Source organism: Neomonachus schauinslandi, chromosome 16, assembly GCF_002201575.2.
Source record: "Neomonachus schauinslandi chromosome 16, ASM220157v2, whole genome shotgun sequence".
NCBI lineage: Eukaryota > Metazoa > Chordata > Mammalia > Carnivora > Phocidae > Neomonachus > Neomonachus schauinslandi.
The window spans coordinates 12847365-12990816 of record NC_058418.1 but is presented as its reverse complement, the minus strand read 5'-3'; the positions used below and the strand labels follow the sequence as shown (position 1 = coordinate 12990816).

The following is a 143452-nucleotide window of genomic DNA, read 5'->3' as shown; positions in this document are numbered from 1 at the left end:
GGGGAGGGGAGGGTGGATCCCTGAGCCTGTGATCTACCCTTTGTAATAATAATAATGATAGCGGGGACGCCTGGGTGGCTCAGTCGGTTAAGCGTCTGCCTTCAGCTCAGGTCATGATCCCAGGGTCCTGGGATCGAGTCCCGCATCGGGCTCCCTGCTCCGCGGGGAGCCTGCTTCTCCCTCTGCCTCTGCCTCTCTCTCTATCTCTCATGAATAAATAAATAAAATCTTTAAAAACAAAAAAACAACAAAAAAATAATAATGATAGCGGTAGTAGTAGTAATAATGAGCATCTATAGACACGATGCCGCTGCTTCCTCACACTATCCTCTGAAGCAGGTACTTTCCTTAGACCCATTTTATAGTGGAATAAACTAAGGCCAAACTAAAGGAATTATCTAAGAAACGGGGAAGCCACTGCTCCCAGCCCTCCTGCTCCAAGGCCTATACTCCGAACCCCTGCATCATGCCCCGCTAACCTGTGAAAAGTAATCAGGGGACTGGCAAACTCCTAACTGTCCCAGACAACCCCAGGGCTGGCATGTGCTCCCGTCTGGCTCCAGGCCCCTCACCTGCAGCTGCCGGGGCCATTGGGCACTGAGGGTCAGGCTGTGTTTATAGATGTGCAGGGTGACACTGCGAGTGTAGCTGACCGCCTGGCTGCCCCGGTGCTCGTTGACTACAGTGACGGTGAAGTTCTCAGCCCCCGTGGGCAGCGCATTGCAGGGCGTGCTCAGAAGGTACTCGCAGTTGCCTTGGAAGTCGAATTGGTGCCCATCCAGGGTGATGTAATGGGGGTCACTCCAGGCCTGACACTCCGCTGTGCTGACAGGCTCGCAGCCATGCTGGCCCGAGGGCAGCAGGGCACATTGTTCACCTAGCCCGCACTTGGCAGGCTTGCAGACCAGCGAGCCACCCCCAGGCCCGCAGCGGCACCTCTGGGAGCAGGTGGCGTCAGCCCAGAACTCGCTGCCAGCTTCGTGGTATGTGCCGTTGGCCCAGCAGCCACAGCCACCATCCAGGGGAACGCAGCGGTCAGCGCTCCACACGAAGCCCGAGTCACACTGGCAGCCCTCGGCACAGGGGCCGTCACATGGCTTTGGGGTCGTGGGGGGTGCAGGGGACGGGCAGCTGTCCGGGCAGGCTGGGCCACAGAGCTCGTAGTGGCTGTTCTTGGGGCAGGAGATCTCTGTGGGTGGACCGAGGAGTGGGAGGGAGACAAAGAGAGGGAATGATGTCGGGGGGTGGGGTCAGAGGATTGGGAGGAGACAGAGACAGATGGACAGACAAAGGGACTGAGGGAAACAGCAAGAGACACTGATAGACAGCGAGGGAGACATAGAGGAAGACCCAAACAGAGACAAGCAGAGAGAGAATGAGAAATGGAGAGGCAGAGAGACAAAGGGAGACACAGAGATAAGCGCCAAGAGACCGAGAGACAAAAACAGAGACCGAGAGAGCAAGAAAAAACAGAATGACCCAGAAAGACCCAAGTAAGACCCATCCAATCTGGCAGAGACAGGACCCCTCCCCTTACCCCGAGCTCCTGCTCTGCTCCCCAACACTCACCACAACCAGCCTGCTCCCTCCAGTCCTTAATGGCAATCCCTGCGGCCTGGCAGGCAGCAGCATAGGCGGCCAGAGCCTGGCAAAGGATGTCGTGGGCCCCGCCGCCTAGGCAGACATCCAGAACACAGCCCTTGAAGAAGCTGTCGGGGGCCACGTGGGCATGGCAGGCAGCAAAGGGGCCTCCCGCGCCAGGGGCCAGGGGTCCACAGAAGCCAGGGCCCTTGTACTCCTCCACCTGGTCCTCAGGGCATGTTGGACAGTTCCCCTGACATTCATCCCAACACAGCAGGTCCCAGCCCGGAGCACGCCAGCTGCCGCCCCAGACGGGTATCGAGGGAGCCAGTGTGCCGTTGGGGAAGGCTCGGTCATTGCTGCTGTCACGGTCCATGTTCCCGCAGAGCCCAAACACTTCGCCATGATAGCTACTAGGCAGCGTCACCTCCACTCGCCAATCCCAGTCATAGCTGACCTGAAGCCCAAAGTCTGTTACCAGCAGCGCTTTTGATGCACCCTGGGTCACCGAAATCCGGCCCCCGGCCACAGAGACAGGCAGCGCTGTCAGCACACCGTTCACCTGGCGGGGGGAGAGGAAGGAGGCAAAGAGAGCTCACTCGAGGTGTGGAGGCTCCAGCTCTGGCCCCCTGCCTCCCTCCCTCATCCTGCCATGGCTGGCAGCTGCCAAGGCTTCCCTTACGACTGACTGATGGTTGTAGGTCACTTGACAAGCATTGCAGACATTGCTGAAGTCCAGGCCCTGGAGAATGAAGCCTCACTCTACTGCTTTTTCTGGGTCTCTTGCACTCCATCTCCCTCCCTTCCTCTACTCTCTCTGTCTCTCTGTTATCTCTCCCTCTGTCTACATCTAGACTTATTTCTCTATATCTAGACTTATCTCTCTCTCTCTGGGTCTTTCTCTGTGTCTCTCTCACTCGGTGATTCCCTCCCTCCTCCTCTCCTGTGCATCTCTGTGTGTCTGGACATCTCTTCAAGTCACTCAACATTTATCTAGTACCTACCCTGTTCCATACTTCTCTCTCCCACTGTGGACTACCATTCATCTGCAACCATGGGCAGGAAGGGTGGCCCATCTCCCCCCAGCCCTCACCCCTCTCCCCATCTCCCTGAATTTCACTCCAGTTGGAGGCTTTGGGCCTCTAATTTATTCCCTCACAAACATTCATGGGCTCTCAGCCGGATCCCCGTTTCACAGATAAGGAAATCGAGGCCCACCAGAAAAGTCACTCGCCCAACATCACGCAGCTCACAAGGAGTCTGGATTCAAACCCAGGTCTCTAAAAAGGCAAGTGCTGAAGTCCTACATCAAGCCCTTAGCAAAGGGCCAGGCTCGCTTAATTCCCAACAGAGAGGTGACGATTGCTGTAACTATTGTTGTTTTGCTGTCGTCTTGTTTCAGGCCTGGGCCAAGAAAGAGCCTTCAGCTCCTAACCGAGGCTGGCAGGACCCCTTGCCCCCACCAGGGCGCTCCAGGGGTCATGCTGCCCGACTTACCCGGACTTTGCCGATCTCGCCTTTGTGGATGGAGATATTGAAGCCGAGGGCAGACACGGTGACGAGCCTCACATATGACACAGCAGGGTTGCCCCGGTTCTCATTCTTGGTGGTGACGGTGAAGGGGGTCAGGCCCTGGGAGCTGCCCCCCTGGGAGCCAGCTGCTGCCAGCACATAGTTGCACGTGCCTTGGAAGTCGAAGTCCCAGCCATCAAAGGAGTGGTAGTGTGGGTCGCCCCATAGCCAGCATGTGGCCTCATAGTTGGGCACGCACACAGCCTGGCCAGCTTTCTCCTGGCAGGTCTCCTGTGGCCGACACGTCACACCGTGACATGGGTCTGGAGACAGGGAGAGAGGACATTCTAGGGCTGCCCGGCCAAAGGACGGCTGCTCCCCAACATCTGCCCCAGTCTCTGCCCCAGGCTACTGTACTGGTGGCTGAGGATGGATATCACGGGCCTCCCAACTGAGACCCACGCCGGCAGTTTGCTGCCTGAGACCTTGCAGCCAAAACCCAGACTGTAGGGTCCTTACATTGGAACCCAGCCCCAAGGGGTCCCGTTATCTGCGATGCCAGCCCTGAGGGCATCCATGAGAGGGCATCCACAGCCCCAGGGTTTTCTGTGTTCCAGAGCTGGGCCCTTATTTCCCCATGCGCCTAAGCTGCCAGCCTTCTGGGGGCCACCCCCTCTGAGACTCCGTCCTAGAGGTTTCTGTGCTAAACCAAGGTACTAGAGGAACTTTCTGGTGAGAACTTAACCCCAGAGGCCCCAACATTTGAGATCCTGACCTGGGGGGTCCCTCTGTGAAAGACTCTGCCTCCCTTGGGTGGCTGCCTCTGAGACCCTGGCCTTGGGGAATCTCATTTCTAAAGCCCCATCTCTGAGGGTCTCTTTGTCTAAAACTCTGTCCCTAGGGCCACTTTTCTGTGACCTATTTTTGAGCCCCTGTGCCTAAGACTCCAGCCTTAAAACTTCCTCCGCACCGCCCCCCCACCACCACCTCCCCGTGCCCATTTTCAGTGTATTGCCTCTCAGCTCCAGATCCACCAATAGAGGGCTTTGTCAGGAGATAGCGCTGGAGGGTCGAGGCAGGGGGAGCAGCTTCCCGCTGTGATTCACGGTGCTCTGCTCTCCTTGCCTGCAGGGGACGCACTCAGCCAGTCCATGGTCCCAGCTGGCCTCCTGGAGAGTCACTTAGGCTCTGGCCCACAGCTTCCCACTGAGTTTTGGGAGTTTTGTGAGCACCCCACCAGGATCTTCCTGCCTGCTCGCTCCAGCCTGCACAACCTCTAAGCCAGTAGGCTCCGGCTGCATCTTCCAATGACATCTGCCTCTCGGCCTCCCTCCCTTCCCTGGGTGCCCTGCTTTAGCTTTAGGGGTGGGGGCTGCTCCTGACATCTGCTTTTCTTTTGTTCATTCATGTTCTTCTTACCCCCCTAGTACTTGATTACAAGTAAATTCTGTAGATTAAACTCCGCATTGAAGCTACTCTGTGGTTTTTGTCTCCTGATCCAACTCTGACCGCTACGCCCCCCACCCCTGGGAGTCCCTGTGAGCCTGCCCAGCAGCACTGAGGGCCTCAGTCAGTTCTGGAGGTCCCATTCCCTTGTCTTTGGGAATAAGGAATTATGCTCTGCCCTTCACCTTAAGAAACCAGTCCTGGGGGGCGGCTCTGTCACTTAGACTTAATCAGGGAGGGTGGGTCCCATGTCTGAGACTGTTACCCTATAAATCCTGATCCTCCTCTTGAGGAGGGCCCTGTATTGAAGACCCCAGCCTTGGTGGGATCTCTGCCCAAGACGCCTACCTTGAAGGGGTGTTTAGAAGCCCTGAGCCTAATCCTGCATACCGGTGGTCCGCGAACACTGGCACAGCCAGCTGCCTGTTTTTTACAAATACGAGTTTCGTTGGAGCCTCAGCTCTTCACTTACATAGCCTACGGCTGATTTCATGCCACGATGGCAGAGTTGGGTAGTTATGACTGAGACTCTAAGGCCTTGCAAGTTTAAGTATTTACCATCTGGCCCAGTAGGAGAAAAGTTTGCCTGTCCTTACTTTATGCTGAGGGTCTCTGACACTTGCCCCAGGAAACCTAGCCCTGGGGGTCCCCACAGCCTGGATGCTACCATAAGAGTCCCTGCCTCCCAGCCTGGAGGCCCTCTGCCCCTGGCCCTGGAAATCCCAGCCCAGGGGGCCCCAGGTGGAGACCTCAATCCTTCGTCCTCTGTGCCTCCCACTGTGAAAATCAGGGTTTCCACCACCCTCTGCTCCGGAGTCCTCATCCTCTGTTCCCAGGGCCCTGTGCCTGGCCCCAGCCCAGCACCTTTGGTGATGCAGCTCAGGACGCCTCCCGAGGGCTTGCACACCTGTCCTGGCTTGCAGCTGTGGGCCTGGCACACCACACCTTGCCCGGCGTGGCACACACACTGCTGCTGGCAGTTGTCGACGAGCATCGTCTGGTTCAGCTGTGGGGACAGAGGGCGACGGCCATCAGGGCAGGAGTTGACACCAGCATCTCAGGTGTTCCAGGGCCAGAGGGTCCAGAGAACACGAAAAGGGCATCTTTCAGCAAGGCGGCCCCTTGTCTGTGAACCTAAGGCACCACATGGCCTTGGGATCCAATTCATTCATTCATTCATTCATTCATTCATTCATTCATTTTTCCAAAATGCCCACTCAATGTCCGCTCTATATGAGAAGCGTTGTGACATACCAATTAAGAGCAAAAGCTCTGTAATGAGCACTGGGTATTATATAAGACTGATGAATCCCTGACCTCTACCTCTGAAACCAATAATACATTATGTGTTAATTAATTAAATTTAAATTTAAAAAAAAGAGCAAAGGCTCTGGAGCAAACTGCCTGGGTCTGAAGCCTGTTTCTGCTATTTCCAAACTGTATCACTCTGTGCAAATTACTTAACCTCAGGGCGCCTGGGTGGCTCAGTTGGTTAAGCGTCTGCCTTTGGCTCGTGTCATGATTCCAGGGTCCTGGGATTGAGTCCTTCCTCGAGCTCCCTGCTCAGCAGGGAGTCTGCTTCTCCCTCTCCTGCTCTCCTTGCTTGTGCGCTCGGGCTCTCTCTCTCTCTCTCAAATAAATAAAATCTTTAAAAAAATTACTTAACCTCTTGATGACTCAATTTCCTCATCTATAAGCTGCTGATAATAATAGCACCTACCTATGGTAGTATAACTTACTTAGTAATACATATGAAGTATAGGGGAAAGGAAAAGGGAGTTTTTAAAAAAATAATCCAGGGGCGCCTGGGTGGCTCAGTTGGTTAAGCGACTGCCTTCGGCTCAGGTCATGATCCTGGAGTCCCGGAATCGAGTCCCGCATCAGGCTCCCTGCTCAGCAGGGAGTCTGCTTCTCCCTCTGACCCTCCTCCCTCTCCTGCTCTCTGTCTCTCATTCTCTCTCTCTCAAATTAAAAAAAAAAAAATTAAAAAAAAATAATAATCCAGGTTGGAGAGGAAACAAGAAGGGAGAAAATGTGGTTATCACCAAGGATGCGTGATGGGTCCATGGAGATTTATTACACTGTTCTCTTGACTTTTGCATATTTGAAAATTGTCATAATAAAAAGTTTGTCTCTATGTGTAACGCACCTAAACTGTGCCTGGGGCATTGAAAGCTGTAACTGGTATGAGGTAAGCACCATCTACCTATTTGCTTTTGTTATCGCTTTTGTTTTTTTTAAAGATTTTATTTATTTGACACAGAGACAGAGATAGTGAGAGAGAGAGCATGAGCAGGGGGAGTGGCAGGCAGAGGGAGAGGGAGAAGCAGACTGCCCGCTGTGCAAGGAGCCTGATGCGGGGCTCAATCCCAGGGCCCTGAGACCATGACCTGAGCTGAAGGCAGACGCCTAACCAACTGAGCCACCCAGGCGCCCCTTGTTACCACTTTCATTTGTATGAGGAGAAGAGTAGAGAGGGCGCCTGCCTTCACAGAGCTCCTGGTCCTTTGAGGGAGATAGGCATTAGACAAACACACAGGCAAATCGAAGAAAGAGGAGTAAGTGGGTGAGGGTGGGAGAGGCAAGCAGAGGGAGTTACCTGCTGTGTCAGAGAGACAGTCTAGACTCGGGGAGCCAGGGGAAGGTTTATAGTTGCAGGGCCCACGGCCATATGGAGAAGGGTCTTCCCGCTGCCATGGGGGAAGGTGGCTCAAGGGAGCAAGAGTGAGGGCAGGGAGGCAGCAGGTGGGAGATGACAAACGGGACCACAGTGGGGCCATGGGGAGGGGAAGGGCTGGGTGGGAGAGATGTTCAGGAGGCCAAGGAGCCGGCTGTGGGGAGATGGGCAGGCCCTGGTCTCTGCCTGCCGTGACCGGGTTCCTACCTCATAGTAGACACCGTTATGGTAGCAGCCACATTGCTGGATGGGCACGCAGGCCTGGCCGTCACTGAGGAAGCCGGGATCACACTGGCAGCCCTCGGCGCAGCTCTCCGGGCAGTGAGGGGGGGCGCTGAGTGCCGAGCAGCCCAGGGAGCAGGTGTCTGCGCAGAGCTCATAGTGGCTGTTGGGGGGGCATGCCATCGCTGCAAAGAGGGAGTGTTGGTCAGAGCCCCCTCCCAGGGGCTCTGCGGAAGGGGCTGCAGTGTCTGCCCCTTCTGAGCCTCAGTCTCCCCTCCCTCTTCCCCTCAGTACCCCCGCCCTTCTCTACCCCTTACTCACGACAGAATGACTCAGTCCTCCAGGGACCAATGTTGCCTCCGGCCGCCTGGCAAGCACTCACATAGGCTTGGATGCTGCTGCAGAGGATGCTCTCGTTCCCGCCACCCAGGCAAAGATCAAAGACACAATTTTCTAAGGGACCCTGGGACTCAACCAGCTTGTGGCAGGCGGCCAGAGGCCCAGTGGGGCTGGTGAGGAGCCCACAGAACTTCTCCTGCTTGTACTTCTCCTCCAGCTCAGGGGGGCACTCGAGGTCCGGGCTGCAATCCTCCCCAGGCTTGCAGGTGGGCGGTGGCAGGCATGGGGAGCCAGGCACCGCCTCCTCCCAGGAGTTACCGAACTCATTTGAGCTGCCTGCCTGTGAGCCGTTCGGCTTCTGGAAGTCATCCTTGGCGTCGCCGTTGTAGTTCCCACAAAGGCCACGCAGCTGCTGGTAGTAGTTGCCTGGGACGGTGACCTGCACGTTGTACGTGAGGTCATAGGCCACACGCAGGCCGAAGTCAGTGTCGATCACAACGTTCGAGCCGTGCTGGGAGGCGCGGACCTGGCCCTGGGCCAGCACCACGGGCAGCTTCATGTCCACACCATTCACCTGGGAGGTAGGAGATGCCACGCATCAGACGGCGCACTTTGGGAGGGCAGACCCTCGTTCGAGCCCTTGCCTGACGTTGGAGATCCATGTGACCTCCCAGTCTCTGGGCCTTAGTTCCCGTATTTGTAAAATGGGCATAATCGTCGGGTCTTGCAAGTGGGTCGAATGGTGGTCCCCAAAGGATATGTCTGCCCCAAACCCCTGAATGTGACCTTATTTGGAATAAGAGTCTTTGCAGGCCTACTTAGGGTCATGATCTCAAGATCATCCTGGATCCGGGTGGGCCCTATGCCCAGTGATGAGTTTCCTCGTATAATGACGAGAGCCAGAAAAGGAGACAGAGAGAAGAAAAGAGGCCATGTGAAGACAAAGACAGGGGGGACGCCTGGGTGGCACAGTCGGTTGAGCAACTGACTCTTGTTTCAGCTCTGGTCGTGAGATTGAGCCCTGCGTCAGGCTCTGCGCTCAGCATGGAGTCTGCTTGAGATTCTCTCTCCCTCTTCCTCTGTCCCTCCTGCTCGTGCACTCTCTCTCTCTCTCTAAAATAAATAAAATCTTAAAAAAAAAAAAAGACAAAGACAGTGATGGGAGTGTCGTGGCCGTGAGCCAAGGAACACCTGGAAAACATGAGAATTCTCTGGAAGAGGTGAGGAAGGAGCCTCCCCTGGAGCCTTCGGAAGGAGGGTGGCTCTTGCCAACACCTTGAGTTTGGACTTCTGGCCTCCACAACGGTGAGAAAACAAATTTCTGTTGTTTTAAGCCACCATGCGTGTGGTAACTTGTGCCGGCAGCCACAGAAAGCTGATACAGGCCTCGATGGAGTAACAAGCTTCCCAGCTACCCTTCCTTCACCCCTTACAGATTGATAATGCAGGGATGGACTCCGGAGCCACCTGCCTGGGTTCCAACACAGCTCTGCCCCTTCCCCTTCCTGCAACTCTGCCCGTGAGGCGCCTCTCTGTGTCTGTTTCCTCACCTACCGAGTGGGGTCCACACGGTTACTGTCAGGATTATTTACATTGACATCTGGGAAGCGCTGAGAAATGTGTCTGGCATGGAATGGGTGTTCTGGGAGCATTTGCTAGCATTCTGAGCTCTGATTGGGAGTTTTTCTTTTGACAAGTAAGTGGGTGCTAAGGTTTTTCACTTTAAGCGTCAGTGGGTGGAGCGTTAGGCTAATGGGAAATGAACTTCAAACCCCTGAGCCAAGAACCAGTGGTTTCAAGTAGAAGGCTGCTGGGCATCCAATGAAGCCTTAGAAGTCCACCCCTGATTAACACGCTCGCTCATCCTTCCTGAATGCAGACACGCTGAGCGTCAGAGGAGGAGGCAGGAGGAATACACGCTCCTTAAAACATAGTCACCTGCCATACTTCCCAAGCAGGGACCTCGGTGCCTCAGTTTCCTCATCTGTAAAGTGCAGGATATAATAGTTTCCACCTCATGGAGAAGCTAGTGGCTTCAGTGAGATGCAAATGACAAGAACACCAACCACACCTGTATTCAGAGCCAACTATACGTGAGGTGCTCTCCTAGGAGTGTAAGCAAGCATCTAACGCATGGCCGGTGCATAGCGGATCCCTGAAGAAGTCAGCTCTTTATCAGCAACCTCATCATCAATCCTGCCTGAGTGCAATGGTCATGTGCCTGCATTTTAGTGGGATCCCTGGGGAGAGCCTTCCACTTTCCATAGGAGACCAAATCCTTCTCAGAAAAGCACCATGGTGCATCCAGGGTCCAGTGCGCTGTCTCCTGGCATGTCGTCCTGGGTTCAAGTCGTGCCTTTGCTGGGGCACTTTGGGCCGGTGATGGGACCTCCCCCTCTAAAGAATAAAGCAAATAATGGTACTTCCAGCTGCAAGGATGAAATGATACTGTGAATGTGAAATGTTTCGCGGCCAACAAAATCAGAGGTCAGCCGTGTAAAAACCGGAGCTGCTGTTACTGTTGTTGTTATGGTTGGTAAGGGGTGATGGGGTCACCCCCAGATTGTCCTCTGTCCTTGAACCTTTCCCAACCCCCATCCCCGAACTTGCCCAGCCTCTGACTGCTTCATGTTGCTGGCCAGGAGACCACGGAGGTGGCTGGGGCAGGGACCAGGTGCAGGGAAGGTGCAGGGAAAGGGAGGTGGCGGTGAGCAGAGATGTTCAGAGGGGATAGGCAGGAGCAGGGAGAGGAGAGCCTGAGGAGCAGACAGAGGGGGAAACTGAGTCACGTGGGAGCAGGTCCAGGTCCCCAAGGCCTCCTGACTCCTTGGCTCCCCACTCGGGGCTCTGACCGGCACCTACCACCCCCCCCCTTGGGGACCCTGTGCTTCCCACATCCACTCAGAGCTCTGAGCCCCCTGCCTCTGGGCTGAGTGCTTTGCATGTCCCACCCACAGAGCACCCTCTATCCCAGGCCCCCTCCCCTTCGTGTTCCGCTGCTCTTCTCACCGTGACCTTCCACTGATTCTGCTCCAGCTGCAGGGTGAAGTTAGCCACCTGGACGGTGATCACCCTGGTCACACTGACTTTCCCATTGCCCCAGGCCACGTTCTCCTGCAGGACGGTAAACTGCTGCAGCCCAGGCCGGGTCTTGTAGGTCCGAGACAGCACGTACACACAGGTACCCATGAAGTCGAAGCGGCGGCCGTCGAAGGTGGTGTAATGGGGGTCTCCTGAGGCTTGGCAGGTGGCAGAGCCCATGACCACGCAGCCCAGGAGGCCACCGGACGGCTGGCAGGCCTCCTGCGGGCCACAGGCGGAGGGCTCGCAGGACACCAGGCCACCCTCCTGGCATTGGCAAAGGGAATCACACCCAGGTCCGGGGTAGAAGGTCTGGCCTGGCGGGTGGTAGACGCCCTGGTATGCGCAGCCGCAGGAGGGCAGGGGCACGCAGGACTCACCACTGAGCGCGAAGCCCTCGTCACACACACAGCCCTCGTAGCAGTTGGAGCCACAGCCCCCGGGCACTGGGAGGTCCCCACAGGACAGCGGGCAGCCATGGGAACATGCCTCGTAGTGGCTGTGGGGCGGGCAGCTCAGAGCTGTAGGGAAAGCAGCAGTGAGCTGCTGAAAGAATCTCCGCTCCCAGGTGACACACACGCAGGCACACCCTCACTCACACACTCACACATAAGCCATCCGGCAGCAAGGAGCCCCTCTGTTCAGTGGGGCCTGGGGCACAGATTACATCACAATTAATCTGGGCCTAATTAAGATTCTATTCCAACTTAACTATAGTTTGTGGTTATCCATAATGTCTTTAATGACATGTCTTTTTTTTTTTTTAAGATTTTATTTATTTATTTGACAGAGAGAGAGACAGCAAGAGAGGGAACACAAGAGGGGGAGTGGGAGAGGAAGAAGCAGGCTTCCCGCTGAGCAGGGAGCCCGATGCGGGGCTCGATCCCAGGACCCTGGGATCATGACCTGAGCCGAAGGCAGACGCTTAACAACTGAGCCACCCAGGCGCCCCTTTAATGACATGTCTTAAACATATAAGTGCATACACAGTGTGTGTGTGATCTATGCAATGCATTTGTGAACACAGTAGTTTTAGCTTCTTCATTCTATAGTGATATAGTAGTAGGAGGAGTAATTCTGTAGTAAATTGAAATCTTTGGCCCATGTTGTGAAGAAGAGGAAAAAAATAATTCCTGTTCCTCTCTCCGAACTCCAGTCACTCCAGATTATGAGACAGGCGGTTTCCTCGAAACAAAACGAAACAAAAAACCTAAGACTGAGCCCAGTAAAGCCTCTGTCTGTGCCGAGATAATAACCACGTGCGGCCATTTAAATCTAAGTTAATTGAAGTTCAATAAAATAGAAGATTTACTTCCTTGGTCACACTAGCCCCATTTCAAGTGCTCAGTATGTGACTGGTGGTGACCACACAGGAGAGCTCAGGGACAGAACATTGCCAACATCACCAAGGTTCCATTGGATGGCGCTGTTCTAGATCTTATAGCCAGCTTACAAGAGAATCCAGGGACAGAGGAACAAGTTAAATAACACTGTGCAGAAGCAACTAGCCAAATCCAGAAAGTAGGAAATTCTGCAGGACAAATGACTTGATTTTTTTCCCCAATAAGCAATGGCCCAAACAAAATGGATAGAGGGGCAGAAATGAGATAAAATAAGTACAGCCAAATGTAGACTGTAGAATATAGATGGTAAGTGTATGGGTATTCACTGTAAAATTCTTTCAATTTTTCTATACATTTGGAAAATTTCATAATAATGTGTAGGGCAAAAAGGAAAGGGGCAGAATGAAAATGATTGAAGTAAAATCAACCCAGTGCTGTGTGTGGATCTGGTCTGGATTCAGATTCAAACAAACTGAAAAAAAAAAACAAAACCACTTTTTTTTAGACAGTTGGGGAAATTTGAACCTAGGTTGAGTTTAGATGATGTCAGTGTTATTTTTGTTCCCAGTAACAACAGCATTGTGGTCATGTTTATTAAAAGTTCTATCTGCTGGGGATGTTTACTGAAGTATTTATGGGAAAATTCATAGTTCTAGAATTTGCTTTAAAATATTTCAGCAAAATTGGGGCACCTAGGTGGCTCAGTCAGTTAAGCATCTGCTTTTGGCTCAGGTCATGATCCCAGAGTCCTGGGATCAAGCCCCGTGTCTAGCTCCCTGCTCACTGGGGAGTCTGCTTCTCCCTCTACCCCTCCCCCCCAACTCATGTGCTCTCTCTCTCTCAAATAAATAAAATCTTCAAAAAATAAAATAAAATATTTCAGCAAAATTAAAAAAAAAAACAATAAAACCAAAGGGGTGGTGGAGGAACCAAGAATGGCACAATACCCACAGTCATCAAAGCTGGGGCTGGGGTAAGGCCCCACCCTAGGCCCCCCTCTGCCTGATGTCTGCATCCTCACAACCCAATCTTCTAGAACTGCCCCAAGGGGTACAAAGGCAAGAGTAGTCTTAAGGAAATAAGAGATTCTCAGTTTCCACAAAGGCCACAGAATGAAGCAATTAATGGTACAAGTTCAGGAGCCAACCTGCCTGGATGCAGGTCATGGTGCCTTGCTATGTGACCTCAGGCAGATGATTTGATATCTCTGTGGTTCCTACCACTCACTTTGTAAACTAGGAATAGGAACGATCCCACCTCACAGGGTGGTGGTGAGAAGGAAATGAGAAGAACCCTTAGAAACCCTCAGAATGGGAACTGCGCCATGGGAAGTGTGCCTCATGAGCACCGCCCGTAGTGATAGGAACCCTTCCTAAGATGACCAGCCTGAGAACATCTACTTTCCCACCGTCCCTTCGGTGAGCGTGCTTCTCCCACTTTACAGAAGACAACTGTGCACTCCTCACCCATCCCAAATCAACATGGTGTGCTGCCCGGGGGTGTGGAAACCTCTGGGGACACAAAGGGACACTTCCAAATACTGCTGTGAAGTGTGGGGACATTGCATGATGAAACCTCCCTGGGTAAGGAATCAGGACCAATGTAGCTCCCAACAAGATGGAAGGAGGGTCTGATAGAGCCGGCTGCTCGGAGGACAGGAATAGTTAAGTTTTACTGTGTCTCTCTGTGTGCCTGACTTCCCTACAACTCAAAAGGATTTCAGAGTGGAGTGACATTGCTGGGCCAGAAGCCCTTCCACCCACTTATTAGTATCCTATATATAAAAATCAAAAGCAGAATTGATGTTGAACCTGGTCTCGCTCAACAGCAGACATGAACTTTTGGGGGAAAGCTGCATCCATCTCACTAAGAGATGCATTTCCAGTACATTCTACTCTTTATGTTGAATATTTTTATCAGTTGTGTACTAATGATACTTGCAATAATAACTCCCTCCATTCTTTTTTTTTTTTTTTAACATTTAGAGTCTGATGGTCTCAGGAATTTCTGATGATAATGAAATGTTCTTCACAGGTGTCTATATTTGTGGCGAAGTATGATGGGGATTGGGACAGACTGATGATGGCCACGCCTTCTTCTGGGCTTGGCCGTGGTCCTGGCTTTGGCTCATGGGATGACAGCAAATGGGACACTAAGCAGAGGCCTGAAGTGTGCTTGCCTACTGGGGCTCGTCCACGCTTGCCGCTCTTTGGAACCTCGAGACCACTGTGTGAGGCAGCCTGCACCAGCCAGCTAGAAGATGAGACCGAGTCAGCAGGGACAAGCAGTCCCGGCTAAGGTCCCCCCAAACCAACCAGCCTGACAACCACCAGATGTGTAAAGTCAGGCCATTGTAGACCATCCGGCCCCCGCAGAACCGCCAGCAAGACTGCAGAGATAAACCACGCTGGCCCAAACTAGGAGATCAGCCCAGCAGCCTGTAGAATCATGAGAAATAATACTTGTTGTTTTAATCCACTTTTCACTTTGGGAATGTTTGTTACACAGCAAGAACTAACTGATGCAGTGATCTAAAAAGAGACTTTCATGTATTTCAGTATATTATGCTAGGTTAAATTCTGCTGGAACTAAAAATCTCTAGAAGGTCAGTTCAGGAGAGTGAGAATTTTTTTTTCCTGTTTTCTCCCCCATTATATCCTCAGTGTTGGGAACACCAGTAGGTGTTCAATAAATAGTTGTCGAATGAATGAATGAATAGAAGTTGAAGGAGAAAAAGAAATGATGTGACATGCATGTATTTATCATGTGAATTTCAATGGACAGTGATGTGCACCATCCAGGCAGATGCTGTAAATGAGTGAAGTGGGTCAGATGGTGACCAAAAACACTGGAGAGAGACCAGCCTTCTTCTAAAGGCAGCCCTGCTACTCATCTCTGAATGACAGCTGCCATATAGGAATTAGACCCGGGGCCACCAGATATTTTTGGTCATCTTACAAATATTTCCTGCATCTGTGACTTCCCAGGCATGTAACTGAATCCTCCTAAGCCTCTGTTTCCTCACCTGTTAAATGGGTGCAGCCATGGTCCCTACCTCAGAATACCCCTCTGAGAGTTACATGAGTTAATACTATGTATACGTTAATGAATATTCATAAGGCCGAGCCCCCCAGCGGTCACTCCCGGTACTCACGGCAAAGCTTCTCACTCCTCCAGGGGTGCACAGTGGCTCCGATGGCCTGGCACGCAGCGGCGTAGGTGGCCAATGCCTCACATAGCAGCCCAGACTGGCCTGGCAGCAGGCAGCGGTCATAGACACAGTCACGCAGGGCACCCTGTGGGTCCAGCTTGCTGTGGCACTTGCGGAAGGGCCCTGCGGGGTCCGCAAGGATCCCACACTCCTTCTTGCTTTGCAGCTGCTGGGCCACCAGGGAATCCAGGTTGGGACACTCCCCTGGCTCAGTTGCCCCACAGCCTGGCCTTGTCTCCTCCTGCCAGCTGTTCCCAAAGGCCAGGGCATTGGCAGCTTGGCCTCCACCCCGTAGAGCCAGGTCATCATCGGGCTTCCCATTGAAGTTCCCGCAGAGCCCACATAGGGCCCCGGCATAGCTGCTGGGCACCTTGACAATCACACGATTGTTCCAGTTGTAAGTGACAGTCAGGCCAAAGTCTGTGCGCACAACTGCATCTTGGCCCTGGCGGAAGACCTGCACCTGCCCATCTGCTGCCTGGAGGGGCAGGTGATGAAGGATGCCGTCCACCTGGACAGAGATGAAGGAGGTCCAAGGGGTCAGGGTATTCATGGCTGGGTGTCTCGCCCTTCACTCACTTGGCTCCAACTATTCTGAACTCCTTGCTGTTCTCTTCAGCATATGATGCTTGCTTCCACCTCAGGACCTTTGCCCTTGCTCTTCCCTCTGTCTGGCACACCATCTACCTGTCTTCAACCTGCAGCTATCAGCTTAAATCCAAATCCCTAACCCATGGCCTTCAGAGCCTACAGGATCTGTCTTCCCATTACCTCCCCGACCTTACCACCTCCCACTCCCCCTGCCTCACTCAGTCTGCTCCAGCCACACTGGCTTTCTTGTTATTCCTCTACTTCTCTCAGTTTAGTCCAACTCTAGGGACTTTTCACTTGGCCAAGAATATTACCCAACACTTGCCTCCTGGCTGCTTCATCCTTCAGGACTTGGCGCATAGCCAAGCCCCTTCCCTACAAGGTCTCGTTTCACTGTGGCTCTGTATATACCTCTGTGCCTGCATCACCTGCCACATCGCTCACTCAGCCTCCTTGCTGTCTCCCTGAACACACCAAGCATGCTCCCACCTCATGGCCTTTGCACTTGCCGTGCCCTGTTAGCTTTGATCCAAATCCCTTACAATGGCCTAAAAGGCCCTAGATGATCTGAGTCTCACTGCTCTCCAATTTCGTTCTCCGGTACTGCCCATCCCACCCCTGCAACTCCAGCCGGGCATTCTCATCTTCTCCTGGACTCCGTGAGCTCAGTCCAGCCTCAGGGCCTTCGCTGTGCCTTCTGCTTGTGACATTCCTACCCTCTTCCACGTCCCTATTCTTTGCCTGGTTGCCTCCCCATCATCCTTTATGTCTCAGTTTAAAATAGAACCCCTCTCCCCACCAGGCCCTGCTTGTCCCCACTTTTCTGACCTCGTCTCCTACCAATCTCTCTATCCCATCCCCCCATCCTCACTCTCAAGTACAGCCGCACTGGCTCTGTGCTGTTCTCCTGTACTCTTCAAGCTTGGTTCAGCCCAGCCTTTGCACCTGCTGTTCCCTGCACCTAGGAGCCACCGCTCTTCACCTGGTGGTCTCTTCCTTGTCCTTCAGGTTTTGGTTGAAATCAAGACCTCCATCATAGCCATCCCCTCCATCATCCCCTCCCTCCATTCCAGCCCCATGGGCCTCCAGACTGTTCCTCTGCCCTCTTGTGTGTTCCTGCCTCAGGGCCTTTGCACTTGCTGTTCCTTCTGCCCAGAATACTCTTCCATCCACTTCTGTCCCTGCCTGTTCCATCTCTCTTCTCAAGAGTGGCAATAGGATGTAGTGGTTAAGAAAGTATAGGCTCTCGGGCGCCTGGGTGGCTCAGATGGTTAAGTGTCTGCCTTCAGCTCAGGTCATGATCTCAGGGTCCTGGGATCGAGTCCCGCATCGGGGTCCCTGCTCAGTGCAGAGCCTGCTTCTCCCTCTCCCTCTGCCACTCCCTCTGCTTGTGCTCTTCTGTCTATCTCTCTGTCAAATAAATAAATAAAATCTTTAAAAAAAAAAAAAAAGAAAGAAAGTATAGGCTCTGAAGCCTAACAGCCTGGCTTCAAATCGTGGCTCTGTCACTCATTAGCTGTGTGACCATGAACAGATAACTTAGCCTTTCTGTGCCTCAGTTTCTCATCTAACAAGATTAGCTATTTCACAGAGTGTTCTAGAAATTGAGTTACTATGTGTCAAGCATTTAACATGTAGAAGTAACTTAATATGTATGGGCCCCACCCGGGGTTCAGAGCCCCTTCTCCTTAAGGGGGATTTCCTGCCTCTCTGCCCCCTCGCCCCTCCCCCGGCCCGGAGTCACTCACCAGCACCTGCCCGGGGGAGTCCCGGCGCACGGTCACTTTCACGCCACGGGCCTCCACGCGCACAGCGCGCGTGTAGCTCACGGTCTGGCTGCCCCGGTGCTCGTTTTCCACCAGCACCCGGAAGGCGGGCAGCGCCGCCGCCTGGGCGCACGAGCCGACCAGCAGGTACGTGCAGGTGCCCATGAAGTCGAAGTGCCGGCCGTCGAAGCTCACGTAGTGCGGATCCCCGGACGCCTGGCAGCTCCCGAAGCGGTCGGGGTAGCAACCCAGGAGGCCGTTCTGGACGCGGCAGCGCTCGCCGGTTGGGCAGCCCTGCGTGTCCTTGCAGCTCACCTGCTGGGTGGCGCCGTTGCAAGTGCAGAGCCGCCGGCACTGCTCGTCCGCCCACACCTGCTGGCCGGGCGCCAGCGGGCGGCCCTCGAAGATGCAGCCGCACGACGAGGCCTCCACGCAGGCGCCGCCGCTGGCCACGAAGCCCGGGAGGCACACGCAGCCCTCCACGCACTGGCGCCCGGAGCAGTTGGCCGGCACCGCCTGGGAGTTGCAGGTGGCGGGGCAGGCGGGGCCGCACTGCTCGTAGCGGCTGTTGGCGGGGCAGTTCAGGGCTGTGGGGGAGGGGGCGGGGGACGGAGAGAGAGAGACGGGGAGGGGGGTCAGGCCAGCGCGACGGGCCTGGTGGGGTGTCTGTCCGGAGGGCTCAACAAGACTTCCCTCCCCACACCCTGCTCCTGCCCCCGGAGCTGCCCGCGGCGCTTCCATCCCTCCCGGTGCTGGGGCCCCAAACCTCAGAGACACAGTTGACTCTTTTCTTCCTTCATTTTCACGGACAACCAATCTGTCAGTAAATCCTGTGAGCTCCATAGTCAAAATCTATCCAGAATCTGCCCCCTTCTCTCGCCATCGTCCCCACCCTGGTCCGGTCCCCTCTCCCCCAAGCAGCCTTCTGCCTGGTCTCCCCCCATAACCCCCACTCAGCCCTCACAGGCTGTTCCTCACAAGCAGCCAGAGGGGCCCTGTGAACACCAGTGACGTCCCTCTCCTGCTTAGAGCGCTCTTGTGGTGCCATCTCAGGGAAAAGCGGGGGTCCTCCTGGTGGTCCACGAAGCTCCCCATTATCTGAGCCCATCGCCTCTCTCCTCATCTCCTCTCATTCTCCCTTTGGTTCACTCTGTCCCAGCCACAGAGGCTTCCTCCTATGTCCTCACACTCCCACCTCAGGGCCTTTGCTGTTCCCAGGGTCTGTACTGGCCATTCCTCAGAAGGCAGGGCAGCATGTGGTTAAGAGAAAGCTACTGGAGCCCAGATAGCCTGGGTTCAAACCCCAGCCTCCCCTTTTAAGCTGTGTGATTGTGAGCAAGTGACTCCAATCGCCCCGTGCCTCAGTTTCCTCATCAGGAACATGAGATAATAATAGTACTAACCTCACAGGGTTCTGGGGAGTCAATGAGTTCATCTATGCAGAGACAGCCCATAGTGTCTTTACTACTTAGCTGACTCCAGTGTCTTATCCTGCTCTCAGTTCCGCTGTCACCTCCCCAGAAAGGCTGTCCCTGACCACCCTCTTCATCAGCCTCCCATTTGCTCTCATCACATGAACTTCGTTTCTTTTGCTCTTTAAAGATATTCCATGGTTTGCTGCTTACTGTCTGTCTCCCCCGCTAGAATATAAATTCTGTGAGGGTGGGGGTCCGATCGGCCTCAATCCCCCACTGAATCGCCAGCACCAAGGACAGGGTCTGGCCCACAGGAGATGCTCATTCATTCAGAAATGAATGAGTGGATGGATTCACCAATTCCTCCTTTGCACCAGGCATTGGGGGAACTTGGGAGGGTGGGTGTTTACTGGGCGGTGAGGACAGAAGAGTGACCAAGACAAGCCCCACGTGGCCTCAGTGTCTCCCCCAGACTTACTCCCCCTCTGGAGTCCCCGTCTCAAGCCCGAGGCCTGGGCCTGGACACCTCCTCTTCCCTGGGCACTCGACTTTCTGTCTCCTGAAAATTTCTTTGGGAGCCTCTCCAGGGCAGGGGCAGGTGTGTGCCGGCCCCCACGGCGCCCATCACCAGCAGAGGGATGGGGCCATATAGGGGCTCAGGGAATGCTTGTGGATTGAATGAATAAATGGGCGAATGAATGATTAAGTGGACGGACACCTGACTGAGGAGCTTGGACTTTATCCAGAGGGCATCAGGGAGTCACGGAAGGGCTGTGAACGAAGGGACATTTACATTTCTGCTTTGGGACTCGGAGGACTACCTGTCACGCCAGCTCCTCTCTCAGCCTGGCACCCGCGTCCTGCTCCCCCTTTTTCTGTCTCGTTCCAGTTTCTCCTACAGGTTTCAGATTGGGCATCCCTTTCTCTAGGAAATCCTCCTTGATCCCTCCCCACCAGGCTGAGTCGAGACGCTTTCCTGGTCGCCCATAGCCCCCTGGACGTCCCCCCTCCTGGCCCTGTCCACTCTGCCCGTGCCTGGCAGAGCCCAGCAGGGACCACCCTCGTGGTCACTGCCTAGGGATGTGTCTGCCCCAGCCTTAGGCTCACTGTGGGCACGGTGTGGCCATCTCGGCCATCCCTGCGTCCCTGGCATGGTCCAGCTTCAGGCTGCACCACAAGGAGTGCTCAGATATGGAGCAGGTGCAAGGAGTCCCCTGCCTCCCACCACACTTGCCCCCAGCCCCGCACCAAGGGCATCACTCACGACAGTGGGCCAGCGACCTCCAGTTCCCGACAGAGATGCCAAGCTCCAGGCAGGCCTGGGCATAGGCGCTGAGGCTGCGGCACAGGCTGGACCGGTCCCCGTTGAGCACGCACAGGTCGTACACGCACTCCTCCAGGAAGGGCCGGGGGGGCAGCGCGCTGTGGCAGACGGCGAACGGGCCGTCGGCCTGGGTCAGCATGCCGCAGAGGCGGTTGCCCTCGTAGTGCTGGGCCTGGCCCGGGGTGCAGGAGGGACAATTGTTCTGGCAACCGTCCTCACACAGGTAGTCCTCGTCGTCCAGCCTCCAGCTGTTGGCAAACTCCACGGGGTCAGCCACCAGCTCCGAGTCGTAGGTGAGGAAGTCGTCGTCGGGGTTGTGGTTGTAGTTGCCACACAGTCCACACACCTGGCTCTGGAAGTGCTCGGGCAGGCTCAGGGCCAGCTGGCAGTCCCAGTCGTAGGTGACCACCAGCCCGAAGTCCAGCTCCACTACGGCCCGGGTCCCGCTCTGGTACATGCGCAGGCGGCCCTCGGCCAGGGAGACGGGCAGGCGCGAGCGCTGGTTGTCAATCTGCGGGGGGTGCGGGTGGGGGGGCAGCGGGCGGTCAGATCCTGCGTGGTCTGGCCCTCACCCCTTGAACCCTCCCCACTCGCCGCCCCCTGCCCCAGCTGCCCTGGGATTCCTTCTTCCTGTTGCTGCCACCGACCAAGCCTTGGGGTCTTTGCCCTCGCCTCCCTGTGGCCTGAAATGTTCTTCCCCTAGACGCACCCGTGGCTCACTCCCTGACCTCTGACCTCTTACAAAAGCTTTGCGCCACTGTCACCATGGCAGTGACACTCTATTTTATGTGGCAACCCCTCCCTACTCCCTATGCCCTTTCTTTGCTCTATTTTTTTCCCCTATAGCTTCTAACATATCATTTGCAAATTTCTCATGTTTATCATCTGCCTAACTCCGCAGACCGTCAGCCCCACAAAGACAGGGATTTGTGTCTGCTCTGCTCGCGGCTTCCTCTCCTGCACCTAGAACGGTGCCTGGTAGAATTGCAAGTGCTCAATGAGTGAATGAAGGCGATGCTGTGTTAGAGAAACATTCACCGGGCACTCCCTCTGGGCCTGGCCCTGGCTGGGCGATCCTGGGAGTGATGACTGAAGACAACCCAGACCCCACTCTCCTGGGGCTCCCAGTCCAGTGAGAGAGACAGACTGGTCACTAGATCAGAGTGACAGATCAGAGGGATGGTGGGAGCTCTAAACCTCTGTCAAGTCACTGACCTCTGTAAGGATCTGACAAAAGTAACAGGGCTCTCTCTCTGAAAAACTGCACAGCAGATGCAAAATTCCACACATAATTTTGGGAATTTGAAGTCCCTCTGAGCTTGTGCTCAGTCCCTCCAGATTTCTAGAACACCTACTTTAATCCACTTGCTTATTAATCTCACAGATCCACCTGCACACCCGCACAGAGAGGTGGGTACAAGAATGCTCAGTGCTGCGCTATTTGCCATCGTGAACAAAGCATCCATCGGTGGGAGACTGAGTTACCCAAATGACGGGGCATCCATCCAATGCAGAACAGTGCAGGTGTAAAGAACAACAACAACAAAAGAAAGCCGAGGCTCCCTTGATGTTGATATGGAAACAGCTCCAGAAGCTACTGTACAGTGTAAAAAGCAAAGTGCAGAGCAGAGCAGACAGTACAGTACTCTTCGCTAAGAAAGGGGAGAGGGAAGAATGTAGGTTTGTTTGCTTGTATTGGCATAAAGAAACCCTAGGTGAAACCTCAAGAAATCAGTAAAACTGGGGAGTGGGGGAGGGAAGAGAGAGAAAGCAGATGAAGACAGGAGTGACAGCCAGACCTTCCACAACATGCCCTGTTTGTTTTGAGCTATGCTGATGCTTTACCTCTTAAAAAAAAAAAAGAATCGCAGCAACATGGAAGAAATTCACAAGCACTGTGCTGAGCAAAAGAATCTTCCCGCAAATGGCTTCTTCCACTGTGTGATTCCATTAATATGAAGTTCTTGAACAGGCGAAACTAATCATTGGTGGGAAAAAAAATCAGAACTATGGTTGCCTCTAGGAGCGGGTTGGGACTGTCTGGGAAGGGGCATGAGAGAATGTTCCGGAATGATGAATAGATTCTATATCTTAATGGAGGTTGGGGTTGCACATTTGTCAAAACTCCATGAACTTAAGATCTATGGATTTTTATTATGTGTACATTTGATATCCAACGTAAACAAAACTGGGACTGCCAGCTGGCCCTGAGCCTGCCCGAGCGCTTCCAGAGCCAGGTGTGCGGACAGTGTGGCAACCACAACCACAACCCCGACCCACAACCCATACCATAAAAATATGGTATGAGGCAGAATGGCAAAGAGGTTAAGAATGGACTCAGGAGCCAGCCTGCCTGTGTTCCCAGCTCCATCTCTTACTGGCTTGGAGCCCTTGGGAAGTCGCTCATCTCTCTGGACCTCAGTCTCCTCACCTAAAAGTGTTAATAATAATGCTTCCCCCCACAGATTGCTGTGAGCATTCCATGCATTAATACACGGAAAGCACTAAGAAACAAATCCAGCACATAGCAGGTGCTCCCTAAATTTAGTGTTTGGTCACTGAAGACATTCCCCATTGTTGGACAGTTTGTTTCTTTTCTTTTCTTTTTTTTTCTTTTGCTACCCCAAACCAGGTTGGCATAAACTTTTCTTCCCCCAACCATATCTCTGAGTATCCTTAAAATTTCTAGAAGTGGAATTGCTGGACGAAAGGTATTTCAGGCTCTGATTTTCAAATTCCCCCTCCCCAGCCCCCACTGATTTTCAAATTCCCCCTCCCCAGCCCCCACTGCCCCCTCCTCCGTACCCCCCACCCCACAGCCGAGGGCTTGGGTTTGGGGCCCAACACCCAGGCTTTGCCTCCTCCTTCTGATTGGAGGCTCATAGGTATTTGGACACTTACCCGAGCAAAGCCAACTTCCCCTCGGACCAGAGTTACTGTGTGGCTGTAGGCGCGCACGTTGACCAAGCCCACGTAGGAGACCCGGCGGCTGCCCCGGTGCTCATTCTTGGCCTCCACGCTGAAAGCCGGCAAGGTCTGGTCGTTGCTGCACAGCTCCGCCATCAAGTAAAGGCACGTGCCCATCATGTCATAGCGCCGGCCGTCGAAGGTGGTGTAATGGGGGTCACCTTGGGCGCGGCAGGTGGCCACGGGGACCGCCACGCACTTGGCCTGCTGATCCACCACCTGGCATTTCTGCTGGGGACTGCACTGCAGGTCTTCGCAGGAGGGTTTCTGGGACAGCACGGCTGGGGAGGGGAGGAAGGGGGTGGCAACGAAGAAAGAGTCAGGGGTATCCTCACAGGTGGGAATCCTGGAGCTCTCCTGCTGTGCAGAGTTGGGGCAGTGGGCTCACAACTACCCGTTGGGGAAGTGGGGAAACTGAGGTCTGGAGGCCCCCCCGGGGAGATGGCTGCCCAGGCATGACCCAACAACCCCAGGTATTCTAATTCCCTAGTTTTACAAGGCTCAGCCCAGAAGAACTGAAAGGTAGTGAAGAAGGATGGGCAGGGATCATCATGGAAATGTTGATTTGTGGTTTTTCTCTCCCCGTGTCCCCCTTCCTGTGCATTCCCACTCGGGTCAGAAGGCTAAGGAATCTTTTTTAAGGACAGAAAATGGAAGTCTCTGCCTTCCTGGATCAGGCTGCCTAGGTTAGAATCCTGGCTCTGCTGGTCAGGTGGCACTGGAGAAGTAATTTTAAACTCTCTATGCCTCAGTTTCCCCATTTGCAACAAGGGGGTGAAAACAGTACATTCTTCACAGGGATATTTGGGGAGGAGGGCATTGCCAGGCTTAAAGAAGCTAAAATATAAGTAGGGTTTGGCCCAGGTGGTGAGTGTTACCTGTTATAATGAATCACCTACCCCTCTCCTATTTGACTGTTCAAGCCCAAAGTGGCTCTTTGAAAGTGGGTAGCTTGCATGCCTGTGGTTGGAGGGGGCATTTTTTGCCAGTGCTGGGAACTCTAATGTCTAGGGTCCTAGCTTGAAGCAGGAGGTCCACATAGGAAGAAATAGCCCTTCCTCCCCTGCCTCCCAGTGTTCAGAAGTTCTTGCTTTCTGTCTGCTCATAATAACTTGCCAGATACCCCCCGAGAGCTTTACAAATGTTAACTCATTACTCCCTCACTCCAATCCTGTGAAGGGGTACAGCTATTAACCCTATTTTACAGATGGGGAAACTGAGGCCCACAGGCGAGGTCACATGCCCAAGGTCACACAAGCAGAGATGGGATTTGAACCTGGGAAGTCTGGCTTTAGCATCTGTGTCCTCAGACACCACACTGCACTGCCTGGGGACAGTTCCTCAAATGCTCTGAGCCTAAGGTTACACGTAGGGCCAGGTCCTAGGGATTAACTATGTTAACACACACAGGACATCCAGAATGGTCTCTGGTATATTGAGAGAGAACTCCCCCTGCCCCACAGTAGCCATTATTATTTATCATACTTTTAGACCTCCTGCGTTGGGGTGTAAACATTCCTATAGGAGGTGGTGGAGTGGTAGTTAACCACTGGTATAGTTGCTAAAATAGCAACTATATTAAAATAGCAACATATTAAAAATAAATAAATAAAAGATCAAAATACTTCCAGACTGTTTGATAAGAAGCTGCTGACCTGAGCCCACTCCTCCCCACAAAGATCCCTCCCTCTAGGCACCTTGGCTCTTTCCTAGGACTCTATCCCTAACCCCCGTCCCCCTGCAAAAAGCAACTGACAAAGGGCTGAGGCCAGACACCTGTCAGACACCGTGGGGGCTTATATATAGGACCCTGCTGCCGTGCTCTGGGGGGTACCACTTCTGACTGGTGGGGACCTTGGATCACACTGGTGGCTAAATATTTAGTGGTTCCTTGAGGGGCTTGGGTAGGGAGGAGCTGGGAAGCCTTAGGGAAGGGGAGGATGGCAGAGAGGATGGAGGTGAGGTGGGGACAGCCCCAGGGGAGCAGGTGGGTGGGGAAAAAGGAGAGGGTGAGAGAGCCAGCCAAGGGGTCACGGGTTGGACAGGGTCGGGGGGTCATTTTCCATCACTCACTTCGGCCGCAGGCACCTGCTGTCCCATAGCTTATGGCCTCGAGCAGCCCGAAGGTGAGCAGCCCGAAGTTAGTAGTGGCCTCAATCATGTGGATCTTGTCACTGGGGCCAAGGTCCACCTCGGCATAGGAGAACTCACTGCCGGGCACAGCTGTCCAGGAGAGCTTGGCCCCCATTCTCTGCCCTTCCATGGTCAGCTCGTTAACCGCCTTTGTCTGTGTTATTACGAGAGCCACACCCTCAGTGCCTGGCATGCTCTTCACCACATAGGCCGGGCAGTAGGCTGCCACATCTGGGACCAAGGCCAGGTGGGGGTCATAGGTTATTTGGTCCCTTGTGGCACCTGTGCCAAACTGCAGGACCTGGATGCCCACGTCTGCAGACAGGTAGAGCGGCCGGGACGGCCGGATCTCAAACTCTACCACATCGCCCGCCTGGAGTCCTCGGGAGCCAGTGGTGCCCCCCTGATTGTAGCTCAGCTTCGTGGTCTGGCTGGCCACGACATAGACCAGGTCGTAGCGGGCCTGGGAGGACAGAGAGGGCACCACGTAGCGGGTGCCCCAGGCGGATGTGGGGAGCAGCTGCTCCATCACGTGGTTGCAGTTTGTGTGTTTCTGGGCACAGCTGTGGCCGGAGAACACAGCCACCGGGCCATTGGCTGTGATCCTCGACCCCGAGAGCTCAGCTGTGCTCTGTACTTGGGCCACCTGGTAGGGCTGCAGAGTCAAGGTCACGACACTGCCCGCTGGGTAGAACTTGCCCTGGAATGTCGCAGACCCCTTCAGCTGCATAGTGACCGAGGCCCCCGCCGCCCCCGCCACCACGGCGAACTCCTTGACATTCTTGGACGAGACGCCGGGAGGTGTGAGCGCAAAGTACTCAGAGCCCAGAACCTGGATAGGCCACAGCCGCGTCAGCTCTGCTGTGTCGGGCTTGGTGTTTACGGCCTGCGCAGAGATCTCGCGGTCAGAGTGGACCGTCACTGCGTGCTGGAAGACCTTACTGCCGACCATCTCAGCCTTGGAACTAATGTTGACCATGACTGACTGCCCCGGGTTCACTGTGACATTCTGCCTGGTGCCATCTGCGTGGCAGTGAATGGAGACCGAGGCAGGGCGGTCCGACAGACTGGAGAGAAGGAGTTGGAGAGAGGCCCGGTGGTAGCTAGGCAGGTAGTTCTGCAGGAAGGCCGCAAGGAAGTCCACGGAGGTCCCCTGGGTCAACCCTGGGGGTTGGGGAGAGAGAACGCAGTTGCGGGTCTGCTCACCCAGTCCTCTCTAGCTGAGAAGGAAGGCTTTGCATTGCGCCTAGATACCACATTGAAATATCAACTCAAGCTTTTTCTCCCCTCGCTTTCCCTTCTTATTCGCCTACCAGCCTTTCTGGCTTTTGTTTTCTAAAAACCTGAACAGGGGGCGCCTGGGAGGCTCAGTCTGTTAAGCGTCTGCTCTCAGCACGGGTCACGATCTCAGGGTCGTGGGATCAAGCCCCACATCAGGCTCCCTGCTCAGTGGGGAGTCTGCTTCTCCCTCTCCCTCTCCTCTGTGCACTCCGTCTCTCTAAATTAATTAATTAATTAATTAATTAATTAATTAATTAATTAATTAAAATAAAAGCCTGAACACTTTGGACCTGATGGGCCAGGCAAGTAATGCAAATGTGGGAAACCACCTGGGTGGCCAGTGTGCAAACCAGAGATTCATACGCCAAGGAAAGCGGGTAGGGTTAGCCTATTATTATGATGATTTATGGGCTCTTCCCCCGCCCTTTTTTTATGCCAGATCTTACCATTTTTCAGGAGAAACTGGCTATTTGAATTTCCATGTGAAATCTCCAACCCCAAATTGTTTTAAGTGCTGTGGGCCTCAAACTGGCTGGATTTAGGTGCCGGTTTATGACTTCTGTCTTAATAAAACATGGGGGGTGTAAAGGGGGTTAAGGGAAGAAGGAGATTATGGCAATGTAGACAATATGTCTCCTAGAAAGAGGGAGGAGTGGGTGCTTTTCAACACCCCCAACTAGGAATAGATTCTCCAGGGCTGGGAAGAGAGGGAGGGAGAAGGGAAGGGGGAACGGGAAGAGGGAGGGAGAGGGAGGGGGAGGAGGGAGAGAGAGGGAGTTGGAGAAAGAGAGAGGGCAGGGGAGGACATCTACAAGGTCTTGGAGAGAGTATGTGGTTATAGAAGAACTTTCTGCTGAATTAGGGGAGTCTTGAAAGATGTCCCAGTGTCCCATGGGGCCAGGGGATCAGGGACAATGAAGGCTTCAAAAGTGACCTAAGCAGATGCTGACTGATGACTAGACGGCTCTGAGGTCCCATCCTTACCTAGTACTCTGACTTCACCTGAGACTCCAGTCCTGGGCATAACCCTGGGGAATCAGGCACCAAGCCCTCCAAGAATGACTTGAGTGAAATTTTCCATCACCTCAGCAGCAGGAGGCTCAGAGTCAGAACTTTAGTTGAGTTACAGAAAATTGAGAAAGTGGTACTTCTTGAAGACTTAAATTGGGGGACTGCGGATTTTATCTGCTTCTTTCTAGGAGAGAGAATGGGAGGATCCCACCACAGCTCTCTGCAGAACTTAAGGGGCCTCGCTCCCACCTCAGCTAGGCTGGCGTGGCACTGGGAGATGGGGTTGTGGAGGGCATACAGATGGAGGGTGCTGACCGCGGCAGGCAGAGTCCCCCAGACGAGAACAAGGACACGGATGGGATCTCAGTCCGACTTACCACACAGGAGGGTTGCTCCTGTCCAGAGTGTCCACCAGCTCCACAGGGAACCCATGTCTGCAGAGGGGAAAGAGAGGGGGTCATGGAAGGTTAGTCTGCCCCTCTGGCTGGGCACTATTCCAGGGAGGACGAGGGCCACCTGGGCACCAGGGAGGTGGGCTGGATCCAAGGGCCAGTGTGTGTGTGTATAAGGGGAGTTACATGTCCAGTGGGTCTTGTGGGGGGCAGGGAGGGCAGGACAGGGCAAGGATGGGGAGTTAGGTGTCCAGTGGGTCCAGTGGGGCTGGAGTGGGGAAGCCTGGAGCCAGGGGCTAGAGTAGGGGACCAGATGTCCCACTTCTATAGGGGACCCCAGCCTCTCTCACCTGCAGGTCCCTGGAGCTGCAGGGCTAGCCCCTGGGCCGGGCTATATAGTGGAGTTTCGTGGCTCCTCAGACCACACCCTGGGTCACCTGCCAAGAAGATGGAGCCAACTTCCTGGAGGAGGCTGGTGATCCCAGGGCCAGGTGGAATGGGGACCCTGAAAGCCTGCGAAGGGTGGAGGGCAAGCCTGGACACCTGGGTCCTTAGAGGGGTGTGAGAACAGCTGGTGGCTGTGGCCTGGAAGCCTGCTGGACACTTCAGAACTGAAAGGGTGATGTCCCTGAGGGAAACAGCTGGGAAGCAGGGTGCTGGGAGCCTGGGTCCCCAGGGGGTGGGGGAGTAGGGGCGGAACGTGGTGTTCAGTCTTGTTTGCTGGTTTGATGGTTGGATCTCTCCCTTTGCCTCCTGCCAGGAACAATAGCAAAGGACCCATATCCGGGTTCTGGCTGCTCCCTAGTCCCCACAAGTTGATTCCTCCTGGTCCCCAGCCATCCACATCCTGTATGCAGGCAGCACTGTGGTGTCTGGGGTGGGCAGGAATCCGAGCACCTGAACCTAGGTCAGTGGGACACAATACCTCCAGGACAGCAGGACCTCCTGAGAACCTTGTCTGCAAAACGTGAACATCAAAATTAGCCTCACTGGGGACTGCAGGTGGGAGGCAGGCTCTTCTGGTGGGGACCCCCGTGGAGAGCAGGGCGGGAATGGGGGGGCTGGAGCTATGTGTGAAGAAGGATGGAGGCCCCTGTTTCCTGGTTCCACGCAGACACTGGGTTCTACTTCCTGGAGAATTATTTGTTTTCTGGGAGGTCTTTTTGCCCTGAGAAGGGACTGGCTGGGGGCACCTGGGTGGTTATTGGCTAAGTGTCTGCCTTCGGCTCAGGTCATGATCTCAGGTCATGATCTCAGAGTCCTGCGATCGAGCCCCACGTTGAGCTCCCTGCTCAGTGGGTAGTCCGCTTCTCCCTCTCCTTCTGCCCTCCCCCCCCTCCAGCTCATGCTCACTTTCTCTCTTCTCTCAAATAAATAAATAAAAATGAAAGAAAAGAAAAGAAAGCAAGCAAGCAAGAAATAAAAAAGAGAAAGAAAGAAAAGAAAGAAAGAAAAAGAAAGAAAGAAAGAAAGAAAGAAAGAAAGAAAGAAAGAAAGAAAGAAAGAAAGAAAGAAAGAAAGAAAAAGAAAAAAGAAAAGAAGGGACTGGCTAAACAGGCTTTGGGGAACTCTATGCCTCCCGTCACCCAGTATCTACCTGGGATGGGAACCTAGGTGTCACATGGGGAGCAGAGGAAGAGACTGCCGCAAGGTGGTGTGGCCTTTGGGGTCTGTTCCTACAGAGGAGCTGGCCTGACCCATGCCCTGGTCTCCTCGCACCCAGTGTTAGGACTCATTGTTTGCTGGGGAGTTTCCCCAGCAGCTGCAAAGCCTGGGCACGCTCTCGGACAACACCCCAGCAGCTGCTGCCCCCACAACTCCCTCTCTTATCACCAAGGCCTGTGGGTGGCTGGGGTGGGTGGGGGCTCTGGCATCCCCCACTCAGGGCAGGTTCCCAGAGGGAGAGATAAAGACTCAGAGTTGAATGGGACCCAAAGTCAACCAGGAAAATGAAGTGAGCAAACAGGAGACTGGATGAAAGCCAGGGATGTCAAGAAACAGGTGGGGGGGGGGGCGCCTGGGTGGCTCAGTTGGTTAAGCGACTGCCTTCGGCTCAGGTCATGATCCTGGAGTCCCGGCATCGAGTCCCACATCGGGCTCCCTGCTCAGCGGGGGAGTCTGCTTCTCCCTCTGACCCTCCCCCCTCTCATGTGCTCTCTCTCTCTCTCATTCTCTCTCTCAAGCAAGGAAGAAAGCAGCTTATTGCAGATCAAGGTGGCAAAGTCTTCTAAACCAGATACCCCGTTGTGGTCTGAGACAGAGAAATGAGGGGCGAGGGGCAGAGAATTAGGGTGAACCTCAGGGGTGATCATGCCCCTCCGATCTCCTCTAAGCCTTGAGGTCTCCCCTTGGTTGACCCCGGAGAGAAGCCTCGCCTCCTCAAAAATCCACTGTTGCCCTTTGCAGCCGGAGTCCCTAGAAATGGGGTGGTAGTGGGAAGTCTCACCATTTAATATGTTGGATTTGACACTGCTTAGGACCTTGTTCTCACTCCTTTCAGGGCCCAAGGGGTGTGTGTTTGTGTGTGTGTGTGGACACACCCTGTGGCCTACTCTATCACATCTATTCTCAGAACACCCTTATATATTCTTGGAAATCCCACCGGAGAGAACCTGCGCACACACTTCCTTATGGTCAGAAAAACACGTCCAGGGCGCCTGGGTGGCTCAGTTGGTTAAGCGACTGCCTTCAGCTCAGGTCATGATCCCAGGGTCCTGGGATCGAGTCCCGCATCGGGTTCCCTGCTCTGCGGGGAGCCTGCTTCTCCCTCTCCCACTCCCCCTGCTTGTGTTCCCTCTCTCGCTCTGTCGAAAAACACGTCCATCCTGCCCCTCAAATCCTCACTCTAAGCCCAAACAGAGGTGTTTGTGAATCTGAGCCTTCTGGCCTCTCCCTGCGGCAGGATCTGCAGGGGGCAGATCTGCACTCATCATACACTTGAGACCCCTGGGACCCTTGGACTTGTCTGGGCTTTACAGATCAGGGCACAGCTGGAGAGAATTTACTCTCTGCAGCTAAATGTAAATTTTAAAAAATATATTTTATTTATTTATTAGAGAGAGAGAGAGAGAGCACAAGCAGGGGGAGCAGCAAGCAGAGGGAGAGGGAGAGGCAGGCTCTCTGGTGAGCAGGGAGCCCAATGTGGGGCTCGATTCCAGCACCTGGGATCATGACCTGAGCCAACTGAGCCACCCAGGCACCCTGCTAAATGCAGATTTGCTGGCAATTTCTAATATCATTCCTTCATGCCTGGGTCCCACAGGGATTCCCGCCACCACCTTGGGGAACTCCTCCATCTCACATAAGCTGTCACTAACCTCCCTTGATCTCATTCCTCCCCTGCTCAATACCCTTCCATGCTTCCCTGTCCCTGTGAAGGCAAGTCCACACTCTTGGCAGGATCATCTCCATGGTCTGCACCTGTCACCTGGCCACCGCCTGTGCCATTCCCCCTCCTCAGAGCCCCCTCCTTGATATTCTGCTTGCTGACTCTGTGTCTGGAGTCCAGACCTCACTTTCTGCATGGCTTATTTCCCAAGAACCCAAGCTAAGGCTAGTCTGTTTTATTCCTCTTACACCACATTGACCACTTGTTCTCTTGCTTAAAGGAGATCCCCTCCCCTTTTCTCCACACTTGAAACTGAGAGTCTTACTGCATCCACAGTCCCGTGCCTCCCCACCAACCTCTCTTCCACCTGCCACAGTCCGACCTCCATGCTCACCAAAACTGTGTTTGCTGGGCCCTTATTTGCCACTTGGTTCTAGCTCCTTCTGTTACATTTGACACGAACTCTTTTTCCTTTTCTGTCTAATGCCCGGGTGCCTGGCTGGCTCAGTTGATGGAGAATGAGACTCTTGATCTCGGGCTTGTGGGTTCCAGTCCCACATGAGGCATAAAGATTACTTAAAAATAAAATCTTTAGTGGGATGCCTAGGTGGCTTCTAGTACCACAGATTATTTAGCTTGCTTTAAAATTTTACCTAAATGGAAGGATGCCTGGGTGGCTCAGTGGGCTAAGTGTCTGCCTTCGGCTCAGGTCATGATCCCAGGGTTCTGGTATAGAGTCCCACATTGGGACTTACTCAGTGGGGAGCCTGCTTCTCCCTCTGTTTGCCACTCCCCCTGCTTGTGATCTCTCTCTCTCTCTCTGACAAATAAATAAATAAAATTAAAAAAATAAAATCTTAAAAAAAATTTCTAATGCCTCTGTTTTCAGGATATCACTTTCTTCCGGATCTTCTTACTTGGTTTTTTTCTTACAATGACTCCTTTAACATTGGTGGTTCTCAGATTCTTTCTCTAACTACATCTTTTCTCTAGGAGATCTTACCTGTGTCTACCCGTGCTATCTAATAGAACTTTCTGTGACGATGAAAATGTTCCATATCTGGTGCTGTCCAATGTGGTAGGCAAGAGCTACACGCGGCTACTGGGCTCTTGAAATGTGATTAATGCCAGGCAGGGACTGAATTTTTAATTTTTTTTTAAGTAGGCTCCACACCCAATGTGGGGCTTGAACTCACGACCCTGAGATCAAGCCCTGATCTGAGATCAAGAGTCAGACACTTAACTGACTTAGCCACCCAGGCACCCCAATTAATTTAATTTTAATCAATTTAAATTTTAATTTAAATGGCCACCTGCAATTTGTGTCTATATTGGACAGGACAACTCTAGAGCTGTGGCTAACACAGGCCCCACTTCATCCAGCTACCTAGCTGCCTATCCATCTGTCACTCACCTACCCACCTATTTGTTCTCTTTTATACCCACTTTCCATTCCTATTGTCCCCTTATAGGCAACCATTCTAATGTGATTCATGGGAATAGTTTTTAATGTCTCAGTGGAAAAAAGTAGATGTATTAATAAGTTCCTGTTCTAAAACAAAAGGTCCAGGACTGAACTCTCAGTTTCCAAGGGGAATACTTTACTGATACTGTAAAAATCTAATAGAAACAGAAAAAAGGGAAATCTGTGTATAGGTGAGGACAATCATAAGCAGTAAAGGAGAATAAGACAGTTACATCAAATCAGGTACTTAGAACATCCAACCTCATGAGCTGGGGAAGCCCCGGGGAGACAGCCAGGCTGGAGTCCCAGTGGAGAAGACTGGGTGGAGCATCTTCGTCTCAGGTGAGACCTTCCAACCAACCATCCCCGTTAGGGCCGTATTTATAGGGCAGATGACAGGGTCTGAAGTTGAACATTTGTTCACCTACTTAAACATTCGTTCGCCTATGTGCTATGTGGAGTGAGCTGCAGTCTATGTTATCATGTCTTTACATATTCAAGGAGGCTGGGCTAGGTGTGTTTGCCTCCCCTCCCAGATCCCATTCTGGGGGGCCAGCCCAGCTGGAGCCAGAGGGGATACAAGGCACAATTTATAGCTCTAGGTATCCAGGTCAGAGTGCCACTTCTGACCTGGAGGCCAGCTAATGTCAATGAATCAGGCTCCCAAGGTCACTTATGCAGCACGAGTCTGTACATGCAGGTCAGGGTGGTGGGTTATGCAGGAAAAATCACGGAAACCTCCAGCCATACAATACAGTGCACGAATCATAAACATATACAGCTCATTGAGTTATCTCAAAATGAATACACCCTCATAACCTTCACCCAGGTCAAGAAAGAGAACACGCCTAGCATCCCAGAGACCCTCTTCATGCTTTTCCCTAACCACTATTCACTCCCTCCTTCCCACAGGAGCCACTATTTTGGCTTCAAACACCACAGATTATTCAGCTTGCTTTAAAATTTTACCTAATTGGGGCACCTGGATGGCTCACTCGTTAAGCGTCTGCCTTTGGCTCAGGTCATGATCCCAGGGTCCTGGGATCGAGCCCCACATCAGGCTCCCTGCTCCGCTGGAAGCCTGCTTCTCCTTCTCCCACTCCCCCTGCTTGTGTTCCCTCTCTCACTGTGTCTCTCTCTGTCAAATAAATAAATAAAATCTTTTTAAAAAATTAAAAAAAAAATAAAATTTTACCTAAATGGAAGGACGTCTGGGTGTCTCAGTGGGTTAAGCATCTGCCTTCGGCTCAGGTCATGATCCCGGGGTCCTGGGCTCGAGCCCCGCATCAGGCTTCTTGATCAGCGGGGAGCCTGCTTCTCCCTCACCCTCTGCCTGCCGCTCCCCCTGCTTGTACACACTCTCTCTCTGTCATATAAATAAATAAAATATTTTTAAAAATAAAATTTTACCTAAATGGAATTATACGTCTGTGTTGCTTTGTGACTTGCTTCTTCCACCAGGTGTTATCCTTGTGCACAAAACCATAGTTCATTTTCATTGCCATATGGAACTCCCTTGTATAAAAATTACCACATACTTACCCATTCTACTGTTGATGGATATTTGGATTGTTTCCAGTTTGGGCCAACAGATCCTATCTTTTGGTGCGCATGTGCATCATTTCTGTTGGGGTATGCTGTGGGGTTTCTAAGGGTAGAATGGCTAGATCATTGGGCTCAGCTTTAGTAGATGTCACCAAATGCGCTGCAGTTTCAACTCCCATTGTCATGACCATTCTGGTGGCTCCACAGCAATATTTGATCTTGTTAGACTCTGTAACAAAGTTGTGTTAGCCATGCTAGACGTGTAGTGGTATCAAGTCGTGATTTTATTTTGCATTTCCTGGAGATTTTTCTCTTGTCTTTCTGTTATTGGTTTCTAGCTGATTCCATTATGGTCAGAGAACATACTCCGTATAATTTCAATTCTTTTCATTTTGTCGTGGTTTGCGTTATTACCCAATGTATGTTTTCTTTTGGCAAATGTTCCATGTATCCTTGGAAAGAATGTGCACACTGCTGTGTTGAGTGGGGTGTTCTATAAATGTCAATTAGATCCTGTTGATTGGTGGTGTTATTCAGTTCTTCTGAATATTCTCTCTAGTAGTTCTATGAATTGACAAGAGTAAGGTTTTGAATTCCCTAACTATACTTGCATATTTGTCTATTTTGCTTTTCAGTTCTTCTTTTTTAAAGATTTTATTTGTTTGTTTGTTTATTGAGAGAGAGCACTCCAAGGTGGGGGGAGAGGGAGAATTTCAGGCAAACTGTGCTGAGCTCAGAGCCCCACGTGGGGCTCAATCTCACAACCCTGAAATCATGACCTGAGTGGAAATTAATAGTTGGCTGCTTAACTGACTGAGCCACCCAGGTGCCCCTCACCTTTCTGTTCTACCAGTTTTTGCTTTGTGTATTTTGAGTCTCTATTGTTTGGTGAGTATGCATTTAGGATTGCAATGTCTCTTTGTTAGAATGATCCTTTTATCATTATGTAATGTCCCTCCTTGTTCTTAGCAATTTTTCTTTGCTCTGAAGTCTACTTAATTTGATATTAATGTAGTAACTTTTGGCTTTTTAAAGTTAATATTTTCACAACATGTCTTTTCCTGTCCTTTTACCTTTATTCCATCAATATTGTTATATTTCAAGTGAGTTTTTTGGAGACAGTTTATAGTTGAATTATGTTTTTTAAATTCCCTCCACCAATCTCTGTTTTTGATTTTGTGTATTTAGATAACTTACATCAAAACTGATTATTGATGCTTGGTCTTAAGTTTGACATTTTATTATTCATTTTACATTTGTTCCTTCTGTTTCTCATTCCTCTATCTTTTTGTTTTTACATTTCTGTGGGTTATATGAGCATTTTTTAGAATTCCATCTTGATTTCTATTCTTTCTGAGTGTATTCCTTTGGACAATTGTCTTACCATTTGATCTAGGTATTACAATATGAATATATATCATCTAAGTCTAACATCAGTATTTTACCACTTTGACTGAAGTGCTGAAACTTCACTTCTATGCATATCCATTTACCTCCCTCACTTAAAAAAAAAACATAATTGTTTTAAGTATTTCCTCTGTCTACATTGACCACCATATCAGATGATGCCATAACTGTTTTTTTGTACTTAGAGAGGGGTATGGAGAAATGAGTCTCTACCGTCTTGTATGGAACCAGAAGTCACGACTTCTTATTCTAATAATTTATTTGTAGGTCCTTTTGGATTCTCTACACACATAATCACATTGTTTATGAAGAATGAGTTTAATTCCTTCCTTTCTCATCTCTATGTCTTTTCTTTAGGCTTTCCAATACATAACTGAATAAAAGACATGATGGGGGCATCCTGGTCTTACTCCTGATCGCCAAGCAAAAGCTTTCAACATTTTGCTATTAAGTATGATGCTTGCACAGGATTTTAGTAAGTACACATTATTCTGTTAAAGAAGTTTCCTTCCATTTTTAGTTTCATCACAAATGGATGTATAGCTTTATTAAATGATTCTTCTGCATCTAGCTCAGTGATGTTAATATCCATTGTTGATCATTAACTAATCATTACCTAATCGTCCAGTTAAATCAGAATTTCAGATAAACTAAATTAATTTTCAGTGTATGCTCCATACAATCCTAGTATAATTTTGTAAGTATGTCACATGCAATTTATTTGCTAACTCTAGCAAACTACCTAGAGGCATTATTTCATTAGGGCCTTTGCAAAATGGGGATTTCTAAGTTATTGTCCTTTCCTTATTAATTAGCTACTATCAGAGAAACATCTGTATACTTCTGTACTATCCAGAGAAACATTCCCACATTAATTCTTTGGGTACCTTGAGTTGCAGTTAATAGAGAAAAAGCAACTTAAATGTTTCCATTTTCAGATTTAGATGGTTCTCTCTGAAGATAAACAAACATGGTGTGTATGTATTTGACATTATGAATAAATAGATTTTGAACATATTTGATGTTTCAACCCATTACTGTTCTACCTTAGACCAGGAGTCTCCTTAATTTATGAATTGACAAGATGTTCCAGGCTCATCTTTGTACATTTCTTGACCAGATCCAGAATCAGCCATTTCTCAAAGAGACTGGATCCCTATTGATGTGATGTGGGCCAGGACGAACAGTCAAGAAAGAATTCTTAAGATGTTTTCAGTGCAAAAAGTTGCTTTTATTAAAGCAAGGGGACAGGACCTGTGGGCAGGAAGAGCTGCACTAGGGTTGTGAGGAGTGACTGATTATATACTTTTAAGTTGGAAGGGTAGAAATAAAGGAAGTTTCCAAAAGGATTCTCTTATGTTAAAGAAGAGTTACAGGATCCTGGACGTCTGCCTATTGTCAAGCTAAGGTTGCTTTATGTCTCTAGCAAAGCATCAACATTAAGGCAGTTGTGAACTCCTTGAGGATTGTCATACTCTGCCTAGCTCAAGCACCAATCTGAGTGTTCATGTCAATTAGAAACCCAGAAATATTTTTGTGGTAATCTGGAATGTATACACAGTGTTGTTTTTATGATAGCATAGGATCTATCTTCTGCATGCCATTCTATTTTGTAAAACTGCCTTATGCATTTGTGTTACTTCAGTATTTAATAGGGTAATGCTATCTCGAGATTTATGGCTTTGACCATGTACTTATTAAGAGCTTCCATGTACCAATCCAGTCCTAGAGAGGGAACAAAGATGGATGCTAAGTGTTCATACCAATGAAACATGGAACATATCCACTCTTGTTTTAAATTTGGAAAGTTGGTTGGATTGGTAATGGTTTTAATAATGTGTCTGTGCGGGCGCCTGGGTGGCTCAGTTGGTTAAGCGACTGCCTTCGGCTCAGGTCATGATCCTGGAGTCCCTGGATGGAGTCCCTGGATTGAGTCCCACATCGGGCTCCCTGCTCGGCAGGGAGTCTGCTTCTCCCTCTGACCCTCCCCTCTCTCATGTGCTCTCTCTCTCAAAATAAATAAATAAAATCTTTAAAAAAAAAAATAATGTGTCTGTGCATCCAGACAATATCTAGAGGACAGCAGCCTATCCAGCCTGGGGGAAGCCATGGCCACAGGTTAGAGCTGCATAGCCATTGGGTCCTGTTAGGAGCCAGACTTCTAATTCTGAGCCTCCTTGTCCAGTCAGTAGCAAACCAATTGGTGGCCTGAAGAACAATGATTTGTGAGCATATTTTTGATGGCAGCCATCATAACTGCCTTGTGCTATTTGTTGCCATGTGTTGTTATAACTTATCATGAAATATAGCAGTATTTGGGTCAGAGATCAAATCTAAGACATAGTTATATAAGGAATGCCAATCTGTGCCCTGAAATGGGGAGACCCACCAAGGCAGACCAGATGTGCTTGATATAGGCAGAATTCCACATATCCAGCAAGCTTTTGATTTTGAACTTCTGCATAATGCTGTGCCCATCATAAGAAGGAACTGTCTATATAAATCAGGGGAAAAGAGAATGAGAAAGAGGTACAGCCATCACTGCCATCTGAAGAGAAAGTTTGAGGTCTACCATAGGAGTGAGAAGGTGTGTTAGCTGGCACACTGGATTCCTGTGGGGAAGGTACAGGCTTAATCCTTGATAACGATGTGGGAAACAAAGGCAGAGGGAAATGTAGATAAAATTAAATTTCCTTATAACCTGCAGCCCATTGACAAATACTTGAGGCAGGCAGAATATAATGTTCCTCCAGGAAGCTCCCAGCTGCTTTAATGTTAATGCCTTGCTAGAGGGAAAACCAACCTGGGTTTGACAATAGCAAGACCTTCAGGATCCTTCTCTTGCCTTCACTTCCCCCAACCACAAAGTATATCATCAGTTGCCCCTCACAATCCCGGGGCAGCAGTCAGCAGCTCTTTCTGTCCATGGGTCCTGTCCCTATGCTTTAATAAAATCACCTTTTACACCAAAGATGTCTCAAGCATTCTTTCTTGGCCATTGGCTTCCAACCTCACCAACATTCCAAAACTACAACAATAGGAGTCCATGAGGAATGTCCTTCAAATTTTATGGCCATGGGAATACATAATGACCCAATAGGGGCCCTTCCATTTTAAGTTAAGAGTTAAATCCCCTGCTGTGTGAGAATTCCAATCTTTTAAATAAACCATGTCTCCTGGGTTTATATGGGGTGGGTTGCTAATGACTGTCAGGTCAAGTTTAAGGAGGATATTGATGTGGAAATGTTGGGGTTCGGAGCCAATGGCCAAGAAAGAATTCTTGAGATGACTTTGGTGCAAAAAGTTCATCTTATTATAGCAAGGGTACAGGACCCATGGGCAGAAAATGCTGCACTAGGGTTGTGAGGAATGGCTGATTATATACTTTGGAGTTGGGGAGATAAAGACAAAGGGAAGTTTCCAAAAGGACTTTCATAGCTAAAGAAGACTCACAGGATCCTGGAGGCCTGGCTGTTGTCAAGCTAAGGTTGTTTTTCCCTCTAGCAAGGCATTAACATTAAAGCAGTTGGGAGTTTCCTGGAGGAACATTATACTCTGCCTGCCTCAAGTATTTGTCAATGGGCTGCAAATTATAAGGAAATTTAATTTTATGTATATTTCCTTCTGCCTTTGTTCTCCACATCAATATGGTTGGTATTTTTGTTTAGAGATTTATTAATTAACCCAGCCTCAAGTGAATAATTTAACAGAGTATTATAGTCTCCATCTATTGCTATGTCGACAGTGAGAAAAGGCTTTCCATATAGTAACTCAATGGGGCTTAATCCTGTTGGTTTCAGGGCATTTCTCATTTTGAGAAGCCCTACCAGTAAAAGAGACCAGTTTTCTTGAGTCCCAATGCTTAAAAATCTAATATCTACAAAGATGTGCTATTGAAACATACTTTCTCTATAATCACCTTCATTTTCATCAAAGGTAGTCAAACCAAGACTAATTTATTTGAAAAACAAGTCCAGTTTTAACAAACTTGATGTAATTATTTACATAAGCTCAGCAAGAATAGTGATATATCATACAGATCTTTTAAAATCTGCTTTGCCGGAACTTTTTGTAAGGAATCTTTAAACTTTTAGTAGCCCCAAGGCCAGAAGCCAAGCCAAATATTTGCCAACAGACATGCCTGCAATACCTGCAGATTTAGGCAAGTTCCTCTTTTCAAGGTCCCCAAAATATCCTGAGCTTCCTGCACCTGCCAGAAATGACATTCTTTACTCACCTGGTGAGGCTATTGGGAACTCTGTAAGCAAGGTATCAGGCCAACAATTTCCAAGGGGCTTTATGACTCCATGTTTCATAAAGTCAACTTTAGTTCCTTAAAGCTGTTTGGTCATATCTGAGTCTATGCATGTCTCTCTCAAATATGATATTCCAGTCAAAGCCTTGGTAAAATAATCAATGTCTCCAGTGGTGTCCTATTACAAGAAGAACAGATTCTTATTGAACTCATGCAAATGACTATGATCGCCATGGAAGAAAGAATACTTATGGATACCTTTTGAATTTCAGAGGGTTCAGGTAGTCAGAAAAGTTAAAGGCTTCAATTTGTTCACAAAGGACTATTTTATCACATTTCTGTAAATCAGAGAAAGTTTCCTTAATCTGGAAGAGCAAGCATTAGAGAACTAGCAATGTTTCAAACAAGAGTCACAAAAACTATAATCATCTTCTTTAGTTCATTTAGTCCCATGTTACTAATTCTTGTTCAGTTTGAATGCAGCTTTTTAAAGTTAGTTTCAGAAATTTTTATCCATTTTAGTTTTATGATTTTAAAGATATCAGATTGATGAAGGAGCAGAAGGCCAGCTAAAGACAAAACATAAGCTGACACTCTGCAACCTGCCCCCCCTCCCCGACTCCTGGCTGGGTTATGTGTGACATTCTTCCAGGAAGCTCCCAACTGTCTTAATGAAGGAAATGGGAAATGAATGAGGGAGAAGCCCCTACATACAAGAAGAAGAACCTGGGTCTACTAGAAGGAGGAACAGTAAGAGAGAGTTAGTGTCCCCCTTTGTCAGGGATGGCCTGTGTTTCCTCCAGCAACTTGCATGTATTAGGAGGAGACCTACTTAGATAATCATCATCCAATATGGTGGGAGTGGGTTTATTAGCCTGGTTAGTGGCCAAACACATTCTACAAGAGGCCCTTAGGTCAGGGTCCTGATTTAGGGCCATGCAGGCCTGGACGTGTTGTACCTCTGTCCATTTACCCTGTTTCCTACAGAAGAGATCTGATAGATCATATTGAAGCTTTATATCCCATTAATGGCCCATTTGTCCTTGTCTCAGAAGGAGTACTGAGGCAATGCATTGTTACAGAAGATCAATCTTTTTTTCTCCCTGAAATCTTGCAATCTGAATTGTTTTCAGTGGGTTAAAAGGCATTCCAAGGGAGAATTCTTGGGAACTGAAGAGGATCCCATGCTCCTAGAAAAGTAGAGAATGTCCATTACCAAGAAATCCCCTCCCCAACTCCTCGGTGGCATTCCATGGAGGGTATATCAGAGGTTCCTGGTGTCAAAGCAACCAGAGGCGTCCCTCAAATGAAATCGCTATGATCACCTCCATGCTCTGCCTTGTAAGAGGGATGCCAGCATCCCCCCACACCCCCATTGCATCCTAGGCTACAAACAGGTGCCAGTGAATGAACGAAAATACCATGCCATGCTGTGAAGGCTGTGAAGAACCTACCATTTTTAACCCATAGAAAACACTAGAAAAATTTTATAAGGGGAAATTACCCAATTTTGTAATTTAAGTAGTTAGTAGGGGACACTGATGGAAAACAGTAAAGATAGAAATTCATCATGATCTAAGTGACATGCCAACACATGTAGTCCTTACAGCTGACTTCCCTAGGAAACTGTCCAGGTTGAGTTTTAATTCAAATGGGTACTGGTTCTGGCTAGCTTCAAGCAGAGGTCTACCTGGCCAGAAGCAGCTAGACCAGAGATATGGAGGGGATCACATTAGGCCAATGAGGAGGAAACCTCACACGGGAGTCTTAAAGTTGGCAGCTGTCCTAGGGACTTAGGTGGCAGTCCCTAGCCCAAGACAGACAATTTTGTGTAAGAATAGGAATAAAGAGAGGGCATCAAGCTTCTGGGTCTTATTACCATTAGCGCCAGGGTACTAACTTCCAGCCAAAAGGCGGGTCTTCTCCTCCCCATTGAGTAGTCATGAGCTAGAGGATTGCAGCCTGAGCAATCGAAATGAAAGTATTCCAATGAGGCCGTACTCCTTGAAAAGCCCTTGAAATGAAAGTAAAAGAAGAGAAGAGGAAGTATTCACCAAGTTTGCACCGAGGCTTGGCGTCCAGATGATAAGACTCAGGCTCCATGTTGGGTGCCAAAATGATGTGAAGGGGCTGGAAGCGACAGTCAAGGAAGAATTCCTGAGATGTTTTCAAGTGCAAAAAGGTGTTTTTATTAAAGCATGAGGACAGGACCCGAGCATAGGAAGAGGTGAGCTGGGGTTGTGAGGAGTGATTGATTATATACTTTGGAGTTGGGGGTGGGTTAGAAATAAAGGAAGTTTCCAAAAGGATTTTCATTTGTTAAAGAAGACTTAAAGGATCCTGGAGTTCTGGCTAATACCAAACTACGGTTGCTTTTTCTTCTAGCAAAGTATCAACATTAAGGCAGTTGTGAACTCCTTGAGGATTGTCATACTCTGCCTGTCTCAAGTATTTGTCAGTGGGCTGCAAGTTGTAAGGACATTTAATTTTATCTACATTTCTTTTGCTTTCGTTCTCCTCATTAAAATGTGTCTTGTGCTACTTCTACGTTTTGAATCAGAGTTAACACAATTTTGCTCACTTCAAGGTTATAAGGGAATTCATCATGTTTCTTTTAGTAATTGTACAGTTTTCACTTTTAAAAATTTAGATCTCCAGCCCATTTAAAATTTATCCCAGGGGCACCTGGGTGGCTCAGTCAGTTGGGCATCTGCCTTCGGCTCAGGTCATGATCCCCGGGTCCTGGGATCGAGCCCCACATCGGGCTCCCTGCTCTGCGGGAAGCCTGCTTCTCTCTCTCCTGCTCCCCCTGCTTGTGTTCCCTCTCTTGCTGTGTCTCTCTCTGTCAAATAAATAAATAAATAAAATCTTTAAAAAAAAAATAAAATTTATCCCCATGTGTGTTGTGAGGAACAGATCTAATTTGAACTTTTTCCACATAATTATCCACTTACTCCAGTACCACTTATTTTAAAAAAAATCCTTCTTTTCTACAATGGTTTGAGATGCAACCCTCAACGTATACTAAATTTCTATATGCATTTGGGTCTCTTCCTGGATTTTCTATCCTGCTCCTTTGATCTATCCATGCATGTGCTAATACCACATTGTTGTAATTACAGGAGTTTTATCATATGTTTTAATATCTGGTAGGGCCAATCATGCCCTCCTACCATGGTCTTTCTCAGAGTTTTCCTGGCTGTTCTTATCTGTGTATTCTTTTAAATAAGTTTCATAATCAACCTTTTTCTAATTCCTGATAAAAGCTTGATGGCACTTTTGGGGAAGATTGTACTGCATTTGTAAATTAACTTTGAAAGAATTGATATCTTTTTTTTTTTTAAGATTTTATTTATTTACTTGACAGAGAGAGTGAGATAGCGAAAGCAGGAACACAAGCAGGGGGAGTGGGAGAGGGAGAAGCAGGCTTCCCGTGGAGCAGGGAGCCCGATGTGGGGCTCGATCCCAGGACCCTGGGACCATGACCTGAGCCGAAGGCAGACGCTTAACGACTGAGCAACCCAGGCGCCCTGAAAGAGTTGATATCTTTATTATGGTAATCTTCTGTCCAAAAACATTGCCCTTCCATTTGTTCGTATTTACTTTTGTGTCTTTCAGGAGTATTTATAGTTTTCCTCTTATACATTTTGCACATTGCTTGTCAAGCTTATGCCTAGGTATTTTATTATTATTACTATCTGCTCTTAGGCATAAGGTCTGCCTTTCTGTTCTTTCTTCTAACTGGACACTGTTGAAGACCGCCGATTTCTGTATATTCATTTTATGTCATGATATTTAACTAAATTCTGTTATTTGTAGTTGCTTTTCCATTGATTCTTGAATATATTATCATCAAATAGAGATAGTTTCCAATTCTCATGTCTCTAACTGGTGTTGGCTCATGGATCCAACAAAAAGTGAAAGAGACTAAAGATAGGGGCATCCCCATCAGAATACTATTCTTCTCAGTACAGTCCCTATCTTCAGCTTTCTTTCCACATCCTTCCCCCACCACAATCTAGCTTCCACCCCACCACTGTTCTGAGTTGAAGCCAACCAAGGCTGCCAATAACCTCCTTGCAATTAAGTCCTGAGAACATTTCCTGCTCTCAGAGAATACGCACCTCTTTTTTGAATGTTCTCCCTCCATTGGCTTTTCTGGCATCACATACTGATGTCCACACCACACACACACACACACACGCATGCACGCACCCCCCCACACACACACATACCCCTGGTCTCCCACCAACCCCTCCAGTTGCAACTTTCAAGCTCCTTATCCTCTGTCACTTCTCATTTTCAAGCCTCTTCCAACATTCTACAGTCTTCCTAAGCCTTCTCAAACCCTTTTCTGGATACCACTGACTCATGGTGACTCATGCCCCATGATGGTTCTAAGTGACCTCCTGCCTTTGTTATATTGGTTTTTTTTTTTTTAAAGATTTTATTTATTTATTTGAGGTAGAGAGAGAGAGAAAGTGCATGAGTGGGGTGAAGGGCTGAGGGAGAAGCAGACTCCCTGCTGAACGGGGAGCCTGACGTGGGGCTCGATCCCGGGACTCCAGGATCATGACCTGAGCCGAAGGCAGACGCCCAACCGACTGAGCCACCCAGGTCCCCCTGCCTTTGTTATATTGTAAACAAGTCATCCCCCCACCCCATGCACACAAACAGAAGTTACCAAAATCATTATTTACCATCGTGCAATGGTTGAGATGAAAGGATTAAGTCGGCTGGTGCTAGGCAATGTAAACAACAGTGATAGGGAACATGAAATGGTGACTCTTGATAACTCATGTCGAAGTTCTATACCAAGTGAGGGATTTGGAAATTTCAAGAACAGACACAGCTCTCCTTTGAGTTCTGTATCTCACTGCCTCCTTGATATTTACTGAATGTCTCAAAGTCACCTCCAACTCAGTGTATCGCAAACCTCCTAGTCTCCCACCACCTAGCCCAGGTCCTTTCCTTATTCTGAATCTCAGAAATGATGCCACGTTAGCACCAGTTCTGCAAGCCAGAGACTAATTTGCCTATTTTATTTTTTAAACCAACACACGGCACAACTGATGTGTGTGGATTTGTGTTACCACTACCACAGTCAGGATACAGAATAGTTCCATCATTCAAAACCCTCCCTCACACTATCCTCTTCAGTCCCACCTTCCCTCTCCCCCCAGCTCCTGGCAACCACTGCTCTATCTGTTCTATGTTCCCATAGTTTTGTCTTTTTTTTTTTTAAAGATTTTATTTATTTATTTGAGACAGAGAGAATGAGAGACAGAGAGCATGAGAGGGAGAAGGGTCAGAGGGAGAAGCAGACTCCCTGCCGAGCAGGGAGTCCGATGCAGGACTCGATCCCGGGACTCCAGGATCATGACCTGAGCCGAAGGCAGTCGCTTAACCGACTGAGCCACCCAGGCGCCCCCCATAGTTTTGTCTTTTTCAAGACTGTCTTATAAATGGAATCAGTCCCATGTATCCATCTGACTATGGGATATTTCTACTGGAATGTCTCACAGGCACCTTAACTCAACATCATGACCCTCCTTCTAAATCTGCCCCTCCCCCTATGTCTTCTCAGGGAATATGCCATCGCCCAGCAGCCCAAGCTAGGAGAGTCGTATTTGGTTCTTCTCTCTTTCATCCTCACTTCTAATTAGTCACTTAATCTTATTACTTATACTTCCTTTATGTCTATCCAATTAATCTATTTATTTCCAATCCACTGTCCTTTTACCAATGGATTCAGGCAGCCATCTCTCATCTGGTCTATTTCAACAGCTTTCTGGGATTTTTTTGCTCAAAAGTCTTACTGCCTTTGAGTCCACATCTACACTGCAGTAGGAGCGATCATCCTAACAAACACAAAATCTTGTCAAGTCATCCCCCTGCTTAAAACCCTTCAGTGGTTGTTGGGGCGCCTGGGTGGCTCAGTTGGTTAAGCAACTGCCTTCGGCTCAGGTCATGATCCCGAAGTCCCGGGATCGAGTCCCACATCGGGCTCCCTGCTCAGCAGGGAGTCTGCTTCTCCCTCTGACCCTCCTCCCTCTCATGCTCTCTGTCTCTCATTCTCTCTCTCGCAAATAAATCTTAAAAAAAAAAAAAAATTAAAAAAAAAAAACCCTTCAGTGGTTGTCCTTTACCCTTAGGATCAATTTTAAACTCCTTAGATGACATTCGATACTTTCCATAATATGCTTCCAGCTCTATCTCAACCCATTGCTCCTGGTCTCAGCCTACATGTCTCCCACACATATACCCTCACTTGCCCTGCTTCTTCTTTTAGTCTGGAGTGCCTTTTTCCTTCCCTAATTCAACTAATTCCTACTGTTCTTCATGTCTCTTTGGTTATAATCTCCTGGCTGGGCTAAGTGCCATTATTTTTATTTCTGTAGGAGAACCCTGAACTCTTCTCTAATACTTAACCCTGGTAGAGTAGTTCTCAAAGTGGATCTGCATGTCCCTGAGGTCAAAATTATTTTCATAATGAAACTAAGATGCAACTTTAGATACAACTTCAGATACAACTAAAATTATTCAGATTTTTCACTGTGTTGAAATTTGCACTGATGGTGCAAAAACAATGGAAGATAAAACTGCTGGCCTTTGTCCCAAATCAAGGTAGTGGCACCAAATGTCTAGAAGTTGTTATATTCTCCACAACCACTCATTCACAGCAAAAAACCCAAAACAAAACAGACAAAAAAAAAAACACAAAACCCCAAAACAACAAAAACGAGTTTTACTTAACAATGTCCTTGATGAAACAGTAAAAATTATTAATTTCATTAAATTTCTATCCTTGAGTACATGTCATTTTAATATCCTGTGTAACAAAATGCAAGGTATATGTATAAAGCTGCATATTGATATATGATGAATTGTCTCAAGAAAAAGTATTTGATCATTTGAATTGTGAACTGTATTAGTAGCTTTTTTCATAGTATAACTTTTTTTTTACAGAAAAAACAAAAAACTGTAGTTACACAGATTTGAGTACCTGGCAGATATTTTCTAAAATATGAACAGAGCTTGCCCATTTAAGGAAAATAACTAATGAATTTATTACAAATGATAAAATCTGAGCCTTTCAGGGGAAAAAAACCGTATCTGAGCTTAATAGTGTTCCAAACACTTACAGCTTTTCTGGTGAATTCCATATGGATATTTATGACTATGACTTTTTTGATATTATATAATAAAATATGTCAACATATGGAAAGTTGAATAACTCAGTAAGCCAGTATTTTCCAAATGCCTGATGCATATTGTTATAAAAGTATGAATAGGTAAAAGATCCATTCAAAGTTCAAGATACACTGATGAATTTTTAAGTTTGTTGATAGAGTTTCAGACTCTACATTGCAACGAATCTTTAAGAGAAAACCATTTGTTGGGGCGCCTGGGTGGCTCAGTCGTTAAGTGTCTGCCTTCAGCTCAGGTCATGATCCCAGGGTCCTAGGATAGAGCCCCACATCAGGATCCCTGCTCGGCTGGAAGCCTGCTTCTCCCTCTCCCATTCCCCCTGCTTGTGTTACTGCTCTTGCTCTCTCTCTCTCTCTGTCAAATAAATAAATAAAATCTTTAAAAAAAGAGAGAGAGAAAACCATTTGTAGTTTTGGTGTAGTATTAAAGAAGATTCACGTTTATCTGAAAAGATTATTAAATACATCTCTAAATCAAAATTAATTCTATGTGTGAGGCCAGATTCTCTTCATGTACTTCCAGTGAAACAACATATTACAATACATTGAATGCAGAAGCAGATATCAGAATCTAGTTGTTTTCTATTAAGCTGAACATTAACAGATTTGCAAAAACAATGTCACTCTTATCAAAAGACTTTTGTGTGTGTGTACTTATGCTTCTCATTAAGATTGGTTGAGCCTAAAAAAAAAAGATTGGTTAAGCCTACTATATGTAATCTCTCACTGATTACAACTAAAAGCTCTGGCCAGAATACATAAAGCAACTACCTGAGGACACTGAAAAGTAATTGAGAGTAGGCAGATAGTAGAGGGAAGTCAAAATTTGAAAAATGACTGATATGGTGGTGAGGTTTCTGTGGGTATTTTTTTTCTCCAGTACCTCCCTACTTTAACCAGAGGGTGATCCAAATCCCAGACCTGGGCAGCAGATACAGACAGAAAAAATCTGAGAAATACTCTCTTTCTGGTCAGAGAACTGGGAGGGATCACAAATAAACTGCAAGTATGTGGGGACAAAGTAGGGAGCTAATGGAAAAATTAAATGAAAAAAAAATTCAAATCCAAAAGAAGGCAGAAAGGGGGAAAGAGAGGAAAAAACACAAAGAGAACAAACAAAACAATAAAATATAGGCCTAAATCTAATTTATCAATAATTACATTACATGTAAATGATCTAAGTATACCAAATAAAAGACAGAGGTTGTCAGATTAGATTTAAACTACATGCTGTCTACAAGAAACTCTATTTTTTTTTAAGATTTTATTTATTTATTTGAGAGAGAGCATGAGTGGGGGGGGAGGGGCAGAGGGAGAGGGAGAAGCAGACTCTCTTCTGTGCAGAGAGCCCAATGCAGGGCTCCATCCCAGGACCCTGAGATCATGACCTGAGCTGAAGGTAGATGCTTAACTGACTGAGCCACCCAAGTGCCCTAAGAAACTCACTTTAAATATAATGCTGTAGGGACACCTGGGTGGCTCAGCTGGTTAAGTGTCTGCCTTCAGCTTGGGTCATGATCTCAGGGTCCTGCAATCCAGCCTCACATCCGGCCCCCTGCTCAGCGGGGAGTCTGCTTCTTCTTCTCTCTCTGCCCCTCCCTCCCCCGACTCATTCACTCTCTCTCAAATAAATAAATAAACAAATAAATAAATAAAATATTTTTTTAAAAAGCCATCAGTGAAAGTCATCATATTAACGAACTAAAGATAAATACTGCGTGATCATCTCAATAGATAAAAAACATTCAACAAAATTGAACATCCAGTCATAGTAAAAAACAAAACAAAACTCAGCAACCAAGGAATAGAAAGAATCTTAGAAACTTCTTTAACTTGCCAACGTGCATTTAGAAAGATAACGTTAAAAGTCTGAATACTGGGGCACCTGGGTGGCTTAGTCGTTAAGCATCTGCCTTTGGCTCAGGTCATGATCCCAGGGTCCTGGGATCGAGCCCCGCATCAGGCTCCCTGCTCCGCGGGAAGCCTGCTTCTCCCTCTCCCACTCCCCCTGCTTGTGTTCCCTCTCTCGCTCTGTCTCTCTCAGTCAAATAAATAAAATCTTAAAAGAAAAAAAAGTCTGAATACTTGGGTGCCTGGGTGGCTCAGCTGGTTAAGCTTCTGCCTTCTGCTCAGGTCATGATCCTGGAGTTCTGGGATTGAGCCCCATCTCGGCCTCCCCGCTCAGTGGGGAATCTGCTTCTCCCTCTCCCCCTCCCCTGCTCATGCTCTTTCTCAAATAAATAAATAAATAAAATCTTTAAAGAACAACTCTGAATACTTTCCACTTAAGATTGGGAGCAAGAGGGCGCCTGGGTGGCTCAGTTGGTTAAGCGACTGCCTTCGGCTCAGGTCATGATCCTGGAGTCCCTGGATGGAGTCCCTGGATTGAGTCCCACATCGGGCTCCCTGCTCGGCAGGGAGTCTGCTTCTCTCTCTCCCACTCCCCGTTTGTGTTCCCTCTCTCGCTGTGTCTTTCTCTGTCAAATAAATAAATAAAATCTAAAAAAAAAAAAAAAGATTGGGAGCAAGAAAAGAATGTTTGCTTTCACCACTTCCTATTCAATATTGTACTTAGTTCTGGCCAGTGCAAGCAAGCAAGAAGAATAAATAGATCCACCCATGCATAGTTAAATGAATTTTGACAAATTTGCAAGACAATTCAGTGGGAAAAGATAGCATTTTCAACAAATGGTGCTGGAATAACTGGGTATCCATAGGCAAAAAAGATGAACTTTTTTTCTTTTTAAAGATGAACTTTGATCAATACTTTGTACCATAAAAAAAAAAACCTCCCAAAACTTCAAAATGAATTCTAGATCTAAATGTAAAATATGAAATTACAAAACTTTTAAAATAAAATGTGAATTTCCATTATTCAAAGAGTTTTTAGATAACAACACTGACAGAATGATCCTTTTTTAAAACTTGATAAATTTGACTTGAAATTAAGAATTTCTCTTTTTTTTTTTTTAGATTCCATTTATTTATTTGACAGAGAGAGACACAGCGAGAGAGGGAACACAAGCAGGGGGAGTGGGAGAGGGAGAAGCAGGCTTCCCGCGGAGCAGGGAGCCCGATGCGGGGCTCGATCCCAGCACCCTGGGATCACGACCTGAGCTGAAGGCAGTCGCTTAACGACTGAGCCACCCAGGCGCCCCAAGAATTTCTCCTCTTAAAAGACACCAACCATTAAGAGAATGAAAAGGCAAGCCACATATTGGGAAGGTATTTGTAAATAACATATCTGATAAAGGACTTGTATAAGTCTTATGGACTGAATGTGTCCCCCCCAAATTCATAGGTTGATACCCTAGCCCCCACTGTTACTGTATCTGTGAGATAGGGCCTGTGAGAAGGTGGTAGAAGTTTAATGAGGTCCTAAGCATGGGGTCCTAATCCTATAGATACGATATACTTATTACAAGAGGAAGAGATGTCAGAGGTCTCTTTCTCCATTTTGTAAGGACACAATAAAAAGGCCATCTATAAGCTAGGAAGAGAGCCCTCATCAAGATCCAAAACAGCCAGCACCTTGATCTTGAACTTCCCAGCCTTCAGAACTGTGAGAAGTAGATTTCTTTTGTCTGAGCGGCTCAGCCTGTGGTATTTGTTATGGTAGCCCAAGCAGATTAAGACACCAGAATAAATAAATAACTGTTGAAACTCAGTAATGAGAAAACAACACAATTAAAAACAGGCAAAAGATTTAAACAGACACCCTACCCAAGAAAATATGTGGGTGGTAAATAAGCACATGATAAACAGCTCAACACTATTAGTCATTAGGTAAATTCAGGTTAAAATCACACGTATTAGAATGTCTGAAATGGAAAGACTGATTTCAAAGTCCGGGAGCATTTGGTGAGGATATGGAGCAGCTAGAACTCTCATATTGCTGATGGGGATGTGAAATGGTAAAACCACGCTGGGAATCAGTGTGGTGGTTTTTTAAAAAGTTAAACATACACCTACCCTAGGACCCAGCCATTCTACTCCTAGGTATTTATCCAAGAGAAATAAAAGCACATGTCCAACTTGTACATTCACAGCAACAGTGCTTGTAATAGCTGAAGACTTTTACTCAATACAGTGGAATACTCAGCAATGCAAAGGAGGGAACTGTGACACATACAATAACATGCATAACTCTGAGAATATTTATACAGAGTGAAAGAATATGCACTGTCTGATTCCATTTACACAAAATTCTAAAAATTCTAAAAAATACAAACAAATTAGAATTTTCTGGGAGGGAGGCAAGGAGAATAGAAAAAAGGACCTGAAAGAACTTTTGAGGGTAATAGATGGGTTCATCATCTTGATTCTGAAGATGGTTTTGTGTGTGTGTGTGTGTGTGTGTGTACATGTACCCAAACTTACCAAGTTGTATACTTTAAATATGTGCAATTTATTATATATCAATTATACCTGTTTTTATAAAGATACTATTTTATTTTTATTATTTTTTAAAGATTTTATGTATTTATTTGACACAGAGAGGGAGAGAGCACAAGCAGGTGGAGCAGCAGAGGGAGAGGGAGAAGCAGGCTCCCCAATAGAGCAGAGAGCTGGATCTGGGGCTCAATCCCAGGACCCTGAGATCATGACCTGAGCTGAAGGCAGATGCTTAACCGACTGAGCCACCCAGACGCCCCGCAATACTATTTTAAATAGTTTGAAAAAATGAAATAGTTTTGCTTTATTGTTCTTGGCAAATACTGTGATTTTACAAATTGAAGGTTTTGGGCAACCCTGCACTGAACAAGTCTATAGGTACCGTTCTCCCAAAACACTTGCTCACTTCATGTTTCTGTGTCACATTTTGGTAATTCTTACAATATTTAAAAACTTTTCATTATTATATCTGTTATGCTGATCTCCAATCAGTGATCTTTGATGTTACTAGTAAAATTGTTCCGGGGTTGGGGCGCCTGGGTGGCTCAGTCATTAAGCGTCTGCCTTCAGCTCAGGTCATGGTCCCAGGGTCCTGGGATCGAGCCCCGCATCGGGCTCCCTGCTCCGCGGGAAGCCAGCTTCCCCTACTCCCCCTGCTTGTGTTCCTTCTCTCGCTGTGTCTCTCTCTGTCAAATAAATGGACAAAATCTTTAAAAAAAAATTGTTTCGGGGCGCCTGGGTGGCTCAGTTGGTTAAGCGACTGCCTTCGGCTCAGGTCATGATCCTGGAGTCCCGGGATCGAGTCCCACGTCGGGCTCCCTGCTCAGCAGGGAGTCTGCCTCTCTCTCTGACCCTCCCCCCTCTCATGCTCTCTATCTCATTCTCTCTCTCAAATAAATAAATAAAATCTTTAAAAAAAAAAAAAAGTTTAAAAAAAAAATTGTTTCGAGGTGCCTGGGTGGCTCAGTCGGTTAAGTGGTTGCCTTTGGCTCAGGTCATGATCCCACGGTCCTGGGATCGAGCCCCATGTCCGTCTGTCCTCTGTCAGGCTCCCTGATCAGTGGAGAGCCTGCTTCTCCCTCTCCCTCTGCTTGCCGCTCTGCCTACTTGTGCTCTCTCTCTGTCTCTCTGTCAAATAAATAAATAAAATCTTAAAAAAAAATAAAAATAAATGAAATTGTTTGGGGTCACCATGAACCCTGCCCACATAGGACAGTGACCCATCCTACAGTAGCCCCTAAGTGTTCAAGTGAAAGGAAGAGTCACGCATCTCTCACTTTAAGTGAAAAGCTGAAATAATTAAGCTTATTGAGGAAGGCATGTTGAAAACCAACATAGGCCGAAGGCTCAGTCTCTTGGGCCAAACAGCTAAGTTGTAAACGCAAAGGAAAAGTTCTTGAGGAAAATTAAAAGTGCTACTCCAGTGAACATATGAATGATAAGAAAACAAAACAGCCTTGTTTTTGATATGGAGGAAGTCTTACTGGTCTGGATAGAAGCTCAAACCAGCCACAACATTCCCTTAATCCAAAGCCTAATCCAGAGCAAGGCCCTGACTCTCTTCAGGTCTATGAAGGCTGAGTGAGGTAGGGAAGCTGCAGAAGAGAAGTTTGAAACTAGCAGAGGCTGGTTCATGAGGTTTAAGGAAAGAAGCCATCTCCATGACATAAAAGTGCCAGGTGAAGCAGCAAGTGCTGATGTAGAAGCTGCAGCTAATTATGCAGATCTAGCAAAAATAATTAATGAAGATGGCTGTCATAAACAAATTTTCAATATAGACAAAACAGCCTTTTATTGGAAGAAGATGCCATTTAGGATTTTCATGGGTAGAGAGGAGAAGTCAATGCCTGGCTTTCAAGCTTCGAAGGACGGACTGATTCTCTTGGTAGGGGTAATGCAGCTGGTGACTTTAGGTTGAAGCCAGTTCTCATGGACCATTCTGAAGATCCCAAGGCCCTGAAGAATTATGCTACATAAATGGAATAACACAGCCTGGATGGCAGCACACCTGTTTACAACATGGTCTCCAGAATATTTTAAGCCCACCGCTGAGACCTACTGCTCAGAAAGAAAAGATTCCTTTCAAAACACCACTGCTCATGGACAATGCACCTGGTCACCCAAGAGCTCTGATGGAGATGGACAATGAGATTTATGTTTTCATGCCTGCTGACACAACATACATTCTGCAGCCCATGGATCAAGGAGTCATTTGTCTTTCAAGTCTTATTAATTAAGAAATACATTTCTCATAAGGCTATCGCTGCCATAGTGATTTCTCTGGTGGGTCTGGGATAAGCAAGTTGAAAACCTTCTGGAAAGGATTCATCTTTCTAGATGCCATCAGGAACATGTGTGATTCCTGGCAAGAAGTAAAAATATCAACACGAACAGGAGTTTTCAAGAAGTTGACTCCAATCCTTATGGATGAATTTGAGAAATCCAAGACTTCAGCGGAGGAAGTCGCTGCAGATGTTGTAGAAACAGCAAGAGAACTAAAATTAGAAGTGGATCCTGAGGATGGGACTGGATTGCTGCCATCTCATGATCAAAGTTTAACAGATGAGGAGTTGCTTCTTGTGAATGAGCAAAGAAAATGATTTCTTGAGATGGAATCTATTCTTGGTGACGATGGTGTGAAGATTGTTGAAATGACAGGATTTAGGATATTACATAAACGTAGTTGATAAAGCACCAGCAGAATTTGAGAGAGAATTTCCCTACCTCACTCAGCCTTCTAAAGTACCAGCCTGAATTTGAGACTTCAGTTTTAAAAGTTCTACTGCGGGTGAATGCTATCAAACAGCCTCACATGCTAGAGTGAAACTGTTCATGAAAGAAAGAGTCAACTGATGCAGCAAACTTCTTTGCTGTCTTATTTAAAAATTGCCACAGCCATCCAAACATTTAGCAACCACCACCCTGATTGGTCAGCAGCCCTCAACATCAAGGCAAGACCCTCCACCAGCAAAAAAGATTATGACTAACTGAAAGCTCAGATGATGGTTAACATTTTTCAGCAATAAAGTATTTTTAAATTAAGGTATGTACATTTTTAAGACATACTGCTATTGCACACATAATAGACTACATTATAATGTAAACATAACTTTTATATGCACTGAGAAACCAAAAATTTCATTCGATTCACATTATTGTAATATTTGCTTTACTGCGATGATCTGGAACCAAATTTGCAATATCTCCAAGGTATGCCTGTACAAATCGCCAAATATGTGCAGAATCTGTATGCTGAAAGGGACAAAACACCAATGAAGGAAATCAAAGAACTGAATAAATGGAGAGATATACTATATTCATGGATGCAAAGACTCATTATTGTTAACATGCCAGTTCTCCCCAAATTGATCTATAAATTTAATGCAATCCAAATAAAAATTCCATTTGTTGTTTTTAAAAATACATGTGTGTGGGGTGCCTGGGTGGCTCATCGGTTAAGTGGCTGCCTTCAGCCCGGGGCATGATCCCATGGGATTGAGCCCCACGTTGGGCTCCCTGCTCAGTGGGGAGTCTGCTTCTCCCTCTCCCTCTGCCTGCCGCTCTGCCTACTTGTGCTCTCTATCTCTCTGTCAAATAAATAAATAAAATCTTAAAAAAAAAATACGTGTGTGTGTGTATGGCAAGATATATGTGTAATATGTATGTGTATTATACACACATATATAAGAATGCATATATGGGAAAAAGGATTCACATATAGAGAAAAAGACAATGATAAAGTATGTTTAAGATGATAACATTTGGGGAATCTGGGCAAAGAGTATGTACCATTCTTATAAGTTTTCTGTAACTGAAATAACAAAACAAAAATATCTTATTTATTTATTTGAGAGATAGAGCGAGTAAGAGAGCAAGAGAGTACAAGCAGGGAGAGCGGCAGAGGGAGAGGGAGAAACAGGCTCTCCGCTGAGCAGGGAGCCCGACGTGGGGCTCAATCCCAGGACCCTGAGATCATGACCCGAGCTGAAGGCAGATGCTCAACCAACTGAGCCACCCAGGTACCCCCAAAATAAAGAGATTTTTAAAGGGTTTATACTTATTGCTTTGTCATCTCCTTTTTTCTTTTAGGTATTACATATTTTGTGAACACATGGCACACTGTTAAATTTTCTACACCACTTTTAAAAACCGAGTCATAGTCTATAATAAAAGATAGTTCAGTTTCTTTAACAAATCAGCTATTGTTAGATACTTACATTTGCTTTTCCCTGAGTTTCATCCTTATTCATCCTTTACCTCATATTCTTACTGCCTTCTCAATGTTTCAAACCCCTCCCTCCACTTCCATCCTGGGACTGAGTAAAGCTTTTCATTCCTGGGCCTTTGATGGCAAAGCTGGGGACAGGATGAGTTTAGACCAGGGGTCCTCTATCCGTTGTATGAAGCCCACTTTGTTTGGCCTGCATGGTGCGTGTTTTGTTTTGTTTTTTTTTTAAGTAGGCTCCACACCCAGCATGGAGCCCAACGTGGGGCTTGAACTCATGAGATCAAGCTGAGCTGAGCTCAAGAGTTGGACACTTAACCAATCAAGCCACCCAGGCGCCCTGTGGCATGGTGTTTTTAAGTGTTTGAAGTTATTGTCAAGATTTAAAAATTAGAAGATTTCACTTGAAAATCTCGATTCTTGACTTTCTTGAAACATCAGATCTGGCAACAGTGGGGCCCACATTCCGGCATGGCTCTCAAGGCTGGAGTTCAACTGCTCTCTGTAGAGGAGGAAGAGGTTGTCTGCCAGCCCAGCTGTCTTTTCTTACATATCTGCTGGCTCCTGTAGGCACCCAGCCTCATGCAGCGCTCTGAAGACCCAGATCTGGGAACGCCCTCACTCAACACAAGAGCTGCTCAGGACTTGCGTCAGAAAGCAGTGTCGTTTAGAGGAAGAAAGCCCTGGACTTGAGCTAGGAGGGAGAAATTTTAGTCAGCTGGCCTGATACTCCTGGCTCTAGTTTGCCCATCTGTTAAATGATCTAGGTGGGTGGTTCTTAACTGGAAGATGGGAGGAAGTGTCATAATGTTAAAATAAGGTAAAGGTAGGTCTAGCTTTGCTCCCTCAATGAAGTGATGTCCTCCTGCTTGAGGATGACTATCTTACTTGTTGCAGATTATCTGCAAATCCAAACGATAACTATCACATGAGGTTAAGAGAGCCCAGGTTCTGGATTTGAATACCAGCTCTACCATTTTCGTGCTGTGTGATGTTGGCCAAGCGACTTTGCCTCTCTGAGCCTGGTATCTTATGTCAGACCTGAGAAAGTAGGAAGTAAGATGACAGTTTCCATTTCAAATCCCCCTTTAATAGCTTAAATCAGATGATGTGTATGAAACACTTACGATTCCCTGGCAGAAGGTAAAGATTCTGTATAAATGTTGCTTACTTTCACTACCTGCTTCATAAGGTTGTTGTGAGGATTGAATGAGATAATACCATAAAGTGTTTTAGCAAAGAGCCAGGTACACAGTCAGTATTCAGGAAATGGTTACTTATAATTATTATGCATAAAAACTCCAAAGCGACTGATTGATTTATCATTGCCGAAAATGACAGAGAGAGCTCGGTGATGGTTTGATGAGACTTGGGGGAGTAAAGGCAAGGCCATCACATAGGTTTGAGTCTGAAGTCTAGAAACTGGGAAGCTAGGGAACAAGAAGCAAGGAAGGGGATGATGAGTCCCTGTTTGAAGAGATAGATTCTAAGACTTAAGTAGAAATTGGGATGCCTTTTGGGGGAGACAGAGATATGGAAGACAGAACTAAGGGTTGTGAATGCAGAGAAAGAAGAGAAGATTGGTGGTCATCGTTGTTTCCCTTTTTTTGCGGACATAAAAGTCCTGGGACTTGAAACAAAGAAGGCAGGGGCCAGATCTGATTGATTTCTGGATCCCCCTAGCACAGGGCTGGCACTGAGCAGGAGCCACTAATTCTCTCTGTGACTTAGTGGAAGTGACTTCCCCCTGTCTGAGCCGTTGCCTCATCTGTAAAATGAGGAAAAGCAAATCTACCTCTGAGGCTGTTGTAAGGATCCTGAGTTTGGAAAGTGCCTGGCGAAAAGTAAGCGCACAAATGGTGTCCGGTGTGACAACCCACAGCACACCCACCAGAATGGAAAAAAAAAATTTTAAAGAGACAATATCAAGTGTGTGCATGAATGATGGGAGTGTAAGCTAGTAGAGTTTGACAGTGTCTACTAAAGCCAAACACACACCTGCCTTTTGACCAGCAATTCCACTCTTTGGGGTATACCCAGATGCCTATCGAAGAAATGGACGAGAACTTTCATAGCACCAGAATAACCCCCAAGCTGGAAAATATCCATTTTGAGGCATATTCACACAATGGAAAGCAGACAGAAATGAAAATGAAGGAACTATTCCTCTGTGCAATGTGGATGTCACAAATGTGATGTCAAGTAAAAAGAAGCCAAATACACAGTACGCACTACGTGGACTGAAACAGACAAAGGTAATCCAGGCTGCTGGAGATCAGAAAAGGGAAAACTTTCAGAGAAGATGGCGTGGCAGGAAAAGAGCCTGTGGGGGGCACCTAATGTTTGGTGTCTTGATCTGAGTACTGGTTATACTGGTGTGTTCACTTTGTGTAAAGCCATTGGATGGCACGCTAATGATTTGTAGACTTCTCTGTATTTATACCAAAATAAAATGTTTACTTAACAAACACTGAGCAGTGTATCCCTGGGGCCAGAAGCAGGGGCTGTGGGGACAGACAGATCCGGGGCTCCACACTCTGACCCTTGTGACAGGCAAGTAGCTTCAAAGCTCTGAGACTGTGTCCTTCTCTGTAAAAGGGTAACATACTGTCTATCAAGATTCAGTGAGTTGAGGCACCTATGACTTAGGCAGGGCCTGGCATAGATAGGTCTGCAGGTCTCCCTCGGGCCCAATGCCTCGCACGGCTGCCTCATTTTCTCCAGCCCTGACCCTGGTTTCTACTTGATTCACTGCTAACCAGTAACGCAGGCTTGGGGCTCCTCAACCCTGATGGGAGAAAAAGAAACCAGGCCACACTTCGCTGAGGCTCGCATTCCCCGGGGTGGAATTCCTGAGGCTTACAGATTGTCACACTCCTACAGCTCTCTCAAGGACTTCCTCCATTGTTTTTACCACCATAGCTTTGCTCTTGTTAGTGTCACTTTCTCTGATCGCGGTCAACACTCCCCAAGATATATTTGCAACGACCTCCAGAGCATATGGCCCACTGATACACATCTGAAGAGCCTCAAGACTGATGTTTTACTAGGTATTTGTAAATAATCTTATCTTAGCAGCAGCTAGCCCCTCAAGGTCCTGAAAGCTTTACTTCCAAATTCCTTAGAGACTATTACTTACTCTATCCTTAGCACCGTCCCCCCCCCAAACTAGAAGGTATTTAATCAGTCACTCCTCACAAACACAAGTGCAGCTTTTCCTGCCCACGGGTCCTGTCCCCCTGCTATAATAAAGCACCTTCTTCCACCAAAAACGTCTCAAGAATTCTTTCTCCAGCCTTCACTCCTGGCCCACACTATATCAACCCCCAGGGTGGAGCCCGGTGCTTCCCGCCCCCACGCGGGGGACAATCCTCGGGCGCTGCCCACATTTAGATCTCCTAAAGGAACCCCTCTGGGGAACCCCGCCCAAAGCATCTCCAGCCCTGCCACTAAATGAGCGCCACCAGCCCTTGGCCACCAAGCTCTCCCGGACGGATCTGCCAGTTCCTCAACTGAAAAAGCAAGGAGGCAGCGCCGCCTACTGGCGAGAAAAACTGCGCGCGGACGCCGCTCGAGGTGGTGCCACCACGCGTTACTGCGCACGCGCGCCGTCCCCAGCCCAGGTAAGGAGGGCGCCTAAGCTTGTTTTGGCGGCGGAGCCCAGGACGAAGACTTCCCTTCCCTCCATCCTTTGCGGCCCATCCAGCCCTCCCTAGCGAAGTCTTAAACTACGTTTCCCAGAATCCACTGAGGCCCTAGTCTTCCGGTAGCGTCGGCGGAAGCGATGACTAGATCTGGCTGGGCCACAAGAGGCCGGCTTGGTCACTATGGAGGAAATAGGCATCTTGGTGGAGAAAGCTCAGGTCCGGTGCTGCCGGGCTCGCGGGGAGAGGGCGAGGCCGACCTGCGTGGGGTGCTGAGTGGCTGCGGGATTTCCGGCCCGGGTCTGGCTGGTTCTGGAGGCCTCGGTGGAGAGCTCTATGCCGTCCCGAGGCCTGGCTCTGTGGCTGAATGATGTTAGGAGGGCAGTAAGGCTCAGAACGCGCGGCTGCAGGAATGAGTGACGTTACAGGTTCTTTGGCACGGAATGATTTCGGGGGCTAGCTAGGAGTGCTTAGTGATATCGGTGACCCGGCGGGGCTGCGGATGTGTCGGGGTGTGAGTGATAGGGGACTTGGCCGTGGGCCGAATGATGTCTCACGGGGGGCCGGGGAGCTGACTGACGTTCGGGGCTTGGCTGGTGTTGGGGGGCTTCGTAATATCTGTGGTCTGGCCGAGTGATGTTTGCGGCCGACCTAGGGAACTGGATGACATAAGGACCTAATTTGAGTCCGGGTTCTGTGACATGAGGGATCTTTTGGGGAAAACTGGGTAATGTTAGAATGTTCGAAGGTGACTTTAACAGCCTATAATGAGATAGTCATGTGATACTAGGAACTAGTTGACGGGGGCTAAGAGGCATTAGAGTCCGGTAAGGAGTTGATGTGACCTTTAGGCCCTAGTTGGGAGTCAGGTTGATATTGGGGATATGTTACAAGGGGCATATGATAGTAAAATACCTGTTTGGGGAGCTAGTTGACAGAGGGGCCCTGTTAGAGGCTAGGTGACATCAGGAGCCTATTTAGGGGACTGAGAGGCTTGTAGAGTCTATTTAGAGGGGCTGAATGATGTCAGGAGCCTGTTAGGGGCTGAGTGGTTCATGGTGGAGTGGGGAGGGTGCTCTAGATTCTCTCATGAGGGGACGCTCTTTTTCCAACCTGAGTTTTCTCCCTTGTTCTAGGATGAGATCCCAGCACTGTCTGTGTCACGGCCCCAGACGGGCCTTTCCTTCCTGGGCCCTGAGCCCGAGGACCTGGAGGACCTGTACAGCCGCTACAAGGTATAGTCAGCCACAGTCTGGACCCTGCACAGGACCCAGCATGCTGTACTCCCCCCCACCTTCCACTGCTGCCTGGCTCAGCAGGACCGGACACAACCGTCTACCTTACCCCTCTCCGCTCACAGAAGCTGCAGCAAGAGCTGGAGTTCCTCGAGGTGCAGGAGGAATACATCAAGGATGAGCAGAAGAACCTGAAGAAGGAATTCCTCCATGCCCAGGAGGAGGTGAAGCGAATCCAGAGCATCCCTCTGGTCATCGGACAGTTTCTGGAGGCTGTGGATCAGAATACAGCCATTGTGGGCTCCACCACAGGTGCGTGGGTGGGTGCGTAGGGGGGCACCTCGTTCACTCATCTGTTCATTAAACATCGGTTAATTCTTTTCCTGTCACGGACCAGGAAGTGTGCTGGGGTCTTAGAAGAACAAACAAAGCAAGGCAATGTAATGGTGTTTTTCTGACTTTGATATAGAAGTAGACATATTTTATATTCTCTCTCTACACGTGTGTATGTGTGTGTTTTGTGTGTGTTCGTGTATATATATATGTACCTAGGTGTACAGTTGACCTTTGAACAACACAGGTTTGAACTGTATGGGTCTTATACACGGATTTTTTGGATAAGTACAGTACTGTAAACATGTTTTCTCTTCCTTATGATTTGCTCAATAATATTTTCTCTTTTTAGCTTACTTTACTGTAAGGTTATAGTATATAATACGTAAAACATACAAAACATGTGTTAATTGACTGTTTTTGGTATTGGTAAGGCTTCTGGTCAATAGTGGGCTATTAGTAGTTGAGTTTTTGGGGAGTCAAGTTATATGTGGATTTTCAGTTGCCTGAGGGGTCGGCGCTGCTAACCCCTGCATTGTTCAAGGGTCAGCTACATACATATCCATATATAAAAACTAAATATATATTGAAAGTTTCATCAAATGATATTTAGCCTTACTATGTGTCACATACTCTGATGTTTTTTATTCTGTTCTAGCCTGTTTTTGTCTTAAACAGTGTTCTGGGTGTGACCCTCTAAGTTGATTTCATGACAGTTACTGGGTTGGGACTGGCAATTTGAAACCATGGGTGAAGTGTGAAGAGCTTGGGCTCTGGTAGGACTCAGTATGTGGTAGCTGCTGTTGTTAACATGGGTTCAGGCCCTGCCCTTATGATGGTTGTTGTCTCTGTGTGTTATCTGTCATTTCCTGCTTCTGGCTTCTGCTCTTTTGGACCAAGCCATGTTCTTGTAAAGGTGGGGAACAGAGTGTAACTGGGCCTGGAATTGGACTGAGGGGCCGGAGGTGAGGTGGTGAAGGGAGGGAGATCCCCAGAATGAGGCTTGTGTCTTGGACCTGTAGGACTTAGGGGGACAGTGGGGCTATCCCTGAGATGCCAACATGGGCAGAAGAGTAGGTTTGGAGGGAGACAGTGCAGGCAGCCGAGGACTTCACAGGGAGGGGTCTGGGAGGCTGCTAGACAGCCAGGTCTGAAGGTCAGGAGAGAGACTGATGCTGCACAGAGGTGAGTATCAGCACCATAAGAGTAGAAGGTGGATGGGAGCCGTGAGCCTGGAGGCTGGGCGAGCAGGGAGGAGTCTGGTGCAGAGACCTAGGTGGGAGCGGAAGGCTGAATCAGGTGGGGTCTGTGGTGAAGGAGAGGAGATTGGAGACATTCAGGAGGCTGGGTGGAAGAGCACAGGGACTGATGGGCTGTGGAGGGCAGGGGAGAAAGGTCCAGCATGAGCCTTGGGACTCTAGCTGGTGACTAGGGACCACGGGCCTCTCTGAGACAGGGACCCAAGAGAAGCAGCACAGTGAGTGAGGGAGACCCTGGGGACACGCGGGGGGACACATTCCAGGAGGCTGCTGCTCACCTAGGGCTGGAGCTTGAGAGACCGTCGGGGCTGGAGATGGACAAGGAAGCTGTCGTCACGAATGTGGGGATGGACCGGAGGAGGCAAGACTAGAGGCCAGGAGGGCTGTTCGGGGTCTGAGTGAAAGATACTGTTGGCCTGGAGGCTACGACTCTAAGATTTGGGGGAGGAGACAGTTTTGAGGTTCTCTGCACTTCTGACTTTCCCTGCTCCCTTCCTGTCTCCCAAAGGCTCCAACTACTATGTGCGCATCCTGAGCACCATTGACCGGGAGCTGCTCAAGCCTAATGCCTCGGTGGCCCTCCACAAGCACAGCAATGCCCTGGTGGACGTGCTGCCTCCTGAGGCAGACAGCAGCATCATGATGCTCACCTCAGGTGGGAGGGGGAGCCCAGGGCTGGGGAAGCCTGAGGGGACCCTGTGGGCCAGGCTGGGAGCCCCCGCTCTGCTCTCCCACCAGACCAGAAGCCAGACGTGATGTATGCAGACATCGGGGGCATGGACATCCAGAAGCAAGAAGTGCGGGAGGCTGTGGAGCTCCCACTTACACACTTTGAGCTCTATAAGCAGGTGAGGGGCTGGAAGTGCCAGGGAAGGGACAGCCCCCCGCCCCCCTCCCACCGCCGTGTCTCGAGTTGGCGGTGGGACTCCCTGGCTCATCCTTTACCTCTGCATTTCAGATCGGCATTGACCCTCCCCGAGGCGTCCTCATGTATGGTCCACCCGGCTGCGGGAAGACCATGTTGGCAAAGGCCGTGGCTCATCACACGACAGGTGAGCTACTGGGCCCTTCCCTGGAGCTCTGACCTTCTGGGCTCTTGGGACCTCGCTCCCTGCTTTCTCATCTTCCCCAGGAAGTGGCAAGGTGTGGTGATTAAGAACGGGGGCTGTGGGGTCAAAGCCCCAGGCTGCTTCTTACTGGCTGTGCCGTCCTGGGGAGGTGGCTTCACTGCCTCATGCCTCAGTCCCCTCGTCTAACAGAAGACTTGCTTCACAGTGGGTTGTCAACCCATTAATAACCATGAGTTCAAATTCATGGGTTGCAACCAGCATGTAAAAAAATGAAACTGGAAACATCAGCATCCATCCCACATAGTAAGAGCTCATATTCGTGAAACCTTTTGCGTACACACATACACTTGTGGTTGTTTATACACGTATTTCTTGTAGCTTCCAGACAAAAACGTCTGAAAGTCGCTCTGTTACTGTTTATAAAGCCTGAGATTCGGGCTCAGCACATCTTAAAATCTTAACACGTGTGAGCTGGGGGCAATAGAAGGCAGTGGTTAAGCAGTGGGTTTTCTGGGCCAAGCTGAGTGGGTTTGAAATCTGGCTCCCCTATGTAAGCTAGTGTATGTCACTACTCAATAAGTTAGTCTCTCTGTGACTTCCGTTTCCTATCTGTCTGGGTTATTCGGAGGATTAAATCAATATAAAGCTTCTAGAACCATACCTGGCACGTAGAGAGTGGACAAGAAATGCCAGCATTGTTCTGAACATTCATTTGCTTAGTGGTTCATTGGACTTCTGCTCTCCCAGGCCCTGAGCTGAGCTCAGACATGTCCCGTGTTGGAGAACCTCCCAGTGTGGCTGCGGAAAAAGAAAAACACATAGAACTCAGTCATTCAGTTACTATTTATTGAGTACCTAAGTGTGCCAAGCCACGCTCTAAGTGCAGGAGACATGGCAGTGAACAGAACAAAGTCTCCTTTCTTCGTGGAGGTGATGTCTTAGTTGGGGAAGTCCTTGGACAGATAAACAGGTGAACAGATTATAGGTCACGTGGTGCTGAACGCATGATGAGAGGAAGCAGGACAAAGGGCTTCCACTTTATATGGCAGAACTGGGGGGTGGTCGGGGAAGACTTTTATGAGGTGATGTTCACATAAAGACGTGAGGGAGTGAGTTACATGGATGTCTGCGGGAGGCACGTATCAGGCGGCGGCACTGTCTGTGGGGCGGGAACGTGCTTAGTGTTCCAGGAATAACAAGGAGGCCCCTGCAGCTGAAGTGAGTGAGCGAGGGGGCTCAGTTGGAGGGGAGGTTGAGTAGGAGCAGTCTGCAGAGCAGTAGATGCCCCAGGGAAGCAGGGAGAGAAGTGGGATCGCCCTCATGGGAGGGCACGTTGGTCCATTCTGCCTGTGCCTCTCAGGTAGGGCTCCCCAGAGGAAGTGAGGCATGAGCGATGTGTCAGGCACACAATTGGGAGGGAGCATCCCAGAATAGTATGTGCAAAGGCCCGGGGTGGGAAAGAACTTTTTATTGAGTGAGTTGTGAGTAGACCACGATGAAACTCCACAAGGGTAGGACCTCGTACATTCGTTCTTTCCTGCGTTTCCTGCGTCTGCCCAGTAACGCACTGTGGTACTTGCTCAGCCGATGTTGGCGGGCTGGCTGAAGGAGGGCTGTGCTTGGCAGGTTCCCCAGGGGTGAGGCTGGAGAGCTCAGAAAGGGTGTGAATATAGTCTTAGCACAAATCTCAGGGATTTTGCACATTGTCCTGAGAGCAGGGTGGTTTTAGATGGGCAGGAGACAATAGAAATACAATGCAAGCTGCATATAGAATTTAAGAATTTTAGTACCCACTAAAAGAAATAAGTTACAAGAAGTAGGTGAACTTAATATATTTTATTTAACAAGTATAGTCAAAGTACTATTATTTTAACATGTAGCAGATATAAAATTGAAGATTTTTAAAATTTTTTTACTATAGTAAAATATATATAACAAAAATTAGTGTTTTAACCAATTTTTAAGTGTATAATTCAGTGGCATTAAGAACATTCACAGTGCTGCACAACCTCCACCCCTGTCCCATTTCCAGAACTTGGGACAGAACGATGGTCCCAGACTGAAACTCCATACCCATTAGACACTAACTGTGTTCTCCACACCCCCTCGCCCCCAAACCCGATAACCTCTGTTCTACTTCCAGTGGCGAGGAATTTGGCTGTCATACATGAGTATCTCATAGAAGTAGATGAATCCTACATTTGTGTTTTCATGACTGTCTTTTTCACTTAGCCTGTTGTCTTCAGGGCACATCCTTACTGGAGCAGGTGTCAAAATAGAATTCCTTTTTAAGGCCGAATAATATTCCATTGTATGTATATACCATGTTTTATTTATCCGGACATTTGTTGGTGGACATTTGTTGAGGTATTTTACACTAGTTTGTACTAAGTCTCTCTGGAAGTCCGGTGAGTATTTCACAGTGACAGCCTATCTCATTTTGGACCAGCCACATTTGTGTTCCCCAGCAGCCACATGTGGCCAGTGGCCACCCCATTAGAGAAGTGGTATGATTAGATAAGCTTTTTGAAAGATTATTCTGGCAGCTGGAAGTGAACTGGAGAGAGGAGAAATCTGACAGCCAGTTAGAAGACTTTGGAGTGATCCGGAGGACTGACTGTTATAGCCTTGGGCAGAGGCCTTGGGGGTAGGGGTTGGAGAGAGAAGGTAGAATCAGGGGGCAGAAGTGACAGGATTTACTGACTGACTAGAGGGGGTTGGCAAGTGGGAGGAGTCAGGAGCAACTTCCACTTTCTTCTTGGGGCCATGGGGGGGTGGGTAATGGTGACCCTCACAGGATTGGCGTTGGGGAAAGACGGGCTGAGTGTGGGACGTGCTGTAATTCAGTGACCAGGAGGTTTTCCCTGAAACACAGTACGAGAGATTGGGAGGACGGGGAAGGGGAGGCGGGGGGGGGGGGGTGGACAGGGCACCGCAGCAGTGGAGTGTGGGGAAGGCAGACAGACCGAGGCCCGAGTCAGATATGGGGAGTTCAGAAGTTGGGATTTCAACAATGTGGACACCTGCAGAGCGGCCACGTAAATGTGTGGCTGAGGCAAACACTGGGATGTGTTTAGATACCCTGAGGTTTGCAGTTGAGCGAGCCCCCAGGTGATGTAGGTAGGGAGAGGAGGAACACCTTGAGCCGGGTGTGGATTCTGGATGTTAGGGCGTGGCGGAACAGGCCTGCCACATGCACAGCTCCTGGTTAGGACAGAAAGCCTCCAGGGCTGCATCATGGACAGCGTGGCTCCCTTCCCTGTGGTAGCTGAAAGGAGGGTTCTGTTGCTCCATGCCATACAGAGCCGCATCTAGTCATTAACAAACACGTTAGACTTTAAGAAATAAGTTCAAAAGGAGAGGCCCAGAACAAGCCTGTCTTCAACTACATTGCCACTTGTTGGTTATGTCAGAATATGTGCTTGGGGTCCTGGATTCGTGATTTGGGCTGCTGGGTTGCTATGGGGTGCAAGCAGATGCCTGGTCCTCCCAGCAGGATCTGGGACACAGCCCCAGGGCATGAGAGAATGACCCGGGCTACTTGGAGTGGGTGTTCAAAGAAAGGGATGTCTTCAGGGGACTCGCAGTTTCTTTATGTAAAGCAGTACAGACCCTGTGGGAGGCCCTTCCTCATCTAACCCTTGTCATCCTGCCATCAGCTGCATTTATCCGGGTCGTGGGCTCAGAGTTTGTACAGAAGTACCTGGGCGAGGGCCCCCGCATGGTCCGGGATGTGTTCCGCCTGGCCAAGGAGAACGCACCTGCCATCATCTTCATAGATGAGATTGATGCCATTGCCACCAAGAGATTTGATGCCCAGACAGGGGGTGAGTGATGCCTCAACAGGGCCTGGGGTCTTGAGCAGGCTTGTATGGGATGCCTTGGACTGACCGTGTTGCGCTCTCCAGCTGACAGGGAGGTTCAGAGAATCCTGCTGGAGCTGCTGAACCAAATGGATGGATTTGACCAGAACGTTAACGTCAAGGTTCGGGATTCAGGCTGGGCAAGGGGAGGTGTGGTATGGGAATCAGGGAAAGGTGGAGGCTGGCATGTGCGGGGGCAGGTATCATGACAGGAAAGAGGGTGTAGGGGGGACAGAGGCCTGAGCTGACCTGTCCCCAATGCCAGGTGATCATGGCCACAAACAGAGCAGACACTCTGGATCCTGCCCTGCTGCGGCCAGGACGCCTTGACCGTAAAATCGAATTTCCACTCCCTGACCGCCGCCAGAAGAGATTGATTTTCTCCACTATCACCAGCAAGATGAATCTCTCTGAGGAGGTTGACTTGGAAGATTGTATCCTGCTCTGGAAGTGAGGGGAGGGTCCCGGTTGGGAACGGGGACTGGATCTTCATCACCATCTCTGCCTTCACTGTGACCCAACTTGTACAGGGCAGGAGACCAAGGTCCAGGGGTGGGGGTGGTGACAAAGCTCGAGGATGACTTCTGGTTCCAGGCATTTACCCCCTCATGCAGGGAAAGGGGTTTCCTTAATTCACCTGCTGCAGATGTGGCCCGACCAGATAAGATTTCAGGAGCTGATATCAACTCCATCTGTCAGGAGGTGAGTGAGGGTTTCTCTCTGGATCCTGGCAGGGGGTGTATGAAGACCCTCTTTGAGACCACTCTGCCACAATCCTCATGTCCCACATTGCCTCCCTGGGGCTTGGGGCCTGGTGTCTCCCTCCACCATCACTAGGGCTGGGGAATAGATTTTAACTCTCGTCCCTCAACAGAGTGGAATGTTGGCCGTCCGTGAGAACCGCTACATTGTTCTGGCAAAGGACTTCGAGAAAGCGTACAAGACAGTCATCAAGAAGGACGAGCAAGAGCATGAGTTTTATAAGTGACCCACCCCCTGTGGTGGGAGGGAAGGGGAGGGGACTTTTCTCACCTCCCCAGCCTCTGTCCCAAAACCTAGTGTTCTTTTTTCTTTACCCAGGATTGGTTTACTCAATAAATATACAAGATTGAATCTGTTCAATTTCTTCCTAAAAGTTTCACTCCTTTGGAGAAAACTGGGCCATGAATAGGATGTTCTGTCCCTTCCTGCTCTCCTGACAGATGAATGGGTGAGGTACAGTCCTGGGTTACGGTTTGAGAGAGAAGCAAAGAATTCAAATCAAAAGACTTCAGAAAATTGAGGAAAAGAAGCGGAAATCGAACCTCAGACCACAGCCCTTGACCACAAATAAAGCCCCTGCACATTTCCCTACCCACATTTCTTAGAGTAGGTAGAAGACCATTTGAGTCTTGGGTGATTCCTGCCTTCCTCACACTCAGAGGGAATATCAAGGACAAGGAGCTAGCCCCGCAGAGTCCCCAAAAGTAGGGCTGAGGGTCAGAGTAGAGTCCCCAAGAGTAGGGATGAGGGTTGCGGGGAGGAGGTGGGATGGCTGGGTTTTGTGACTGTCCTTGGCTCTTCTCCCTGTGGTCTTGTTGGGGCACAAATGTGTTTGGTTGGACTAATTCCCATTCTTTCTTGAGGTCTCTGTTGAGACACCTCTCCCTCTGCATAGCCTTCCCTGATGCCTCAACTTGGGAAGGAACCCTTCTATGCTCCACTGGCACCATGTCCATGCTCTGCTTGGGACTTATGCCCCCTTAGACTTCCTCACGTGCTTGCCTGTCCCTCCTCTGAACTGGAAGCTCCTATAGGCAAGGGATTGTGGCCTGATCACAGTTCAAGTCCCAGTGTCTACACATGGTAAACATTCACTTACTATTTCTTGAACAAATACAAAAATGTCACTGTGTATTTGGAGGTGAGGTGGGAAGAAAGTATAAGGAAAAACAGTAGTCACAGGTCCTTGAGGAGATGGGGGTGATTCCTCTGTAGAGGAGCATGGCAGGTTGAGTGGAGGTTACCCTTTCCTCCTCCCTGGAACCTCGCTAAAATAGGAGAGAAGAGAGCAAGATGTACATTCACAAGGACCCAGGAAGAGAGAGGACGTGGTAGCAACACAGTTTTGGGGAGAGGCAGATAACTGCTCATCAACCCAACTGAGCCTGAAGTAAAGGGGAGCCCAGAACAGATTAGCACTCAGAGATCACCAGTGCCAAGTTCTGAAGGGGAGGGCTGGAAACACGGACTACCTGAAAGGCTACACAGAAATCAGAATTCATACACCAAGTGGGACTCGAACCTGGCCTGCAGGGAAGGAACGAGTTGTTATTCCAGGCCCTGAACCCCTTCGCCAGCCTGGCTGGAGGTTTACTCCAGGAAAGTCTGGACCCTGGGTCTCTGGGCTGGCAGGCCTGAAGCAGGGATGAGAGAGGGCATGCGTGCGGAAGACGAGGTTAAGTGAGAGCCCCGGGCAGGCAACTCAAGGATTCCTTCTGAGGAAACCAAGCAGCACAAGAGAAAAGAGGAAAATGGGTTGTTCAGACACCTTAAGCCCTCATCTTTCACACTCACTAGCAGCTAATACCTAAAACTGATGAATTAACAATAGCATAGACTTTAGAAATAAGGAAGTGAATTCAAAACAAGAGGATGGGAAGTAGTCTACTCTTGGAAGTAGGGAAATAGGGGGTGAGGGTGCCATGGGAATGCTTTTGTTTTGTTATACACTTTATATGTATTACAGGACAGTGTTGAATGGAAGAACCTTGTTTCTGACCTTAGGGGAAAAACATTGAATATTTTATCATAAAGTGTATGTTAGCTGTTCATTTTCATACCTATCCCCTATCAAACTGGGAAAGTTTTGTTTTATTTGTAGCTTATTGAGAGTCCTCGTGAATGGTATTGAGTTTTGTCAAATACATAAAAAGCAACTATTGACACAATCTTCTGGTTTCTTTCCTTCTTAAGATGGTGAATTACTTTGATTCATTTTAGAATGTCATACCAGCCTTGCATTCCTAGGTTAGGCCCCACCTGGTCATGATGTATTATCCTTTATATATATTGCTGAATTCCATTTGCTAATTGTGGGTTTGTGGGGTTTTTTTTTTCTTTTCGGCTTTTTTGGAGGTTTTTGTGTGTATGCTTATTACTGATTTTGGTCTACAATTTTTTTCCTCCTGATATCTTTCTTAGGTTTTAGTATCAGTGTTGAGATGGGAAATGTTCCTTCTTTCTCTATTTTCTGAAAAAGATATTAATGTCGTATTATTTCTTTCTTAAATCGTGGTTCCAGTTGACATTAAAGTCATCTGAACCTGGAGTTTTCTTTGTGGGAAAGATTTATAGTTTCAAGGACAATATATGCCCCCAATTTTAATTTTTATATTACAGCAGATAAATGAAAATGAAATTTAAAAGAGAAAAGTTCCATTTTTAGAGAACATAAAATACTTAGGAATAAATTTAACAAAACACATACCTGAAAATTACACAATTTTGCTGTGAGAAGCTAGAGAATACCTAACTAAATGGAATGATGTGCCATAATCATGGCTGAGAAGACCCAAAAATGTTTAGAAGTCAGTTTTCCTCAAGTTGAACTATACACTCAGTGGTGAATCAAAATCCCAACAGGCACTTCTGCAGAAATTGCTATTAATTGTAAGCATGTGGAAATGCAAAGGACTTAGGATACTTAAGGGTATTTTAAAAGAAGAATAAAGCTGGGGGATTTACACTACCTGAACTCAAGATTTACTATGAAGCTAAAATCAAGGCCATGTGGTGTTGGTATAATGATAAATTGATAAGTGGAACAAAATAGAGAATCGAGAAATAGATCTATACTCGTACAGTCATTTGATTGTCCTGAAAAAACTCCAAGGCAGTTCAATGCAGGAAAGGACAGTTCTTTCAAAAAATCGTGCTGGAACACCTGGATAAACTTGGGAAAATTAACCTCAACCTATATCTAACACCATACCCCCAAATTAAATCGAGGTGGATCAGAGATATAAAGAACTATGAAGTTTCTAGAATAAAATATGGTAGAATATCATCATGACTTTGGAGTAAGAAAAAGCCCTAACCTTAAAAAAAAAAAAAAGATAAACTGAACTTCAATAAATCTAAAAATTTCTCATCAAAAGATGCCATTAGGGCAATGAAAATGAAGCTATGGGCTGACATGAAATATTTATAATACATATATCCAAAAAGGGCTTCTCTCTAGCATATCTAAAGAACTCGTACAACTTAATAGGATGAAAATAAAAAACAAAAAATGGGCAAAAGATGTGAACAGACACTTCACAAAAGATAGACAAATGGCCAATAAGAACAACAACAACAAAAAAGTCCACAGCATGAGTGTTTTAACCATATTACTTTGGGTAAGGTATGGTGATGCAGATCAAGAGAGAGAAAGTGGAGAATTTTACAATTTATTATACTCACAGTTCCCAGGGGAGAACACAGCATGCCATGTGGGGTCGTTTTGTGGAAGTGCCCGGATCATACACAAGGCCACGGGAGAGAAGAGAACTGTTGGCAAGCACCTTTATTGCTGTTTCTGTGGGAAGGAATGATGGAGGCAAGGTAAGCTTAGGACTTAGGCAAGGCTTAGGCCTGCTACTTTGAATAATTTCAGCAGACTCTGGGGAAGAGGGGCTGTCCCTGGTTGTCTGGTACGTGGTCCTGGGGCAATTAGGGCAGGTGTATAGTGTCCTGGAGTGTGAGCGCCCAATGAGAGAGGTAGTTAGGGTGTGCACTTAACCAGCAGCTCAAGAAGAGCAACTGATTGGCCTCTAGCCAGGGTCTAAAAACATTTGGAGAGAATCCATTTGTAAAAACGGTATTAGGATGAGTCCTCAAGTCACCAAGAAAAACACAAAGCAACCACAATAGCAAGTACAACATATCTACTAGAATGGTTAAAATGTGAAAGACAGACAATGTCAAACGTTAACAAGGCTGTGGAGAAACTGGAACTGTTACGTATTGCTCATGAGAGTATAAGCTGGCACAACTACTATGAAAAGCAATTTGGCATTTCTTGTAAAAATTAAACATAGATCTACACTATGATCTAGTAATTTCACTCCTGGGTATCTGTGCAAGAGAAATAGAAATATATACCTACAGGAAACTTGTTCAAGAATGTTTATAGCAATTTTACACATAACCACAACTCTGTAATAAAAAGACCACTCCCCCTGCCCCACCCCCAGTCCTTGAAGCCATAAGCAACCACTAATCTACTTTCATCGCTGGATTTCCCTATTCTGGAATTTCATCTGAATGTGATCATAGAACATGTGGTCTTTTGTGACTGGGTTATGTGTTGTTTTTTTTTCCACTTGGCAGAATGTTTTTAAAGGTTCATCCCAGTTACAGTGTATATCACTACTTCATTCCTTTTTATGGCTGCATGATAGTCCATTGTGTGGATATGCCACTGTATTTGTTTGCAAGGGCTGCCGTGACAAAGTGCCACAGAGTGGTGGCTTCAACAACAGAAATGTATTTTCTCATAATTGTACAGGCTCAGTGTCCAACATGAATGTGTCACCAGGGCTGTTTCTTCTCCCTATGTCTTCACATGGTCTTCCTTCTGTATGGGCAAGCCTGTGTCCTAATCTCTCTTTATAAAGACACTAGTCATTGCGTTAGGGCCCACCTTCATGCCCTCACTAAACTTGAATTACCTCTTTCAAGACCCGATCTCCAAATACCATCACCTTCTGAGGTACTAGGTGCTAGGACTGCAATATATAAAATTTGGGGGGACAAATTCATCCCACAACAGTCACATTTTGTTTAGCCACCTGTTGGTGGACATTAAGTTATTTCCACATTTTGCTATTGTGGATAATGCTGTTATAAAAATCCATTTACATGTTTGATTATCTTTTTTTTTTTTTTTTTTTGACAATGCGAACTCTAGTTTGATTGGTCTGGCTTGTTCACAGGTAAGTCTCCTGCTCAGAGAACAAAAGGGCCAGCTAATGGTGAGGGAAGGCAGTGTCTTCAGCCTTCCAGAGTCATGGGTCTGCAGGGCTCCCCCAGCCCAGTGCAATTCTCTGCCCTTGTGCCTAGGAGGAAAGAAGGGAAGAGGCTCTTTGGGTGCGGGAGTGGGAGGCAGCTACAGGGTAATTTTAGTGCAGAGCCCAGGGTCTGTTCTTCACAGGAGGTAGTAATCACATAAAGTTTTATTCAAACTTACAATAAATGAGAGAATTGTATATTATTCTCACTTGTTGGTTTTTTTTTTCTTAAATTTTCTTTTTTACAAAAAAAAGGTGGGGGGGGGGGCAGCAGGAAAGAAAAATACAGGAGGCAAATGAGCCAGATACCTGGGTTCAGATCAGAAGGGACCAGGGAGATGAGAACCAAGCTGTTACTGCTGGAACAGTAACACTGTGGCTGGCCCCAGGGCTCTCTCCAGGCATCCTGGGGGAATGGCAACAAGCCCTAGAAGCAGAGACAAAGGTGGGAAGATAGCTGTCCCCAGACCAGCAGCAGTACCATTCCTCTGGTGGCCACCTTGGGCAGTCAACTGGGTTGAAAATATTTGAGGCTCCCATGTTTGGAGGCCGGGTCTCCAAAGCATGGGCCCATGGGGTCAGACAAAAGGGAAGAGGTGTGAAGGGATGGCACAGAAGGGCTGTGAGTTCCATCAGAGTCCTTCCCTGGGACCATGGGGATCCAGGAGGGCAAGGGGAATCAGGACTCTTCCCTGTTTGTCAGCCGATCAGCTTCTTCAGGAAGCCTTCCTGCTGGTCCCTGGTACCTACAAACTTGCCCATCATGTCCCATTCTTGATGGCCAGCACATTGGGGAACAGCTGACATCTCATACTCATAATGTGTGGTCATTAATATCCACCTTGGTCATTATCACCTTTCCGTGCTGTTTGGACACCATCTTCTCTAGCCTTGGCCCCAGAGGAAAAAAACCTGCAGGGACCACACCACCGTGCATGGAAATCCACAAGCACTGGTTCTCACTGTTGACAACTCACTCTTGAAAGTCAGGTCCACCCTGGATGTTAAAGGTCACTATAGAGACTCTGCTGGTGTGTATACTGATTAGGCTGGACCAGGTGTTCCTGTCAGGCCACCAGGACTGTACTGTGGGGTCTGCAGAGCCCTGGAGGTTAAGGGGTGCCCACCTCATCAGAAGTCTCTGAGCCATCTTCCTACAGTATGAGTAGAGAGTTGCACAGCTTGGCCCTCACCACCCATCAAAGGTACTCCTCCATTTACAAGTTTTTGTGTGGACATGTTTTTTATTTCTCTTGGGTATATACCCAGACGTGGCATTGTTGGGTCATATGGGAACACTATGTTTAATCATTTAAGGAAACACTAGTCTCTGTTATCCCAAGTAACTGCACCATTTTACACTCCCACCAGCAGTATATGAGAATTCCAGTTTCTCTATATCTTCACCAACATCTATTATCTCTTTTTTTTTTTAAATTCTAGTCACCCTAATGGGTACAAAATGGTAACTCAGTGTGATTTTGATTTGTATTTCCCTGCTGGCTAAAAGATGATGTTGACCATCTTTTCATGTGCTTGCTGACCATTTGTATATAGTCCCTGGCAGAATATTCATTCAGAATCTTTGCCAATTTTTAAATTGGGTTATTTATATTTTGATTTTTGAATTATAAGCTTTTTTTTCTATATTCTAGGATACAAATTACTTATCAGATATATGATTTGCAAATGTTTTCTCCCATTCTGTGAGTCATCCTTCACTTGTTTCAAGTTTGGGGGATTATGAACAGAGCATCTATGAACATTACCCTACAGGTTTTGGTGTGAACATAAGTTTTCATTTCTCTAGGGTAAATACCTCAGAGTGGAATTTCTAAGTCATATGGTGTACGTTTAACCCTATAAGAAGCTGCCAAGAAGGGACTTCTGGAATGGTGCAGTAAGGATCTCAGTAAATCTTCTCCCTTCACAGATTAAAAAAAAAAAAAAAAAGCAAAAAATTTACAATTTTAGAACACTATAAATGAACTGAACTTCTATGACAAACTAAAAGGCATTTATTGAAGAAACACTACTGAACCTCAATAAGAACAGTGGGATTTGTGACATTCTACCTTGGGTCACTCTCAATCATTCTCAACCAACACCAGAAACTGCAGAAACTGAGTCTGGCAGTCATCAGAGGGGACTTACCTGATTTGAAACTCTGTAAAAGGTCTATCCTGAGGGCATTATTGAAAACAATAGCAAGAGGTGTCACTCTTTGAAGGTCAGCATCACATCCGTCTACGGCTGTGAAACGGTTAGAACTGGAAAATAAGACAGTGACAGGGGACTTTGAAAAGTTCTGACAGGGACACCTGGATGGTGCAGTAGAGGCTTGGGCCTCCAACTCTTGGTTTCATCTCAGATCATGATCTCAGGGTTGTGAGATCAAGCCATGATGTCGGGCTCCATCCTGGGAGTGGAGCCTGCTTAAGATTCTCTCTCTCCCTCTCCCTTTGCCCCTCCCCCCTTCTCTAATATATCCACTGGAATTAAATTTTTTTTTAATTTTTATTATTATTTTTAAAGATTTTATTTATTTATTTGACACAGAGAGAGATAACAAGAGCAGGAACACAAGCAGGGTGAGTGGGAGTGGGAGAGGGAGAGGCAGGCTTCCCACCGATCAGGGAGCCCAATGTGGGGCTCGATCCCAGGACCCTGGGTACATGACCTGAGCCGAAGGCAGATGCTTAATGATTGAGCCACCCAGGCACCCCAAAATTTTTTTTAAAAGCATCTGTATACCAAACTCATAAACAAGTAGATAAGCCCCAGATCATCCTTGCAGATGCTGAATAACATTGTTCCTCAACAAATACAAGTTAGATATAAAAAAACCCCAAACAAACCACATGAGGCATACAGAAAAATAGCAAAATAGCAGACATAAATTGAACCATATCAATAGACAGAAATAGGCTGAAAAAAAAAAATGGAAAAAGATACACCATACAAAGAGTGGCCAGAAGAGAGAAGGGATGGTCACATTAATATCAGACAAAACATGCTTTAAAAAAGTTACTAGAGAAAAATAAGGACATTATTTAATAATAAAAGGGTAATTTCCTCAAGAAAATATAACAATTATGAACATATATGCCCCTAACAACAGAACCCACAGTTACATGAAATAAAAACTGACATAATTGAAGGGAGACATAGACAATTCAGTCATAGAAGTTGGAAAGTTAAACAATACACTCTCAATAATTGATATAACAACCAGGCAGAAAATCAGCAGGAGTACAGAAAACTTCAGTAATACTAGCAACCAATTTGACTGAGCTGATATTTATTGAACACTCTACCAAGAGAAGAATACACACTCTTTTCAAGGCAGCATGCCCTATTATTCTCTCCAGCCTAAATAATATGCTAGACCTGGGGCGCCTGGGTGGCTCAGTTGGTTGGGCGACTGCCTTCGGCTCAGGTCATGATTCTGGAGTCCTGGGATCGAGTCCCGCATCGGGCTCCCTGCTCGGCGGGGAGTCTGCTTCTCCCTCTGACCCTCCTCCCTCTCGTGCTCTCTGTCTCTCATTCTCTGTCTCAAATAAATAAATAAAAAATCTTAAAAAAAAAAAAAATAATAATAATATGCTAGACCATAAAGCATCTTAATAAATTTTAAAAAATGGAATCATGCTAAGTATGTTTCTGACTACAATGGAAATAAATTAGAAATCAACAGGGCGCCTGGGTGGCTCAGTCGTTAAGCGTCTGCCTTCGGCTCAGGTCATGATCCCAGGGTCCTGGGATCAAGCCCCACATCGGGCTCCCTGCTCCGTGGGAAGCCTGCTTCCCCCTCCCACTCCCCCTGCTTGTGTTCCCTCTCTCACTGTGTCTCTGTCAAATAAATAAATAAAATCTTAAAAAAAATTAGAAATCAACAACTAAAGATATTTGGGATTCAAAAGTATTTTAATCAACACATTTCTAAATACTCTAGGAATCATCAAAAAAATTATAAGAAATTAGAAAAGTATTTTGAACTGAATGAAAATAAAAACAAAGCCTATCAAAATGTATGGAATGCAGTTAAGGATGTTTCTAGTGGGAAATTTGTATCTTTACATACATGCCTATGGTACCATAAAAGAATTAAGATCTAAAGTCATTTGGAAGAATTCACCAGTGAGGCTGTTTGGTCCTAAGCTTTTCTTTGTTGGAAGGTACTGGATTGCTGATTCAATCTCCTTTCTAGTTGTAAGTATATTTAGATTTTCTATTTCTTCATGATTCAGTCTTAGTAGGTTGTTTCTAGGAATTTGTCCATTTCATCTAGATTATCCAGTTTGCTGGCACAAAATTGTTCATATTACTCTCTTCTGTAAAATTGGTAATATCACCTCTTTCGTTTCTTTTTTACTCTTATTTTTTAAATTTAAATTTTAGGTAGTTAGTATACAGTGAAATATTGGTTTCTGGAGAATTTGGTAGTTCATTACTTACATACAACACCCAGTGCTCATCAAAACAAGGGCTCATCACCCATCTAGTCCATCCCCCACTCACCTCCCTTCCATCAACCCTCAGTTTGTTCTCTACCATAGAGTCTCTTATGGCTTGTTTCTCTCTCTCCTTTTTTTCTTTCCCCCTTCCCATATATTCATCTGTCTTCTTTAAGTTCCACATATGAGTGAGATCATATGGTATTTGTCTTTCTCTGACTTATTTCACTTAGCATTATACTCTCTAGCTCCATCCATATAGTTGCAAATGGCAAGATTTCATTCTTTTTTTTTTTAAAGGTCATGGGGTTTTATTTTTTTAATTTAATTTAATCATGTTGTTATTCACCATTCATTACATCATTAGTTTTTGATAAGATTTCATTCTTTTTCATGGCTGAGTAATTATTCCATTGCATGTATGTGTACACACACACACACACCCCATATCATCTTTATCCATTCATCAGTCAATGTGCACTTGGGCTCTCCCCATAGTTGGGTTATTGTTGATAATGCTGCTATAAACATCAGGGTGCATGTATCCCTTTGAATCTGTTTTTTTTTTTTAATTTCACATAAACAATGAATAAGTTTTACTACAAAAACATCCTTAATAAATATTGAAAATTTTTATAATATACTAGAAAATTATTTTTTTAATTATGTTCAGCTAGCCAACATATAGTACATCATTAGTTTTTGATGTAGTGTTCAACAATTCCTTAGTTGCAAATAACACCCAGTGCCTATCACATCACATGACCTCAATACCCATCACCTGATTACCCCATCCCCCCACCTCCCTCCCCTCTGTAACCCTGTTTGTTTCCCAGAGTCGAGAGTCTCTCATGGTTTGTCTCCCTCTCTGACTTCTTCCCACTCAGTTTTCCCTCACTTCCCTTATGGTCCTCTGTGCTATTCCTTATATTCCACATATAAGTGAAACCATATGATAATTGTCTTTCTCTGCTTATTTCACTTAGCATAATCCCCTCCTGTTCTGGTAGGTATTCATCCTTTCTGATGGCTGAGTAATATTCCATTGTATATATGAACCACATCTTTATCCACTCATCCGTTGAAGGACATGTTGGCTCCTTCCACAGTTTGGCTGTTGTGGACATTGCTGCTAGGAATATTGGGGTCCATGTGCCCCTTCTTTTCACTACATCTGTATCTTTGGGGTAAATACTCAGTAGTGCAAATGCTTGGTCATAGGATAACTCTATTTTTAACGTCTTGAGGAACCTCCATACTGTTTTCCAGAGTTCTATTTTTAACATTTTGAGGAAACTCCATCTCTTTCATTTCTAATGTAGTTATTTGAGTCTTCTCTCCTTTTAGTCAGCCTAGCTAATGATTTGTTAATGTTATTTTTTTGGAGAAACAACTCTTGGTTTCATGAATTTCCTCTACTATTTCATTAATTGTCCCTACTGTTTTTCTATCTCCTATTTTATTTCTCTACTCTGATCTTGATTATTTCTTTCCTTCTAGCACCTATGGGTTTAGTTTTTCTCTTCTAGTTCTTTCAGGAGTAAAGTTCAGTTGTTGATTTGAAATCTTTTTTTTTTTTTTTAAGATTTTATTTATTTGTCAGAGAGAGACAGCGAGAGAGGGACACAAGCAGGGGGAGTGGGAGAGGGAGGAGCAGGCTTCCCGCGGAGCAGGGAGCCTGATGCAGGGCTCGATCCCAGGACACTGGGATCATGACCTGAGCCGAAGGCAGACACTTAATGAATGAGCCACCCAGGCGCCCCTGAAATCTTAATATAGACATTTACTGCTATAAATTTCCCTCTAGTACTGCTTCTGTTGCATGTCACAAGTTTTGGTAGTTTGTGTTTTTGTTTTCATTTGTCTCAAGATATTTTCTAATTTCCCTTGTGATTTCTTCTTTAACTTGTTAAGAGTGTATTGATTAATTTTCACATATTCGTTGATTTTCCAGTTTTCCTGCTACTGAATTCTAGTTTCAATCTTTTAAAATTTATTAATATTTGTTCTGTGGCTTAACAAGTATCAACTAGTTCTATGGTCTATCCTGGGGTGCCTGGGTGGCTCAGTCAGTTAAGCATCTGCCTTTGGCTCAGGTCATGATCCCAGGGTCCTGGGATCGAGCCCCACATCGGACTCCTTGCACAGCATGGAGCCTGCTTCTCCCTCTCCTTCTGCCTACTTGCTCTCTCTGTCAAATAAATAAATAAAATCTTAAAAATAAACATATAGTCTATCCTGAAGAATATTCCACACGCACTTGACACAAATGTATTCTATTGTTGGGTGGAGTGTTCTGTATATCTGTCAGGCCCAACTGGTCTACAGTATTGCTCAAGTCTTCTATTTTCTTATTGATCACCTGTCTGGTTGTTCTATATATTATTGAAAGTAGGGTGCTGAAGTCTCTCCCTCTCTGTCAACATTTGCTTCATATACTTCAGAGCTCTGATGTTTGCCACATATGTGTTTGTAATTGATAGATCTTCTTGGTATATTGACCTTGTTATCAATATATTATATAATGTCCTTTGTCTCTTGTAACAGTTTTTAGTCTATTTTGTGTATTAGTATAGCCAATTCCTGCTCTATCTTGGTAATTATTTGCAATATCTTTCCCAATCATTTCATTTTTAACCCATGTGTCTTGGATCTAAAGTGAGTCTCTTGTAGACAGCTAATAGTTGGATTCTGTTTTGTTTTATATCCATTCTGCCAATCTAAGTCTTTTGGTTGGGGAATTTAATCCCTTTACATTTAAAGCAATTACTGATAATGACTTACTTTGCTATTTTGTTGTTTCCTATATCTTATAGCTTTATTATCCCTCCTTTTCTCCATTATTGCCTTCCTTTGTGTTTAGTTGATTTTTTTATAGTGACACGTTTTGATTCTCTTCTCATTCACTATATATGTATTTTTTCAAGTTTTTACTTAAATTCCAGTTAACATACAGTGTAATATTAGTTTCAGGTGTAGAATTTAGTGATTCATCACTTACATACAACACCTGGTGCTCATCACAAGTGTCCTATTAACCCATCACCTATTTAACCCAGCCCCCCACACCCACCTTCCCTCCCGTAACCCTCAGTTTGTTCTTTTTTTTTTTAATATATTTTTTAAAGATTTTATTTATTTATTTGACAGAGAGAGACACAGCGAGAGAGGGAACACAAGCAGGGGGAGTGGGAGAGGGAGAAGCAGGCTTCCCACGGAGCAGGGACCCCGATGCGGGGCTCGATCCCAGGACCCTGGGATCATGACCTGAGCCGAAGGCAGACGCTTAACGACTGAGCCACCCAGGCGCCCCTAACCCTCAGTTTGTTCTTTATAGTTAAAAAAAATATGGAATGCTTCATGAATGTGTGTGTCATCTTTGCACAGGGGCCTTGCTAATCTTCTCTGTATTTTTCCAATTTTAGAATATGTGCTGCTGAAGCAAGCACTCATTCACTATTTTTAAAGTTACTTTCTTAATAGATTCTTTAAAGCATACCATATATATCTTTTTAAAAGATTTTTATTTATTTGAGAGAGAGAGAGCAAGAGAGCAAGCACGGCGGTTGGGGGGAGCAAAGGCAGAGAGAGAAGCAGACTCCCTACTGAGCAGGAAGCCCGATGCAGGGCTTGATCCCAGAACCCTGAGATCATGACCTGAGCTTCATGAAGGCAGATGCTTAACTGACTGAGCCACCCAGGTGCCCTGCATACCATATACATCTTAATGTAGAATTGATTTCAGAATTATAGCAACTTAAATTCCATTGACTTATATAAATGTTACTCCTATATAGTTCCATTCCATCCTCTCACTTTCTGTGCTTTTATTTTTATACATATCTATATATGCTACAAATCCTGAGATCAAAACACACCTCAGAGATTGACCTTAAAAACTAGTCCTTCCAGAATTAAATTGGATCAGACTGAGCAATTTACGCCTCCAAGAAATTGTTGAAAACATTAGAGCAATCAGCAGGAAATCAGTGGAGCCTAATGAGCTGGAAATAGTACCAAATGAGGCAGATTGCTTCACAAAGAGATCAAGGGAAAGGACAGTTGGAGACTCCTGTCATCCTAGGTGACTGAGAACACACCCAAGCACAACACTAAATGCTTCACATTGCAAAGGGAAATGGATTTCACTAAAATAGCCTAGTCAAAACACAAAACAAATTAAGCAAAAAACAACAAAAGCAAGTCTGCGGGTGGGAGGAGGGATTGATATTCAGAATTGCGATGATATGTTACCTAATATATCCATTTTTTGGCAAGAAAAAGGGACAAGAACAAAGGAAGATATGAAGACAATGTTTCATCAAGTAGAGAATATCAATAAAGAGATAGAAATAATAAAAAGAACCAAATGGCAATTCTGGAGTTGAAGAATGCCATAACTAATATAAAAAAAAAAAATCATAAGAGCTAACCAGTAGATTTGAGTTGGCAGAAGAATCAGAAAACTTGAAGATAGATAAATAGATATTATACAATCTGAAGAACAGAGAAAACAGAATGAAGGAAAATAGACAGACTCAGATAAATTTGGAACATCTTTAGATGCATCAACATATGTTTAATGAGAAAACCAGGAGGAGAGAAAAAAGAAATGAGGAGGAAAAATATTTAAAGAAATAATGGTTAAAACCATCCCCAATTTTTAAAAAACATTTTATTTATTTATTTGACAGACAGAGACACAGTGAGAGAGGGAACACAAGCAGGGGGAGTGGGAGAGAGAGAAGCAGGTCTCCTGCCATTCAGGGAGCCCAATGCAGGGCTTGATCCCAGGACCCTGGGATCATGACCTGAGCCGAAGGCAGACGCTTAATGACTGAGCCACCCAGGCGCCCCCCATCCCCAATTTTTAAAAGAATTTTATTTATGAGAGAGCGAGAGAGGAGGGATAAGCAGACTCTGCACTGAGCATGGAGCCCAACACGGGGGCTTGATCTCAGGACCCCAAGACCATGACCCGAGCCAAAACCAAGAGTCAGACATTTAACTGAGCCACCCAGGCACCCCAAACCATCCCCAATTTTTTGACAAGCATTAATCTATACATACCAGAAGCTCAACAAACTCCCAGCAGGATGCGTGCAGACACCCACAAACAGATACATCATGGTAAAAATGCTGAAAATTAAAGACAAAGAGAGTATCTTGAAAGCAGCAAGAGGAAATCAATGTATTACTCACAAGAGTACCTCAGTAAGATTAACAGCATGCTTCTCATCAGAAACAATGGAGGACATAAGGCAGTGGGATAACATATTCAAATTGCTCAAAAGGAAAAACCCTACCAACCAATCTTATAACCAGCAAAATTATCTTTCAAAAATGATGCTGGGGTGCCTGGGTGGCTCAGTTGGTTAAGCATCCAACTCTTGTTTTTGGCTCAGGTCATGATCTTGGGGTTGTGAGATCAAGCCCTGTGTTGGGCTCCATGCTGGGTGTGGAATCTGCTTAAGATTCTCTCCCTCTCTCTCTCCCTCTGCCCCTCCCCTAACCCTCTCCCTCTCAAAAAAAAAAAAAAAAAAGATGGTAAAATAGATATTCCCAGGAAATAAAAAATGACAGAATTCATTCCTACCTGGCTTACCTTAAAAGAAATACTGAAGAATGTTCTTCAAGTTGAAATGTAATTCTGGACAGAAATTCAAAACCAAATAAAAAGTAGAAGTAATTATAATACAGCATAGCTTCATATTTCTTCCTAGGAGATTTAAAAAGTTGTATGGAAAAATATTTATGTAATTGTACTGTTGGCCTTAAAATATATAGAAATTATTAGCTCATTCCCCAGGTGTGTATGATAAAATAGCTATCCTATGGTTTGTTATTATTATTATTTTTTTTCTAAAGATTTTATTTATTTTTCAACACAGAGAGACAGTGAGAGAGGGAACAGAAGCAGGGGGAAGGGGAGAGGGAGAAGCAGGCTTCCCGCGGAGCAGGCAGCCCGATGCGGGGCTCGATACCAGAACCCTGGGATCATGACCTGAGCCGAAGGCAGACGCTTAACGACTGAGCCACCCAGGTGCCCCTCAGTTATTATTTTTAATTCAAAGGAACTATTTGCTTTAACATTGCCCTCAGCCTTGAATTTTCCCATATTGTTTCAAATAAAATCAGTTCTTTCGGAGAGAGCTTCAGAGCTCTTTTCTTATAGACTGCTACTCCCTCTGGGCAAAAATCTCTGAACCACTATTCTGGGCATTGTGCTTGGTGGTAGCCTCTACTCTCATCCTGCCTCTCTTGGTGTGGAATCTGTCCTAAATGTGAGCTGAAATGAGGACAATCAGGGTCCCAGTATTCTGGGCTCCCTATACCTGAGTAGAGTATCCCATCTATGTAGGGTAGGGGCTGGTGGAGGAAGTCCCAAACTACTCAACCATACTCATCAGGCATTTAGCCTCTTCAACTGAGTTGGTAAGGATGAAAAACACTTGCAGCCTCCCCCTCCCTTTGAGATATGGTAACCCTTGATTGGGAGCTGGAGGGAGAGGGAGCTCCATCTTTTGGTCACACCTACCTACAATGAAGCTTCTATCAAGGGAAGCTGCAGAGTGGAGGAGGGAACAGGTCATATTTTAAATGCCAGGTTCTCACTGTTCTTTCCAAGTTTCAGTAAATTTTTTGATAAATATTTCACTTGCTGTATGCCCTTATGATGTTTCAAACTTTAAATGTTTAGTTGTTGTGGGATTTTAAATTTTACTTTCCAGCTTTACTTCTTTTACTTGGGAATGGGTCTGCAGAGATACCTTTTTATTCTATGATCTGGAAGTGGAACATAAGGTCTTAGATCTTTTCTGATCTAAACTTCAAACTTATCCCTGGAACAGAGATGGCCTACAACAATCAAAAACCAAAAACCAAAAATAAACAAATAACCTCCAAAACAAAACAAAACAGCAAACCCTGGGGAAGGGAGAGAATCTGATTTCCAGAGTTACCACATTTATTAGATTCAAATGGCCAGTTTAAACAACAATATCAAAATCAAAAGGCATTCAAAGAAAATACAAATAAATCAACAGAAATTATCCCTGAAAAATAACTAATGGCAGATATACTAGACAAAGACTTTAAAATAACTGCCTTAAAGATGCTCAAAGAACTAAAGGAAGATATGGAGAAAGTCAAGAAAATAATGTGAGAACAAAATGGAGTATCAATAAAGAGATGGAAATCTAAAAAAGACAAAAAATTCTGGAGCTGAAAAGTACTGAAATGAAAAATTCACTAGAGGGATCCAAAGGCAGACTTGAGCAAGCAGAAGAAAGCCTCAGAGAACTTGAATATAGAACAATGAAAATTACTGAGTATGAGGAACAGAAAGAAAACAATATTAAGGAAAAGCAAACAGCCTAAAGGACCTCTGGGATACCATCAAGTGGACCAACATATGCATCATGGGAGTCCAAGAAGGAGAAAAGAGAGGGAGGGAAAAAGGCAGAAGAAATTTGAAGAAATTATTTGAAGAAATAATGCTGAAAACGTCCCAAATTCAACTAAAGACATAAAATAAACATCCAAGAAGCACAACAAACTCCATATAAAATTAAGTCAAAGAGATCCATACCTGTGTCAACTACACTTCAATTTAAAAAATAATTGATAAAAAGAGATCCACAAGACACATTACAAACTTTCAAAAGACAAAGAGAACCTTGAAAGTGATGAGAGAAGTGAATCATTACATACAAGTGATACTCAATAAGATTACCAGATTTCTCAGCAGAAATTCTGGAGGCCAGAATTAAATCTTAAACCAAGAATCCTATATCCAGAAAAACCTGCCCTTCAAAATTGACAGCGAAATTAAGACATTCCCAGATCAACAAAAGCCAAAGGACTTGGTGCTTGCTAGACCTAGCCTGCAAGAAATGTTCAAGGGAGTCTTGCAAGGTGAAATGAAGACACTAGACAGTAACACAAGCTATATAGAGAAATACAGATCTCAATAAAGGTAAATACATGAGCAATTAGACAAACCAGTAAACAATGGTTTGTAGTACCTTTTGCTTTTTATGTGATTTAAAAGCTTAATACATTTAAAGAAAAAACAATTCGTGTAAAAGCTAGCACAGTAATAAGTGCTGACATTAAGTTTTTTGGTAATAGTGTAAGTACCTGATATTAATATTTTGGTCACTGAGGCATCCATTTCAAAAGAGATCCATCTTGAATAGACATATTGCCAACTGTTTGACACAACTACTAGCAAAACAACCAGAGAAGGAATTAGGTCACCCTCACTCATGAAGCTCCTTGTTTCAGAAAGCCCTGGGTAACCTAGATAATTGATCACTTGAGTAACCTTGCTTCTCCCTTCCAGTACCTTAATTCCCACTCAGGCTTTAAATTAGCCAATAAGGAGTGAAACTGTGAAACCCTAGACACCCCACCCTCAGTTCCTAATAAAGGCAGAGCCCCAGGTCTGCACTCTCTCTCCCTATACCTGCAACCTCACTGTGCGGCCCTTGGATGTACCATGGGTCTTAGAGGATCTGTAATAATGCCTGTTCTTCGAAGTTCTCTGATGGTCAATGCTTAGGTATATCTTGAAATCGTAAGAACCACGGGGGCTGATCCAGCCACAACTTTGGTCCCAGTGGGGGAAATGTCTGTGAGGGCTTGCTACAAGGACTATGGGCTTGAGCAAGTGTCTCAGGCATTCCTTTTTTTTTTTTTTCCCCTGAGAGAGAGAGAGAGAACAAGCAGGGAGAGACAGAGGGAGAGGGAGAGAGAGAATCTTAAGTAGGCTCCATGCCCAGTGCAGAGCCTAATTTGGGGCTCAATCTCACAACCCTGAGATCATGACCTGAGCCAAAATCAGGAGTTGAACACCAAACGAACTGAGCCACCCAGGTGCCCCATGCCTCAGGCATTCTTAGCCAACAACATCATCAATAGGCTGGGAGTAACAGGACATCTAATATTACTGTAACTTTGGTTTGTTACTCTAAATCTTGTTTTCTACATTAAGAAACAAATTAGTCTCTTTTAGAGACTAATGCATTTAAAAGACTATTAGCTTGTTTTGGGACACACAATGTATAAAGACATAATTATGTGACATTAACAGCCAAAAGAGGTGGATACAGAGCTGTAAAGGTGCAGTTTTTGTATGTTACTGAAATTAAGCTGGTATAAATTCAAATTAGGATGTTAAATATAATCCACATGGTAACTACAAAGAAAATACACAAAGGGAAATGAGAAAAGAACTTAAACATTTCCATACCAAAAAAACCAAAAAACCTAAACACAAAAGCCAGTAATGTAGGAAATGAGGGATGAAAAAAACCCATAAAGCATATAGAAAGCAAGTAACACAATGATAGAAGTCCCTCCTTATCAGTAATTACTTTAAGTGTAAATGGATTAAACTCTTCCAGTCAAAACACAGTGATTGGCAGAACGGATAAAAACACATGATCCATCTTCATAAGATCCAAAGACACAAACAGGTTGAAAGTATCAGAAAAAAGAAAAAAAATTCCATGCAAAAAGTACCAAAAGAGCAAGTGTGACTATACTAATATCAGACAAAACAGACTTTAAACCCAAAGACTTGGAAGAGCCAAAGCCATCCTGACACAGAAGAACAAGGCTAGAGACATTTCCCCATTTCAAACCATATTACAAAGCTATAGGAATCAAAAGAGTATGGTATCAGCATAAAACCAGGCACATAGATCAATGGGACAGAATTGAGAGCCCAGAAATAAACCCATACATTCATGGTCAATTAATATTTGAAAAGAGAGCCAAGAATGCTCAATAAAGACAGTCTCTTCAATAAATGGTGCTGGGGAACTGGATATTCACATGCAAAAGAATAAAACTAGACTCCCCTCTTATACTACTCACAACAATTAGCTCAAAATGGATTAAAGACTTAAATAAATGTAAGACATGAAAACAAGACTCCCAGAAGAAAACACAGGCAAAAAGTTCTGGCAATGATTTTTTTTTTGCATATGACACATAGAGCACCAGTAACAAAAGCAAAAATAAATAACTGGGACTATATCGAACTAAAAACTTCTGCACAGAAAAATAAATGAGATAAAAAAATGAAAAGGCAACATATGGAGGGAGAAAATATCACAAGCCAGTATGTACTGGATAAAAGGTTGGTATGAAATCATAAAACTCAATAGCAAAACAAACAAACAACTCCCAGATAATCTAATTTAAAAACTGGTAAAGAACCTGAAGACATTTTTCCACAGATATTCAAATGGCCAACAGGTACATGAAAAGGTGCTCAATATCACTAATCATCAGGGAAATGCATATCGAAACCACACTGAGATATCACCTCACACCTATTAGAATGGCTGTAATCAGGGCGCCTGCGTGGCTCAGTTGGTTAAGCGACTGCCTTCGGCTCAGGTCATGATCCTGGAGTCCCGGGATCGAGTCCCACATCGGGCTCCCTGCTCAGCGGGGGGTCTGCTTCTCCCTCTGCCCTCTTCCCTCTTGTGCTCTCTGTCTCATTCTCTCTCTCTCAAATAAATAAATAAATAAAATCTTTAAAAAAAAAAAAGAATGGCTGTAATCAGAAAGACAAGAAATAACAAGAGCTGATAAGGAGGTAAAGAGTACCCTTGTGGGGCGCCTGGGTGGCTCAGTCGTTAAGCGTCTGCCTTCAGCTCAGGTCACGATCCCAGGGTCCTGGGATCGAGCCCCGCATCGGGCTCCCTGCTCTGCGGGAAGCCTGCTTCTCCCTCTCCCACTCCCCCTGCTTGTGTTCCCTCTCTCGCTGTGTCTCTTTCTGTCAAATAAATAAAAATAAAATCTTTAAAAAAAAAAAAAAAGAGTACCCTTGTACACAATTGGTGGGAATATAAATTAGTGCAGCCACTATGGAAAACAGTATGGAGGTTCTTCAAAAAATTAAAAATACACACTACCATATAACCCAGCAATCCCACTTCTGGCTATATGTCCAAAAAATAAAAACTGAAATCACTATCTTTAAGAGATATCAGCACCCTCATGTGCATTGCAGCATTATTTACAATAGCCAAGAAATGGAAATAATCTAAGCATCCATCAACAGATGAAGGGATAAGGAAAATGTGGTGTGTATTTTATATTGGAATATTTATATGGAATATTATATATAATATGGAATATTATTCAGCCATAAAAAATAAGATAAAATCAAATAAAGGGCTAGTATCCAAAATCTAAAAAGAAGTTATCAAACTCAGGGGCACCTGGGTGGTTCAGCCAGTTAAGCATCTGCCTTTGGCTCAGGTCATGATCCCAGGGTCCTGGGATCAAATCCTGCATCAGGCTCCCTGCTCGGCAGGAAGCCTGCTTCTCCCTCTGCCTTTCCCCCTGCTTGTGCTTGGTTCTCTCTCTGTCATATAAATAAATAAAATCTTAACAGCAACAAAAAAAGAAGTTATCAAACTCAACACCCCAAAAAACAAAAAATCCAGTCAAGAAATGGGCAGAAGACATGAACAGACGATTCTCCAAAGACATACAAATGGCCAACAGCCACATGAAAAAATGCTCAACATCACTCGGCATCAGGGAAATACAAATTAATCCTCATTTTTACTGTCCTGATCCTTATATTAGCTTAGGGTTTATTCTGTTTTGTCTTAAAGCTCCTTGACCAGAAGGTTCAATTTTTTTTCCCCTAAGATTTATCAATTTCTCATGTGCCAGACACAATAAAGGTACAGGGGACAAAGTGCTGAACAACAAAAGAAGGTTCTGGTCAAAGCAATCTTGGTTTCTTATATCTTATATCCCATCTTTCTTAAGGATATTAATGCTGTACAGAGTTTAGCTCCAACCACATTCCACAAGTTCAATCATGTTTGCATTTTAATGCAATTCATTCCTGAAAAGTCAATTTCATTTTTTAATTTTCTATTGATTCAGGATTTAAATACACTTGATTATAAATTTTCAAAGAGGTGACAGTCTCTCCACAGATCTTTACAGTGGAGATCTTTACAATAGTATCATCTTATCCAAATAATCAAACTTAGTTTTACTAACAAAGCAATGACCTGTCCTTACATGCTTTCTGACTTGTTGCAATATGACATACAAACATAACCTACGAAGTATTCTCCCCTTAAAACATTTAATCTGAACCTAATGGAGCCTCTAGACTCAATTTCCTTTGTTTTGTTTTGTTTTAAAGATTTCATTTATTTGACAGAGAGAGAGAGAGCACACGCGGGGGAGTGGCAGGCAGAGGGAGAGGGAGAAGCAGGCTCCCCGCTGAGCAAGGAGCCCAATGCAGGGCTCGATCCCAGGACCCTGAGATCATGACCTAAGACACCCAGGCAACCCCTCCCCCCAGTCTCCTTTGTACAGAAAATACAAAGGATAGAAGGTGGCTAAATGACACCATACAGAAACATAAAATGTAGGGCGCCTGGGTGGCTCAGTCGGTTAAGCGACTGCCTTCGGCTCAGGTCATGATCCCAGGGTCCTGGGATCGAGTCCCGCATCGGGCTCCCCCTGCTCTGCGGGGAGCCTGCTTCTCCCTCTGCCTCTGCCTGCCACTCACCCTGCTTGTGCTCTCTCTCTCTGTCAAATAAATAAATAAAATCTTAAAAAAAAAAAAAAAGAAAAAGAAACATAAAATCTAAACAAATGGCAGACAATTTTCCTGGACATCTCAAAAAGTCAACATTATTTAAGAATTTTTGAAAAAGAAGAAATGTTCTAGATTCGTGGCGCTCTACAGTGCGTACCAAAATCCCCTGGAAAGCTAAAACAAACACAGAGGTTCAGTGGGCCTGGACCTTTGTATTTTTACTAAGATCCACAGATTATTCTGATACCCAAGAAATTGTGAGTCACTGTTGTAGACTAAAAAAGAATAAAGATGGGGCGCCTGGGTGGCTCAGTTGGTTAAGTGACTGCCTTTGGCTCAGGTCATGATCCTGGAGTCCCGGGATCAAGTCCCGCATCAGGCTCCCTGCTCAGTGGGGAGTCTGCTTCTCCCTCTGACCCTCCCCCCTCTCATGTACACTCTCTCATTCTCGCTCTCAAATAAATAAATCTTAAAAAAAAATAAAAAAGAATAAAGAGCGCTAACAACCAAATACAGTACAGAATCCGGAATGCATTCTACTTAGAAGATGAACCCCTGTAAATGGCATCTTAGAGGCCAATGAAGAAACTGATGAGATAGATACTGTGGAATTATGGAGAATTTCCTTAAGGGTAATTATGGTACTATGGCTATATATGAGGTTGTCTTTATGTTTGGGAGATACACACTGATGTAATAAAGGGGAAAGTATCCTGGTGTCTAAAACATATTCTCAATGGTACAACATAAAATATACAGAAAAATAAATGTCAAATTGTTAACAACTCTGAATCTACAAAGGGGTATATGGGTGTTCATTCTTTCAACTTTTTCATATGAGCAGCAATTTTCAAGATAAAGCTGAAGAATATATAAATGGATAGGTTTTATTTTGCTATTCTTTTACTAATATTTATCTTAGCTTCTGGACAGAGAAATAAATTATACATTTTCTGCCAGTTGATATTTTCACAGACAAATCACTTCAAATGAACTCTCCCTGATTCTTGAACATTTCCTCACTCATTAAATCCCTAGGGTTTCTTTCCAAAATTAACTTTTTGATGTAACTTAAGGAATGAACTCTTAATGAAAATCCTCCTGTATTCTTTACTTCCCATGAAATCTTATACAGAACAAGTTATTTAAAATTTAATAATGAAGGAATGGATGAGGTTTTTCTAAATTATTCATAATAATGCAATTTTCCTGTCATCAACAATGCTAATGAAACATAAAAGCTGTTCTTTATGAACACAAGCATGTGCCAAATACTCTTTTAAGGATTTTGTGTGTACTAGAACACCTTTGTGTTCTACACACAATAATTGCATTAGTATGTACTCACTTTTGTTGCCATTTACAAATGATGCACAAAGAGGATAGGCACCTAATGTCACACAGGTAGTGAAATGGCAATGGTGATAAAGCATCTGCCTCAGGTAGACGTTAGCTTACATTTGTTCCAACAACAGTTTTCCTCCAGTTTGAGTTTGAAAGCTTTTCTAAGTGTATGAAATTAACATACCTAGGAAAATATCTTTCATGATTAGTAAATTGTGAACATGAAGGCTACTCTGTATTTCTTTACATTCAAAGACTCTCTCACAAGAATGTCCTCTCAACACTAAGGTGTTTGCTGTGACTGTAAATCTTTCCACGTCACTCATACTCAAAATTCCTCACCAGTAGGAATACTGTGCTGTTGAGCAAATCTCAGTCCACGATGAAAGGTCTTCCCACATTTTTTTATAGTCATAGAATTTCTTGCCACTATGAACTCTCTGATGTTAAGTTGTTCATATCCAGTAATTTTCCCACATTCCTCATATTCATAGGACTTCTGACGATTATGAATTTTCTGATGCCGAGTAAGCTGACCATTCACAGTGAAGGCCTTCCCACATTCTTTACATTCATAGGGCTTCAGACCTGTATGAATTCTTTGATGGGCAATAAAAACTGACCTAAGTCTAAAGGCCTTCCCACATTCCTTACATTCATAAGGTTTCTCACCAGTATGAATCCTGTCATGCTGAATAAGGTTTGAGCTACAACTAAAGGTCTTTCCACATTCTTTACATTCATAGGGTTTCATACCTGTATGAATTCTCTGATGAGCGGTAAAGACTGAACTAAGTCTAAAAGTTTTCCCACATTCCTTACATTCATAAGGTTTCTCACCAGTATGAATTCTCTGATGTACAGTAAGTTCATAATTATTGCTAAAGGCCTTTTCACATTCCTTACATTCATAGGGCTTCTCACCAGTATGAATTTTAACATGTTGAATAAGGTTTGAGCTACGACTAAAGGCCTTCCCACACTCCTTACATTGATATGGTTTCTCACCAGTATGAATCCTCTGATGTACTCTAAGTTCGCTACCACAAGTAAAGCATTTCCCACATTCCTTACATTCATAGGGGTTCTCACCAGTATGAATTCTGTAATGTCCAAGAAATTGGTAGTGATGTCTAAAGGCCTTTCCACATTCTTTACATTCAAAGGGTTTCTCACCAGTGTGAATTCTCTGATGTACTCTAAGGTCTGTACCACGACTAAAGCTCTTTCCACATTCCTTACATTCATAGGATTTCACACCTGTATGAATTCGCTGATGTTCCATAAGTTGGTACTGATGTCTGAAGGCTGTCCCACATTCCTTACATTCAAAGGGTTTCTCACCAGTATGAGTCTTCTGATGTCGAGAAAGTTGTAGGTGAAGTCTAAAAGCCTTTCCACATTCTTTACATCCATAGGGTTTCTCACCAGTATGAATACTCTGATGTTGAATGAGATTTGAGCCACGATTGAAGGCCTTGCCACATTCCTTACATTTAAATGGTTTCTCACCAGTATGAATGTTCTGATGTCGAGTAAGCTGTGTCAGAAGAGTAAAGGCCTTTCCACATTCCTTACACTCAAAGGGTTTCTCCCCAGTATGCATTCTATGATGTTCAATAAGTCGGTAATGATACCTAAAAGCCTTCCCACATTCCTTACATTCAAAGGGTTTCTCACTAGAATGAATTTTCTGATGCTGAATAAGATTTGAACCACGATTAAAGCCTTTACCACACTCCTTACATTCATATGGTTTCATGCCAGCATGAATACTCTGATGTTGAACAAGGTTTGAGACACGATTAAAGGACTTCCCACATTCTTTACATTCAAATGGCTTCTCACCTGTATGAATATTCTCATGACGATTAAGCTGGGTGAGAAGACTAAAGGCTTTCCCACATTTCTTACATTTAAAGGGCTTCTCACCAGTATGAAATTTCTGATGTCGAATCAGTTGTATATGGAGTCTAAAGGCCTTCCCACATTCTTTACATTCAAATGGTTTTTTTTCCAGTATGAACACTCCGATGCTGAATAAGGTTTGAACCACGACGAAACATTTTCCCACATTCCTTACATTCATAAGGTTTCACACCTGTATGAATTCGCTGATGTTCAATAAGTTGGTACTGATATTGGAAGGCTGTCCCACATTCCTTACATTCAAAGGGTTTCTCACCAGTATGAGTCTTCTGATGCCGAGAAAGTTGTAGGTGAAGTCTAAAAGCCTTTCCACATTCCTTACACCCATATGGTTTCTCACCGGTATGAATACTCTGATGTTGAACAAGATTCGAGCCACGACTGAAGGCCTTGCCACATTCCTTACATTTAAATGGTTTCTCACCAGTATGAATGTTCTGATGTCGTGCAAGCTCTATCAGAAGACTAAAGGCCTTCCCACATTCTTTACATTCAAAGGGTTCCTCACCAGTATGAATTCGACAATGTTCAATAAGTTGGTAATGATATTTAAAGGTCTTCCCACATTCCTTACATTCAAAGGGTTTCTCACTAGAATGAATTTTCTGATGCTGAACAAGATTTGAACCACGATTAAAGCCTTTCCCACACTCTTTACATCCATATGGTTTCATCCCTGTATGAATACTCTGATGTTGAACAAGGTTTGAGCTACGATTAAAGGACTTCCCACATTCCTTACATTCAAATGGTCTCTCACCTGTATGAATATTCTCATGGCGATTAAGCTGGGTAGGAAGACTAAAAGCTTTCCCACATTCCTTACATTTAAAGGGTTTCTCACCACTATGAAATTTCTGATGTCGAGTAAGTTGGACAAGGAGTCTAAAGGCCTTCCCACATTCCTTACATTCATAGGGTTTCTCTCCAGTATGAATACTCTGATGCTGAATAAGATTTGAACCACGACTAAAGTACTTCCCACACTCCTTACATTCATATGGCTTATCTGTAGTGTGAATAAGAGAAGTATGATGAGTAGAAGTATGCATTTTTTCATAGCTTATTATCTTTTGATTGATATACCCCTCTTGATGTCCCTGTTGTCCCCTAAATCTATTTCTGCATTTTGAGTCATTTCTAAAATTGGAGGTTTTAAGGTCAAGAGTTTTACTTATTTGCTTTATACTCTGTTTAGGCAAATTTATTTCATGAATATCATTTTCTGGAGATAACTTCTCAGCTCCATAATTTGACTCCAAATCTGAAAGAAAAGGAGAAAGCAAACACATTTTACCTTCCTGTACACATATGTACAAAATCCATTAAAGAATATATAACTCTAAAAATATACATACAGAAAAAAAATTCTTAAATATATATTGAAGTATATATAATACACTTTCAGAGAATTTGAAAAAGAATAAGAAGAGCTCCAAAAATGAAGAAAGTTTGTTAGATGGTGATGCTCATAATAGGGGAGGAGATTAACTTTGTGAAATTTAGGTGTTAATCAAAATCCTTTGGTAGGCTTGTTACAAATATTGATATTCAAGCAACTCAGATGCACAGAATCAGAATTTTTAGGAATAAGTCATCAGATGCTGTATTTTTAACATCTCTATCAGATAATTCTGATGCAGATCAAAGTTCAAAGATCCATACTTAAAACTGTTTTGAATGGTTTGTCTTTACTCTTATACTAAAATCCAAAACCCTTACCATGGATAACAAGACCACCTATGAAGCCACTGTCATCCTTTGGACCCTATCTCTACCACACTGCTTTCTTTTAGCACTTCAAACATGATATAACCTTTCTTCAATATCTTCATGCTTTGGTCAGACTGTTTTATTACACAAGAATCCTGTGGCCTGAGCTGCTTGTAGGAGACAACATTCTCATTTTTAAGACTGAAAAGAAATGTCTTCCTCAGAACAGCTATACCTGCTGGGCCCATCCAATTATATCCCTCTCCTTTATTCTCTATTCAAGAGTCTCACTCCTTGCCTTCACAATTCTGTTTTAATTATACGTTCATTCATTCATTAGCTCATTTCTCATTCTGTGTATTTTCTTATTCCTAAATCTGCCTAGGAGCAGACACAATCCTGATAGCATTCACCACTGAAATAATAAGCCCATAGCACACAATAGGTGTTAAGTAATTGGAAAACTATTGATAAAAGAAGAAAGGCTGAGAATAAACGTATATAATGCAAAAATGAGGCAGTGGGAAAGGCTTATCATAATAATCATTCATTCAAAACTACTAAAATTGATAAATAGAACCATTCTCATATTACTTGTTTCAAATGGGAACGAATATCTGAGCCCAACTGGTCATGTATATGTCACAATGGGAAAACAAACCACAGAAAACAGGTAGAAACTTGAAGCTTGAACCTTCACTAGGTTGACTGCCTGCTGAAATATATCACAAAGTTAAAGAAATTCAACAGATATCAACACTGAGATGACAGATGTTTGCATTACCTGACAAAGACTTTAAAACCATAATTGTGCAAATGTTTCAATAAGCAAACACAAATACTCTTGAAACAAATGGAAAAATAGAGAATCTCAACAAAAATATAGAGGATATAGGGAGAGTTCTGAAAAGATGGTGGAGTAGAAGGATCCTGGGCTCACCTCCTCCCGCAGACACACCAAGATAACAGCCACATCAGTGTAACTATGAAAATGACCTGAGAATGGCAGAACAGACTTCCCACAGGTAATCGCAGAGAGTGGGGTGGAGATGCAGTTGGGAACGAAACCCCCAGTAAGAATAACCACAAACAGGAGGGACACCACAAACACAAAGAAGCAAGAGGATCAGATTCCACACCAGGCACCCCAGGTATGGGGGACCCACACTGGGAAGATGAGTCCCATTACATTTGGTTTTGAAAACCAGGAGGGCTTAACTCTGGGTACTTCAGCAGGCTTAGTTCTGGGAGAGCCAGAGGGTGACAGGAAACTGGAGTCCCTATCCTTTAGGAGCCAGCATAACAACCAACCTGCTGAGATAACAGTAGAGAAGCAGCAGTTTGAAAAGCGCCTAGGGGTATAACATGAAGAACATTTATTTACTAATCTCAGAATGTGTGCTGGAGGGACGGGAATCTTTAGGAAACTTCCCCAAGAACAAAAAAGCTGGTGGAACCATTCCCTGTCCACCCCCAACCGCTGCCTAGATAGCTGGAAGCTTTAGGGAACCAGTGCAAACACACAGCACCTACCTTGCTAGCACTGCATGCCCCACCTTCACATTCTCCTGAGGATCTGCCCCATAAAACCCACCCCATTCCAAAGGGGCTCCAGCCCCAACACACCATGCAAGCAGCACTAGTCGGGACCAGTGCCACTCCAAAGTGACTCTTGCTTTGTGGAGAGGGGAAGGATAACCACACACTGGTGTGCCCACAGTTCCAGCAACTGAACCTTATAGTTAGCAGTACAGAGAGTACCCTGCTGATCAGTGCGACTTCAGCCCTGGCAGATGGATTAGGAGTAGGCACTTTGACTGCCAACCCTGCCCACCAGTGAACAAGGGGACCTGCCCCCTCTCAGAGGGCAAGGCAGGGAGAGTGCCTTGTGCCTTGATTTGTGGTTACCGTTAGGTTCATATATAACATCTAATGTTAATATATATATACATATATAAATGTATATATATATATACATATATAACATCTAATGTGCTAATATATTGCACAAATCAAGCTGGTACAACTACAGCCCCAGCAGACAGGCTGAGAGCAGGCATCTAGTCTGACTGCTGACACCACCAAACTGCAAGCCCCCAGTGGCCCCCGACAGACCCCTTAACAACACAGAGACCAAACCTTGCCCAGAACAGGCAAAGTGGGCCATTGCAGCCAATGGGCTGAAGGCAAAAGGGGTTCTGCCACAACAGCAGAGCACAGGCAACCCACATAGGAGACACCCCTGAAGCACCTGGTTCTGGTGAATGACAGACACTGTACCCCAGGGCACCATAGGACCTTCATAAGGTCACTACTTTCTTTCTTTCTTTCTTTTTTTAAATATTTAACTAATTTATTTGACAGAGAGAGAGCGAGCACAAGCAGGGGGAGCAGCAGAAGGAGAGGGAGAAGCAGACTCCCTGCTGAGCAGGGAGCCTGATATGAGGCCTGATCCCAGGACCCTGGGATCATGACCTGAGCCATAAAGGCAGATGCTTAACCGACTGAGCCACCCAGGTGTGCTGAGGTCACTACTTTCAAGATCAAGAGCTGTAACTGACTTTCCCAATACACAGAAACAAATACAGTTGTATAAAATGAGAAGACAGAGGAAAATGTCCTAAACAAAAGAACAGGACAAAATCACAGCAAAAGGGCTAAATCAAACAGAGATAAGCAATGTACCTGATAAAGAATTCAAAGCAATAATCATAAAGATACTCACTGGACTTGAGAAAAGAGTGGATGATCTTAGTGAGACCTTCAAAAACAAACAGTAAATATTAAAAAGAACTAATCAGAAATGAAAAACTAAATGACAAATAAAAATACACCAGAGGGAATCAATAGCAGATTAGAGGAAGCAGAAGAATGGATCAGGGACCTGGAAGGTAGGCTAATGAAAAGCAATCAAGTTGAACGCAAAAATAAAAATAATAATAATAAAAAATGAGAATAGATTAATAATAAATGTTGCTGAGTTTTCAACATCAAGTATAATAACGTTTGCATTATAGGGATCCCAGAAGGAGAAGAGAGAAAAATGGGGCAGAACATTTACTTGAAGAAATAATAGCTGAGGGGTGCCTGGTTGGCTCAGTCAGTTAAATGTCTGCCTTTGGCTCAGGTCATGATCCCAGGGTCCTGGGATCAAGCCCTGCATTGGGCTCCCTGCTCAGCAAGGAGCCTGCTTCTCCCTCTCCCTCTGCCTGCCACTCTGCCTACTTGTGCACAAGCTCTCTCTCTGTCAAATAAATAAATAAAATCTTTAAAAAAAAAAAAAAAAAGAATAGCTGAAAACTTCCCTATCTGGAGAAGGAAACAGACATCTAGATCCAGGAAGCACAGAGAGCCCCCAATAAAATTAACCAAACAAGGTCCACACCAACACACATGGTAATTAAAATGGCAAAAAGTAATGATAGAGAATTTTAAAAGCAGCAAGAGAAAAGAAAAGTTATATACAAGAGACACTCTCTAAGGCTATTCTGTTGATTTTTTCAGCAGAAACATTGCAGCCAGAATGGAACGGCATGATATATTCAAAGTACTGGAAGGAAAACCTGCAACCAAGAATACTCTATCCAGCAAGACTATCATTCAGAACAGGAGAGATAGTCTCTCATACAAACAGAAGTTAAAGGAGTTCATCACTTAAACCAGCCTTACAGGAAACGTTAAAGGGAATTCTTTGAATGGAAAGAAAAGGCCATAATCAGGAGTAAGAAAATTATGATAGGAAAAAATTTCACAGGTAAATGCAAACATATAATAAAAGTAGTAGATTAATCACTTATAAAACCAGTATGGAGGTTAAAGCACAAAAGTAGTAAAATCAATTGTATCTATAAAAAATCAGCTAAGGGAGTCACAAAATAAAACGATGTAAAGTATGACATCATATGCATAAAATGGAATGGGGGGAGTAAAAATTTAGTTCTTTTAGAATGGATTCAAATTTTAGCAACCACCAACTTAATATACGTTGCTATATACATAAGATGTTATATATGAACCTAACGGTAACCACAAATCAAAAACCTATAATAGATACACAAAAAAATAAAGAGAAAGGAATCCAAGCATAACACTAAAGAAAGCCATCAAACCACAAGGGAAGAGAGGAAGAGAAGAAGAAAGGAACAGAGAACTACAAAAACAACCATAAAACAAGTAACAAAATGGCAATAAGTACATAGCTATCAATAATTACTTTAAATGTAAATGGCCTAAATGCTCCCATCAGAAGACTATGATGACTGAATGGATAAGGAAGCAAGATCCATCTATATGCTGCCTACAAGAAACACATAAGGCATAAAGACACATGCAGACTGAAAGTGAAGGGATGGAAAAACATCTACCATGCAAACAGAAGTGAAAAGAAAGCTGTGGTAGCAATACTTATATTGGACAAAATACACTTTAACATAAAGTTTGTAACAAGAAACAAAGAATGACATTACATAATGATAAAGGGAACAATCCAACAACAGGATTTAACAACTGTAAATATTTATGCACCCAGCATAGGAGCACCTAAATACATAAAGCCACTATTAACAGACATAAAGGAAGAAACTGACAGTAATAGAATAATAGAAGGGGACGTTAACACCCCATTAAATCAATGGATAGATCATTCAGGCAGAAAATCAACCCAAGGAAACAGTGGCTTTGAATGACACATTGGACCAGATGGACCTAACAGATATATTCAGAACATTCCATCCAAATACAGCAGAATACACATTCAAGTGCACATGGAACATTCTCCAGAACAGATCACATGTTAGGCCACAAAACAAATCTCAATACAAAAAAACTGAAATCACATGCATCTTTTCAGACTGCAATGGTATGAAACTGGAAATCAAGTGCAAGAAAAAATCTGGAAAGAACATAAATACATGGAGGCTAAATAACATGCTACTAAACAATGAATGGGTGAACTAAGAAATCAAAGAGGAAATAAAAAATACATGGAGACAAATGAAAATGAAAACACAACGGTCCAAAATCTTTGGGATGGAGTAAAAGCTGTTCTAAGAGGCAAAATAATAGCAATACAGGCCTACCTCCAGAAAAAACAAAAATCTCAAATAAACCACCTAAAGGAGCCAGAAAAAGAAGAACCAACAAAACCCAAAGCCAGCAGAAAGAAGGAAATAATAAAGATTAGAACAGAAATAAATGAAATAGAGACTAATGATCAATGAAACCAGGAGCTGGTTCTTTGAAACAAAATTGATAAACCTTTAGCCAGACTCATCCAGAAAAACAAGAGACAGGGCTCCAATAAATAAAATCAGAAATAAAGGAGGAGACATAACACCGAACACCACAGAAGTATAAAAGAATACTATGAAAAATTATATGCCAACAAATGGAAAACCTAGAAGAAATAAATTCCTAGAAACGTATTTGCAAATGATATATCCGATATGGGGCTAATATCCAAAATACATAAAGAACTTATATGACTCAACACCAAAAAGACAAATAATGCAATTAAAGAGTGGGCAGAGTACCTGAATAGACATTATTCCCAAGAAGATATACAGATGGCCAACAGACACATGAAAAGATGCTCAACCTCACTCTCATCAGAAAAACGTAAATCAAAACCACAATGAGGTATCACCTTATACCTGTTATCAGGGCCGAAATAAAAAAACACAAGAAATAACAAGTGTTGGCGAGGATGTGAACAAAAAGGGACCCTCGTGCACAAATTGGTGCAGCTACTGTGGAAAACAGTATGGAGGTTCCTCAAAAAATTAAAAATAGAATTACCATAGGGTCCAGCAATTCCACTACTGGGTATTTACCCAAAGAATATGAAAACACTAGCTTGAAAAGATATATGCTCCCCTATGTTTACCGTAGTGCTATTTACAATAGCCAAAACATGGAAGCAACCCAAGTGCCCATCCACAGATGAATGGGTAAAGAAGATGTGGTTTATAGATACACTGGACTGTTTTTTTTAAAGATTTGAGAGAGAGAGTGCAAGAGAGAGCACAAATGGAGGGGGAGAGGAAGAAGCAGGCTCTCCGCTGAGCAGGGAGTCTGATGAGGGGCTCAATCCCAGGACCCTGAGATCATGACCGGAGCCAAAGGCAGAAGCTTAACGACTGAGCCACTCAGGCATCCCTAGATACCCTGGAATATTACTCTACCATAAGAAAGAGTGCAATCCTGCCATTTGCAACAACATGGATGGAGCTAGAGGGTATAATGCTAAGTGCAATAAGTCCTTCTTATTTCTATAAATAATTTCTATAAAATAAAGCACTCTCAACATACTCCAAAGGAGTGAAATCATTTATATTATATATGATATATATATGATATCACAAACAAATATCATATGATTTCATTCGTATGTGGAATTTAAGAGACAAAACAATGAACAGAGAAGAGCCAAACAAAAAAAACAGACTCTTAAATACAGAGAACAAACTGGTGGTTACCAGAGGGGAGGTGTGGGTGGGGAGATGGGTGAAACAGGTGAAGAGGATCAAGAGTACACTTACTGTGATGTGCTGGGTGATGTACAGCATTGTGGCATCACTATATTGTACACCTGAAGCTAATACAACACTGTATGTTAATTATACTTTAAAAAAGAGAAAGAGAAATATACAGAGGATATAAAGAAGAACCAAGTAAAACTTAGAACTGAAAACTATAATAATTAAAATTAAAATATTGTGGGGTCCCGTAGCACAATGGAAAAGGCAGAGGAAAGAATCAATAAACTTAAGATAGAACAAAAGATTCATCCAATCTGAACAAGAGAAAGAAAAAAGAATAAAAACCAAAGAAGCACAGCAACAAGGAGCAGGAGGACAATGCTAAAAGTCCTGACATTCATATTGCCAGAGTCCCAGGAGAGGAAAAGTGTACACAGCTGAAAAAATACTGCAGAAAAAAGGGTGAAAACCTTCCCAAATGTGGCAAAATTCATAAACCTACAGACTCAAAAATCTCAGAGCCCCTAACAAAATTCCACACCTGAACTTATCATAATCAACTGCTAAAAACAAACAACAAATGAAAATTTACTTGAAAACACCTAAAAACCAACACGGCACATTGCCTATACAATTCCTGAACAATGATTCCATGACTACAGGCTTCAATGAGAAGGAAGTAGCACAATGTTTTAAAGTACCAAAAGAAAAATCCAGCCATGAATTCTCTATCCTGATAAAATATGAATCCAAAATAAAGACGAGATAAAGACATTTTTAAATGACAGAAAACTACAAGAATTTGTCCCCAGCAGACTGAGTCTAAAAGACCTGATAAAGGGGAGCAAGGGTGGCTCAGTCAGTTAAGCGTCCCACTCTTGATTTTGTCTCAGGTCATGATCTCAGAGTCGTGAGACTGAGCCTGGGTCAGGCTCTGGAGCCTGCTTAAGATTCTCTCTCTGTCTCTCTCCCTCTCACTCTGCCCCTCCCCGCCTCTCTCTCTAAAAAAAAAAAAAAAAAGAAAAAAACCTGAAAAAAAAAATTTTCTAAAAAAAAATTAAAAAAAAAAAAAATCTGGGGCATCAGGAATGAAATAAGAGTAAAAGAAACGGTAATATCAATACAAAAGACCATCTTTTCCTCTCGAGTTCTTTAGAACCCATTTGACGGCTGGAAGAAGAATCGTATCATTGCATTTCTTTTTTTTTTTTGAAGATTTTATTTATTTATTTAATTGACAGAGACAGTGAGAGAGGGAACACAAGCAGGGGGAGTGGGAGAGGGAGAAGCAGGCTTCCCGCCGAGCAGGGAGCCCGATGCAGGGCTCAATCCCAGGACCCTGGAACCATGACCTGAGCCGAAGGCAGCTGCTTAACCGACTGAGCCACCCAGGTGCCCCGTATCATTGCATTTCTGATGTCTGTAGATGTAATGCTGCTCTAGCATAGACATAAGACAGCTACAGCACAAAGGAAACTAGATAGTGCTAGGTGATAACCACTGACTGACAAGGCAGGCAGTAAAACAGCAATTTCTTTTTTCTTTTTTTTTAAGATTTTATTTATTTATTCATGAGAGACAGAGAGAGAGCGAGGCAGAGGGAGAAGCAGGCTCCCAAGGAGCAGGGAGCCTGATGTGGGACTCGATCCCAGGACCCTGGGATCATGACCTGAGCCGAAGGCAGACGCTTAACCATCTGAGCCACCCAGGCGCCCTAAAACAGCAATTTCAATATGATCTTGTGTGAGCACAACAGAAACAACAACATAAACAGCTATATGTGTATGTGTAAAGTGTGGAAATACAAGTGGTCAGGTGGGAATTACTGGAGAGTGTGACTGAGGGTTACATTTTATTTTTTTTTAAAGATTTTATTTATTTGAGAGAGAGTCAGAGCAAGAGAGAATGAGAGAGAGAGAGAAAGCACGAGCAGGGGGAGGGGCAGAGGGAGAAGCAGACTCCCCACTGAGCAGGGAGCCCAACATGGGGCTCGATCCCTGGACCCTGGGATCATGACCTGAGCCAAAGGCAGACACTTAACCACCTGGGCCACCCAGGGGCCCCACACGTTCCTTTTTCATTCATACAGAACATTTATAAAAACTGACCATATGCTGGGCTATAAAATAAAGCACTCTCAACATACTCCAAAGGAGTGAAATCATTTATATTATATATGATATATATATGATCATATCACATTATATATATCATGATATATATAATGATATATCAATATATTCTCTGCTAATAAATAATAAATAAAATAATAAAATCATGCTAAAACTCAATATCAGAGATTATTCATTTCTTTGGAAATGGAAAGCCATACTTGGTTGACCAAAATCACAGTAATCTATACAGAGATATGACATTATGTGATTCTTCACATGATGCTACTAGAATCTATTGTGGAGCTTTCAAAACCAAATCATGAGAAAAAATTTTAATCACATAAATTCAGAATGTCATGGTTTAAGTAAACTAGCCTGGACTTAGACTCGAAAAAAAAGGGAGAGAGAGAGAGAAAAGCCAAAGTAAAAAAAAAAAAAAATTTAATTTAGTTAAAATAAATTTTAAGGCACAAAAGCTCTTTAGATAAAAAGGAACTAAAGAGGGGCGCCTGGGTGGCTCAGTTGGTTAAGCGACTGCCTTCGGCTCAGGTCATGATCCTGGAGTCCCTGGATCGAGTCCCGCATTGGGCTCCCTGCTCGGCAGGGAGTCTGCTTCTCCCTCTGACCCTCCCCCCTCTCATGTGCTCTCTCTCTCATTCTCTGTCAAATAAATAAATAAAATCTTAAAAAAAAAAAAAAGACAGCTTGAACATATACTTAAAAAAAAAAAAAGGGACTAAAGAAACCTACTAATAAAAAGAAATAGTAAAAATAAATTAAAATGTTTTAAAAAGAAACCTATCCATAAATCAATTCATGAACTTGGACTGGATCTTAAACTGAAAAACACTCCCACAAAACCAAACAAACAGAATAAAATTTTTTTTTTAATTTTTTTTTTTTTTTTAAGATTTTATTTATTTGAGAGAGAGAGAATGAGAGACAGAGAGCATGAGAGAAAGGAGGGTCAGAGGGAGAAGCAGACTCCTTGCTGAGCAGGGAGCCCGATGTGGGACTCGATCCCGGGGACTCCAGGATCATGACCTGAGCCGAAGGCAGTCGCTTAACCAACTGAGCCACCCAGGCGCCCCCAGAATAAAATTTTTAAAGAGAAATGGGAGATTAATTTAACTGTGAACTATATTGTAGACGATACTCCTGAAATATGGTGATTTTCTGAGGTGTGACAATGATGTTATTTGGGTTAAGATAATGAAGCTAATTAGGAATAATGAAAGATTATTAGGACCTTTCCTATTCTTAGAAGATGCAAAGTGAAATGTTTAGGTAACACATGTCACAACATCAGTGACTTAGACCCACACGTGGTCCAGCAAAAAAGGTTTCAAACATTTAGATACATAAATACATATAGCAAAGGTGGCCAAATGTTCACAACTGGTGGATCTAGTTTTCTTTTTTGTTTTTTAAAGATTTTACTCATTTATTTGAGAGAGAGAGAGAGAGAAAATAAGCGGGGGGCAGGGGCAGAGGGAGAAGCAGTCTCCCCACTGAGCAGGGAGCCCAACTCGGGGCACGATCCCAGGACCCTGAGATCATGACCCGAGCCAAAACCAAGAGTCAGCCGCTTAACCGACGACCACCCAGGTGCCCCCAAAATGGGTCACCTTTGAAAGGATGTTAGAAACCAACTCATTATTTAGAAAATTAGTAAACCAAGGAAAAGAATATTTATCTTCAATTTTCCAAATGATCTGTATAACTGAGTAACAGTTAACGTGAAGTTTCTTTTTACAGATGCATTCCAGACGGGATTCGAATATCCACCAATTTACAACCTCTAACAAATTAAGGGACATAGTAACTGCCTGTCAGTGGCTGCAGATATTACTAAAATGAGAAATCCAGATATCACATGCCAGTGGACTGAAGAATATCATCATCACCTAGGGAAAGAAAGGTTCCCAAAAGTCTGATTAACCTTCTAGACCCAACTATCATTTTACAGGAAATAGAGGGACATGTTCCCCCATACCACCAAGATGCCATCAGCAAAATCCAGATGGTGTGAAACTACATGACAAATGATCTAATTTAATCAAGAAAAACCTGTTAACAAAAAAATCAAGCGTGCCTGGGTGGCTCAGTCGGTAAGAGACTGCCTTCGGCTCAGGTCATGATCCCAGGGTCCTGGGATCGAGCCCCACATCAGGCTCCCTGCTCAGCGGGAAGCCTGCTTCTCCCACTCCCACTCCTCCTGCTTGTGTTCCCTCTTTCACTGTGTCTCTCTTGGTCAAATAAATAAATAAAAGCTTTAAAAAAAAAAAAATCAAGAGGAACCTTTAATCTAAAAGAGACTTAAAAGACTTTTTAAGATGACAGGGAAAACAAAACCCAACTGGAGAAGTTCACTCAGACAATAAAGCTCTAGAGAAAAACCTTTCCTGCAAAGAGACCACAATAGGCTTCCAGGACAGCTGGCAAAATCCTAACTCACAACCTGGTAGTTAAAGCTGTGGGTACCTTAAAATACATGCAGCTCTTTGTGTTATGTGGCTTTCTGTATTCTTGTCATACTTAGTTTGTTTGAAAACGAAGAAATGAACACTTTTAACATAGATCAGAACATGGCTCTAAGTAACTCTTGGAAAACATTCTATGTTCTTCACAGTGATGATCAGAACTTGTAGGATCTGGTCCTGGCCTAACTCCCTAACCTCCTTTCCCACCATCCCTTCACCTCTTCTGCTCGAAACTTCTTATTGCTCCCAGGCATACAGAAACCATTTCCCGCTCAGGGCCTCTGTGTGTCCCGCTCAGACTAGACTGCTCTTGCAGTCTTAACCCTTCACGACTGTGCAAGCATGCCCACTTCAAGACATGCTCCCTAAACATCCAAGCCTGTCATTCTCACTGCATTGCTCCTATATATTTGTCTGCACAGCATCATTCCTGACAGTACTGCTTTACTCATCTGCTTACTTGATTGATCCATGTCTTGCCAACTGCAGGTAAAGTCCATGAGAGCACGACTCTATCAGTCATGTTCATTTCATTGTACAGACAGTGCCAAGCACAGTGCTTTGCTTAGAGTGGACCCTCGATAAATATTTGCTGAATATATGAAAACATTTTTTAGACACTGGAAACACATATAGAAATGTAAATGCAAAAGCAGAGCTGGAAAGCAGCTGGATGCAAAATATATGTTAAAAGGTTACACTGGGGGAGGGGAGTGCCTGGGTGGCTCAGTCAGTTAAGTGTCTGACTCTTGATTTCAGCTCAGGTCATGGTCTCAGCATCGTGGGATCGAGCCCCATGATGGGCTCCACGCTCAGCGCGGAAGTCTGCTTGGGGTTCTTGCTCTCCCTCTCCCTCTGCCCCTGTTCATGGGCACGTGCTCTCTAATAAATAAATAAAATCTTTAAAAAAAAAAAAAGGTTACACTGGGAAAGAGGGCACTCACTCCACTAAAAGGAGAGGAAATAAAAGAACAAAAATTAGAGATGATTAGCAAAAGATGGAGTTCCTTTGAAAGCCCACACTGTGTGATCCTTATTTCCTTCTCAGATCTCAGGCATTTTTATCCAACAGGCCTTGGGTCTTTGAAGGCATTTTCCCAAGCCAGATTTCAAGGGTATGACCCCTCTCTGACCCCCTCTGCTGGCTTCTCCCCTACTCACCTGGATACCATCTGCTTGTTTCTCTCCTCACAACCACCCAGGGCTCTTTCTCTTGCTCCAATAAGGTAATCACATCTGGCTTAGAAATGGAACTTCCTGCTTAAAAACAAAAAAAAAAGAGAGGGTGGGCCCCGGTCAGTGCCACTGACTACCCGCCTCTCCCTGCTGGGCCCATGAGGACGCTGTGGGATTTGGCACCATGTCTGTGTCAAGGCTGGCTTGGTTGCTTGGCTGTGTCCCGGCCACCGCGTGGAGAGCGGCTCGATCACCCCTTTTATGTCATTCTGTGAGGAAAATGAGTTCTCTAGGAGAAAAATCCAAACCCATCAAACAATCTCTTAAGAAGCCAAAGTTACCAGAAGGTCGTTTTGATGCACCCGAAGATTCTAATTTAGAGAAAGAACCACTGACAAAATTTCCAGATGATATTAATCCTGTTACCAAAGAAAAAGGTGGACCTAGAGGCCCAGAACCTACCCGATATACAGATTGGGAACGAAAAGGACGGTGTATTGATTTTTAAGACACATATTATTAACTTCAGTATCTTTTTCTGAATATGTACATCTGAGTTTATTTCCAGTTGTTTTCTTTCTGTATATCCTTTAAGTCATTTAATTTCTATAATGTGTTTAAAAACATAAATAATGCCTTGAAAGAAAATATGCTGCTATAAATTAAGGGGAAATAGTTGTACATTAGCACATTAATTTAATTTAAATATATTGGAGTATATAAATGGCGATTAGAGCTGCAAACTCATTTCATCACATTTCAGTTTATGTTAATCAGCTGCTTATAAAATACAAATGTAAATAAAACAAGTTTTAATGATTTTTATTGCCGCATACTAGGTAATACTGACTTTTTAAATGTGAGGTAAGTAACACATTATAGTTTGATAAGGCCACAGTAACAACAGAAAATCTAACTCCAGAGCCAGTTTACTTGGGTTCAAATCCTGCTCTGCTCCTTATTAGCCATGTGATCTTGGATAAGTTATTTAACTTCTCTACATCTCAGTTATCTTCATGCGTAAATTGGAGTTAATGCTAGTTCTACCCTATCAGGTAGTGAGAAGATATTTAAGTGAGTAAGTACATGTAAACCACTTGGAACAGTGCATAGCACATAGCTCTCAGTGTAAGTGTTAGCTATCCTTCGATCTTAAATGTATTTTTCCAAGGCTCTAGGCTTTCTGTGGAGAAATATTAAGAAACCAAGTTTGAAATACTTGAACTGAAATTGTTTTATATGAATATAACGTTAAAAAATTAAAAAAAAAAACAAACAAACAAAAAAAAGAAATGACAAGTGGTGTAGAAAAAATTTTTTTTAAATATACAAAAAAACCCCCACAAAATGGTTGAGATCTGCTTAAATTTGTAGTAATATTTTTTTAGAGGGGACGGGGGAGAGGGAGAGAGAATCTCAAGCAGACTCCACACCCAGTGTGGAGCCCAACGCGGGGCTCGATCTCATGACCCTGAGATCATGACCTGAGATGACATCAAGAGTCAAATGCTTAACCAACTGAGCCACCCAGGTGCCCCTAAATTTGTAAAAACAGACATGCCCGTCTTCAACCTGACAAATTCCAAACGATTTCCTTTGGGAACAAGAAGAAACTCAGCTATTTCTTAAAAGCCCTGAAACTCATAGTGAAGAAAGCTAATATTCCAGAGAAGAGACACTAATAATTTATTAAACTATTAATTGTTTTAAATTATTTTAAGTTAAATTATGAAATTAAATTAAAATTTAAATTATTAATTATAACTGTTCAATACTAATTTTATTGTATATATTAATTAAAGATTGTATTTATTTATTTATTTGAGAAAGAGACAGAGAGAGCGAGCAAGAGCATGAGCGGGGTGGGGGGAGGGAGAAGCAGGCTCCCCGATGAGCAGGGAGCCTGAGGAGGGACTTGATCCCAGGACCCCGGGATCATGACCTCAACCAAAGGCAGACGCTTGACTGACTGAGCCACCTAGGCACCCCTTTATTGTAATTTTAATTAATCTTTAGAATGAACTACTATTGGGGGAGATAGTCTTACCCAGAGAGACCAGGTTGCTGTAGGTCTCCAACATCACGTCCCTGTACAAGGCCCTCTGAGCAGGGTCCAGGCACTCCCACTCCCCCTGGGAGAAGCTGATGGCCACGTCCCCGAATGACAGAGATCCCTGAAACCACACACACAAGCATTACCATGACAATGAAGGAAATTACTTGAAGGTGAACAGAGAGGAGGCGAAGAACCGCACTGCAGGACAGGAGCAATATGGCGCTTCGCAGGGTGCCTGCAAGTTCTGGAAGAATCTTGCCACTGCACAGCAAACTTGCTGTGTGCTGTGGGATAACCTACTGATCCCCGCATGGCAAAGAATGGCTAAAAAAAAAAAATGTGAAGTCATCATATTTCAGGGGAAGAAATACCAACTTACATAGGCCATGTTTTTAGAATGACAAAATTGATCCATCTTCCTCGTGCTTCCCCTCCTAGATAGAAAAAAAAAAAAAAAGAAGGGCTTAAGCCAAGCTGTGCCTTGGTGCTCTCTAAGGGACTCAAATTAATACAACAATTTTTTCTTCCATTTCTATGTCCCAACTACTCCCTAAAATTCCTTTTCTATCCCTCTCTGCTTCACACAATCTCCCTTTCCCTTTGTCCCTCCACCTCTCCTCCCACCCCACCCCCATACAAATTGGCATCAAACATGAGGAGCCTGGACAAAAAATCAAGCTCTCCCCCAAGGCCTGGGGAACCTGTCCTCCAAAATATGAGGGAGCATGAGGGATCCTCCATTCTTGGGAAGCATGACTAAGCCTAGGACTGGGCTCCCCATCCTGCTCTGTGCAGATCCTCCTGCCCCCGTCCCACCTTTCAGGGCTGAGAAGGGGTCACATCATCCAAATCAGAACCTCTTTGTGAACTCAGGATTGGGAGAAGTGGGGCAAGGCATGAAAACTGGGAAGGATGTAGATGGGATTGCTCAGGCAGCATTTGGCTTTCTAAGTCCACCGAAGCCAACTGGTTAAATATGGCAGGGCATCCACGTCATGGGATACTAAGTGGTCATTACACGTTCAAGATACATGGTCAGCAGAAAACTCAGGTTACAAAACAGGATGCAGAATATGATTACATCTATAAAATATATGTGTATATATATAAAGACTAACAGACACTGACAGAAAAAAATTCTAGAAAATTATACGTCATGTTAACAGTATTTGTCACTGTATTGTGGCCCTAATTCTCTACTTTTTGCTTAAGAGTGCTTCATAATTGTATGGCAAGGCGTTAACTTGGAATATATACACAGTTATATTCATAAACGCATGCATATATGTATGTTTATATATATATATATTTTTTCCTATGAGGAAGCTGTTCTCCAAATCAGATGAAAGGCAACCTTTTACTTAGACAACTTCCCTATTAATGTGGAAAAACTCAGGATATTCTAATAAGCTCTTATTTTTACTTAAGGGGTTTATTTCATTTCCCAATTCTTGAAGCAACACTAAGATGTCTATGTTTATCTGAGCAGGTTACAATAATTTCTACAAAAAATGTCTGCAGGCCCTGAGCAATGTCTTATATACATTTGATAGTCTCACACGTCCTCTTCTAAACCTATTATTTCAGCCACAGTATTCCCTAAACAGCCACTGTATCGTCTTCTGCTATTAGTCATTTTGCATTTAACAGATTTAGAATTTCCAACAGAGTTTCTTTAACTCTATAGAAATCCCATGGGCTTATAATTGGGTCAAAGCGTGGTGACTCTATAGGCCAAAAGAAGCGTATTTCCTGTAAACTCCCAAAGTACGGTAGATGACTTTTTCTGATAGGCTCTGTCATCCTCTGCTATACCCTTATTCTTGTTCAGACTTCACCTTCTGTGCTGGAGAAGTAAGAAACCTAAAAGAATACTAAGAAAATTCAATGGAAGTACATAATGACACATACATAATGACACATGACATATTAACTGCTTAATATTAGCAGTTAATATGTGTCATCATTATTGCTGAGGATAAAGAAGATTACACTTGTTAAAGAAACTTCACTGTTTCCCTTTTTCTTGTGTAAGTCATATAATAAAATATAGTGTAAGGCCTGCTCTTTCTTACAATGCTAACCAAAAATATTCAGAGCTTAGCCTGGCGAATGCAATTCTTAAAGAATCACATTAGCAAAGAGGGCTATCATAGAGACAAGGAGAAAAGGAGCCTTTCAGCACAGAAGCCTCAGAGGGAGAGGCAATGGTATTATGCTCTCTCTCACAGACCCAGAAATGAATGAAAACGATGACTTGATTAGATTTGTTTTTCGAACTGATTCTAATTCTATTCTACAGAAACAAAACTCTTGTATTCACACAGAAAAAATAATTGGAAAAATATAAACCAAAGCATCAATAATGACTACCTCTAGAGGGTGGTACTATAATTTTAACTTTCTTCTTAAGTTCCTTAAAAAGAATAGTTACACACTATTCCATCATCAAAAATACACAATAAAGGGACGCCTGGGTGGCTCAGTCAGTTAAGTGTCCAGGTCTTGATTTCGGCTCAGGTCATGATCTCAGGGTTGTGATATCAAGCCCCGCATCGGGCTCCACACTGAGCATGGAGCCTGCTTAAGATTTTCTCTCTCTCTGTCCCTCCCTCCCCTTGCTCACACACTCTCTCTAAATAAAAAACAAAACAAACAAAAAACCCCAAAACAAACAAACAAAACCCCACAATAAAGTTACTTCCAAATTAAAATAAGAATAAAACAGAGCTATCAGGAAGAGGGTACTTCCAACCATTAAAGAACCGACCTTGTCATGAGAGTCAACAAAGATATCAATGTGACTATAACAAGTAACAGCAACCAGTTCTAACATCCTTTAGCTGTATCTCACCAATATAATTAGAAATTTTCATGTTCAAGATTCTTCTCCTAAAGAACATAATGCAGGTAAGTGGCACCTGCAGACTGAGTAAGAAAATGCATGGGATATACACAGTACCATGCTCGGTTCTCTTCTTCATTAAAAAACTATGAAAACATAATTTTGGAGAGAATCCTTATAGATTGCCTTCCCTTAGTAAATGCGATTCATATACAACATCTTGGGTACTAACGTTCCTAACATAAATACTGCTTAACACGAGATCAAATGTTTTCTCTTTTCATGATTATTTATGAACATAATTTTCTTAAGTGCATAATACCCCATCACATGAGTCTAGTGTGATTTGCTTAACTACTCAATTTGTACAAGATCATTTTAAATATCACTCCAAGTATCACAGTCTTTTAATGCTAGACTAGGGTTTCTCATCCTCAGCATGAATGCCATATTGAGCCAGATAATTCTTTGTTGGGGGGGGTAGAATGGTGGGGAGGGCTATCCTGTACATTGCAGAATGTTTAGTAGCATCTTTGTCCTCTACTTATTAGATCCAAGTATCACTGCCCCCCATTGTGGCAACCAAAGTTGCCTCTAAATATTACCAAACATCCCCTGGCGGGCAAAATCACCCCCCGTTAAGAACTACTGATCTGCACTGATGAATCCAAGCCTTCTAGGTCATGCACACTTTGAATAATCTCATGAAATTATATACTTTCCCCATAAACTCCACCATAACACTTTGGTATACTATTTCAAGGGATTTGTGGTCCTCTGAGACCATAAATGGAATCATAGCAACTCAGGTTAAGCATTTTTATTCCTTTTTTTTTTGGAGGGAGAGAGAGGGGGAGGGAGGGGCAGAGGGAGAGAATCTTAAGCAGGTTCAATGACCAGCACAGAGCCCCACACGGGGTTTGATCCCACAACCCTGAGACCATGGCCTGAGCTGAAATCAGGAGTCGGATGCTTAACCAACTGAGCCACCCTGGCAGCCCAAGAATCTATATCGCTTGAGCATCTCACTTGTTTTCTTAATATGCAGGCAGCAATCACCATGGATCACATATTCTTAATGCCCCTGCTGTATAGAAATTAAGAGGAATGAGCTAAAACACACATAAACAACAGCTAAACATATCAAGCATTTACTGTATGCCTGGCACTGCTCTAAGGGGTTTTATACATATTAACTCATCTGACGTTCATTACAAACCTGAGACAGCCAGAGAGCCAATATTCCATCTGGATCCACAGCCCCTAATCTCAACCACACTATACTGATTCTCAGTCCACACAAAAGGAAGCCCAACACACAGCTCGAGCTGCCAAACTTCAAACAGACGTGGCCAATAATACAAATTTCAACTGATGGAACGCCCTGGAAAAATCCTGGCTCTTACTGATACCAACTTCTGTTGCCATCACTTTCCCATTTCTGAAAGCCTCAGACTGACTAAAATCAGCTAACCATCTCCCTTCTTCCCTTGCTTTGGAAAGCAGGCCCTTAGAGATCAAAAGATACCCAGTGTGTGATTCCACCTAAACACTAATTTCCTTCTTACCAAATCAGAGTCTAAAATAAAGCTTTAGCATTAATCACTGGAGTTTTATTTCCGTGTCATCTTAGAAAAAGGGAGTGCTCAAGAAGATATGAACAATTTACTAAACTGCTTTTGGTATTTACCAAATTATTTACCAAGTTAATATTAAGTGAAGAGCTGAGGGGCAATGGGGGACCAAATGGTGGGGTATCAGTTTGCACGTCTCCCTACATTTCCGGAAAATTTACTGGAACCTCTATATTCTAAAAACAAAAACGCATTTCTTATTCAAAACAAAGCAGGAACTCACCCTTGACTTTAGACGTGCAGCAATAATACTCTCATCCTTCCCAGGGTCCTTTTGGATAATGGTACGACTGGGGAAGGAGAAGGCGAGCATGAGACCCCAGGCTTTTCTTGGAGCGCAGACTAAATTTGAAAGCACCCTCCAGGGCCACACCTCCCTTACTTCGCACAAAATGGGATGGGAGTAAAAGGAGGAATCGGTCCCCGCGTTCGAAGCTGGTTCCTGGGGACAGGACTCTGAGAATGCGGTAGTTCTGAACATGTAGCTGCACCCGTGGGGGCCCCAGACAGGCACTTGCAGCTCTGAAACTCCCATGCCAAGTCCAGGCCTGGGCTTTCTGGGGGGAACTTTCATTCTAGGCTCAGTATCTGGCCTCCCTACTGGGGCCATTGGTATGCTGCAGCCACGTGGTTGGGAGGAGAGAAGACGGACGAAGAGGCGGGCCACAGGCCCCCGTGACACACAGCCACACACACACACACACACACACAGCCACAGCAAAGCGCGCTCAGCGCCCATACACCCCCGTCCCCGTCACCGCAGCTGCGCTGCACCAGGCGCGCCCTCACGCACACCCCCCACACTCCACGTCCGCCACTCGCGGTCGCACAATCCCCCTCCTCGCTGCGCGCGCGCGCTCTGGCGAAACTCCTTCGGGTGCCTGTCAGCGCCCTGTCCTGAGCGCCTCTCTCTGCCCACCCACACTGGCGGGTCCCTCCGGCTGGGGTCCTGCTCAGTAGAGGCCTCTGGCAGCCACGGAGTTCTTCCTCGACCTCAGGGCCTCACCCCACCAGGACACCGACCCTCGGATGCCGGTAGTGGCGGCTAATTCGGCGTGGTGGCTCCTGGGAAATGCAGTCTCAAAGAGGAAATGCCTCGGAAGCCTAGAGTTCTGCGGCTCAGATTGTTCCCGGCATGCAACTTGGGCCCGCCCCTAACGGAGCTCAGCCCAGTGGTTTGTGGGAGTTCCAGCCCCCCAGGAGTGCGCAGGTGCAGGCTGCTGGTAACTGAGGATTCCCCTGAGAGAGCATTGCTTGTTAGAGCCTCTGTAACTTACTTTTCTCATTATGGAGAAAAATGCAAGCGACCATAACTGTTAAAGAAGGCAGAGTCTTATATATAGGAAAAACCCTACAGTCTCCACCAAAAAACGTGGAATAAACGGATTTAGTGAAGTTGCAGGATACAAGCTCAATTGTGTTTCTTCTGTACGCTAACAACAAACTGAAAAACAAATTAAGAAAACAGTCTCATTCACAATAGCATCAAAACGAATACAAACTTAGGAACAAATTTAACCAAGGAGGTGCATGAATTATACTTGATGAAAGAAAGAGCAGAAGACACAAAAATAAATGGAGGGACAGCTCGTGTTCGTGGTTTGGGAGAATATTGTTAAAATGTCTATACTACCAAAAGTGATCGACAAATTTGATGCAATCCCTATCATGTTCCAGTGGCATTTCTCACAGAAATAGAAAAAAAAATCTTAAAATTCAGATGGAAGCACAAAAGACTTGGAATAAGCAATTTTTTTTTTTTAGATTTTATTTATTTATTCATGAGAGACACAGAGAGAGAGAGAGAAGCAGAGGGAGAAGCAGGCTCCCAAGGAGCAGGGAGCCCAATGCGGGACTCGATCCCAGGACCCTGGGATCATGACCCTAGCCGAAGGCAGACGCTCAACCATCTGAGCCACCCAGGCGCCCTGGAATAAACAATCTTGAGCAAGAAGAATAAAGTTGGAGGCATCACACTTCCTGACTTCAAATTATATGATAAAGCCATAGTAATCAAACAGTATGGTCCTGGGATAAAAACAGACACATAGATCAATGGAACAGAATAGAGTGCCCAGAAATAAACCCACACATATACAGTCAAACAATCTTCAACAAGGGAGCTAAGACTACATAATGGGGAAGGATAGTTTCTTGGATAAATAATGCTGGAAAAATAGGATATCCATATGCAAAAGAATTAAATTGGACCCCTTATACCATACACAAAAATCAACTCAAAATGGGTTAAAAAATTAAACATAAGGCTTAAAACTACAAAACCCCTAGAAGAAAACAGAAACATCTTGTTGGTGTTGGTCTTGGCAATGATTTCTAGGATATGACACCAAAAGCACAAGCAACAAAAGCAAAAATAAACAAGTGAGCCTAATTCAAACTCAAAATCTTCTTCACAGTGAAAGAAACAATGAAAAGGCAACCTAGAGATTAGAAAAAAAATTGTAAACCATATATGCAATAAAGGGTTAATATCCAAAACAATAAGGAACTCCTATAATTTTTAATAGCTCAAATCATTATATATTTAATTTAAAAATGGACAAAGGTCCTGAATAGACATTTCTCAAAGAAGGCATACAAATGACCAATAGGTACATGAAAATGTACTCAACAACACTAATCATCAGAGGAATGCAAATCAAAACACAATGAGAGGGCGCCTGGGTGACTCAGTTGGTTAAGCGACTGCCTTCGGCTCAGGTCATGATCCTGGAGTCCCTGGATCGAGTCCCGCATCGGGCTCCCTGCTCAGCAAGGAGCCTGCTTCTCCCTCTGACCCTCCCCCCTCTCATGTTCTCTCTCTCTCAATTAAATAAATAAAATCTTTAAAAGAAAGAATTAATATTGTTAAATTTTATTGATATAGATAATTCTGGAAATCTATACAGCATACTGTCTCTAGCTAACAATACTGTGGTGTATATTTAAAATTTGCTAAGAGGGTAGATCTCAAGTGAAAGAAGAAGAAGAAAAAGAAAAGAAGAAGGGGAAGGCGGCAGGAGGAAACTCTGGTAGGTGATGGATATGTCTATGGCCTTGATGGTAGTGATGGCTTCACAGATGTATATTTATCCTCAAACTCATTGAATTGTATACAATAAATATGTGCAGCTTTTTACATGTCAATCATACCTCAATAGAGTTTTTTTAAGTAATTGTACTAATTTACACACTTATGGAAAGCATAGAGTTCCAGTTGGTTTCCACCACCTCAGTACTTGGCATTTTCTTTCTTTCTCAGCATAGCCATTCTGATGTGTGGGTAGCAGTCTCTTTGATCAACTTTTCCCATGTTTACTGACCTGTAGACTATCCTCTTTAGTGAAGTGGCTTAGTACATTTTTTTGCCCATTTTTTTTCTTTTGAGATGTATTTTTCTTACTGATTTTTAGAAGTTTTTTTGGTATATTGTGGATATAAATCCCATATCAGTTATACATCTAGATCTATTGAATATATATATATATATATATATATATATATATATATATATATAAAATATCGTTTCTCATTCCGTGGGTTGATTTTTCACTCCCTTAATGTTGCCATTTGATGAAAAATGTCCTTGATTTTAATATATTACAACTTGCAATATTTTTATTTTATGGTTAATGTTTCTTGTGTCCTGTTAAAAATATCTTTGTTTCAGGGAACCTGGGTGGCTCAGTTGGTTGAGTGTTCGCCTCTTGATTTCAGCTCAGGTCATGATCTCAGGGGTGTGAGATCGAGGTCCATGTCAGGCTCCATGCTCAGCAGGGAGTCTGCTGGAGATTCTCTCTCTCCCTCTCCTTCTGCCCCTCCCCCACTTGCACACATACACTCTCTCTCAAAAAAAGTAAATAAATATTTTTTAAAAATATATCTTTGTCTCCTCCCAGGTCAAGAAGGTATTCTCTTCTGTTCCCTCTAAAAATTTTATTTTATATTCACAGAGTCTCCAACTATCTGGAATTGATTGGGGGCAGCATCATTGCATTTAGCATATTTGTCATAAATCAGGTCACCATATATGTAAGGATTTATTACTGGACTCTATTCTGTTCCACTGGTCCATTTATCTTTCCTTGCATCAGTATCTCACTGTCTTTTTTTTTTTTTAAGATTTTATTTTTATTTATTTGACAGAGAGAGAGACAGCCAGAGAGGGAACACAAGCAGGGGGAGCAGGAGAGGGAGAAGCAGGCTTCCTGCAGAGTGGGGAGCCTGATGCGGGGCTCGATCCCACAACCCTGGGATCATGACCTGAGCCAAAGGCAGACGCTTAACGACTGAGCCACCCAGGCGCCCCAGTATCTCACTGTCTTAAACACGGTACCAGTATAATGGATTTCTATACATGGCAGCAAAAGTCCTCCAGCTTTATTATTCTTCTGTAAGATCGCCTTGGTTATTTTTGGCCCTTTGCATTTTCATATGAGTTTTAGAATTACCTTGTTAATTTCCACAAAATTTTCTGTGACTTTTAATCAGTATTGCATTATATACATTTGGGGAAATTTTTATATATTTACAGTATTGAGCCTTCTAGTCCATGAATGTTATATTCTTTCTTATTTAGGGCTTCTTTAATTTCTTAGAGAAATTTTGTGTTTTTCAGTGTAGTGGGATTGTTCATTTTGTTAAACTCATTCTAAGGTATTAGTCATATTTTAATGTAAATGGTATGATTTCCTTTTTTTTTTAATTTATTGCAGATAAATAGAAATACAATTGGCTTTTATTTATTGATCTATACATAGCAACATTGATAAATTCACTAATTTTGAATTTATATAGATTGTGTACCTAGAAAACCCAAAGCAAATATGTGATTTGCAAGTAATAATAGTTTTGGGACACCTGCATGGCTCAGTAGGTTATGCATCCAACTCTTGGTTTTGGCTCCGGTCATGATCTTGGGGTCGTGAGACTGAGCCCCGCATGGGATCCAAGCTTGCCATGGAGTCTGCTTGAGATTCTCTCTCCCCCTCTTCTTTTGCCCCCTCCCCACTCTAAAAATAAATAAATAAATATAAAACATAACTTAAAAAATAACAGTTTAGTCCTTCCTTTCTAATTTGTATGTCTCTTAGTTCTTTTTCTCCCCTTATTTCAATAGCTAGGACCTCCGGTACAATGTCGAGTAGAGGTTGTTTAACAGCAGACATCCTTGTTTTATACCTAATGTTAGGGGGATGATTTTAACATTTTGATATTGAGTATGATGCTTGTTGTTGATTTGTTTGGGGGGGTGAGTAAGATATCCCTCAACAGACTCAGGAAGTTGCCTTCTGGTTTCAGTTTTCTATGAGTTTCATCATGAATGGGTCATGCATTTTGTCAAATGTTCTTTACTCACTAATCTTTTATGTACCAAGATGATTGTATAATTTGGTTTTTTTTTTCTTTATTAGTGTGGTAAAATGCATTCAATGTTAAAAATATATTTCATTCCTGAAATAAACCTCATTTGTTCATGATGTAATATCTTTTTATATATCACTGGATTTGATTTGCTAATGTTTTGTTAAAGATTTTTGCATCTTTGATTATGAGAACTTGGTCTATATTGTTTTCTGTAATATCCACCTGAGATTTTGGAATCAAGTTTATTCTAGGCTCACAAAAAAAGTTAGGAAGTGTTCCCTTTTTATGTTTTCTGGAGGAATTTTTGCAAGATCCATGCAATTTCTTCCACGTGTTTAGGCATAGGGTTTTCTTTATGACAAATTTTTAAATAGATTTTCTCTTTCTTCTTCTGCTAAATAAATTTGCAATTTTTTTCAGTGAATTTGTCTATTTCACCAGATTGTCCAATTTGCCATCTTAACATTTTTCATAATATCTTAAGTTTTTAATGTCTGTATGATCTATATTAATACCTCATTTTTCGTTCCTGATATTGTTCATTTGTGTTTTCTTTTTGTCTTGGACGAACCAGTTTCATAAATAGCAAGATTTTTGATGTAGTTTTTCTCTCTTGTACATTTGTTTCTATTTGACTGATTTCTGTCCTTTATTATCTCTTTCCTTCTAATTTATTTAGGCTTGATGTGATGGTCCTTTTCTAGTTCCATGAGATTTGGAAGCTGAATTCTAAGCGGGAAGGTTTTCATTGCATATATTTTATAATATAAGATTTGGGTTATTTGAGGTTAAAGAATTGAACCCTGGCACAAATTAGAAGACGAAAACTAGTTAGGAAGTAACAGTAATTCAGGGCAAAAAGAATGGGTTGTACTAATGCGGAAGCAATATATAGAGATTGATATAGAGAGGTCATAGAGCCAAAGGCACTGTGAATAAGTTGGATTGTGAAAGAAAGGGTCAGCAAAATGTATCTTTTCCCTGTGTCCCTCCAGATCTGCTCTCTACCCACTTCTACATTGCTCTGTGCCTCCAAGGTTAATCATTATGGGCTGTATCAATGGACTACACCAGTATAAGACTGGCGAGCAGGAAGAGAATGAAATTGGACTACATATTTCCCTAGTTCCCTCTCTACCTGATCAATCAAGGTTGGCTTTGACCACCCCCCATACACACACACCATAGGTCTCATTACACCTTTTGCTTGGTAAGCCTTACCTCTGTGTCCAGTAACTACTCCTTGCCTTGCTTTTTCAAACTTGGGTGCTGTAATTGTTCCCCCAGGCTTGCCAGCCTCAGAAAACTGTACCATGTTTTATTGTTTTGCCTTAAGCTTCCACATATTTGTATATTATCCCTTTGTCAAATTCTCATCAGCAATCCTTTAAGCAATCCCTTATGTCAGCAATTACCAACACAAGAGGTAATCGGACTGATTTCTAAGGATTTATTGAAGAAATTTATGGGAGCCTGGGGCATTTCCTGAGATACAGGAGAAAGAGAGAATGGATGAGGCCAGCAGAAAGAAAATTGTCCATTTTTAGATACATTCATATTAGAAGTCCCACCAAATATCCAATTAATATAAGTGTTAAGATAAAGAGAAAGATTATTGCAGGCATTATTAAAAGTCATTTACATATAGATGGAGTGACTTGGATTTGTTTTTTTTAATTTCATTCATATATTTTTAATGATAAATGCTATCCTTGTTAGAAGATACTTTTCAAATAAATCTGCATGTGCATCTTCAAAAATATTTAAATGACTGGAAAAAAGTGAACTATTCCTCCATACCACCGAGGGTTATTAAATTGAAAAGAAAAAATACAGAAAATGGCCTTTCTGATTTTTATAACAAAGTAATCCAAAGATCTTTTCCAATTGGGAAGAGCAACTTCCAAACATATATCTAAACATATATGTGTCCAAGGTTTGGACTGCTTTTTGACAACACACAACATAAATCCCGCTTAGGGAATAATTGCCTGGGATGGTGCCGAGTTACCAGGTCATTTAAATCGATGCCGTGTGCGACTGCACACTTAAAATTATTTACACTGCTCTTATCCTAGCTACAATCTGTTCTCTCTCGCTAATGCAGTGGAGAGAAATTTACTCCAGAATACCAAAGTCCTTCTGATTTCATTTTTGCTCCCACATCTGCTGCTGTAAGCGCAAGTCCTAGAAATAAAACCAAATAAAGAAGCCCATGGAAGCTTTGGGGGAAAGTCGGTTTTAGAGTAAACATCAGTGAAATCTTCAAAGTTCTGTTTCTGACACTTGGTTCTAATTAACTTTAATGGCTGCTTGCAGTTGTTCATTTGAGAGATTTGGAGGAGATCTTTCTTTCCTCTTACGTCCTTCCTTCTTTCCCTCCTTTTTTTGGACACAGGCATTTGACACAGAATTGAGGCAGAGGGTGTACTTTGGCATTTTTCATTTGAAATGAGGCTGTGGTCTGTGACTCATGTTACTTGCCCCATTAAAGTTGCTGGCTGCAAAGCTGTTGAAAGTTCTTAGTTTTGTTTTAGTTTCTTATTTCTTAGGGGTTTTTTTTCCTCCCCCCCTCCCCCACCGCCCTGGGAGGAGCAGCGCGGGAGCGCACAGCAGGGATCTGCTGGGTTTGGAGACTCCAAACGGGATCGGGTGCCAGAGATAGAAACGCTCAGTCAGGCCAGGTGAGCACGGAGTGCGGCCGGAGACTGGGAGACGGGAGTGATTGACTGCTTTTCTCTGGGGGCTCACTGAGGAGCGGGGCCCCGGGTTCTCGGCTCCTCCGGGGCAGAGATTGGGAGGCCGCCGTTTTCACTCTCGGCCTCCAAAGCTGTTGTTTTTGTTTTTGTTTAAAGCCAAATAACCAGATGTGTATACATAAAAATAACATTAAGGTGGGGGTGCCTGGGTGGCTCAGTCGGCTGGGTGTCCAACTCTCGGTTTCTGCTCAGGTAGTGATCTCAGGGGTTGTGAGGTCAAGCTCCACATTGGGCTCTGCACTCAGCAGGGGTCTGCCTGACATTCTCTCCCTTTGCCCCTCCCCATGCTCACATTCTCTCTCTCTCAAATAAATAAATAAATCTTAAAAAAAAAAAGAATATGGGGGCACTTGGGTGGCTCAGTCAGTTAAGCATCTGCCTTCAGCTCAGGTCATAATCCCAGGGTCCTGGGATCAAGCCCTGCATCAGACTCCCTGCTCAATGGGGAGTTTGCTTCTCCCTCCCCCTGCTCTTGTGCTCTTGCTTTCTCTCTCTCTCCCTCTCAAATAAATAAATAAAATCTTAAAAAAAGAATATGAAGGTAGAGAAGAGAAGAACTAGGAACAACCCCTGATGTACTACAAAATTAAGAGATCTAGCTCAAAAGAAGTGAGCAGCAAAGAATGTGGGGCAGAAAGGAATGTGGTGGTTCAGAAACTAAGAGAATGAAGTACATCAATAATAAAAGAGGGGCATCTGGCTGGCTCAGTCAGTGGAGTATGCAACTCTTGATCTCAGGGTCATGAGTTTGAGCCCCATATTGGACGTGGAGCCTACTTAAAAATAAACAAATAAATAAATAAAGCAGGTCATATTTAAAAAAGAATAAAAGAGTTGCCCATTGTCATTCTGCTTAGATTGTAAATAATATGGGGACTGAGATTTGAGAAAAGTATGTGCAAACAGCAGTCATTAATGACTTATTAAGAGCAATCTTAGGGGGTATCTGGCTGGCTCAGTCAGTGGAGCCCACAACTATTTATTTTGGGGTTGTGAGTTCAAGCCCTACTTTCAGTGTAGAGATTACTTAAAAAAAAAAAAAAGAGCAATTTTACTGCAGTGAGGATGAAGGCTCAATTATAAGAGCTTAAAGAAGGCACCTGGCTGGGTCAGTCAGAGGAGCCTGCGACTCCTGGTCTCGGGGTTGTGAGTTTGAGCCCCATGTTGGGGTGTAGAGATTACTAAAAATAAATAAATAAATATGAGTTTGAAGAGAAACTAAGGAAGTGACATCTGGAAACAGTGACTATAGACAGCTTTTTAAAGAAATTTTAAGGTCCCTGACATTTAGTTTCAACTAGGGCCAAGTAGTTGTTCTCAAAATTATGATACTTACGTACTTATGATGGCATGGATTTACTCCACAACCACAGGGATATGCCCTATGCCCTATGATTCTTCTTCTTTTTTTTTTATTATGTTCAGTTATTGAGGTTTATATGGTCTCCACACATCAAACTGATATAACATAGATACTTTAGGGATGCCTGGGTGGCTCAGTCGGTTAAGCATCTGCCTTCAGCTCAGGTCATGATCCCGGGGTCCTGGGATCGAGTCCCGCATCGGGCTCCTTGCTCAGCGGGGAGCCTGCTTCTCCCTCTGCCTGCCTCTCTCTCTGCTTGTGCTTTGTCTCTCTCTGACAAATAAATAAATAAAATCTTAAAACAAACAAACAAACAAACATAGATACTTTAAATATCCTTACATTTTCTGTATTTTAAGGCCCAAATAGCAGCACTACCTGCTGTTCAGTTAAGACTTGCAAAATCCGAGCAAGGGAAGGAGCGAGAGCGCTTCAAGATGCGCTGCCTGACTATACCAACTTCGGGCCCTGGCCCAGGCTGCACGTGCAGGGCATCCCACTGGCCCAAGCCTCCACAGCAGCACAGTGGCAGCGACCCACAAGTTCGTGAACATGCGGGAACCCTCGATGGACACGAAGGCGGTGACCGACAGGGCGGCTCAGACCCTGCTGTGGACTGAGCTCATCCGAAGCCTGGGCATGACCCTGAGCTACCTGTTCCGGGAGCCTGCCACCATCAACTACCGATTCGAGAAGGGCCCACTGAGCCCTTGCTTTCGGGGAGAGCATGCGCTGCGTCGGTACCCATCGGGAGAGGAGCGCTGCATCGCCTGTAAGCTCTGTGAGGCTGGCTGCCCCGCCCAGGCCATCACCACCGAGGCCGAGCAGCGCGCGGGCGGATGGCAGCCTCCGGACCACCCGCTACGACATCGCCATGACCAAGAGCAGCTACTGCGGCTTCTGCCAGGAGGCCTGCCCCGTGGACGCCATCGTCGAGGGCCCCAACTTCGAGTTCTCCACCGAGACGCACGAGGAGCTCCTGTACGACAAGGAGAAGCTGCTCAGCAACGGGGACAAGTGGGAGGCCGAGATCGCCGCCAACATCCAGGCCGACTACCTCTACCGCTGACGCCCCCCACCCGGCTGGCCTGCAGCCCCTGCGGCCCAATAAAAAAGCTCTGCCTCCCCCCCCCCCCAAAAAAAGACTTGCAAAATCCATATGATTCCATAATTCCACTTCTGGGTGTTTATCTGAAGGAAACACAATCACAATCTCAAAAAGCTATCTGCACCCCCATGCTTACTGCAGCATTACTTACAATAGTCAAGACATGGAAGCAACCTAAGTGTCTATCATTGGATGAAGAGACAAAGAAAATTACACACACACACACACACACACACACGAATATTATTCAGCCATAAAAAAGAAGAAAACTTGCCATTTGCAACAACATAGATGGACCATGAGGTCCTCATGCTTGGTGAAATAAGTCAGAGAAAGACAAATACTTTATGATCTCACTTATATGCAGAATCTTAAAAGAAAACAGTAATGTGATTGTATATATATAATGTCAATTTATCTCAATAAAAAAGAAAAACCAAAGTCATAGAAACAGAGATTGGGATTGCCAGAGGTGGGGTATGGGGAGTGAGTGGAATGAGTGAAGGGAGTCAAAAGGTACAAACTTCAAAAGTTATAAAATAAATAATCCCTGGGATTGTAATATACAGCACTGTGACTATAGTTAACAATATCATATATTTGATAAGATCAAAACATATATTTGAAAGTGGCTAAGATAGTAGATCTTAAAAGTTCTTACTGCAAGAAAAAAATGTGTAGCTATGTTTGGCAATGAATGTTAACAAAATTTATTGTGGTTAATCATTTCACAATATATGCAGATATCAAATCATTATGTTGTATACACCTAAAACTAATACAATGCTATATGTCATTTACATCTCATTTAAGAAAAAAAGACCTGCCAGGAGCACCCAGCTGGCTCTGTCAGGGGAGCACGTGGCTCTTGATCTCAGAGTTGTGAGTCTGTGCTCCACATTCAGTTACTTATAAAGAAAATCTTAAAAAAATTTTTTTAAAAAGACTTGCCAAATTTTCTCTAGCTTTGGGACCCGATCAATACTGCCTATTTCATAAGTCATTCAGAAAATGGGTCAGAGCAGCACATTTAAATGGTGTGTATGTTCGTTTTAAAATGTACAGAAACCAGGGGCGCCTGGGTGGCTCAGTCGTTAAGCGTCTGCCTTCAGCTCAGGTCATGATCCCAGGGTCCTGGGATCAAGCCCTGCATCGGGCTCCCTGCTTCTCCCTCTTCCAATCCCCCTGCTTGTGTTCCCTCTCTCACTGTCTCTCTCTCTCTCTATATCAAATAAATAAATAAAACCTTTAAAAAATAAATAAATAAATAAAATGTATAGAAACCGAAACCAAATAAACACTGGGCTTTTTTTTTTTTTTAAGAGAGAGAGAGAGAGCGAACTGGGTGGGCTAGAGGTGGGCAGAAGGAGAGAGGCGGGGGAATCCCAAGCAGACTCCCTGCCCAGTGCAGAGCCTGAGGTGGGACTGGATCCCATTACCCCGAGATCGTGGCCCAAGCTGAAATCAAGAGTCGGACACTCAACTGACTGAGCCACCCAGAGACCCCTAACTCTGTGCTTCTGAGTAGAAGGAGTTGCTAAATGCAGCAATGACTTTCATTTGGGTGACATAACTGAGACCCCTGTACTACTGGAATCTAATATGAGTTTAACCTGCCATCATCTAACACACAGAAATTAGGAATCCTGATTGATTTAATGATAAACTACAGTCATTATCCAAACTCCATCCATTTCAATGCAAGCTAAACAAGTGAAGTGGGTGGAGATGTGATAGGAGTCACCACATTTGCATCTTTTATTCTTTGATAATATCACTCTTTTTGCAATGCCATATATAGGTATCACTTGCAAATTGCTATTGCAAGTCAGATTAATTTCCAAGGACTCTTCCTACAATAACAGTACTCACTCTTCATATTAAGGAGGAAATATATGGATTCTGCTGTTGTCAAGTATGCATCAAAAAATGGAATAAATGACCATAGTTTCTTTTTTTTAAGATTTTATTTATTTATTTGAGAGACAGACTGAGAGAGAGAGACAGAGAGCATGAGCAGGGAGGAAGGGCAGAGGGAGTGAGAGAAGCAGACTCCCCGCTGAGCAGGGAGCCCAACATGGGACTCGATCCCAGGACCCTGGGATCATGACATGAGTCGAAGGCAGATGCTTAACTGACTGAGCCACCCAGGCGTCCCTCTACAGACATTTTTAAAGATAATGAGAATTCAATAAACAACTTTTCAATATTTGACAACTTAGTTCTTTGACGACTTAGTTCAATGACCAATTTTCTTGAAAAATAAAACCTATGAAAATTGGGTGCCTGGGTGGCTCAGATGGTTAAGCATCTGCCTTCGGCTCAGGTCATGATCCCAGGGTCCTGGGATCGAGTCCCACATCGGGCTCCCTGCTCAGTGGGGAGCCTGCCTCTCTCTCTCTGTCTCTTATGAATAAATAAATAAAATCTTAAAAAAAAAAAAAAACCTATGAGAATTGACACAAGAAGAAATAGAAAGTCTGAATTCTCCTAGCGCTATTAAAGAAATTGGACCACTATTTTAAATATTTGCCACAAGAAAACGCCATGCCTGAATTGCTTCACCAGGGAATTCTAAACATTTAAGAAAGAAATAGTATTAATCTTACTCAAACTCATCCAGAGAACAGAAAGAAGGAAACACTCTGCAACTCATTGTAAAAGTCCGGTAATTTTGATACCAAACCTAATAAGGACATTTCAAAATGCATCTCATAAACATAGATGCAAAACTCCTTATCAAAATACCAATAAATCAAGAAAAAATTTTTAAAAATCACAACAAAATAGGGTTTATTAAAAAAATGCAAAATTCTTAGCAAACTGAGAACAGAAGAAAACCTCGTTATTCTTACAATAACATCTAAAATTTCTACATCCAATCACAATGATGAATTATTAAAATTAATGGTGAAAATTGAAAGCTTTCTCCCCTAAGGTCAGAATTAAGCAAGTATGCCCATTCTCACCATTTTGTTGGAGGTTCTATTCAATGAATTTAAGGCAAGACAAATGAATAAAAGACATATAGATTGGATGAAAATAAATAAACCTGTTATTATTCACAGATGACATCATGGTGTACATAGAAAATAAAATGGAATCTAAAGCAATATACCATAATTTAGCAATGTTGCTGGATTCAAATTCAAAATACAATGCTGATTTTATTTCTATGTACTTTCTAAATACTACCAACAAAGAAACTTTTTTTTTTTCAACAAAGAAACTTTAAAAGTGATGCCATTTAGGGGCGCCTGGCTGGCTCAGTCAGTGGAGCATGTGACTCTTGTTCACAGGGTTGTAAGTTCAAGCCCCACATTGGGTACAGAGATTGCTTAGAAACAAAATCTTTTTTAAAAAAAGTTACGCCATTTAAAATAGCATCAAAAACATCAAATATCTAGGAAAACATCTAATAAATGATGTGTAAGATTCTACACTGAAAACCAAGAGTCACATGCTCCATTGACTGAGCCAGCCAGGCACCCAAGGCAACATTTTGAAAGAGAATTCACAAAAGAATCCAGCCAAATAGACAAAAAACATACATAAAGATTCTTCACTTCAGTAGTCACAGGGGAATGAAAATTAAAATCACAGTGTGGTATCACTACACACTCATCAGTATGGCTAAGATGGGGTGAAAATAGACAATACCAAATGTTGGAATATTTGGAGCAACAGAATTCTCATACACTGCTGGTGGAAATATCAATTCATTGGTACAACCACTTTGGAAAACTGTTTGGTATTGTCTATGAAAGCTAAGATATGCCTACCAAATGATCCAGCAGTTTTTACTATATTCTCAGAAGAAATTCATGTATAAATGTCCCAAAAGACATATACAAACATATTTATAACAGCACTCTTCTAATAGCCAAGTCTGGAAACAATCCAAATGAACATGTACACTAAAAGGATTAAATTGCCTTGTATTTACACAAGAAGAATAAGACATAAGAATAAGAGAATTTCAACTACAGGGATGCCTGGCTGGCTCAGTCATAGAGCATGTGGCTCTTGATCTCGGAGCTTTGAGTCTGAGCCCTACATTTGGTGTAGAGATTACTTAAAAATTTAAAATCTTAAAAACTAAAACTACACACCATAACATACATAAGTTTCAGAATCATAATGTTGAGCCACAGAATTCAGGTGCAATGGACATACTGCTTGACTCCCTCCATATAGAGCTCAAATAGAGTCATACTAATGTACAGTGTTAGGAATCTGGACAGGGGTTACCTTTGGGATTGGTGACTTCACTATGGTATAAAAATCAATCCTAGGATATTGGTATTAGTCTGTTCTTTTTTTTTTTTTTTAAAGATTTTATCCATTTATTCATGAGAGACAGAGAGAGAGAGAGAGAAAGGCAGAGGGAGAAGCAGGCTCCCAAGGAGCAGGGAGCCCGATGTGGGACCCGATCCCAGGACCCTGGGATCATGACCTGAGCCGAAGGCAGACGCCTAACCATCTGAGCCACCCAGGCGCCCGGTGTTAGTCTGTTCTTAATCTGGATTTTGGTTTCATCAGACATTCATAAATTGTGAGAATGTCAGTCTGCCCACTTATGATTTGGGCCTCTTTCCTTATGAATGCTATACTGCTATAAAATTTATGGGGGGAAAAAAGACATCAGGTCGAGTAAACAAGAGCCTGGAATTTTTATAGATCTCATCTGTGTTGGGAGCCGGCACAGAAATAACAAGACAATAAAGACTCATGTTTGGGGCACCTGTGAGGCTCAGTCAGTTAAGCAGCTGCCTTCAGCTCAGGTCATGATCTTGGGGTCCTGGAATCGAGCCCCGCATCGGGCTCAGTGGGGAGTCTGCTTCTCCTTCTCCCTCTGTGATCTCTCTCGCTCTCACTCTCTCTCAAATAAATAAATAAAATCTCAAAAAAAAAAAAAAAGATTCACGTTTGCCTGGGGATTGTAATCGCCTCAGAAAAGGAAAAAGACAAATGCATAAAAATATATGCAAATTTGAACAATGCTCACCACTTCCATCACACCACACGTGGATTATCACAGTTTGCCTTCTAGTGTCCTTTGATCTCCTGAGCAAGAACCCAGGAGGAATATCATTCAGTTAGGATTCAATCAGAGAAGTAGAACCACTGGGAGGGGTATGGAATATGAGGATTTTTTAAATAAGCATTAGACCTTTCACCAGTGTGGGAGCTGGTAAAGAAGTCTATGGGATGGACCTGAGGTCACTGTAGGTTGGCAGGCCACATAGTCAGGATATAAAAGCTGGGTGTGAAATAGGAGAGAGTGAGAACAAACTGGGACCTGTGTTGGTGTCTCATGACCTCCACCTCCTGCAATGTGGGTGACCTGCAGAAGCCTGCTGAACAAGGTCACCTGGCAGGAGCTGGGGCATCATGCCCGCCGGTGAGTCAGCAGATGAGCAGCACTGTGGGGAGCTGTGGCAGCACCTGGGGCCCCCACTGCCCTTCAGAGCATATGGCTACTTCTTCTCTTCCAACTTCTAAATATGGCACAAACATGGCCCCCACTAACCCTATCCTGAAAGCATTTGGGAAGGGAGTTCTTGGAATTGATACAGTATAAAACCATCATCATCATTCTTTCAGAAAAATAAATAGGATCATGTCCTTCCTCTGTTCAAAAACATCTAATAGCCTCCCCAAAAAGTCAAAATAGTTACACTACCTACAATACTTCAATATAAGCTGGCACTTTTAACTCCTCCTATGGCTCATTCCCAAGTCTCCCGGCAGCCCCTCTGGTCACCTTACTATTCCCTCAACACACCAATAACTGTCCTTCCTCAATCTTTCCTCCATCTATCTCCTCCACCCTCTATATTCTTGCCAAAGGCTGTATGTATTACTTGCTCCCTCAAGTCCTTCAATACTGCTCAAATATCACACTCTCAGGAAGGGATCTCCTGACCAGGTTATTTAAAACTAAATCACCCAGGGGGTGCCCGGGTGGCTCAGTCAGTTGAGCGCCCAACTCTTGGTTTCTGCTCAGGTTATGATCTCAGGGTCATGAGATCGAGCCCCATGTCCAGCTCCACGCTCAGGGGAACGTCTGCTTAAGATTCTCTCCATTTACCTCTCCCTCCTTCTCTGCCCCCCTACCCCCACTCATGTGCACGCACACACACACTCTCTCTCTAAAAAAAAAATGAATAGGGGCGCCTGGGTGGCTCAGTTGGTTAAGCGACTGCCTTCGGCTCAGGTCATGATCCTAGAGTCCCTGGATCGAGTCCTGCATCGGGCTCCCTGCTCGGCAGGGAGCCTGCTTCTCCCTCTGGCCCTCCCCCCTCTCATGTGCTCTCTGTCTCTCTCATTCTCTCTGTCTCGGATAAATAAATAAAATCTTTAAAAAAAAATGAATAAATAAAATAAAATAAAAACTGAATCACCCAGGGCATTCCTTGTCCCCCTCCTACTCATTACTTTTCAATAGAGCACTTAGCAGCAGCTGAAATACTATGGTATCTATTTAACATTTTCTGTCACTCTCAGTAGAATGTAAACTCCATAAGGACCATTATTTTTTCCTATCATATGTATTACTATATATTACTATATATAGCATCACCTATAACAGTGACTGGCATATAGTAAGGAAGCATTAAATATTCTTGTTAAAATGAATGAATAAATGAGTGAATGAAGTGGACATGTAGATCTACCTCCTCTATCTGATCTTTATTTTATTTTTATTTTTTTTAAGGATTTTGATATAGTGAGAGAGGGAACACAAGCAGGGGGAGTGGGAGAGGGAGAAGCAGGCTTCTCGCGGAGCAGGGAGCCCGATGCGGGGCTCGATCCCAGGACCCTGGGATCACGACCTGAGCCAGAGGTAGACGCTTAACGACTGAGCCACCCAGGCGCCCCTCTATCTGATCTTTAAATGAAGCTAACTTGTTACTACGTTCTCAGGCATATTCTCTCCACTCTCAAAATGCTCTTTCTTATTTCAACCCTACCTAAGTCCCTATTACCAGTATACGTTGTTGACAGCTAAATGTGTATTTCCAAAGCAAATCTTCCATCTGTCCCCCACTCATATATGTGAAGTATGTGATACTTCACCAGACACATGCATGACGCAGATGCCTCAGAGACATAACACATTCCACGTGCCAAAAAGAATACGTGGTATTTCTACACCCCAAGGACAGCTTCCCAATTTCTCAAGATCGAGAAACACCACCACAATCCATCCAGTTGCCCAAGTCTTAAGAGAGTGGTGAGCCACTGTCCACACCAGCCTTACATAACCATTTGTAAAATGATCACTAAGTTCAGCGCACACTTCTTTCTAAGGAAGTTTTTCTCAAGTCCATGTTCTCCACCCCCCGATGTTGATTTTCATCATCTTTATCAGAAGCATCGTCCTCTCTCATCTGGTTGACTTCAGAAGTCCCCTGTGTCTTCTTCCCAAGTTCACTCTTGCTCAATTCAATAAACCATGCTCATAATTGTTATGTAAACTGGACTTTTTTTAAAATGCCACCTTTCTCCTTGAGAAAACCCTTAAATTGTCTGAAACTACTGTTGAGACTCATGGTACAAATCCTTAACCTAATCTGTAAAACCTGGCAAATGGTCATCCCATCCTTTGGCTCATGCCGATGTCCCTTGTTCTTGGCACACAAGGTACACAGGGTTTCTTTCAGTTCTTTGTATGTTCTATGTTCCTTCCTTCAAATGGTGTTCAAACACATTTTTCTATTTACCTAAAACACCCATGATGGCTGGCAAACTTCCTCCAAACTGTTCAGGGAGTAGCCTAAATCTGCAGATGCAAAGTCCTTAAACATACAATCCTGAGTTCCTCGTTGCACCAATCTGTGTGACTGCAATTATATAATTATTTGTTTGATGTCTGGATTCCCCACACTTTATTGGAGCAGATACCCTTGCTGTTCACCACTGTGTCTGACACATCAGTGGTACAGAGAATATACTTCATATACTTCCCAGTAGGAGATCAATGGGTGAATGAATGTTGTACAAGGCTGTCAGTAGTTGGGTAAATTCTACAACTTCCTCAGCAGGAATGGCAGAGGCGGGAGATGTGAGGGTCACTTTTTAAGAGCAAAAAGGGACTGAGGGTTGGAAAATAAGATGCCAGAAGCACACTGGTGTTCACAAGCCACAACGGTTGGTTGTCAAAAAGATAAGCATACATTTCAAAAACAGAAGAGAGGGAATAAAATATAACAAAAGTGCTCACAAGTATCAGGATAGCTTTTGCGGCTCTGGTCCCTGGGGATATTTGGGAAGATTGCCTAGTACTGTGAATGTATTAGACTCGCTGTTGGTGCCCGTGAAGGAAAAATATCATGTATCCACTGGCCTACATCATGAGTCCCAAACAAATAATATCAATAGAGGTGAAAATAACTAAACATATTGATTATGTAATTGTGTTAATAAACAAATGAGGGCAATACCCAAGATTTGATTTCACACTGATATTTCTGCTATTCTTTGGTCCAGTCACTCTCCTGGAAACAATGATATTTATCAGCAAATGAAACATCCAACTCAGGATACATGGAGAATTAATACGCTTTGGGGATTTGAATTTGAGTTCTGCCCATCTATAGTTTGTAGGGTTAGTACTCAAGGCCTGGAAACCACTCAAAAAACAGGTGGTGCTAAGAGAGTTTCCCCAGGCCACTCTGTGAAAATAAAAGACAAGTTTACATGTGACATCATGTAGGAAATATTTCAACCCAAAGGCTACCATTGTCAAAGGGATTCCTCCACGAAGAAGGATCAAAGTATTGGCTAAAGCAAGATGGTTGATTATTTGCCCTAATGGTCTCAATCTATGTCTCCTAAAAAGAGAGCAGACATAATGACAAAGGAGTAAAACATTACCCACAGTCCCTATTCCAGTCTGAACAAGGATGACTATACCTATTGACAAGTTAGCAGAAATCATTGCCTAGGTGACTGAAGTATGATTTTTCACAGGTTTGTAGCACCCGGAGAGAAAGAGAAGGAGAACATGAGTGTCTTCAAGTCAAGTGAACTACAGTTCTCACCATAATTTCTTTAAAAACTCCTTCCTGGGAAACCTATCCTCTTGTCATGCATAAAAATCCCATCCCTAAAGTTTTTTTTTCTCCTCATCACCTACTATATCTCTTGTGGTACTTATAACAACTGAAATTATCTTATTGGATTACCTTATTTCTATCAAAGGAAGACAGTTTCCTCCAACAGAACTATGAGAGCCATGAAAGCAGGGGGTCTTGTCTACCTGTTAGCAGTCCATATCCAGGGTCTAGAACAATCTGTTACTAGTAGGCAGTCAATTAATATCTATTACATGAATAAACAAATAATGAATGGAGTCATTATTTTCATGCCAAAAGTTATTTCAATATGTCCTTTACACTGACAGACTTCTTAACAGAATGCATATTCTCTACTTAATAGTTAAAAATCGTGCAGTAAGGGGCACCTGGGTGGCTCAGTTGGTTAAGCGTCTGCCTTCAGCTCAGGTCATGATCCCAGGGTCCTGGGATCCAGTCCCCCATCCAGCTCCCTGCTCCACGGGGAGTCTGCCTCCCCCTCTCCCTCTCTTACTCCCCCTGCTTGTGCTCTATCTCTCTCTGTCAAATAAGTAAATAAAATCTTTTTAAAAAACAGTGCATTAAGCTCACTAATTGTGTTATTTGAAACTGCATGTTCTTGCTTGATTTGAGCATTTGTTTGGTTTTGTTTATGTAAATGCTTAACCTATCTGAGGGATAGGTATTCAAGTATCTTATGTTGCACTGGATCCTATCAAATACTCTTAGTCAAATGTTATCTTTCTATAAACCAATGTAATTTTTATTTATTTTTTTTATTTTTTAAAGAGTTTATTTATTTATTTGACAGAGAGAGACACAGTGAGAGAGGGAACACAGGCAGGGAGAGTGGGAGAGGGAGAAGCAGTCTTCCCACGGAGCAGAGAGCCCGATGCGGGGCTCGATCCCAGAATCCTGGGATCATGACCCGAGCCGAAGGCAGACACTTAAAGATGAGCCACGCAGGCGCCCCCAATGTAATTTTTAAATACAACTCTTGAATCAAGGACCTAAACTGAATGAGCAGTATTTATATCTTAATAATAATACAACATTAACAAAGATATATTCCAAGACTACCCACGATTAACATGACAATGAATATTAGAGACAATCTCATTTCACGGGGAAAAAAGACTAACATGATCTCAGGCACACAATTATTCATTATTTTTCTGATTCAGTCAATAAAATGGCAGGAAAAAGTTATCCCTCTTTGAAAATTAGATCATTTTTATGTGTAACTTTTGAAGAATATGCTGAAATATTTTAGAAGTAATAAGAGTAATTTGCTCAAATGTTACACAAATATGCAAAAATTTAAAATATATTATGCATAAACACTTTTCAAACCTTCGAACCAAACTAGATCAGTAATGTGCTGGAAATATAAAAGTAAAAAAAATTAAATAGCACAAAAAAGTCTTGAAGGAGTGGAACTCATTCCATGTTCTTGGATGGGAAGATATAACACGTCAAGATTTGAAACTTCCCCAAATGTGTAGATTCAATTCTTTTTTTTAAAATATTTTATTCATTTATTTGAGAGAGAGAGAATGAGAGAGAGCACATGAGAGGGGGGAGGGTCAGAGGGAGAAGTAGACTCCCTGTCGAGCAGGGAGCCTGATGCAGGACTCGATCCAGGGACTCCAGGATCATGACCTGAGCCGAAGGCAGTCGCTTAACCAACTGAGCCACCCAGGCGCCCAGTGTGTAGATTCAATTCTTGAAACTTCCTCAAATGTGTAGATTCAATTCAATATCAGTCAAAATAGCAAGACAATTTTGGGGGGAACTGGGCAATTTGTCTCAAAATTTAGCTATAATTGTACAAGAAAATCCAAGTAATTTTCCCCAACAATTTATTGCCAATATTTTCAAACATACAGAAACTGATTCATTTTTTTAAAATAATAATAACAATGGATTGCCTACCTGATTTCCTAGAACTTATTACAGCAATTAAAGTGTGGGTACAACTGAAGAACAGTCAAACATATCAATGGGTCAGGATGAAGTGTCCAGAAAAAATTATAAGTAGAAAACTCAACAAATTAGGAAATAGCTGTTCGGTATGAGGGACCAGAATAATTGGTGAATGATTTGGAAAGTATAAAGTTGAAATTGTCAAATCAAATCTTAACAGACAAATAAATTTCAGGGCAAAAAAAAAATGTCATTGGAAAGAGCAGGAACCAGATACACATGCAGATAGAAATAGCAGCAGAGGTGCAGCTGACCTACAGAATACTGTGGCTGATGATGAATTCTGTATGGGTTCTGTGCTTGAGCAAAAAAATGTGAAGATGGCTCCCTAAAGTCCATGTACCCCAAGGTTCAGTGAGATTTCACCAAATCTTTAAGCCCCTGTGAGCACTGACCATGTGTTAGCCACAGCCCCGATCTGTCATATTTGCTTTCAGGATTTTTATGTCCCTGGAACACAGAGCAGAAGGCAGGATCCACATCACATGTCTGATTCTAAGACCAATACCACATCTCAGAATTCTGGTTTTGGACCCAAGTATGCTATTGGAAATGAGAACCCAGCTATAAGATACTCACTGGTAAGAATGCCTTCTTCATAATTGGGTCTGTCATGTGTTCCAAGGTGTATTTTTTTTTTAAAGATTTTATTTATTTATTTGACAGAGAGAGAGAGAGAGTGAGAGCAGGAACACAAGCAGGGGGAATGGGAGAGGGAGAAGCAGGCTTCCCGCCGAGCAGGGAGCCCGATGCGGGACTCAATCCCAGGACCCCGGGATCATGACCTGAGCCGAAGGCAGACGCTTAACGACTGAGCCACCCAGGCGCCCCACCAAGGTGTATTATTTTTATTAGAAGATCAGAATCTACAATAAGATATAATTTCTTAGTGCACCAATCTAATTAAGATGCAGACAATGTCTTAAAATTTTTCATGCAGTGCGCACAGTGACACACATACATAGCACTCTCCCATATAAATAAATTTCCCAAATTCAGTCTCGTCCAGATAAGGTCCAGTGGAAACAGAAGACATTAATATTTATTTAAGACATTCTATGAACCAGGCCTATAATTTTCTCTATTATACATTTAATTCATCTTGATCCCACACTTAAGGAATCTCAGACTAAAGTTTAATCAAAGAACAGAGGTAAAAATTGGGACAGAACTAATGCAGGGAAAGAATCAAGGAGACACTGTAGAAAAGTGGGCAAGAGGAAGAGAATCTCCAAATGATTAGAGAACATCCCTTCCCAGGCGGGCTCTACCACGGATTCTTGTGCATTCTCATGAAAAGGTATTATTGTCCAGACATTGTGTAGTTTCCCATCTCTGAATATTCACCCCTTTTCTCTCCCAGACAGTTTCTAAATCTCAACTAAAACTCCACTCACCTGAGTAACTTTTGTTAGAAGATGGTAGACCCAATGTTTACCAGATTTGCCATGGGAGGGAAAAGCTGAGCCCTCAGTTATAGGCTTGGTTATACTGACCTCATCTCTTTAGAGTTGTGATTATTATATTATTTCTAGCATCAATGACAGTGCCTCCAAGAAAAGAATTTCTAAACATTTTTTTTCTCAGCATACTAATTATCCAAGTTAATTATGAGTGTTTCAAGAGAATATCCCAAGATGCTGTCAGAGGGAACTGGAAGAAAACATTTTTTCTGCATTCCCTACAGGGATGAAGTCAAATAATTGTGAGGTCTAAACAGTGAGGGCTTGGAGAATAACACATGACTCTGCCTATCTTCTGAAAACCTCTGAGGGGTATATTTCCTAGAAGATAATTTGTAGATCCCACAGGCTTGAATGACTTCCACCTATCATAGATTTGGTCGGGAAAACAAGAGGCCTTCCAAGGAAGGAGTCTGGGGGATATCTAAACAAGACAGAAGAAGGGCACCTGGTGGGCTCAATCGGAAGAGTGTGTGACACCTGATCTTAGGGTTGTTGAGTTTGAGCTCCACCTTGGGTGTAGAGAGTATTTAAAATAAATACATGAAAATTAAATAAATAAATAAAATAAACAAGGCAGCAGATATTGACAGAGACCCATTATAAAAGATAAAATAAATGAGACGGGGCTGTGTGATGGAACAATTTACTATGCACTCAGTGTATGGGAGTGAGGAAGTGGAGGAGAGTACAGATCACTCTATCAATAAATGTAACTGTAAAACAGTAACCAGAACTTCCTGGGGAAGAGAGAGAGTTTAAATACTGATGGGTAAGAGCTGGTAGATCAGGATTTGTTGGATTACAGTAAAGACATATTTAATATTAATTAGATCAAAGTCCATTACTAGGTAAAAAGAAGAAGCAGGAGGAGGAGGAGAAACACAGGATCCATGCATTAACAAAAAAATTAATCTTAGTCTTAAAGAGGAATACATCACCCACTTAACATAAGTTTAGGAAAAAAGAATGGGTATGGGGCACCTGGCTGGCTCAGTCAGAGGGGCCTGTGAGTCTTCATCTTAGGGTCATGAGTTCAAGCCCCAGTGGGGTGTAGAGATTACTTAAATAAATAAAACTTAAAAAAAGAATGGGTGTAACATGAGGATCATTCTGAATTATGGAAGGAAACACAGGGATTCCTCAACAGATAACTTCAACCTCTCCATGATGCAGGAGAGAAGCGTATCATAAAAGAAAGGAAGAAGCATAAAGATCTGAGGATAATTGAGAATATTTGAAAGCCCAGTGGCAGATAATGGTAGAAAGAGTTGAAAGATGAAGTAGAAGGGATCTACTAGGAAGAATCATAGGAGGAATTCAGGTTATTTCCAATGAAATATTTATGCTGACACCAATCTACCAAGTTGTGTATTCAGCTGCACAAAACTGCCATAGTGTAGCCACAGGGAAAACAGACACTAGATTCAATTAATGCTGAGGTTTTTCCAGGTCAGAGTAATGAAATAAGAAGAGAATTAAGGATACTAGGATTACAAAAGATTGACCAATAAGTCACACTACAGAGAGAAAAAAAGAAATATTGGGATGAACTGACATGACAGAAAACTAAGAATATGTGGGGTGCCTGGGTGGCTTAGTCGGTTAAGCATCTGCCTTCAGCTCAGGTTATGATCCCAGGACCCTGGGATCGAGCCTCACCTTGGGCTCCCTGCTTGGCAGGGAGTCTGCTTGTCCCTCTCCCCGCTCCCCCCACTCATGCTCTCTCTCACTCTTGATCACTCTCTCTCTCTGAAATAAAATCTTTTTAAAAAAAGAAAACTAAGAATATGTATGTAATAGGCTCAAGAGGCAACAAGAGAGAATAGGGAGCTATGCAGAAAAAGAGCCTCAGAAATCTGCATGGGTCCCCCCTGAGTCTTTGCTGAATACTATGTTGTACACACAGAGGGTGAAACTCCATAAGGTCGTACCTATAAAAGACAGGTAACTATGAACTAAACAGTTCCCAGAGCTCATTCAAAGCTGGAAGGTATTCAAGTTATGACCAGCCAGAAAGGAGAGTCCTCACTAATCACTTTGGGCATTCAGTGGAGGCACCAGAGGGGCCATGCCTTACTGGTTGGACTAAATATCTCTACAAAGAAGGTTATTCTAAACCCAGTTAACAAAGCTTGAATGTAAGCTTTGAGAGAATCAAACTGAACCACAAGTAAATTAACTGTATATCAGAAGTAAAATTGACAATGTCCATCATTCAATTAAAAGTTACTAGGCATGCCAATAAACCAGAAAAATATGCCCCTAAACAGGAGGAAAAAAGCCAATAAAACAGACCCATTTGTGTATTTTGTTTGTTTGTTTAGTAACTATATGGGACTAACAATGGATTACACACAGAAGAGGTCAGTAAACTAGAAGAATTTTCAGTAAAAACTACCAAAACGAAGCAAAAGAGTGAATTTTTAAAGGTAATAGAGCTTCGTGTATGAGATAATATTAAACAGGTTAATATACGCATAATTAAAATCATCAGAGAAAAGGAGGAAATATGGGGCACCTGGGTGGCTCAGTCAGTAAAGTGTCTACCTTCAGCTCAGGTCATGATCTTGGGGTCTTGGGCTCAAGCCCTGTATTGGGCTCCCTGCTCAGCAGGGAGTCTGCTTGTCCCTCACCCTTTGCCCCTCTCCCCAGCTCGTGCTCTCTCTCTCAAATGAATAAATAAAACCTTTTTTAAAAAGGGGGGGTGAAATACATATTTTGGAAGGAATAATAGATAATAAATTCCTAAGTTTGGTGAAAACTATAAACTCACAGATCCAAGAAACACACTTCATAAAAACTGAACTCCTGAAAACTAGTTAAACATAAAGTCTTAAAAGCAGCCAAAGAAAAATACACATTAGAAGAAGAGGAACAGGGAGGACTGGGTGGCTCAGTCGGTTAAGTGTCTGCCTTCAGTTCAGGTCATGATCTTGGGGTCCTGGGATCGAGCCCCACATCAGGCTCCCCAACTCATGCTCTCACTCTCTCTCTCAAATAAATAAAGAAAATCATTAAAAAAAGAAGAGGAACAAAAATAAGAAACATTAATGATTTCTTATCAGAAATTACACAGACCCTAAGACAGTTGAGTTATATTTTTATAGAGCTGAAAGGGGGAAAAAAACTGTCAACCTAGAATTTTATACCCAAATAAAATTTCTCTTTCAAGGGAATTTAAAATAAAGACTTTCCAAAAAAATAAGAATAAAAATAAAGACTTTCTCTGATGAACAAAAACAGAGAATTTATCACCAACAGAGCTTTACTGGAAGAAAAGTTAAAGGAAGTTCTTCAAATGGAAGAAAAGTGGTATTAGATGGAAACCTAGATTTACACAAATGAATAATGTGTGCTGCAAATGGGAAATACACAGGTAAATGCAAAAGGGATTTTTTTATTGTTGATTTCTTAAACATTATTTTTATTTTTTTTTTTAAAAGATTTTATTTATTTATTTGAGAGAGAGAGAGAGCACAGAGGGAGAGTGAGAGGGAGAAGCAGACTCCCTGCTGAGGAGGGAGCCCAACTCAGGGTTCAATCCCAGAACTCTGGGATCATGATCTGAGCTGAAGGGAGATGCTTAACTACCTGAGCCACCCAGGCACCCTTAAAATATTATTTTTTTAAAAATGTAATATTATGTTATGAGGTTTATAACATAGGTAGAAATAAAATCTATGTCAATTGCATAAAGAATGAGTGGAAGAATGGAAATATATTCTTATTATATTACATGTGAAGTGGTCCAATATTACTTGAAGGTAGACTGATAAGTTGTCTATTGTAAACCCTAGAGCAACAACAATAAAATAAGATATATAGCTATAAGCCAATAACAGAGATAACAATACGAAAAACAAACAAAAAACCCCTCAATTAACCCAAAAAGCAAAAAGGAGAAAAAAATAAGCTACAGAGGGTGAAAGTAGAAAGAAGATATCAAAAAAGGTAGATTTAAACTCAATGATATGAATAATCACATTATAAATGGTATAAATACTTCAACTATAAGGGAGAGAATAGTAGGCTGGATAAAAAGGCAAGACCCGGGGTGCCTGGCTGCCTCAGTCAGAGAGGCATGCAACTCTTGATCTTGGGGTCATGAGTTTGAGGCCCTCATGGGGTATAGAAATTACTTAAATAAATAAAATTGAAAAAAATAAAATGGCAAGACACAACCATTAGCTATACATAAGAAATTCATTCTAAAAATTCATATAAAGACTTATAGAACAATTCAACATCTATATGCAAAAAAGAGAGAGAGAGAAAGAGCACCTGGACCCATACCTTACAGCATACACAAATATTAACTCAAATTTGATCATAGAACTAAATATAAAAGTTAAAAGTATAATGCACCCAAAGAAAATATTTATTTCCCCAAAGTAGGTGCAGAATTCTTAAATAGAACACAAAAAGTACAAACCATAAAAGAAAAAACTGGACTTCATCAACATTAAAGGCTTTTGATCTTCAAAATTTACAATTAAGAACATAAAAAGGCAAACCATGGGCTGGAAGGAAATATTTACAGCACTATATCTAACTTATATCCAGAATATATAAATAACTCTTGAAATCTATAAGAAGAATACAAACAATTCCATCTTAAAATGAGTGAGATATCAGTCACTTCCCAAAAAAGATATATAAATGGTCAATGCACACTTGAAAAAATGTTCAACATGGGGCGCCTGGGTGGCTCAGTCAGTTGGGCATCTGCCTTCGGCTCAGGTCATGATCCCAGGGTCCTGGGATAGAGCCCTGAGTCAGGCTCCCTGCTCAGCAGGGAGTCTGCTCCTCCCTCTGCCCCTCCCCCCACTCATACTCTCTCTCTCTCTCTCAAATAAATAAATACAAAAAAATAAAAATCTTAAAAAAAAAAAAAGAAAACATGTTCAACATCATCAGACATCAGGGAAACACAAAACCACAGTAAGATACCACTATATAAGTACTCAAATTGTTAAAATCGAAGACTGAAGATCATGAAACACTGGACCTCTCTTGTATTGCTGGCAGATGTGAAATGTTAACACCCACCTTGGAGGACAGTTTCAGCAGTTTCTTTTAAAGCTCAACATATACTTACCATACGACTCAACAACTTCAGTTCTACATATTTATTCAAGAGAAATGAAAAATACTTCCACACAAAGACTTATGCATGATGTTCATAGCAGCTTCATTCATAGCAGCCAAAGTTAGAAACAACTCAGTGACTAGATAAACAAATTATGGTATATTCGTAGAACTGTTCAGCAACGAACAATGATAGGATTGAATGGAATTCTGCTCAAGAATGGACAACTGATACAATTACAAGAAATTTCAAAAAAACATTTTGCTGAACAAATCAACCAGGGACAAGAGAGTACATATTGTATGATTCCATTTATATGAAATTCTAGAAAAGTCAAAATTAATCTATAGTGACAGAAAGCAGGTCAGTGGTTGCCTAGTTGCCCATAGCTGGGGAAGGAGGTGTAATTGACCACAAAGGAACATGACAGAACATTTTGGGATGGTGGAAATGTTTTCTATCTTGACCATAGTGATGGTTACATAGATGTATACATCTGGCAAAATTCATTGACCTTATAACAGTCAATGCGCTTATAATGGTGCATTTTCTTGTCTGTGGATTATACTGCAATGAAGTTGACTTAAGCAGAAAAACAGAAAAAGACTTTCATGTCTGGATAAGATGGAGTTGTCTGAAGCAAACCAGTGCTTCTACTCAGAACAGCTAGAAAAGCCAGATCAATTACTACAACCATATTTCAAAGGTTATCAGAGGGCCATGGAAGCAACAAAGATTAAGGAGATAAAATCCCAGAGAAGGAAGAATCCTTTGGACAAATGCTGAGGATCCTCAGGTCTCTCTGGAGTCATCTGCAAACTCGGTATGGTCCAAAGATGGTGTA

The 143452-nt window shown here is 44.0% G+C and overlaps 5 protein-coding genes, 1 non-coding gene and 2 pseudogenes across 8 annotated transcripts in view; 3 read left to right on the top strand and 5 right to left on the bottom strand.

Annotated features, from left to right (window-relative positions):
- The window catches only part of LOC110590200 (Fc fragment of IgG binding protein), a 41001-nt gene extending 12669 nt beyond the window's left edge, over positions 1-28332 (bottom strand). The window contains exons 1-13 of the mRNA XM_044911374.1: positions 28278-28332; positions 25549-26772; positions 23410-23756; positions 20449-21019; positions 17752-18356; positions 15356-15923; positions 10787-11379; positions 7760-8351; positions 7424-7623; positions 5404-5545; positions 3079-3416; positions 1570-2143; positions 573-1189 (exon numbers count right to left, since the gene is read on the bottom strand). Coding sequence (XP_044767309.1) covers positions 573-1189; positions 1570-2143; positions 3079-3416; positions 5404-5545; positions 7424-7623; positions 7760-8351; positions 10787-11379; positions 15356-15923; positions 17752-18356; positions 20449-21019; positions 23410-23756; positions 25549-26772; positions 28278-28332 — 6426 coding nt within the window. The remainder of the gene's footprint in view (positions 1-572; positions 1190-1569; positions 2144-3078; positions 3417-5403; positions 5546-7423; positions 7624-7759; positions 8352-10786; positions 11380-15355; positions 15924-17751; positions 18357-20448; positions 21020-23409; positions 23757-25548; positions 26773-28277) is intronic.
- A 31557-nt stretch (positions 28333-59889) lies between these two features.
- Positions 59890-68638, top strand: PSMC4 (proteasome 26S subunit, ATPase 4). Of its 2 annotated transcripts, none has more exons than XM_044921966.1 (11): positions 59890-59986; positions 60904-61002; positions 61221-61314; positions 63103-63249; positions 63333-63442; positions 63553-63646; positions 67324-67491; positions 67573-67649; positions 67793-67961; positions 68174-68229; positions 68402-68638. In XM_044921966.1, exons 1-11 carry the CDS (start codon positions 59951-59953, stop codon positions 68513-68515), a joined length of 1164 nt encoding a protein of 387 aa, XP_044777901.1. In that variant the 5' UTR covers positions 59890-59950; the 3' UTR covers positions 68516-68638. The 2 variants fall into 2 exon arrangements, with proteins under 2 accessions (XP_044777901.1, XP_021556438.1); XM_021700763.1 differs by having other exon boundaries at positions 61128-61314.
- A 12723-nt stretch (positions 68639-81361) lies between these two features.
- On the bottom strand, positions 81362-81468 carry LOC123323335. Its single transcript, XR_006539338.1, has one exon. It is a non-coding gene; the product is annotated as a U6 spliceosomal RNA (small nuclear RNA).
- A 9645-nt stretch (positions 81469-91113) lies between these two features.
- Positions 91114-117700, bottom strand: LOC110590199 (zinc finger protein 780B-like). The gene is made up of 7 exons (XM_044911373.1): positions 117627-117700; positions 115411-115452; positions 110288-110342; positions 109900-110026; positions 107838-107933; positions 95077-95151; positions 91114-91202 (listed from the first exon to the last, which is right to left on the bottom strand). Exons 1-7 carry the CDS (start codon positions 117698-117700, stop codon positions 91114-91116), a joined length of 558 nt encoding a protein of 185 aa, XP_044767308.1.
- On the bottom strand, positions 92287-94665 carry LOC123323219 (zinc finger protein 780B-like). The gene is made up of 4 exons (XM_044911319.1): positions 94648-94665; positions 94144-94498; positions 93303-93806; positions 92287-93218 (listed from the first exon to the last, which is right to left on the bottom strand). Exons 1-4 carry the CDS (start codon positions 94663-94665, stop codon positions 92287-92289), a joined length of 1809 nt encoding a protein of 602 aa, XP_044767254.1.
- On the top strand, positions 108037-108360 carry LOC110590269 (succinate dehydrogenase assembly factor 4, mitochondrial-like). The gene has a single exon (XM_044922099.1). It carries the CDS (start codon positions 108037-108039, stop codon positions 108358-108360), a length of 324 nt encoding a protein of 107 aa, XP_044778034.1.
- A 6613-nt stretch (positions 117701-124313) lies between the features above and the next one.
- Positions 124314-124946, top strand: LOC110590268 (annotated as a pseudogene). The gene has a single exon (XR_002480941.1). The product of XR_002480941.1 is annotated as an NADH dehydrogenase [ubiquinone] iron-sulfur protein 8, mitochondrial-like (transcript).
- Positions 124947-133028: 8082 nt separating this feature from the next.
- LOC123326907 lies at positions 133029-133931 on the bottom strand (annotated as a pseudogene).
- Between the last annotated feature and the right edge of the window lie 9521 nt (positions 133932-143452).

What these genes read in the sequence shown, in the direction of transcription:
- PSMC4 (XM_021700763.1), top strand. Translation starts at nt 59,951, where the DNA reads ATGGAGGAAATAGGCATCTTGGTGGAGAAAGCTCAG. An exon ending in TCTTGGTGGAGAAAGCTCAG is followed by an intron (nt 59,987 to 60,903) that starts GTCCGGTGCTGC and finishes CCCTTGTTCTAG; the next exon opens with GATGAGATCCCAGCACTGTC. An exon ending in ACCAGAACGTTAACGTCAAG is followed by an intron (nt 67,650 to 67,792) that starts GTTCGGGATTCA and finishes CCCCAATGCCAG; the next exon opens with GTGATCATGGCCACAAACAG.
- LOC123323219 (XM_044911319.1), bottom strand. An exon ending in GCATCAGAAGACTCATACTG is followed by an intron (nt 93,807 to 94,143) that starts GTGAGAAACCCT and finishes ATATTCATACAG; the next exon opens with GTGAGAAGCCATTTGAATGT. An exon ending in ACATCAGAAGACTCATACTG is followed by an intron (nt 93,219 to 93,302) that starts GTGAGAAACCCT and finishes GAATTCATACAG; the next exon opens with GTGTGAAATCCTATGAATGT.
- LOC110590269 (XM_044922099.1), top strand. Translation starts at nt 108,037, where the DNA reads ATGTCTGTGTCAAGGCTGGCTTGGTTGCTTGGCTGTGTCCCGGCCACC.
- LOC110590199 (XM_044911373.1), bottom strand. Translation starts at nt 117,700, where the DNA reads ATGGGAAAAGTTGATCAAAGAGACTGCTACCCACACATCAGAATGGCT. An exon ending in AGAAAGAAAGAAAATGCCAA is followed by an intron (nt 115,453 to 117,626) that starts GTACTGAGGTGG and finishes TGCATTTCCCAG; the next exon opens with GAGCCACCACGCCGAATTAG. An exon ending in CAGCAACCTGGTCTCTCTGG is followed by an intron (nt 107,934 to 109,899) that starts GTAAGACTATCT and finishes GTTTTTAAGCAG; the next exon opens with GAAGTTCCATTTCTAAGCCA.